This window comes from Anguilla rostrata, chromosome 3 (assembly GCF_018555375.3).
Source record: "Anguilla rostrata isolate EN2019 chromosome 3, ASM1855537v3, whole genome shotgun sequence".
In the NCBI taxonomy this organism is placed as follows: Eukaryota; Metazoa; Chordata; class Actinopteri; order Anguilliformes; family Anguillidae; genus Anguilla; species Anguilla rostrata.
The window spans coordinates 14,447,030-14,591,208 of NC_057935.1; the positions used below are offsets into that span (position 1 = coordinate 14,447,030).

The window sequence follows — 144,179 nt, forward strand, 5'->3', positions numbered from 1 at the left end:
CTCCTTGATGATGATACGTTTGTGTAGATTGCCTGCTTTGCTGGCTGTTAGCCTGCAATTGCAAGGAAGTACAAGTTGTTTTAGCTAGTTTGATTGCCTTGCTGTATATGTGCATTCTTACTGGTATTTGTAAATTGTTGCAACATGAATTGAACAGGTAATTATAATGTTTCAAAACTGCACCTGTTCGAAAGCCATGGCCATTAGCTAGACTGTTACCAAGCCATTAATCTAGCCCAAAATTGCTTGTTTAATGCTAAGAAGAAATGAAAAAAACAACATGCATCACATCTTTGATCACATTATTCACTATAGTTCAGGTGCACATAAATGAATGAATATGATTACTGTTATTTATTTCATTAGCATTTACATTCAAACCAATGAACCATGTTACCATGACAACAGAACATGTAGCTTGGGGCACTCTGAGAAGTAAAAACACTAGAAAAAAGCTTTCTGGTTTATGAGGGGAAATATCTGAGAGCCAGAGCTAGAGTTAGCCAGCCTCGGCATGGTTTGTAATTACCTTTGGTTTCTGAGAGCACGCACAGCAGTTGCCGACTGGAATTCAGAAAGCAAGTGCAAGTGCAAGCTTGGATTGTGTGCTGTACAGGTCGTTACTGTCCGCCACTTTGATTCTCAAAACTGAAATAACATGTTTGTGGCCACTGGCAGGCGGTCTGCTCTATGTATCGCCTCGATCGTCTGGCCATTGTGCTGTCTTTGGTTTTCCGCCATTTCTGGTCCGATTGCCTCGCACAAAGGCACCGAAGTATGCCGGCTGGAGTGACCGCAGGGTGCACTGTATCTCCAGTCTCCTTTTTCTGGAAAGTCTAAAAAGCGAGCGAACAGCCAGCAGCTCCAAAATACATCTATTGTGCGCCACGCCCTGAAAGAGCATTCTACGAGAACATATATTTTCCCTCCAGTTTCTCATCTTTTGGTGCACCCCACAATCTGACATCAACGGACACTGAACACACATCGTTCACAGACATGTTTAGAGTGCCAGGCCAGGCCTTCAATCTTTAAAGCGTTTCCCTCTGAAAAGTAACATTGCTGGCAGAGAGTCTTGGCTAACGAGTTCAGCTCGGCAGTCTGCTCTGCACATGGTTGCGATTTAGGCGACTCTCATGACTCAGGTATGCCTCTCTCACAGCGTTTCAGCCAGCAGCTTAACTGCCATCTTGATGGAGGGATGGAAAGAGTGAAGTCGTTTTCCTGAAATAGAAATGTAAAAAAAAAAAAACCCAATCAAAACAATGGCGGGGGAAAGGAAGCAAAGAGTGCGATCCCAACAGAGCACTTTTGCCAAGCGACGAGCGCCCATTAAACGATTAGGCATTGAGGGTGATTACAGGAATATGGGCCATTGATTCATTATAAAGAGAAGCGTGCCAGTGCGGCACTGCTGTTAGGCCCTGAGTTACTTAGGGCATGGCGTTCTGCATCGTTCACACCCTTTTCAATGTACCCGCGACATTCCTGACACTCAAATATTTTCCCGTTTAAAATTTTAGCTGTCCCAGAATGATGATATGTCACATCAATTTTCTTACCGCTTTTCTATTGAGGAATAAAGAGACTACTACTATAAATCTATGTGGCATTTTAAAATATTTATTGACGTATAACTCTTGCGACAAGAGAAAAATTAAACTTTGGCAGTTTGTGAAAAGCACATTTCATACTTCATATTTGGATGAATAGATGGTCTTGAAAAGCAATACTTGGGGACTGCAGACATACTCGGTCAATCTCCTTGGCCTCCAATAGAGCTCTAGAGATACACACTTAAAATGTCCCCTGAAAAATGTTGGCATGTAAAATTTCACCCCCCACTTATACAGAGACCTTCAATAGGAGGCTTTCTGTAGGAGAAATGGCAGGCCCTAATTGGTACCTGGACACAGGTATAAAATGGCTTGTGTCACTCAGCATCTGACATTTGAAAGATGGCCTTATTGAAGCACTTAACATCTGTCTGCTTTCGAAGATGATGCCTCTCTGCTGTGGCTTTACCAGTAGACTCCATTTATCACACTTTTAAAAAACCTAGAAGGTCTTTGCTCTAACTTGCTGTACAGCAGATCACAATTTGTTCTTGGGAATTTGTGATTTAAAAGGCCATGTTTTGTCAGATTTTCTCAGACTGTTGGGGACTGTGTACTGTGGTGTGTAGGTAGTGGAACTATTGTGAATGAATCGACACAGTTTGTGCACGTTGATTGACTGATCTCATGGGTATGTAATCCTCGTCTGTGTTTGTTTGCTTGACTCCCCTGCACTTTGCTTTTGGATTGAAAGGTCTGATCTGTTTATTTGACCTGTTAATCTTTATCACTCTGTCACTGTGTGTGCTGTTATACCACGGGGGGACGGGCTCAGTCTGTTTATTGTGTTTTCTATTATACTATCACAATGTGGGATTGAAGAGTTGGGCGCTTAATTTTTGCTAATATTTTGAAAAAACTAGTTAAATTGCATCCAATTGCAGAAATTTACGCTTAATATCTGAAATACCCCCTCACACTGTTTAGGGGAGAATGGTGAGCTTGGACTGATTAATGGACAGTGTAGTCTGGATTATATATTTGCAGCCTGCTATGACCAGCAGTTGCCCTGATCAGGCACATGGGATGTGAAATCAGAGCAGCTGCCTTTTTAAACATTTTGTATGTGTGTGTGTGTGTGTGTGTGTGTGTGTGTGTGTGGAACAGAAAGCAGTAGCCGTGCCAGTAACCACAGACAATGGTAGCCTTGGTGACCGTGACACAACTGTCACTACGGTGCCAGCCTGGAGGGACTAATGGTGCGTTGCTATGGCAATACACTTTATTGATATCTGTTTTGAAATTTGACTAACTTCACTCTCCATCTGATTTTTAGTATAGAAATCTATAGACTACCAAAGGGAGAGTGAGGTTTGGTGAAGTATATAAAGGGAGGAGCACAGATGAGCTGAAAATCATTCATCAAATAAGAGCTTTTTGCATCCTAAACCTGAACATTATGTTTGGTTGAAACCAGCGAGTCACTGTTAGCATAGCATAGCTATACCGTTTTTTGTTTTCATTAAGTTTGATTCTTACATTATTACAAGCTGCCTAACTGCATCACTGTAAGTTTTTGCTGAAGTAATTTAAGACCTTTGTGATGAAAACAGAACAGACACAGAACTAATGGAGAGAACTTGCTCAATTTACATGACTTATTTTAACTAATAGGGGACGTCAATTTTTCCTGCTTCAATCTGGGAAAGTGTGAAAATGAGATCACGCGATAAGATCAAATACATTACATCACTAAAATGCATTGCATCGTTCTAACATTTCTGTTGAGAAGTCATTGCAGTTCATCTGCATTTCTGCTGGCTTTCTCAGAAACATCTGTCTCTTTCCATCCATACCACCTCTCCTTCTCCATCGCTCTTGTTTCTCCGGCCAAGTAGAAACACTGAAAGTTCTTTGGCCTGAGATTTGAATGAATGTATGAACTTATAAACTAATGAATCAACAAACAAATGAGCGAATGAATAATATCATGAATAAATGAGTGAATGAATGAACAAACAGTTAGCACTCGGTTGCGTTTTTCTGTTTTCTCCACAGGCCTAATTTTTTCCAGACTTCACTCCGATGAGACTGAACAGCCCGTCAGGAAAAGTTATTAGAGAGGGACGTCATACAGCCGAAAGCAGCTCCTGCTCTCTACCGTTTTACTCCTCTTCTCCAATAAATACAATTAATAGCCAAAAGGGAGGCGCGGGCTTTGAGCATAGGCCTGTAAACCGCAAACCACAGCTCTGAGAATCATCACTGCCAGGCTCGGCTGTGTTTATGGACTCCAGGAAGTCCCCGCTCAGTCTGCGGGTCTGAGTCGTTTCACATTTCAATTCCACAATCACAAGTGACACTTTAAACAACCGCCATCGAATAACAGCAATAAAAACACTCTACTACTAAATTTCACTTCTACAAAGATGCAGAACAGCAATGCTCCAGTGAAGAGCTTATAACAACCATAAAAACTAAGTAGTAGGACAGTTATTTTATCATTAATATTTCTTTTTGATTGATTTTTTTATTTGATGGAGAGATACCAATTCAAAATGTAACATTTTAGATGATGGTCTAACTGTGCTGTAACAGTGCTGTAGTTATGGCCTAATTGTGCTCTAATTGAGTTGTAACGGTGTTGTAATTGTGTGTAAACTGTAATAAATGCCACGATTGTGATGTAACTGCTATAATTATGTTATAACTGCTATAATTGTGTAGTAACTGCTGTAACTATGTTATAAATGCTGTGATTGTGGAGTAATTGCAATAATTATGTTATAACTACTATGATTGCGTCATAACTGCAATAATTGTGTTGTAACAGCTGTGATTGTGTTGTAACTGATACAATCGCCTTGTAACTACAGTAACTGTGTTGTGATTCCTGATTGTGTTGTAGCTGCCGTAATTGTTTTGTAAGTGCTGTGATTTTTGGCGTGACCACCCAGATGGCTTGGTTCTCCCCTCTCCTCTTCCTCTCCTCCCTCTTTCCCTCCCCCCCAAATCCCTGCACATCTGCCAGCACACAGGAGCCCGTGAGCCGGATCCCCAGAACAGAGCCGGGCTTTGTGCTGGGTCTGTGGGCCCAATCAGCCGAGTCAAGCCTGACTAATGAGCGGCTCAGCACGGCACTGCACACGGGCCCAGCCAGAACCAGCAATCCACTGGGGCTGCCAGCTCCAGTGCAGCGAGAACCATCTACCCACAGAGAGAGAGTGGGAGAGAGGAACAGAGAGAGAGGGAGAGACAGAGAGAGAGAGAGAGAGAGGAAAACTTTAACCATGTGTCACTGGAGTGGCACCTCAAATTCTCACCTCATTAGTTTGTGTAAATGTCAGTTGTTTTGATGGTTTGCTGCGGCGCTAAAGTAATGAAGTCTTTAGGCTAGCGCAGTGAGGTGTGTTGGGATGTGACAGATGGGCGTCTTGATGGGAGCTGCTTTGAAGGTGTCCTGAACAGAAGCGGGCCCTGGGGGGCAGTGCATCAGATGCGACCCATTCAGCCTCACGCTATGCTGCTCCCGCATTCTTATTCCTACACAATTTTTAGTCCAAAAAGAGAAATATATTTAAATGTTTTTCTTATGATAACTCCAGGGTCAGGCTGGTTCGTTTCAGGAATGGCTTAAAAATGGAATAAAAGACAAACAAATGACTGTCTATGACAAAGGGGTCCCAAACTTTGGCCCTGGAAAGCTACAGGGTCTACTGTTACTCAGCACTTAATCAATCAAGGAAAGTATTTAATTACACTGTTAACTTGCCACACATAGTGTTTGCATCTCATTTGGTTGCTGATGTAGAAATGAAAACCAGGAGGGAGGCTCTGGGCCGCACTGGAGCATGACGTGCCCATTTCAGGCACCTGGCGTCCGGCGTCTGCCTCTTGCGCCCTCACACCCCCACGTTACGGGCACGGCACGCAGCAAATGTAAACGCAGGGAGCCGTTTGTGCCAAGCGCGTCTGCCAGGGAGACAGGGCGCCCCGTCATGCCCCCTCAGACGTGGGGATGAAAGGAATTCGTGCAGACGCTCAGAGCGTGCTTCTAATCTCGCGAATCGGTCCGTTTGGAGAGGGAGGCAGGGGAGCGATTTCACACACACACACACACACACACACACACACACACACAGACACACACATTGAGTCCTGGCCCAATTGTCTGCTGTTGAATAGAACAGAAACACACCTGGGTGTTATTTGTCAAACAAATGCTTTTGTGTTCTCTCGTGTGTCTCGCACAGACAAAACATGCAAGTCCTGGCTGCACACAAAGAGGGGCGTTAGGGCAGCCCTCTCCCCCCCCCCCTCCACACACACAGACACACACACAGACAGATACAAACACACACACACACACACACACACAGGAATGCACACCCATTCACACAAACACTCACACACGCACCACCACACACAGACAGATACAAACACACACACACAAGGAATGCACACCCATTCACACAAACACTCACACACGCACCACCACACACAGACAGATACAAACACACACACACAGGAATGCATACCCACTCACACAGACACTCTCTCTCACACACACACACGCACACACACACACACACATCAGGCTCACAGTAAAAGCCCCAGCCGGGGGGGGGGGGGAGATGAAAGACTTGGACAGAGGACAGAGAGGATCCACTTACCACATGGCTCGCTCAGTAGGTGGCTGGCAGGTAGACAAGGCTTTGAAGTCATCCTCCCGTCCCGTGGGACCCATTGTAAGCCCCAGGTTAACCGATCCCACGCTGCCCCCCCTGCTCAGGCCACAGGGGCGGTATCCCCTGTCTGAGTAATGGAGTTTGGGGTTCCTGCCACGGCAACCCAGAACATGGGGTCTGTTCAGCCGCAGACGGAGTCAGGGGAAACAAGTCTTCATCTGGACGGGGTCTCACCACGGCCGGGGCTGAGATGGGACTGCACGCTAGGGCTGGCTTCCAGTGACATGCTTTATAGCACGCTTTACGATGGCTCCTGTTATTCTTGGAGGCAGAGGGGCAGGAACCTTCACGAAGAATGATATCTTTATGTCGCCCCAATTAATCTCGTTGCTGATGAATAAGGGCATGTTGTGTTGTAGCATGTAAAGCTTGACATGACGCTCTTCGCTTGTTAACAGAGTTCCAGCTAATTTTTCTTTTATTGTTGCTCCATTTTTGTTTTAATCTCTTATTCCAAAGGGAATGAGAACTAACAAGAAAAGAATGTGGTCATCGGGCCAGATGGGCTTTTCTAAATAAAAACCTATTCCCACTGCAGTTCTTAATCAAGTGAGATTCATCTTGTAACTATCATAGGTTGTCAAGTATGTAAATAGCAGCTAAATTGATGTATGGAGCCCATATATATCGCCATACAGGGTAAATAAACAGAATGTTCTGGTGACAGAAGCAGCATGCATTTATTTTTGTGGGAACTAAAATCCTTGTATCCTCGTTGGAGCTGTGTGAAATATTGCTTTCAGAGCCATTCAGTTTGCTGGGATCCCTAACCCAAGCCCTGGAAAGCCACAGGACCAGGGTGCTCAACTCTGGTCCAAGACAGCTGCAGGGTCTGCTGGTTTTTGCCGTTGCTAAGCACTTAATTGATCAATCAATGCAGTTGCTTAGACACTCATCTACATTTCTTGCTGTGTTTATGGTAAAAACAAAAGCCAGCCATCCTGCAGCTCTCCTGGACCAACACCAGCTTCCGCTGATGTGGAAACATCACACGCCGCAGCCAAACCTGGAGTTCATGCTATTTAATCTCATTCCAGGCCTGGCTCGTGCTGTGCGATTCCAGCACGGGGTCTGGAGGAGTCCGCGTGCGATCGCGGCCGTCTTCCGGTGCCTCGGACGCGGTCCGCCGAGCCGCTTTCGGCACCTGAATGGAGCCACATGCTGGAAGTCGGCAGAGCGTGTCCTCCGAAAGGCAAGCCTCCTCCCCCACAGCCTCGCGGCTGGCGTGAAGCAGTCGATGTACAGGGAGGTCTGTGGGTGCAGCCGGGAGTTCTTGCCCGGACACGTCATCCCGTGCTGTGAACAGGATTGATCAAAGTACTCCGTTTAGGAGCCAGATGTTAGCGAAAGGTGGCATATTATTAAAAATATGCCACCTTCAGCCCATTTAAACTTTTCCTTTTTTTTTTTTGAATCCAGACGTTTCCCCCTTTTGGAAGCATGGGACTCATAATGTTACGCATAATTACTGCCATGGAGTTCCACAGGGATGTGTGTTATTAAAGGATAATAGCACCAATCTGTAAGTGCTGCTACAGTGTTTCAACCTGAACAAACTAGACATGAAATATACCACATCTGCAATGCAGATTTTCATCCATTCCAGGGTCAAATGTATAAATAACTTTTCAAAACATTCTTGCAGATTCCGCAGAGCTTTTGATGCACAAAACATAGACTCTCATAAAACATTCATTTTGTTCTGAATACTCATGAATACTCATGAAAGTAGATACACAAAGTGGATGCACAGGTTTACCAAACTCTGCAGAAACATTTATCCCAGTGATACCTCAATGGAAAACATAAGAAAATTAGCATTGTATCGTACTAAGCATATGTGAAGTACGCGACTGTTCTGAATGTAGCGAATGCAAATCTTACGTGTGATCATACAGTAAAAGAGAGAACAACATTGATTTAAGATGAAGGTTGATCTGGAAACGTGACCTGATTGATTTTTAGTAAGAACTGAGGTGAGCTCATTGCTGGTCATTCCAAGGCTTCACTTCTGTGGCAGCTGGTGGTAGAACTCTGTGAGACACAGCTTGGGCTCAGGGTATGACATAACCTACACCGACAGCAGAGCCAGATGTAAAAATGAGACAAATCCTTATCTGAGAGTGAGACACAGCCTAGGCCAACGGTTAGAAAACTGTACTGCTCTGACAGGTGACATGGGTGACGTGGGTAAAATGCAAACTGTGTTGGGCTGACTAAGTGTGTGAACTCAGAGAATCCAATGAGCAATTTATCACGGCACACCCTGTTGTTGAACTTGGAGTACATTAATAATAAATCAAAAGTAGAACTGCAGTCGGATAACAATAAGACATCCTGGCAATATGAGAGCATACCGTGGCCAGGAGAGGAAACTTGTGTCAGCTGATAGAGACAGCGCAAAGTGGGGCGTGCTTGTGAGCAGGATAGTGTGTGTGTGTGCGTGAGAGAGAGAGATAGTATGTGTGTGAGTGTTTTTGTGTTACATGTATGTGAAGATAAAGATGCTCCTCTGTAATGTTACTCCTTCTCCCTGTGGGGTTTGGTCCTTACAAAACACTGCCCCCCTCCCCCCAACACACGCACACTGCAGCTGCTCCAGGCGTTATGGTCAGTAGCATGCAGCTGCTCCACTGCTGATTTACCCCATGCCAGCCCTGCTGAAATAACACCCTCAGCCTGGGGTCATGTCCACATCTCTACCTTACGGGAGGGAGCTGAGAGTACAGTGTACCCCCAACTCAGCCGTCGTGTGCAGAGAATGCCCACGTACCCCAAAATCAGCCCAAGTGAACATTATAGAAGAGATGAGATCATAACTATTTGATTTAAGATTTTGCTTTCCTGTGAGAAGCCTCAGGAATCGGAACACAGCGGGCTCAGGAACTGAGCTGTGGGTGGAGAGAGATTGTGAGTCAGTGAGAAAATGAGGAAGTACCTGTTGTAGACTCTGTGTCCCTCTGGGTCCGTAAACTAGGGGAAACAGACAGATTTACTGAAGGGACGCTCAGTGCAAAGAACACCACTTCCCCTGACCCCCCACACCTGATAGGGATGCTGGGAGCAGTTTCTGCACGCATATTTGCAGTCACCCCCACACTAATAAAACTGTTATAGAGCCCTACAGTACCTCTCACCTGATTCAGCCTCGTCCAGAAATGCCAATTAACTTTTCTGATGGTTGTGAAAGTGATTGTGGTGGATTCATATGCACTGTTTCCTGTGTTAAAGAATGGTAAGTGATCTGGTCCTGTACCTCACAGATTGCGGGTTTGACTCTCAGCTGAAGAAGGTGCGTAGCCTGAACTGATTAAGAATTTCAGTTAACCTGAATTGCTTCAGTAAATATACAGCTGTATAAATAGGTTGCATGTCAGAAGGATAAGAATCTGCTAAATACCTGCATGTAACAGTAATATACAGCTTTAGTGACGTAAGCACCTCTTAAGGGTCTCCTGTTGCGCTGAAGCTTCAGTATTGCGCCTCTTTAAGAGCAGTGCATGATGGGCCATCAATCTTCGCTCTGAGTGACCAGAGCAAACAACTCGTTTCTCCCCTGAGTCCACTCCTGTTTCTCTGCCAGCAGTTCATCACATGCGTGTCAGGAATAGGGTCACTTTTTGAACCAGACTAGACCTATTACCATTTAACCCTTATCTGCTTCTGCTCTCTTTGCAGCCTTTTTCAGGGTTGTTACATTTTGGTTTCGGTTTGGGCTGTAACGTGTCACAGCTGTGTAAAATAAATAAGTACTTCAAAAACGTTATTTCTTTAGAACTCTGAAAAGTCATGCAGATTACTAACAGTTATGTTACAAGCATCCACTCCCACTGAATACTCACTTCAAACATTCATTCATATGATTGTGCATTTTGCTCAGTAACATTTAACATTCTATCAGCATCTAAAAAGTACTTGAAATAGGCCTTCTGACATGTGCAGCAAGTTGTCTTGTTGACTGATGGTACCATTTATCAGAAACTGGTGAAAAACACATTGATTTCCTGCTAATGTTGCTAGTTTATGTTACGTGTACAACGGAGGATTCAATTAAGCAGTAACAAGGGTGCTAATTGGATTTAGCTTTAAGTGTGAATTACAGAAAGTAGAGGTCTGTAATTTGACATGTTTAAGCGATATGCATTAAACAACACAATGGTGACTGAGATGGGTGCCTTTACCACAACAGATTAAAACACCACTTGGTAATGATGTTACTGGAATACTATTCTGAAATATTTATTTTTTCAGGTTGTCTCATAAATGTGAATGCTGGTTAGGGGAAGATGAAAGTTCTTCTTTCATTCTTTCTTTCTTGTGCGGTTGGGCCAGTTGGAGTTGGCTGTTGGCAGTTGGCTGTAATGGGACTCAGATGCAATCCTAATTGAAGGTACATGGTGGGGGCCAGTCACAAACACTGGAGGAAGCAGCCACCACAAAAAATGCAATGAAGCCAGATGGAAGCCTTCAGGACTAAAGCAACAAATTAGGCTGCCTTTACTGTAATCACAGTGACCCTTGTCCACGGGCTCAGCGTGTTGCTTCAGAGAGGAACGGACAGGGGTCTTTACCCAAAATAATTTCTGTCGTTTACAATCAGGGGAACGCAACGCCCCAGTAAACAGAGAGTGCCCTGAGCGCGTATGGATCAGGGACAGACCACGCCTATCTCTGAGCCTGGCTGAAGCAGAGCGGAAAACCTCAGACCTTGCCCAGTTTTGGGTTTTTTGTCTCGCATATTTCTGCAGACAAAACACTTCCCAGCTGCAGTCGAAGATTCTGAAACTGCCCACTCCCCCCCCCCCAAAAAAAAACAAAAACTAAACAAAACAAACCCTGCGTGGGGCACCCTGCACACAAAACAGCACACTTACTGTGACACATCTCTTCTGGCAAACTGTCCGTATGAACCCAAAACAGAATAAAGGGTATTTCGTTAGTAGAACTTTCAAATAGACTCGGGACATTGGAGAAACAGCAGGGCATAATTTAAGTAATGAGATATAATCATATATTGTAGCAGTAATTGTACATCCATTCCTGTAATATGGGTTGTGTGGGTGTGGTGGTTTATTACCCAATAGAGACAGGTGGTAATCTGTTGCCATTTAGTCATATAGGGTATTGATCTTAGTGGCAAAATGTTCATTATAGTTACCAAATATTATGGGTGTGCTGACTATTTATGGAACATACTGTTGTGACAATTTCACTAATATCAGCTGACTATTTTTGGAGATCTGTAGTCTGAAATAATAACAAACTAGCCAATCTTTTGTAATCTCATTTGAATTGGATAGTACTGCTGCCAACAGCAGGGTACATTCAGAAATGATTAGTATATGTTGAACACGTGCACAGAATTTTATAAGTGGTGAAAATATAAGCATTTTTCATAGCCATACCTTTCATAAGTTAATTTCCAAGTAGTGAAGCACATCTCACTAAATTGAATCATCATCCCTGTCCTTTCAGGATAGAACATTATCTCAGGTCGACGATTTGTGACCCAAAATGTTTCCTCGCTCATTCAAAATGAAAGTCAAAGCATCATGCAGCAGTAATGAGGAGGAGAGTGAATAAGTTGGCAATTGTAAATTAATGGCAGCTGTGGCTATCAACCTGTATCTGAACAGGAGTGAAGATGATTTTTCAATTGACTTAACTTAATTGGCATTCATCTCCTTGTCTCCCCATACTGTCCCATTAAGACCAATGCCTGTGTGCCTTCAGTTTCACATCTATATCAGCGCTGTCAAGCAATACATTGGTCCAGCTATAATCATCCCCTTTTAATGGCCACAGTCTGCCAGTTGGAAATGATTTCAGTTTTAAATCATGATAAGCCGTTGTTTGGCATTTAAGTGGGCCAGACCATAGCGATTCAAATGAATATACAAATTCATTAGGTTCACAATCGAGTTTGGAATGCTCCCAGAACAGGCCTGTTTATATTTCGCAATCCAGGACAGCTAAATCACTGGCTATTGTTGCCTCAGACACATTTGATACCCAGGGAAAGTTTGCAGAGTGGTCTATTCCAGAACAAGGAAAAGGTTATAAACTATGAAGTTTACACAAAAGACTAAATAAACAGTTTGACAGAAATGTTGAAAAAAGGGAACATTACAGGAATTGCAGGCTATTCATCTGATCGTCATTTCTTCTTTTGAATCTATTGGCAAAGCAGTATCCCTTCCTTGTGGTTATTCCTTGGAATGTGTGTGCGTTTGTGTGTTTCTGTATGACAAAGAGAGTGATAGTGCTAGGGAGAGAGCTAAATTGTCAGTGTGTGCATGTGTGTTTATGTGTGCATGCACACGTGTGTGAAAATATGCATCTGTGTCAGTGTGTGCACGTGTGTGTATGTGTGCATGCACACGTGTGTGCAAATATGCATCTGTGTGTGCATGTGCGTGCAGTATTTCCATTTTCTGTGACCAATGGCTTTCTATAATTGGTTTATATTTCTCCCTTATGAAGAATATGAGGATAAATAAATCAAACTAAAACTAAAACTTAGACCAAATTAATGATCAACTTTATTTCCAGGGCCGTAGAAGCCTGAGATGAATGACTACAATTAATTTACTTAATGAAAATGGGGTCAAAGTAACAGCAAAAAGCAAAACAAAAACGGGTAATGTGTGTGTGTGTGTGTGTGTGTGTGCATGCGCGCGTGTGTGTGTATGCGTGTGTGTGTGTGAATGCTCTACCTAGGAAATGTATAGACCGATGCCTTTAATCTGCAATCATGTTAAATCCATTTAATCTCACAGTGACAGAGATTGCAATGCTAAGCAAAGGCACTGAATACTTTTACAACTGAGAATAATCTCTTTTTTGACAATTGCACTTATTTACACAATATAAGTGCATATTCACTGCTACTAATCCTCCAAACTGACCTCAGATCAGTGAGATCCTTTCCAAAGCTCACCTGTGCTGCTGTGCTCCTGACCCTGAAACTGTTTGCAGAACAGTGCAATCCTTCCAACCCTCGCCCGTGCTATTGAAATTCCCAAAGCCGCTACCGTATCGGTGTGAAATGGCCAAGTTGAAAAGATAAATCCCTGCCCTGCTCACTGTTGTATGTATTTTTATATGTTACACACACTGGAATATAATAGATTTGTCCCTGCAGGAACCCGGAGGAGTGGAGCCAAGCACGTACAGTCACACGCAGCCAGGCTAAGCTCATGGAACAATGATATCATGCATATGATGTACGGAGCAGGAATGCGTTCTGTGGAAGGAGCCACTGTTTGCTCTTATCTCCCTCCAAGCCACAGGGCCGTGTTTCTCACACGCTCAGACACCGCGACCGCCTTCACACACACGCTAAAACCCACTGTACACAGACACCATGACTGACCGAGCGCAGACTCCACGACTTACATACGCGGACGTTACAGAAGACTGCACGCAGTCAAGGTATCGAAAGCGGATTTGTGGCTTTTCCCAAAAGACAGTATTGGGGGTTCGTGTTTTTAACTGGGTCTACAGAAACTCTGTAGTTCTCTTTTGTTGAAGAAAGCCTTGGATTTCAGTTGTGATTCATGTATTTTGAATGAAGTCCCAGTAGCTTGGTAGTTTATTGTGGCCATTTTGTGAGTTTTTTCTTTTCTTTTTAAGATATGGTGATGAAAGGAACGTTCAAGGAAACAATGTGAGGACAAGGAGACGAGTGGGCGGGGAGTTGGGGGCTGAGGGGGCTGGGGGGGTGGGGGGGGCGTGCATGTGGGCTTTGGCCGCCCCTTGTCGCCCCCCAATTTTCGAAGTCGTTTCCGCCGTGAAGGTCAGAGAGCCACAGCAGGAATGTTGCGGTCTCCTGCGACTAGCAGAGCTCCAGGAGGGAGGCCGGAGGCAGAGTAATTTAGAGACGGGGTGCGGGAGGAGAGGGATGGGGGCGCGGGGGGAGGGGAGACAGGGGGAGAGATGCGGAAGAAAGATAGGGGGCACGGAGTTATGAAGGTCACATGAATTTTCACCAATCAAAGGCCCACTCATCGTAACTCTTTTAAAACATTAGTACAGCTAACACATACATTTACATGACCTGTGTTTGGCCATTATTTATGCAGCGCAATCACTTACAGCATCCCTCCTCCCCTTTTTCAATCATGTAAAATTGTATTTATTTTCTTTTCCCACATAAACCATGAAACTTCATGTCTTTATGTACATTGTCGCTGTGCATCAATCTTATGTGCAACATCTTGAGCATTTCAGCTTTAACATGCCATAAGCATTTCTCTCCTCCCCTTATTTTAAGAATGTTATTGCTAGGGCCCCAGAGAAGCAGTCTGAATCAGAGGCATTCAAATCCTATTTCTCTCTCTTCTGAACCAAACATATTCTGAAGAAAGGTCATTCAGAGTGAGACGGACTGTAGCTCACAGTTGTCAGTACACGGTGAGCTACGTTTGAGATCCCCCGACAGATCCATCCAAGCTCCCTGAAAACACCCCAGGAAAGTTTACCTCTATACTTACACTTGCAACTTGTACCCACTGTCACAGACAATGAGCATTAATTCATTTGCATTGCATCTTATGCATTAAACAGACACTCGTATCCAGAGAGACTTACGCAGCTTACATAATTTTTTCATGCAAGCCATTTAGACGGCTGGATATTTACTGAAGCAATTAAGGTTAAGTACCTAGCTCAAGGGTACAGCAGCAGAGCCCCACACTAGGAGTCAAAGACACAAAGAAAAACAGCATGCACAGAGTGTGTTAACCCTCTTATTTTCACATTTTGGCCTTTTTCCGACAAATAAATTGGGTAGTTTGTGTGAGTATGTCACTTCCCATGAAGATAGGTCCGAAAACATTACTGCATAATAGGTTTCAGGAAAATTGCTGGCTTCTGCCATCACTGAACAAAAAACGACTCCAAAGGACATCCTTCTCAGTGTGCCTCCACCCATAAACTGAGTGTCATATTTTCATGTTGGTCACTACAGTTCAAAAGGAAATTGACACTGCGTTGCTCATTGGGATAAAAAAAAAAAAAACATATGGTTAAGCAATGCCACACATCTAGTTTCATATCCAAGTGATCCATGATTCATTTATTTTTAGATGGTGAATGTGGAAGCTCTTTAAATCACTATTTAAAATGCTGGTAAAGCATAAGGCAGCATTGGTTATATTTGAAGCTCGGCATGGTCGTAAGGTGGAGGTCACATGACAGCTCCGGGCCAGCCAGCCCAAACATGGCCTCAAATCCACACCACCTTTCCTGGGATTGTGTGCGCCACTTAAACATTTGAAAAAAAGAACAAAAAACAACAAGGCAGCCTTATGCACATGGAATGTTACAGCAGCAGTTCTTAACCATTACAACATTAAAACACCTGTTGCCAGGAAACATAAATCAGAATTGCTGAGAGCCAGTGTTGAAGCAGGGCTGATTTATAGCATCTTGGAATGGAATATGTTATGTCTCATTTATTACCGAAAAGGAATTTTAAAATGACACGAGCAGCTGAACTCGCCCCAACCTCCGCGGGTAATGACGGCCTACAGGACATGGTGAGCGATGAGTGTTTGACTGGGATGATTGACATTTTATGAGTGATACGTATTAGAAGAGCTGTGATCAGATTTATGTACGTGTTATCAGGAGCAAATGTGGTAACCCCCGACACCCTGATTCATCCTGCTGAGTGAATAGAAACATATGGACATTGCAGTGACCCCAAGTGCAGGCCCAAAGCAAAGATTTGTGGTGGCTGGGGGGATACAGACACCTTTGGGTGGGGGACTAACGTATAAGAAACCGATCATGCCCAGGTAGGATGCTGTCATTGTATCCTTGAGCAAGGTACTTAACCTGCATTGCTTCAGTATATATTCAGCTGTATAAATGGATACAATATAAATTCTATGTAAAAAACTGTGGGGGGCCTCCAGTGGCGTAGCCCATAGAGCGCTTTCCACATGCTCATTGCGAGCCGCGACTTCGGCGGTTCGAGTCCGACCGCTGACCTTTGTCACATGTCTCTCTCTCTCTCTCTCTCTCTCTCTCTCCTCCTAGCTCTTCCTGTCTCTCTACACTATCCTGTCTAATAAAGCTGAAAAAAGCCCCCCAAAAAAGCTGTGTAAGTCCCTCTCGATATGACCATTTGCTAAATGCCTGTAATGTCAGACTGGGGTCAGTCAGTCTTGTCTGACAGGAGAAACTGACCCCCATCTCCCATGTCTCTTTTAAATGTGCCAAAGCAACATAAATGATGGGTCAACTGAACCAGCATTATTGTTAGTTAAGCAACACAGGGCCTTTCTCTTACCCTTTCTCTTTCTCTTACACTCTTTCTGGGCTTTACGTTCTGTTAAGTAATGATCAAACACCAGTGACATGGTTTCCATCTAATGAAATGTGGATTTCATCGGTTCAATTAAAAAGAAATCTATTAGTTTGACAGTCAAGGTGTTCAAAACTACATTCATATTAAGATTATGTTTGACGGCACAGTGGAGCAGTGGGTAGCACTGCCGCCTCGCAGTGAGAAGGTTCAAATCCCGGCCTGGGCCATTCTGTGCGGAGTGTGCATGTCCTCCCCGGGTCTGTGTAGCTTTCTTCTGGAACTCAGAAGGAATGAATATGTGAGTGAATGGTATGTGTGGCTCTGTGTGTGCCCGGTGATGGATTGGCGACCTGTCCAGAGCGTATTCCTGCCTCTTGCCCAATGCATGCTGGGATAGACTCCAGCCCTCCAGGTGACCCTGACAGGAATCAGCAGGACAGATCACGGATGGATAGAGCATGATTGTTTGCATGAGTTATATTAGATTATATAGAGTAGAACAGATTACTTGAAATCCAGTGTATATTTATATTAATGGATACACAGTGAAAAGGAAATTAAAAGTAATTTAAAAAGTGATTAAAATGAGAAAATATTGGAAAGGTTATGTGGGTTTGAACCCTGATGATTTGAAGGTCTGGATTGCTCACATATATGAAGACTTATGTCCAAATCTTGATGCTTCAAAGAATGAGGGGTTTAGGAAGAACACACTTGTTTGATTTTGGTAAACGATACGTCAGCCAACAATGTCTGACAAACTACAGTTTTGTAACACATAGATACATGAGACCATCTTACTCCCCTGAGGCAGAGTAAAATTCTGACTGTGAGAAAAGAGGCTCACTGAGCCTAAAGTTGAAACTTATCATCCCACAAGTGTAATATGCATCATACTGCTATTTCAGTATCCAGCTTTTGAATATATTAAAACTAGCCAAAAATCCTGTTGTGCTAATTGTTCCCACACATAACGAGGAGAAGATGACAACAAGACTTATTATGACTAAAGTCTAGTCAGACAATACCCCTTTGTACATCTTTTCAGTATATTCCCTGGGGCGTGATAGTCAATATTTGGCTCAGAGTTATAGCAACGGAACAAGCACTGTGGACTGGATATGGGGGAGAGTAGCGGTTGAGCAGATGGGAGGGGGTGATATCATGGTTCTATGAGGGCAGGGGAAATCCAGATGTCCGGGTGAGAGCACGTCTGTGACCTGTGTGTGCTGCGTGGCTCTCACCTGAGTCACCCCCGCCCCCACCCCCACCGCCACCGCCGCCGCCCGGCAGACTGCACCTTCCCCGAACGGGAGGGTGGGGGGTTTTTATAGGAACACGCCTGGACACCTCTCTTTCAAAGCGGTTTTAGTCTTGCGCAAAGCCTGAAGTATACTCAAGAAAGCCAACTCATATGATGTATATGTATGTATTCTGATGGGAAATAGCAAGCTTGCACACACACGTACACACACACACACACGCACACATGTACTTACACACACACACAGACACTTGCACACACACGTGCACACTCACACACGCACACACAAGCACCTGTACACACAGATGTACACACACACACACACGCACACATATGTGCATGTACATGCACGCATGCATGTGCACATAAACACACACACACACACACACACACGCACACACACACATGCTACACCGTTGTAGTCATTCCTCAAGGGGAAATAGCAGGGTGGATTTTTGCACATAAGGAATGCTCTATGTCTGTGAAGCCTGCATAGCGAACAGCAGGTGTGTGCCTTTATCTCACCTCGAACGATCCAGACTGGGGCCAGACTCCCTGTCACCTCTGTTAGGACACTGCCAAAACAATGCTGTTAATGACGGAGGGGGAATGCCTTTTCAGCTAAGTGTATGTATCTACATCAGGATTAAACAGTTTAACTGCAGACTAAGCCAATGGCTGGCTTTAAACACCCTGGGCCACACAGAACAGCGGGAGAGAGTGAGCTCCAATCACAGAGAATGCACATCTTAGACCACATATTTATAACCTGGAAACAATCATTTTTTTCCCCATGTTGTCGACAGATGAAAAGCTGTGCTCTGCTCACCCCGCTATACTCTCCTCACCTCCCCTTTCCCCGGTCCAATCTAAATCCCCCCCCCCACCCAGAACAAAGGAAGTGGTTTCCCTGGCAGTTGGATGCCGTGACGCACACAGCCCAGACTAATCTCTCGCACTTGTTGACAGGGCTTCACCCAGAGCGGGTACCCACCTCTTCCTCAGCTCCATCCTGCATTGTCAGACGTTAATAAGGCCAGGATGACTGTTTGGCTTTGAAAAAAGTCTCCGTGGGACCAACGCCTGCCCCACCCCTCTCTCCCAGCCAGATCTCCTGGCTGTCCGTGGGACGAAGCCTTCCGCACGGGGAGAACCAGAAACAGAGGAAGGGCATGTCACTGCCATTCCCGGAATACGTGCGTGCGATTTTAAACTGGTTATGTGTCTGAGAAAAGTGCATGTGAACATGCAAAGGGGTAAAAGCAGTCATGGCGTGAAGCAGTATCTCCTAACAAACCCTGGCAGGTAATGATTAAAAGGATAATCATTATCTCACACAATAACCTAACTGACAGAGAAACAAGACAGATGGAAAGCCCTTACTCTTAAACCAAATTTTGCTAATTATTACGGGGGCACTTAGGTACACTGGTGCCCTTCTGTTATTGGTTAAGTCATTTTTCTTTCCTTTCCTCACTTGAAAAAATAAATTTTCCCAAGCTAAAAAAAAATAGCTTGAAAAGTCATGGCACTCATCAAAAGTTTTGAGACATCGCCTGGATTTTATAACCTTTGTGGTAGAAGCAGGGAACAATTTATATAAAACACATTATATATATGAACATGCCTACTGTAGATAATAATGTAATCATGTAATTTCATTGAAATTGTGGGCTCTTTAAAATGGCCTTCTTGGCAGCAGTCCGACGTACAAACAGAAGACAGCCTTTTCTCTGCATTGAGAGGAATCCTCAAGCACCAGCAAACCCAGAACACAAAGTGTTCTCTTTGTCTAGAGGATCTCACTGACACTGAAGACTTCCACCAGGGTCATGAGTGGGAATTTCCACCACATATGGGGTTACTGTATGTGTCAACTGTTCCTGACGTTTCGAAGGAAGTGTCAGGACTTTCATTTCTAATGTACAAATGAAAGTACTGACACACACACACACAAATATGTGCACACATACATATTTGTATGATAGAGAATAATGACCAATCGGTGATCATCTCTGAAGGTTTTCATTTGAGGAAATTCCTGCAATATCTCTGTAAGCACTTTCCCTTATAAGGACAATGAAACCAGTCCCGTTATCCACTGAAAAAAAAACATCCACTGAATAACTTCAATATTTGATCTTTAAATGGCTGATCGAGTGCAGACAGTCTCGTTTGTATCTCCGGGCAAATTTCACAATGATAGCGATAGTGTTCGAAGCGATAGTGCTCTATCACAGTAATTAGCAGAATGTTTCTGTCACTGCTAATAAATCTCTCAGCCAGAACGACTGGGCAGCTGCCACCTGCCAAAGAACAAAGAGGCTGGCAGGCTGCCAGGGATTAAACTGTGACATCACAATGTGCATTTGACCTTTGACATCATGCTATGACATCAGTGAGAGCATTTGACCTTTTGACCAGTTCCTGGACCTGGGTCAACAGATCAAAGGGAATGAAGGATAATGGTGTAGACTGAGATTTTAGATGAAACAGACATTTTTTATGACGTGTGATTTATGTCTGAAAATAACTGTATGACATACCATTGAGTAGAAAGGTTTCCCCAAAGTTATGTACATGCCGTTTGACTGGGGTGATCATATTTTTAGTGTAAATGTTAAAAATGTGGATTTATATTCTCCTAATCATTTACATTTTTCTGGTCTTCAAAGCTTCAACATGACAGTTCAAAGTACCACTTTGTATGATTTCCAACAGCAGGAGATTCTGGTTGTTAACCTCAGTCCCTGGTACAATGCTACTGTTCAGTATGTCCTCTGCTGCAGTATTTTACTTGGTCCCTTCACAAATTTTCAAAAGACACTTCAAACAGAATTATTCAGCTTAAAAGGCATGATGAATGTTACAGTAAGTACAGGGATCTGAGTATCTATTGCATCTGAAGAATCTTTACCTGCTCCTGATGGTAGACCACAAATGTTTTATTATAATTTTGTTGCCAAGGTTACCTTAGACATACATTTACCTTCACAGTAACTCAGGTACATAATACGTATGGTATATACCGCCCGCTTATATAAAGGCACCATATGTATACATGTTTATGTGGATGTACTTCAGCATTCTTGACCTCTTAAGAAATGTGGACAGAACAGCCATAAATGAAAATGTTATGACGGCTATAACTCCAACGAATTTAGAGCCGAGCGGACATTCACCACTGCAAATGTCTGCACGTTTTCACATTTTTTTACTTTGAAATGCCCTAAAAAAAAAAAAAATCACATTGATTTACCAAGCCCCTCCTGTGGGAGGTACAGAGCATTTGCCAGAGGAAAAAAAAAAGAAATACATTTGCTTCCAATTTTAAGAAAATAAGAAAGTCTCGGGCAGGGGAAAAGAGAGAGAGAGAGTGAGCAGGCCCGTCTTGATAATTCAAAGAGGGAGAGAGAGAAAAAAATCGGAGAACACAAAACCCAGACTGCGTGGGCATATAGCGGAATGGACGAGAAACTTAATTTCTTCCAGACGCGAATTAAACTGAAGAGGAAAAGAGCGCAGGAAAATGAATGCATTTAATGGTCTGGCTAACAGAGCGAGCCTTGTGCTCATGGTAGCAGAGAGATGATTATTACCCCGGGTGAAGCGCTGATAGGGCCCTGTGTACATCTTCGTCTTTGTACCGCGGTCTCAGACACTTGGATGAGGGGTTGGGGGTGGGGGTGGGGATGGGGGTGGGCGGTTCTTTGACCTTGCTGGAGCCTGGAACCCAACACATATTGGAGTCATTAAACCTTCTAGAATAATACCGCCGCCGCCGCTGTGGAGATATGCACGGCCTCTTGGCTTTTCCAAGAACCACAACGAGCCCGTACGCGCAACTTCTTTTTCATAGGTTTGGGTTTTGTTCAGAAATTAAAAAAAAGGTTCTGAAAGAAAAAATAAAAGCTTCTGCTCATTTTTAGAGTGCTGTTTAATATTGGCTTATTGCAGAAATGTTTTATTAGTCTGCATTTGAAATTCTGAGGAATAAACAGAGAGTTTACTGCAGGAGAACTTATCATTTCCTCTTTGTGATTTCATCAGGCAACCACTTACCATGAGAAAGGATGATATATCCTTTGTAATAATGTAAGTATAGTGAATGCTGATTCAATTCATGAACAAATCATGAATATATTTCTCATCATCTTGACGCCTATGTCTTGTTACCGTATGAGGTAGAAAATAGCTCAAGAAAATAGAACTCAAAAGCGATATGTAATAATAAATAATGGAGGCCCCACTGCACAAAATCAGACCGTTTTATGCAAACCTGAGCTTTACCAGTTTTCCGGGTAATTTGCGAGTGAATATTGAGAGGCTCATAGTTTGAGCATGTTCTAAAATGCAGCTTGTTCTGGCGGGGAATGCATTTTCTCTGAGAGCTGGCCTGTGTGACTCAGATAAAGTCCTTAATTTGTACGGAAGGCAGCTGGCTGCTGGTTTTTTTGTTTTGTTTTTCATTCTTTGTTTTTTTTTTGTTGCAACATTCTGGAGAGCACATGTCTGCAGCGGCCGAGAGAGGCTCTTGTTGGGGGGGCGAAGTCCCGGCAAAGCACAGCTTTGTCCCATCAGCGTTTCGCCTCCGGTGGAATGTACAGTGGGATTTAGGTGGGGATCCGAGCGGCGGTGTGGTCTCGACGGACCGGAGCAATCGGTCAGGAGCGTGTGTGTTTTCATACAACCCCCCACCCCCCCCTCCTGCCGCCCCCCCCACACCGGACAGGAGGAAAGCGTTCCGCCCGTTTCCCTCCATTCTCTCCCACGCAAACGGCGTTGCCTCGCTGCCAGAAGTGCCCGCCCGCCCGCCGCTGGAACTTTATAATCTGCACACGAGAGAAAATTCCTCCGCAGTTTTCCTCTCAAAGCTGACATAAGCCCTGTTTATTTCTGCCGCATGGGAGCGGAGATAACCGATGCCCAAACGGCTACAGTTGGAGGGATTAGCGCGACGTGAGCTTATGTAGGCCAGCTCGCCGGGTGGAGGAGGGAGTGCTTGAGATCACAGGGTGTGGATAAGCTCTCCTCCACTGGCGGTGATGTCAGCGAATTCGGTGGCAGACATCGTATTTCACATGGTGTGACAAAAGGCTGTAAGGACCGGCAACCATGACCGAAACTAAAGCAAAGTCAAATAAATTATAAAAATCGCTCCAGCTCCATCTATGGAAGTGTCTATACTACAATGATAGATATGATGAGTTCAAGCCATTGTTGGATTATGTTCCAAATTATGTGTGTTTCTTGGGGGTAGGGAGTTAGGGGATAATGCCCTGTCATGCCTGCTGTCCCAGCAATGCTACCGATTGCTGACGAGCGGAATGCAGTGTGGGGAGATGTTGGGTTTTCCCCCGTCTTCCCTCTCCGCTGAAAGACTGATAGACACAAATCAACATCCTTCCCTGCGCCTGTCACAGTGGAATGCTGGGTAATATCAGCTCAGCTGTTCCTCTGGCCTGCAGAGGTGATTACCACCCACATACAAACGCTAAAATTTATCAGGAGGAATGCAGACAGGGCCGAGGCCTCCGTCAGGCAGACATGACCCTCCACCTTCATTCTCATGCAGCACCCTAACACCACTCTAATGTTTCAGTGACACCTCTCTAACACACTAATGGCACTATACCATCAATGAAGTATCACTATTATGTAAAATACTACACCAATTACACTCTGATACCACTTTGTCATACTTACGCCACTCCAATGCAATTCTAGTGCCACTCCCAGAAGCTCAGCTAATATGCTTTGTCATAAATGATACTCTAATGCAGCTCACTAATTACAGGCTAATGTCGCTCTGTCACCACTCTGTCACCACTCTATTGCCACTCTAATGTCACTCAGTGGGAGGGCTTTTTCAGTCAGTGAGTCTCACACTTCAACTGCTTCATTAGAGTGCTGTAATCAGCACAACTACAAGGAGAATAACAAGACTGCCTGGTGCTACTTGCTTTCATTTTCCATTTTCAACAGCGTACACCTTCCCAGATTCACCCATATTTAGCAGATATGTCCTCACACCTTTCATAAAGAAATCTCGCATTAACTAATTGGCCCAGCTACATGAGTATGGCTTTTGATGACCTTTATTTTTGATAGCCTTTATGATAAAAATGCACTATATTGCTATTTTATCATTATTTATTTGTAATTGAACCTTATGGTTACAATATTTTCAGATAGCTTATGGAAATCACTGGTCCAGTTTAATAGTGGACTTGTCCCAATGGCCATTGTGGTGTTCACCTTTACATTTTTACTATTGAGAATATCAGGGTGGTTCTGAGTGCTAATTTCACTCACTTAAAAACCACTTGGAGAGCTGAAGCCAGCATTGTAGCTGACTCTGAAAATCGAGTTCCTAACATTGTGATTTATGTATTCACTATTTGTTGTTTCTTTATGCGAGTGATTGCAGACGTTTCCTGTGTGCCATGGCAGCGAGGGCTTTTGCCGTTCTCAGCCACAGACCTTGATGTATGGGGCTTAATTACAATGTCTCGGTTAGGTCATGTGTTTGCATTTGCTATCACGTCTGATACCTCATTATTTATCACTTCACAGGGGCTATGAATCATGCGACTGCAGGTCCTGCTTTAGAACAGGAGCCGGGGAGAGAGTGAAGGGTCCTTTGATTCTGGTAATTGATTTCACTTTTAATACCAGTTAGATTAAGGCCTTCTCCAGACTCACTGAGCTACTCTCCTGCTGTTTTGTGATTGGCTGTTTTTTATAAGTAGGGTGAGAGGGGAAGGGAGGAGGATGAAGGGATTGGCCAAGTTTATCATGCCGTTTTGTGATTGGATGTTTTTAGAGGGGGGCAGAGCCTGACTGAAATGTGATGACAGAGAAAGGGACTGATGAGGACTCTTCCCTCTGTCTAGATTAGTGTGTTTAACATTTGAGCGCACGGCTCCCTCTTGCCCCTCTGAAGTTTGAACTGCACCTCATCAAGAAGGGAAGGCTTTGATTACGGGAGACACATGCACATATAAATGATGTATGCCTGCACGGAGTGCTTTGGTTAAAGCAGACATAATGGAAAACAAAAGTCATCTATTTGTGGGTGGTGCAGTGGATAGGGCAAAGGGGAGGGGTTAAGAACTTGGTGGAATTGGTGGAACGCTCAGCTCAGCATTATTTCAACAGAAGGCCAATTTTCTTTTGGATGCAAGGGGTCAGTTGAACTGGGCACCCTTCATAAAGTGTTTGTTTTTTTCCTTCCCTCTGGATATAGGAATATGAGCAGAACCCCAGTTGGTGACTTCACAATTATAATACTCCATACGTATTGAATAACTGGTGTGATACCTGCAAGTAAGTTATCCCACCAATTTGACTGTATGTTTAGTTGCGTTTTCTTTATTACAGAAAATATGACTGCCACTTTCACTTTCAACAGATGCAAAGCATCAACATAAACTTGTGAGGGAAAAGTGGTGTAGATATGGCTTTAGCATAGTTTTGATCAGGCTTCATTACTATGGGAACCAGCATAAACATGATGCATATACGGAGCATAATAAGACTTTGGCTTGCATCGGAGTGGTTGCAGGTTCAGTTCCAAGGTGAGGCACTGCTGCTACTCCATTGGAGCAAAGTAAACAACCTGAATCGGCCTGATAGATATTAGCAGCAGTAACGACGTTAGTCACATCGGTTGAAAGCATGTTGCTGAATTCATATGAGAAAAGGTAAACAAAGAGCGGAAGTTGTGCTGATACAGCCATGCTGCTACGCATCATCGTAGCTGTTTTATCACTGCGTGCCCCTGATACAAAGCCAGGACACCTGTGTCTGCCAGCCCTTCCCTGCCTGCTGACACGCTGTGTGTAAGCCGTCCCTTTGAACTTTCACTTAAATATTTTCAGTTACCTTTCAAGGGGGGTGGGGGAGGAGGGGGGGCACTTTAAAAAGCCAGGCCTGTGCTGTGTGATGTCTGCGCCCTGGGGTTATTATTGTCTTTAATAACGCTTCTCGGTAAAAAGGGAGGAGCTGGATCGGGGCCGATGTTAACCAGATCACTTTCTTTTTTCTAAATTCCACCGAGAGCTCTGGGAAGAGAAGCCCGGATTGGATGGAATGTCCGCTAGAATTTCCCCTGGCCCAGTTCTCCCACACGGCCTCCCCACGGAGAGAGGCTCTGGGCTGGGCAGAGATGTGCCTGCAGATGGGCTCAGGGGAGAGATCTACTAAGGATACATATAATAATAATAATAATAATAATAATAATAATAATAATAATAATAATAATAATAATTTTTATTATTATTATTATTTTAATCATTATTATTTTATTATTAGTATTATTTTAAAATAGTACAAACAGCAAGTGAGTAAAAATATTAAATGAAGATTAAACAAGGGAAGCAAACATATTTCAATGAACTATAAAATAACTACAAAAATTCAATAAAATAAAGAAACATTAAATTAAATTTTTGAGCAAATAAATACAATAAAAATAAATTGTATTTATTGTACTCAAACTTAAGATTGAATTTAAAAGAAAACACATTTTTCTCAAATTGTTTTAAAATGCTATCTCAAAATTGGTGTTTTTACATGATAAATACTACAATTCAGGGGATGTCTCTGTACTCCATAATTTTGGGGTCTAACAGTTAAAACCAGTTTGTACCCCAGTGAGAGAGGACGGGTGTGAGGGTTGGTGGAAGGTTGAAATATAGCTGTTAAACAAACTCTCGTTGACATGGCAGTGCTGTGATGGACGGCCGTGTCATCGCTTAGAAGCGTATTCCTGATGCATGTGCTGCATCATCGTGCCTTGGGTTACCATGGAAATGTAGGGGCACTGCTATTTTCACATGTGGCTTTGATAACGTATGTACAAACAGCGGCATGTCACAGGGTCTGCAGGGTGCAGTTAGGGCTCTACGGTGAAAATGAACCTGATCACAGCACACACGCACACATGCACACACACACCCGCCCACACACACACACACACACACACACACACACCTACACTCACACACACCCACACATACACACACCCACCCACACACACACACACACACATGCACACACACAAGCACACACCTACACTCACACACACCCACACATGCACACACACATACCCATACACACACACACACACCTACACGCACACCCACCCACACACACCTACACACACCTAAACTCATACACACACATGCACACACACACCCGCCCACCCACACACACGCACACACACACACACACACCTACACTCACACACACCCACACATGCACACACACATACCCATACACACACACACACACCTACACGCACACCCACCCACACACACCTACACACACCTAAACTCATACACACACATGCACACACACAAGCACACACCTACACACACACACACACTTGATATAAACTTGACACAGCAGCCATTCACTGGTGCGTGGGTTCACACACCCTGTTCCCCTCACCACAGAGGATGAGGGTTCGACTGAACTGCCAAAATTCCCCAAGTTTAAATGCAGACAATCAGTCACATCACCTCTCTGCTTCTCAGTTTACAGTCAACTGTTTTCACAGAAGACCAGAGAAATCCCCCAGAAAACCAGCTATGTGTGTGTGTGTGTGTGTGTGTCTACACTGTAACAACAATAACAACAATGTCTGTATGTATGACTTACATTATTATATATTAGTAATAATGTAGAAGTAATTAGTAGCAAACTACCCCTGCAAAAATCATTTGTAATGTACATCACTTTATACAGAACTATGTTTCAAGCTCCCATTTCCCAACCTCCAGAGGCTGTACTCTCTGATCATATTTATAACTCATTACTCATAAATCATAACTCAAGAACAGTAAAAAAGCAGGCGTTCCCCAAGCATGGGCACTTCTGTAAACCTTTCCTTTATTTCCTTCTGGTTTAAAACAGCGAGCGCTCGTCTGTTTTTCATCCCAGATGGTGAGAAGATGGATGACCCTGGGACAGGGGGTGGGGAGCGGGTTGGGGTGGTGGGTGGAGGGGGGGCATCAAACAGCCGTGCCTTAAATATGAAAATCTATAAGGACATAATGCCTTCAGTGTGCCTGAGGAAACCAGACAAAGGGTCTCTGTGTTCCAAGTGCTGCTGATCCACACCCCCTTTTCCCCTGTCTGAAGAGAGAGAGAGAGAGAGAGAGACAGAGAGAGAGAGAGGGAGAGGGAGAGAGAGACGGAGAGAGAGGAAAAGAAAGGCATAGAGGTGCAGAGAGAGAGAGAGAGAGAATAACAGAAAACAGAGAAAGGAAGAGAGAGAGAGGAAGAGAGAGAGAGCGCGCGCGGGAGAGGGAGAGGTGCAGAGGCACGGTAGAAAAGAAGCAGTTCTGTCCCGCGCGGTTCCACTCGTCAGTGCGGACGGCAGCGCTCCGCAGGTAAGCCACACCTTTACCTTTGTTCCCGGGGACGGCTGCTCCTGGGAGCGCAGCTTGGAGACGCAGCGGGATGTTTGTCCCGGAGCTGGTCTGCGCACACGCGTGTGTGCAGTAACTGTCTGTAGAGCAGCGTCATACTGGAGTGCAGTAAGAGTGTGTTGTGTTGTAGGAACAGAGGATGCATACACCAGAAGCTGTAGGAGAAGTTACGTGTTGTGGGAGACTTGGGGAAGCTCCAGCTAACCAGATACAAATTTCTCTGCTCTTTTTTTGATGTGTGCAACTTGAACATTCTGGCCATTTTAAAGCGTGATTCATGGGGGCATTCAACACTTTTGTGCATGTAGCCCGGCAGAACAGTAGTTTCCCTCAATGGCTTTTGCCATGTGTTTCTGTGTGTGTGTGAGTGCGTATGGGTGTGTGTGTGCATGTGTGCGTGTGTGTGTGTGGGTGAGTGCACGAGCATGTGTGTGTGTGTGTCCCATGGGAGAGAGGTAAGGCTGATCTATCTCCCCCTGTCCCCATATCGTGTGGACTGGATCACGGCGCTCTCGCGTATAAGTGCAGCGGACACACTCTGGCAGCGTGTGATTGGCCCTAACTCGTTCCAGATTGGGGGCCAGGAGGCCTCTGTGCAAACAGGCTGCGCGGTTTCTGACAGCCGCCGTCTCGAGGAGCAAACACGGGAGCCCCCGCAAGGGCAGGAGTGACAAATGAATGGCCCTTCCCGCCAGACGCTGCACAAACACACGGATAAAGCGGGAGGAAGCGGGAGGCTGAGGGCCCTGCGTGCTGGCCGTAGCATGTGTGTGTGTGTGTGTGTGTGTGTGTGTGTGTGTGTGTGTGTGTGTGTGTGCTTGTCTGTTACAGGGTGGGTGTGTGTGTGTGTGTGTGTGTGTGTGTGCGGAGGGGCAGGGGTACAAAAGGTAGTGAAATAACCTCATTTTTACGATTTTATTTTTCTTTTTTGGAGAAAGTAAAAAATAAAAATATCCGTAGGAGCAAGACGAGAATTTCCTGTGCAAAACGGCAAAGTTTCGTTTCCTGAGTTTGGGGGCGGCGGTAAAAGTGTGGCTCGCATTCATGCTCGCACGCCTGACCACCGGATCAGTCAGTGACCGTCTGACCGTGACCGTCTGGGGTTCTTTATTGCTTTTGTAACAGAACACTGGGGTGAAACAGTAGAGGGGCATATCCGATGCAGGGGCCAGGTGGGTCAGTAATGGCTTATACATTAGTCATTACTCTTGCAAACAGGGCAGGAACATGCCCCTGGAGCCTGGTAGCAATTGCCGCAAAACACATGCTCATTTTTTAAAAATTGATGAGGTGTAACATTTTTAATATCTATCTGCAGCCGTATGTGAGTATGCATGTGAATGCAAACTGACATGCAACAGTACATACTCATTACACTGTCTTTCTGGTGACTTGTAGGTGTGTGTCTATGTGGTTGTCTTTTGAGCTGTCCATATGTACTGTAGCCAAAGATATGATGCTGTACCTATTGTATACAAATACAACCAACTTTGTTGTGTGGAATTAAAGAATTTGGAATCTTCAAATACATAGAATATGAAATAGGATAGTTTTAGAGTTTTAACTATGGCAGACTCAGCTGGCAGTTTGCTTATTTGAATTAATTCTGACAAAAAAATATGCACCCAGGGTTGACATAATTAATATTAGTTGAATAATGCCTTGTTCAGAAAATGCATATAATGCTTAGGGAACTGGTAAGGGATTTTAGGATTGTATTAACCCTAACACAAACTAGCTGGAGCACAACAGTTAATCTTGCAAGATGGAGCATTGGCTGGTACTCTGTTCAGCTAGAACATTTGCGGTTAGTCTCACACCTGGAGAGCCTCTACATAGAAGACAGTCACAGAGAGGAGCGGCAAACCTCACATTGCAGTCCACGTCCTTTTCTTTAACCATCGATAGCCTGTGATGTGCGCTTCCTGAATGGACAAGAAAATATCATTACTGAGGCTGATCCGAGCCTGTGATGGCCCGTCCGTCATCGCCCCGTGCAAGCCGGAGCACGCTCGCTATCCACGGCCTGCTAAGAATTAAGCGCCAGGAATGTCAGGTCTGAAGCGGGACCCTGTATCATTCTGACGCGGCCGCAGGTCCTGAATAAGGCTTTGTTCGAGCCGGAGCGGGCGCTGCATTTTGAAAACCGTTAGCGCGTTTTTTTCTCTTTTCCTTTCTGGACGGCTCGCGCATGCCAAGCGGTAATGGATAGCAGACCTGAAGGGAATCGTCTGAGAGACACGGCCCGGCCTCCCCGAGGACCCGCGAAACCGCATGCGTGTGTGTGCATGTGTGTGTGTGCGTGAGTGTGTGGCATAGATCAAATAAGCTGAATTTGCAGATAAGATGATCATAATTATATACCGAAAAAAGCAACATTGCAGTAACATTCATGCAGCGTCACAATGACATTTATACAACATCACAATAAAACAATTACAGCATCACAGCAGCATAACCATTATGAAATTTGTATGACACCACCGTAATATTGCCAGTAATGACAGTAATATTTTAAAACATCACAAAGATATATCTACAGTAATTCCGTAGTTGACTAATAGTGCATAGTGTTTAGAGTGATAATGTATCTCTGTTTCCTTTGTTCTGCCCTGGAGCATTGACTCTGTCTGCACCGGCCCTGCCCGGGGGTAGCGTGATGACACAGATGATTTTACAGATAACGAGTACCGCTGTGATCTGCGAATGTTTGATCTACGCTAAAACAAAAGTTTGGCTGCCAAAGATGGCGATGATTAGCGGGAAGTGTTGCCGAGCCCTGACTGTGACACCAGCATTTCCTTGCGGGCAGAACAGGGTCAAAACCAGAACAGTGCACAGGCTTAAATAAAGCAGTCAGCCAGCTGTGTGATGCCTCTCCAACCCTGAGCACCTGGGAGGTCTTACCTGAAGCCCTCCGGGACATTTTCAGCTGGCTCCACCCCCTCACCCCAACACTCCCCCCTTGTTGACTTTCGCATTCTCACAGCACATCTTCAATCTTCAGAGCTATGTAACCACGGAGACACATTTTGTTATCCCCAAAAGCCAAGGAGGCTGAAACCCTGTTCCATTTGTAGAACTGGGAACTAGAACCGGCTTACACACTTAAGGAGAGGGCCTAAGGGGTTTGGGGGTGCAATTGGCTGGATTTCTCCCAAAGAACTTGTTGGCTGCCGCATGAATAACACCTACTCTGTCCCATGTGTTAGTGTAAGATCTCTCCTTCTCCTCGGGTCTGGGGTTGGTGAGGGTGGGTGGAATTTGTTTTGGGAGGGTGGGCGGAGGAATGCTGAGATTAATTGATAGAAATCACACTTTTAGAGAGGGGGGGAGAGACAGAGAAAGGGAGAGAGTAAGAGAGAGAGAGAGAGAGAAAGAGAGAGGTCTTTCACCTGACCGCATGTCCACACAATGCGGCTGTTTTTCTCGCTGAATGGGGCTTGTTTCTGCCCTGGTTTTCTCCCCCGCATGTGAAGTCTTCCGTGGAGGAGCTTGTCTGTGGCGCCAGAGCGCGAGTGAGTCACCTGGAGCTCGCTGCTGTGGAAATCTCTCAAGACCCTTTCAGGACTGAAGGAACATTGTCGGACGGTTGCAGGAAAAAGCTTCTAGTGGGTTGTTGGAAAGATGTAGAAGGATTGTCGGGGTGTTCACTGTTTTGTGGAAATCAAGGCATTTTGTAGGAGGATTGTAGGATTGTTGTTGATGCATGCAAAAATGTATGAGAGTTTTTTCAATGTTGTAGAAACATTGTAATAACGTTACTGGAATGTTGCAGTAGCATTGACATTTGGCAGAGCACTATTTTTGGGCTATTCATGTACATTGCTTTGATCCTGAGGTATCCATCAGGTTGAGGCATGTCTGCCCCCTCCTAGGTTTGCCCCGCTCCCTCTCGCATAATGAGCAGGTACAGGCTGTAGGTGAGCTACTGTTGGTACACACAACAGGGCATCATAACACAGGGAGCAGCCGTACAAACAGCATGTACAGGTTACAGGTATGAGACAGGTGCAGACTATGGTTAAGATGAACAGAACCCAACAGGAGGAGGGAATTTTCAACGGCAGACATCTGTGGAGAGCTGTGTGTTTGAGAAACAATCCGGTAATATAATTCACTGCACAAATGGCACGCACCGCATCAATTACGGCTTACACAGTTTTGTTTGGACGCGTATTAATGTCATTTGTAATCATGATGTTAACGTGTTTGGCTACATTTTTAGTTGGGGGTGGGGGTGGAGGTGGGGAAGGGGCCCATGGTGAATGCATTCCCTTTAGTTACATGTAGCCAGGGCTGGGAAGCACTGCATTGCTCTGTGTGGCGCTTTAATATAATTATGAGGCGGTCATGGGAAATTTGTCCGCAGTTTCTTTATGTGGAGGCCGTCATGTTTCATTTGCAGGAGAGCAGAAACGCTCAATCACTCCCTCCCCCAGATAAGTAAATTAAGGCTTTATCCTCCTTTTCAAAAAATCAAGGCCAGCCCGTTCAATTTGATGAACTTCCTGTAATAGAAATCGATGCCAAGAAAAGAAAAATAAATCAGAAAAGAATTTCCTGTGAAGAAACCATTTGTCATGTAGAAGGCACATTATGACCTCAAGATACATATATAACTGGCCAACCAAGTGCCTTATTGAGAGGTGAAGTTTCATATTGTCTGTTCAAATTGACACATTGCCAGTCTTCAGCATATAGATTTCAGGAAGCGCAAAGTCTGCTCAAAATCTCCCACAGCAAAACCGCCCAAGTCGGGCAGCTGATTTGTCAGGCCTGTGCTCTAGTCTCAGTGCAAATGAACACAGCCATTTGCTTCTGGGAGGTTTACTGCATTAGCCAAGAGACAGAAGTCCATATATAAAATTCTGAAAGGGCCACTTGGGTTAATCCACCAATTTTCACCTACACACCACCATGACTTAATACATTTTAAAATGCCCATAATGTTCAACAAGGACTTTTCAAATATTGAATAGAATGTAAATTAATTTCCTGACTTGACTGAACTGAAATGTAATTTGACCCCAGCTCTCGTCTTTTGCTCTGAGAGGATTCACTTCTCATTCAGTATTTGGTGTTATCCAGAGCAGCTTAGCATCTCATTGCAGCAAATCCACTTTGCTAACCACTTTCCACATTACCAAGACCAGACTGAAAGGGAAACTGCCAAATACAGGAAGAATGATGTGTGTGTGTGTGAGAGAGAGAGATAGAGAGACTGACTAAGAAAAGTGACTAAGAAAAGCATAGTTTTTTAGAATAAATGTGTATTGCTCAATATAGATACCCAAAAGTGCCTAACTATTTTGCATTTGCACTATTTTGCTATGCTCTACCCATAAATTGTTTACAGAATGAGCAGGAAATGAATCTATTTCAGTCATCTGCACAGGATGTGAATATTATCTTTAATATTAACTTTATTTCACAAAACTGTTACCAGGGATGATGGAGGGAGAGAATTTTATATAGAAATACGACATTGTTATCTGCCTCGATGCATTTATGGTACAGCTGAAATTGTTCTTTGTCATTGAAGTTGGCTGTTTAACCCCATTTTTACCATTTAAAGCCTATTGACCTCACTGACCTCCCTGTTAAAGCTCCCTCCCCAAGTCTTTATGGAGTTAGCTGAGTTTATCCAGCTGAATCTGTCACTAAACCACACACCCCCTCCCCTTTAAAGAGGTGGCCAAGTTTATCCAACTGACTCTATTGCTAAGCCTTGACTCCTTCTCTCCCCTTTAATGAGTTTATCAAGGTAGTTCTGGTGCATAGCCACACCTCTCCTGTGTGGAGCAGCAGAAACCTATGATGTTGTTCAAACTGGGGCATCAGTGTCAGGTATTCCTGACCTGGCCATGTGTTTAGCAGGAGTGATGGGTTTTTGCACTGAAAAGAAAAGGCTCATTAAAGAGAGTATAAGTTGAACAGTGACCACAACACAAAGCATTGTGTTGGTGAATCTTGACGTGGGGTTCATTCAATGCAAGCAATGCACAGCACAGCATAGCACAGCACAGTAGATAACAGTATGGAATAGAAAAGCACAGTCAGGAAAAAAGGTCACTCTGGAATCATACTACTTTATTTGATGCCCCCATGAAAGTCATATTAAATGCAGTCAGTCTCAGTGATCTTGGTGGACTCTAAATCCCAAGCAGGGCAAGTCTGGGTCAGAATTTTCCAACCGCCCTGGTCACACGTTCATTAAATCACAATGTGACAGTTAGATTTCAGGACTACAGGTTCCTGAGAAACATTGTGTTCATCCACAGAAGGAACACCATCACTAACCTCTCTGTGTCTTTCTGTCTGTCAGGTGTCTGTGGTGTAGGTGAAGGAACCTTGTGCAGGGCATTCTACACCGGACTTACCTGCACCACCGCCACTTTTATACCCATCCAAGTTAAATGCCAAAATAAAGCTCCACGAACATCCAGGAGATTGAGCCTCCGAACACTGCTCCGACATCCATGTCAGACCATCCCTTTAAGGCAGGGAGACAAAAATAGACATTTAAGAAAATACTAGAAAACTTTTAAAGCGTCAGGGTATTGAAAAAAGGAATTTGGTTCAGCAACACTGCCTAATGTCAAACGCTTAAAAATCAACTCCAAGAGGTGTTATTCATCATTATCTTCATCTGAGGCACTACTGTGAGTGTGCTTTCCGCACACTTGATCACAAACAAAGCCAGCAAGCACATGTAAAGGCAATGTTCTTCATTTTGAATTTGGCGCAAAATGGCCGCTGAATCGCACTCTTAAGCTCCAACCTCCTGGAAAAAGAAATAAACAATGTGACATTCTTTGGAGTGACCTCCTAAAAGCACACAGAGCACAGAGCACACTCTCACATCGAGAGGAACACTGTCCCGCTCCAAAAAAAGAAAAAGCACTGGGAAATGTTAGGACACTTCTGAAGGATCTAAGGCCGAACTGCACTTAGTGGAGGAAGATAATCCAGCCCTCCAGACACTCGGAGAAGCAAGAATACTCAGAGGAGCCGGAGTTCTCTCCTGAGGAGAGGAAGAGAAATTTGTTCGTTTGAGTGGGCCAGGGGCGCTTTAACACAAATACGATCGCTCGCGAGCGGATGGGAGTCCAGTATTACTGAAGCTACAAGGGGGAGCATCGCCGTTGAGCAATACTCCTGGCAGCCTGCCGTGGGAATCTGTCCAGTGAGCTTTGTTGGGGAAAATCTTCTGGGAGGTCCTGTCGGATTCTGAAAAAAAAAAAAAAAAAAAAAATCACAGAAGAAATTGAAAGTGTGCTCCAGATGCATCAGTCTGGTTGCTGTACAGGGTCTAGTGATTAAATACACTGAAAGCCGAAGCCTGAGAGCAGACCCAAGATACGCACTGAGCAGATCTGCGCTGGGCTCCTGCAGAGGGAAAGTGCCATGCAGAGCTGAAGACTGACCTGCTACTCTCTGCTGATCTACTCTCTGAGACTGAGCTACTCTCTCTGTCTGCTCTCTTTCACATCCGGATACAGTTCAGCCACGGCAGATTGCTCCTCAAGCACACAGCTCTCCACAGACACAGACGCAGGAACGTGGGCAGACACAGACGCAGACGCAAACAGGGCTGCGGCTGACCCCGTTCCCTGAGCGAGCACAGCACTGCTTTTTAGCTTTGGTCCTGGTTTTGGGTCCGAGATGGAGGAAGGACACCAGCTGGTCAGGTGTGGAATTGCCGGGGCTGGACCCACCACCCTTGGTCGTTCCCTGAGCTTGCAAGGACGGCAGGGCCCCCCAGCACTGCGCTCCGACCCCCTGTGGAAGGACAGGGCAAGGGGGGAAGGGCAAGACAGCAGGGTTGCCATGGTGAAGCCAGCAGTGATCACTGGTACAACCCAGACCAATCGAAAAACCGGTGAGTACGTTTTCACTTACCTTTCAGCTTGCTGGCTAATGTCCCTTTCTGACAAACTGGAGATAAACGCATATTCTTCGGCATCAATATGCGCCAATGTTAACAATGGAATTCCGAAACAGGCAATTAATACGTTTGCACCTTTAACAGATTCGCAAGGGTCAAGTGAATATTCCTGTGCAGTTTCATCATGTCTCAGGAATTATAACTGCGTTAGAAAAGACCGCAGAGGCAGGCAGATGGAGCAAGCAGACCGTTCTCGGGCCGACACACCCTCGTCACAGAACTGCCCGGAGACTTTAAGCACAAAAACAGACCGTTTCCCCATGCTCAAAAAAAAAAAACACAGAGAGAATCTGAGATGGCAATTCAATCGCATAGCCTGGTGTTCAGGGTCTCCCCAACTGCCTTCCCCTGTGTCCCTAAAGAACCATGTTCCTGGAGACCTGTATCTGTGTCTGCATTTTATACCAGCGTCCGCTCTTAACCCTTTAATTAGCCATAATCAGTCATTTATGTGATCTGACATTTTGCGCACAATTATTGATGAGCTCATAAATGACAGCTGAAGACTGTACCAATGTGCCAATATACTTAAAAAAAAAAAAAACATTCTACTGTGGTCCAATCTAGAGTAGGAGTGAACCAGTCTTGGTTTATACAGTTACTTGGCCAGTTGAACTTGTTTAAATAGTGGAAATAACAAGGAACAGATACAAGCCTCTATCCTTATTTTTCAGTAAAGAAAATAAGAGTTCATCTGGATAGTTCATTTAGAATTTTCACACAATCAAGCGAATCCATGCTAATACGTTCGCGCAAGGAGTGAGAGAGAGGAAAATGTTGTCAGTAATGCATTTCTTGCACGTGATCTTGCACTCTACTGGTCACTTTTGACCTGCTGGGGGTTATCTGGAAGAGCTCTCTGGTGTTTTTCTTCCTTCATGTCCATTTAATGAGAGGACTTCTCCTCCCCTGAGAAGAGGGGGAGATTCCCTGGGTTACTCTCTAAACGAATGAAGGCTGGCGGCGCGATTTGTCGCTTGTAATATAATCTCTAGTTACACTTCTTGTTGAATTCACACTGTAAAACAAAAAGTAAACCAGGAATCTGTGCCTATTTAGGAAGTGGCAAATCTTCATCACATATGGGGAGCATCCCTGCGATGAGAAACATGACTCATCAGTCAAATATGACTTATTTTTCTTTGACGGGCCTCCAGGGCCTCCAAGCTCCATCACAGGCACTCATCTTTATCCAGACGAATGTTTCAGACGTGGGCGGGTATGTGGGGGCAGACTTTAAAATGTATTTCATAGCCAAAGACTGAAATGCCTCTCTAATTCCATTCAAAATAATCATCACATTTTGTAGATTTTAGGCCCTTTGTGGTTTTCCCCAAAACTGACTATACAGGGGAGGCTGATTCAGTGGCTTATCCACTGTTCTGTAATATATTGGGGGGAAAAGACTTTTATGACTGTTGCCTTATTCAAAATAGTTTTGTAAACACAAACTACAGCCTCGCGGAAATGCTGGAGTAAATATTTGATCTTGCAATTGCGGTTGCCACACTTTGCTTTTACACTGTGTATGTGTATGCCTCTGTGAGATATAAAGAGATGCTAAGTGTCAGCAAAGATTTCAGCAGCAGATTCCAGCCCCCCCTCCAGTCGACAGACGATAACTGCCAAGGGCAGGCTTGGCTTTGATGGACAGCTCCAAGGCTGAATGCGCAGGCTGCCTCAGAGGCTGTGAACGGGGCCGGTGTTGCATCATGGTCTCAGGGTGAGTGGGAGGGGAGTCAGGTTTTGCCCTGGGGAAGGAAGGAAATTCTTGTCCACTCCCCAGGCTGGTGTTTTGGATCCTGAAAGGGCAGCCAGACACCCCCCCCCCCCCCCCACATCCGGTGGAACACATGACGTCAGGTGTCTGAGTTGCCTTCCCTATACACCCCCCCCCCCCCCCCCGACCCTGTCCATACATTCCCTAAATATGTTTTCAATAAAAATAGTGCTTTCTATACTATGTATCTGCTTCATTTTCTGCAATCTACCCCAATCTATATTTAAATTTAATCCTATGTACGTTCAAACATAGACTTAAAGATGCTTTTTAAATGTTTAAGGGCAAAGAAGTCAAGGCTCTTTAGGAAAAAGGCTCCATCACCTGCATGCTGGTGTCCAGTGTGGCAGCAGATTGGTAGTTATGAGACAGTGGGTAGTTTTTAATGCTTTTTTTCGGGCGGGCAGAGAGAGAGAGCGCGCTGTGGAGTACTGCTGGGTCTCTAAATTTTTCTTCCCTAGCTGTGGAATTTCCTGATTGGAAATATAGTTTATTTCCCTTCTCCTTCAGAAAAGGGGCTGGCAGGACACTCTGGAGCAGCAGCAATTACACCCAGGACACACTGGCCACAAGGAAAATGACAAGTCCGCGTCCCCGTCCCATCTTGGCTGCGCTCCGAAATGACAAGCCTCCGTTCCATCATGTCTCATTTCCTGTTCGACACTGTTATTGTGATAACCTCGATTACTAATGCTGGGTTGTTCTCAGCGTTCCGCAGTATGAGTTTATTACCGGCAAACTGCTTCAATTTAGTATCTTGAAGCAATCGTTAACGCCTTCCTTTGATCAGACCTATCGGTTTAATACTACGATAAAGACTGTCATCTTGGTCTGACGGTGGCTTCTGGAATTTAATCAAGTTTCCTTTCAAGATTTGGACTAAGAAGGGGACGGAATGTCTTTTTTGAGAAAGAGAGAGAGAGAGAGAGAGAGAGAGAGAGAGAGAGAGAGAGAGAGTTTAACTTCTTAATTCTGAAAGTGATACACAGTTTTCAGATCCACATATTTTATCTGTTGATGTCTTTCCCTTGCATTATATATGATCCCCTCCTGTCTAGCGGTCGCCTGAAGAGAACAGCTTTCCTTGTGCGTATAGCTCAGCTTGAAAGCGCATGATGAAGGGTGCAGTGACATCACCCTGTCCCGCAGCTTGGATTCACTTAACATCTGTTTTATAACTGCACGCGCTCACAGTGCACCGTGTGGGCTGTGGCGAGTGAAACGGGTATGTTTGTCCTGCTAACTATAACTTACCTAAAGTTTACATTATATACACATCACTTTATAAACGGTTTTTCCAAAAGGAACACGCAGATATAAGTTAACCAAGCTTGAAGAATATAATCTTGGAAAGCTTTAAATATGTTTTGTGGTATTCTTGTAGACATTAAGGCATGAAGTCAAGCAGAGATAATATGCAACAAGAAAATGTATTTCGGTAAATGTTAACTGTGCTTGTTACCTGCTTGCTGTAGGGACACCGCGTAGGCTAAGTGGACCAGTGGATTATCCCATAGGTTATATCAGCCCAGAGGTGATAGAGTCCTCTGTGTAGTTCCATTGGCAGCTTCCCCTGCCATTACTTAGTAATATCAGCGTATCTGAACACAGAGACGAGACGTTTTGACGGACGCTACAATTCGCTAGGAAAAAGAAATACGATCCCAACTCGCACTGAAAAGGGGGAGTGGAGGAAGCCGAAACAGTTATATTGAAAAAGCTTGAGGAGCGGCAACACAGAGAGTGGAGCTCTGAATTTATAAAGGTAAGGAAGGGGGAAATTATTGAATTACTACTTCCGACAAGTTTCGCTGTAGCCTAATTTTACATCAATCACCCACATTTTAGATCGTTTCAGTGATTCGAACAGATTGAAAGTTTCAAGAAGTTCGCCTGAATTAAAAGAATCTCTCTTATTGCCGTAGATTAAACTACTGCTGTGTCGCGGCTTGCTGTGATTTAATGGAATCAATGTATGTTTGTGCTGGTGGATTGCGTTTATTTCCGGTTGTCATGGGGTATATGTCTAGGCATTTTGCTTCTGTCATTTAAACTATACGGGTAATTCATTATCTGCATTGTGACTGTTACACGTTATTACAAAGTTCAATACGCCTGCAGCTACAGCGAATTGTTTATTTTAGTCCTGGGTTGAGACAAATGGATAATTATTCACGATGTAGCCTAAACAAAAAAAAAAAAAACTTTTTTGGCCAATCATTAAAATCATGTCACTTTTAGAATTTAATAAGAAGGTTTAGCCCACTGGATTCTGAAAATGAGAATTTCTGCTCTACTTAAATTCTTTTCTATTTTATTTTCTTGTAGGCTATACCACGGCTTTATTTCGGACACAGGCAACATGTTTTTTCAAAGTATTTTTACACCGACAATTAAAACAAAATTGGTTTTGTTTCACTTTATATCAACACTATTAGGTTAATTATATGCTTCAGCACCGTGTCGTATTTGTCATTGCAATTATTTCTTCCCCACCAAGTGCGCAGAAGATGCGAGCCCTCTCCAGGTCCAGTTTAAACCAAACCTGTCAGAGCTATGAACCCAAACATGCCAAGATTATGCAATGCCGCTATGCGCCTCACATCCTGTGGAGACGATGACTGATATCAGTGGGGTTTTTGCAGTGAAACGGTTGTCAGAGCAATATCCCGATAATCATGAATGGCACGACGATCACCAACAGGTGGCATGCATACACAAGCGTCTGCCAAATGAGTAGCCTACATTAATATGGGCCTTGCATGCGTGCGCAACGGCGACGTAATAAATAAATAAGTATACGCGTGTGTGTTTTTGACACACCTATGCAGGCCACGAACAAATAATAAAAATGGAAACACAACAGTTAGCTTAAGTATCTGGGCTTTTTTTTCGCAGGGGTGGGTTGCACTTTGAGCAGTTTGGTAAGCCAAACAAACAAACAAAAAAAGATCCAGCGGCACAACAGAAAAGCCGTGGGCGACGCAAACATGCGCACAGTCTGACCAACCTCATGGAAGCATGGGGCCCTGGTCTGCCAATTGATAAATGTAATACATAATATTATAAATCTGTCCAAATTGGCTGTAAAGTTCAGTTTTCACCGCTGACTCATAGGTGCAGATGCGGTTTAATCAAATCAGGGGGATGCTAGTGCCCGTTAAACTGAAACAGACGCGTTACTCGCGCGCTGGCCACGCTATCTGTTGCTCGCTGGCAGTGATACTGAGCACGGGGGTTTAACAAGAGTTTTACTTGATTGCTGTGCATAACAAGCGAACAGTGTCTGAACAGGAATATATATATATTTAAAAAATATATTTAATAACGACAACAAGCAGATCTGTTATTTTCCTTTCCTGTCTTTTATGTGGATGTCGTGGAATTTTCTTTTTTAAGTTGGCACGATAATTTTCAAAGCATTCCATTTGTTAATGCGTGGCATGCTCAATGTCTCTTTCGTTACATTTTTTGTGGAAAGACACCCACATTTTCCTATTTGAGAGAAAACGAAATGGACAGTGAAAGAGTTTTCCCGTTGTTTACAATTTGATCCAGATATTTGCAGATTTTGCCCCTGAGCTATCATCCAGGAACAGCCTAGTTCACTCCAACCCCAACCACAGTCATTTAGACAGAATTACATGAACAGTAAGGGTAGAATCGGGGAAGGGGGGGGGGGGGCTCAACACAGAGTTGGTTATCGCTTGGTAGTATGGGACACCACTGTGTCGTTGTGCTCCACCTGTACTGTTGGAAAATTTGCATTGGGTTTTGGGAAGACCACCCAAGAAGCAATACTGCAGTTCCTCTCAGTACACTTACAGTATTTCTCTATATTGAGATCATATTGCACATGACGATGATGCTGGTTGCTGTACCACGTTTTCAGATGAAAGCATCTTTCTTTCTTTAGCTGTAGAGAGCGTATGCCCCAAAGTGCTGATCGCAGGTCAGTTCAAATTTTTTTTTAAATTATGTGTGTGAGTTAAGATCATGGTTGCAAAATATTCTGGATTAGCCTGGGGATACTTAAGCCGCGTTTCCACCAAAATTACCCGGAACTTTCAGTCCCAGGAACTACTTTACCAGGAACGAAAAGGTTCCTTCAGCCAATGGTTGTCTGCGTTTCCACCGGGGTCTAAAGTACCGCGAAGATTAGGCAAATTAGCCCACTGACGTTGTCGTCGGTCCATCTGTCATATGATTTCTTCTGTAACCCCATACCACCACCGAAGTAGCCTACATTATTTTCTAATAACCGGGACAGCCCGGAGGGGTTTATTCCACTTATACAACGGGTTACCAACAATGACTATATATGGTTACTTTTGTATTTATTGATTTTCATATATCCTCTCAAACACATTCATTAACAGCAGAAAACATGCACACGTTGTAAACAATTTGCTGTTTTATTACTTTCTCGTCGTCAATTCCATATAGGCTAATCGCAAAATGACAAGAATAGAACGAAAACTCGGACTTGCGTGAAAATGTAAATTAGTAGTGGTACAGCCACCGTTTGCTTTCCTTCGAAGTTACTGCTAGCCGAGCAGCGAAGTGTGCCCTCCAGATGCGAACCATGCACCATAAATGAGTCCATAGTCTTCCTGGTCTTTTCGTGGAATTGAAAAATGGCAGTAAAATTGAGTAAAATTACGGCAGTCTGAAAAAGCTAAAGGGAAGATTACTAGAATTAACCTGTTATTTTACCCGGATAAAAAGTGCGGAAGGTGATTTCCAGTTTGCTTGTACTGTATCACCAATGTTAATTATGCAGAACTACCGCATACCTCACATAACTGTATCAAACGTTTTGAGTCAATTACGACGGGCTAACAAAGAAAATCCGGAATAAAATATTCAGCAACCGAATTAATCCGTTTGAATGTTTTGGTAGCCTACGTAATATGCTGTCCCAGCACGAATGCTTAGCATTTTATAAAACGAATACTAAAGCAAGAAAAGAACAGAAGAGCACACATTATAATTCCAAGACGTTGATAGGCTATAACCAAAAGTAGGCTACTGCGCCGCATAACATACAAGTTTGATTTGAAGTTATTATGAAAATAAATTGGTTTGCCGCTGCATATTTTCAAACATGGCGGGTAATGGCGGAAAATAAATACAACACAAACGCTACGAGTACTCGACCAATCAGAAATGTTCAGCGCTGCAAGCTCCACCCAAAAGGTTCCTGTACTTTCGGAAAGTACTACCCCCCGAGCAGGAACGTTTTGGGGGGTAAAACAAAGCCCCCAGAACTAAATTTAGACCCTAGTTCCTGCGGTGGAAACGCACTGAGTTCCTCAAAAGGTTCCTAGTTCCGGGGTATAGTTCCTGCGGTGGAAACGCGGCTTTAGACACTGAATGGTACCCTAAGAATCCACTTGATGTGTGCCACCTTGGCCATCTTTCATAGTTCACCTAACAATGAGGGATGATGTCATTCTGGTCCCCTTTTGATGTCCTTGTCATTTTATGATGATTATCTGTTATTATTCATTGACCCTTTGCTCAGATAAGAGAGTGAGAGGAGGAGAAAGGGAGATAGTATACCAGGGGTGGGAAATTCCGGTCCTGGAGGGCCAGTGTGTATGCAGGTTTTTGTTTCCACCAGTTACCCTGGCTAAATGAGCTACTTGGCTGTACACAACAACACAAGTTCACTCGTAGATTAGATCACAGTAAAATGTTTCATATAGTGACACAGGAACGCTCTTCGTCCATCATTCATGCGCTTCTCCGGAAATGTCGCTAAAATGTCAGATGGCGTAAATGTTAGGGCTGATTAAGCAATTAAGGCCAGAAGTTGGCATGGAAACCAGAAAGAGATACAGCCCTCATTGGCCACCGCTGCTGCATACCATTCATGGCTGCAACTGATCAGGGCCAATTATGCATTCAGAATATTTTATCTGCTTAGGCGCAGGTAAAATCTGAAAACTCTAAAATATACAATCACAAGAAGGAAAATATTTGTTCTGAATATCAATGAAAAATAAATGTTTCTATTAAAGCTGTCAGTGATCTTGGAGTTTTATTTTAAAGGGTTAAAATATTGCGAAACAAATATTTGAGCCCGGTCTGTTGCCAATGCACTGAGTCAGTTGCTTAGTTCTCAGCACTGGTTCCACAGGAAAAACGTTGGCCCCGCAGTGCAGAAAAGGTTCTTTTTTTATTGTTGCTGGGCTGTGAAATGCTTCCAGGTTTGATGAGACATCTCCGGTGCCAGGATGTGATGCAGAACTCCTATATTTTCTCATGTTAATCATTCTGTTGGGTCAGGTGAATTGGGCTGTTTGTGGCTTAAGAAATACGAGTTTTCCAAAACGCACAATCCATCTGATTGGATACACAAATAACGTACAAAGCCATACATCCCTGTATACGTGCACAACTTCCCTTCAAGTTTTTTCCTTGTGATTCATCTGGCAGAGCAAATATTATGGGTGTAGTTTTCAATTTCTGACCACATACCAATTCAAATTTAAGTCCTTGCCAGTGTAGTTGAGTCGTTAAATCTTTTATTTCTGATCATTAGATAAATATTCAGTCCGTGGTCAACAAGCCCTGGGCTGGAACTGCTTTTTATGTACTGGAGAGTCTGAGAGGGAGGCCGATAGTTATGATCATTGTCCTGGCGTAGCGACAGGGGCGGATGTGGGAGCGCGGTTGAGAGTGCACGCCAGGACTACACGCCCCAGAGACCTTAGCTCTTTCCTCTAAAGCGCTGCCAGCACCCCGGCGTGTGCCCCCTGCCCCGGACTGAGTCCCTGTGCCCCCTCCCCAGCCCAGAGTAATGGCCTGTTCAGTTGCGCCCACCAGCCTGAGTAAGAGTCTTTGCTTATGTGAGTGTGGGTGGACCGGGTTCTTTAAAATAAGCTTGGAAGTGTTTTTATGGTGTGGGGGCCCGGGGAAAATATACAACAAAAGCAAAGCAAAACAAAACAAAAAACCCCAGAAAACTGGGTTAAAGCAGCAACGTTCACAGAAGGGCTGGACTGAGTTATTGCGGGTAGAGGATCTGGATCTAATTTAAGCAATAGTTTCATGTCCGATTCCTGTGTGCGTCTGTATTGATGTTCTCTTGAGCAAGTCAATGACAAAAAATGCTAATAGGAAAAGAGAAAATGTAAATATGAAAGTAAATATGTGAGCACTTATAACCCGGACAGCAGTGTGACATAGTGGTTAGGGACACGGATTGGTCTGCACCAGGAGGCTGTAGACTCCATGACAGTGAACAATGCTATTAAAATTATTACATTATAATGGAAGGACGTTTAATCATATCCACATGCTGTTTTATGGTAAGCAAGAGATTTAAGCTGCATTCTCTGAGCTCATATCCAGCTGTGCAAATTGACTGTATGAAATATTTAATCTCTGTATTACACTTTGGGGTCACCCATGACGCAAATGAATAATTCAACATTTGATCACCGAATATTTTAATGTGGAAATATTCTTACAGCGATTTGTGTTTTTTCTGCATGCATGGAGCAATATTTATGTGAAGTGTAAGTGTTCCAGCACAGAAACTGCACATACTACATCTCACTTTGGAGTAATCCAAAGCTGTGACCAGCTGGGACAAATGAGAAAAATACAGTGTCTGCTTTAATTAAAATAAACAACAAAAGGCCATGAAGAAAAATCCCCTATAGGACTGGAAATTTTTGTTTAGTATTGAAGGATGCGAAGAAAAGTGCAAGATGAAGAGGAGAGTCTTGAACTTTTCGTTGGAGTTAGCGTAGCTGCTCAGTGACTTGCGGGACACCCCATCACGTATGAGCGGTGGCGGTCTGAGTATGTGTGGGAGGCGGTGTTTGCCTGATGAAGGGGGTTTTGCAGTGAAAGGCATGCTGGGATTGTCTCGGCAGCTGCGGAATGCTTGGGGAGGTTCTCCCGCTGAGTCTCGGAGAAATAGCCGCACTGACAGACGAGGTCTTTCGCCAACAAATAAAAGCCTTGCTGTTTTTTTTTATTTTAATTTTTTTAAAGGTTTTGCGAAAGAATATGTGCTCCGTTTAAAAAATATATTTTTCATCTCCTGTTCTCCTTCTTATGATTTGTGGCAAACTTGAAATGGAATTTTAATTTATTAACGTAGCAAAACCTGAACCGAAGGCAACAGTGACAGTGCTAAGCAGATGTGTGGAAACAATGTCCAGTTGTGTTCAGATATGCTAGCACCTTTTTTCTGTTCCTATTTTTATATTTAAAAAGTCATTAAAGACGGCAATGCTAGTCCACACTGCCGTGCGGACGCTTGGGTGGTCGGGGCTTGCTTTCCCAGATGATCAGGCAGCCCGTGCCTAATTTGTACGGACAGATTGCATTCACAGCTTTGCTGCGTGATGTGTTCTGGTTTTGGCAGACGAGGTGTTTACCGTGGAGCCCTTGTTGCAGGACCGAGTCAGCAGAACGTCTCCGTTTCAGGACCTGTGTCTGGTTTCAAGCTCCGGGTCCTGTTCCTGCAATGCTTTTAGGCCTGTCGAGTCAGGCTAAAGGCAAAAATCACGGCCAGCTGTCCGGGCCTACGGAAAATAACCAGCAGCCGTGAAGGAGTTTACCTGTAGTTTTTCATTGGTGGCCAATATTCAGCCAATTATTTTGCACGACAGCCAACCTGGCGAAATATAAGAGTGATATAAGGTTGTGAACTGGTGAATCTCTGCAGAGATTTCAGTAGATGCATGAGACACAGTGGGGTTGCATGAGAGAAGTCTGTTGACAACCTGGACCATTCCTGAGAGATGTTGTATCGTTTGTAGGCATTTGGCAGCCGAGGTGTAAATTAAGGAGACCGCCTGAACTTTCAGACTTGGACTTTCTCCATTCGTGCTTAAGGATTCAGTGCACATGTTCTTCTTCACAAACACATTTTGAAGAATCCGGCAAACAATAATAATGAAAAATAAATGAGAAATAATGAACAAACCCATTAATTTGCGAGTCTGTGTTGCAAAGGGTGACTATTGATCGAAGTTAGGCCGACTTGTCCAAGCACGCGTAGGATGCGTTTACACACTGGAACAGAATTGCTATCGAACCGAAGGACGCTGCATTCTTATGAATTTAGCATGCTACGAACAGTGCGCAAAGTCCCAGGAGCCCTGGTAGATGTGGCTTTATTTAAACTATCTACTGTACAGTTACTTTGCATCAGCAGGACTCTGTTCTGTTTGTGTTATGTCTCTCATGTTCTCTCACAATGTGAAAGCCACGAAATGCGGGTAATGAAAAAAGTCGGCTATTGTTAGCTTAGGATGTACAGGATAATAAACTCAGCCTAATATAATAATAACAGGAAAGATTGAAAGATTGAATTTAATAAGCCTCAGTTGGACCAGCCCACTCTGAAATGTCAAATCTTTATGCCATACTTGACTCTATATTTGTACATATTTGTGCATTTTGAAAATACCAGCTCTTTAGATGGTTTGTGGATTGCTTGCCAGGTTTACCCAAAGCAGGCTGCTCCCTATAATATTTTAAATTCTTTTTTCTCTCTCTCTCTCTCTCTCTCTCTCTCTCAATCCCTCCCTCTCTCCCTGTCTAATTGTAGGCCTGACCCGGAGTGTGAGTTTGTCAGATAAGGAGCTGAGGGAGGCTCGGGACAGGAGTCAGATCATTGCCGCCCAGCTGACCTTCCAGTCCAACGCCAACTCCAGGGGAGTGCAGCTCTTCAACCGGCGCAAGCAGAGGGTGAACGCCTTCACCCGGACAAGCTACGGCCAGAGCGTGGGCCAGGAAGGAGACGGACAACTGCGCCAGCCTGTGAAATGGGAGGAAAAGCACACTGAGAGAGGGGACAGCCAATCAGACTGCAGGAACAGTGAGCCTGACCCTGCCAACCTTCCTGGTGTGGTAAAAGAGGGAGGGGAGAGGATGGAGGAGGAGAGGGGAGAACCGGTTCCCCTGGAGGGCCCCCCAGCTGCCTGCGTGGAGGAAGAGGGAGAACAAGACCTCTCAGGGCAGTGTGAGGTCAATGAGATGCCCAAAGAGGACACACCTCATGAGGACTCAACCCATGAGGACACACTCCATGAGGACACACCCATTGAGGTTGCGTCCATGGAAGAAACTCCCACTGAGTCCACGCACTGTGAGGTCAAGCTGTGCGAGGACATAGTTTGCACAGCCACACCTCCTGAGGTGACACCTCCAGAGGCCACGCCCCCTGATGACATCAGGACAGCAGCAGTCCAGGCTGATGTGGGTGAGAAGGAGGAAGTCGTAGCTCCAGGTAAAATCACTAATGGATGTCACGTCACTCCAAACACGGCTCGTGTGACGCTGTCCTTGGCCAAGCAGGCCCCAGCCATTGTCAACAGGACGGCTCGGCCTTTTGGGGCAACCGCAGGTGCCCGCTCACCAGAGGACCTTCCCCCACCCCCTTCTTGTGTGACTCCGCCCCTGCCACGAATTTACAGCCCGCCTCCACCTGCCTTTTCCCCTCCCCCACCAATGACTTACTCAACCCCATCACCTTCAACCTACCCGGACCCTAATCCACCGGCCTACTCCAACGTTATTCCACAAGCGTACTCCAATCCTTCTCCACTGGCCTACTCCAGCCCTAGTGCACAAGCATACTCAAATCCTGCTCCACTAGCCTACTCCAGCTCTCCTGCACGAGCATACTCCAACCCTTCTCCACCGGCCTATTCCAGTCGTACTCCTCAAGTATACGCTAACCCACCTCCACCGGCCTACTCCAGCCCTCCCCCCTTGTCCCGTGTGATCTCGCCCTCCCCGTGCTTGCCCCAGTACGGACCCCCCTCGGCCCCCAGGCCCACCTACATCCCCGAGCTGCTGGGTAACCGGCAGCGGACCATGTCACCCATCAAGAGTGGCATCCTGGAGGAGGGCAAGGCCCGGCGAGCCACCCGCAAGTCTATGTTCACCTTCCAGGAGAAGCCCAAGGTGGCCCCAAACCCGGAGCTGCTGTCGCTGGTGCAGGGGGTGGACCAGAGGAAGAAAGGCTCCTCCCTTCCAGAGCCCACCCAGGAGGAGGAGCTGCTGGCCCTTGGGGCCGAGGCTTCCAACTTTCTGCCCAAAGGCGGTGACGTTGGCGGTGCAGCGTTGGAGGAAACTGCCGCGCCAGAGTGGTCGTCATGCCTGAAGAGTTCTGGGGCACGCGTTAGGCAGGAACCCAAGGCAGAGCAGGCCAAGGCCGAGCAGGGCCTGACCAATGCCTCAGGCAAGGGGGCGGAGCTCTTTGCTCGCAGGCAGTCCAGGATGGATCGGTTTGTAACGGAATCAGGGGGCGGGGCACACGGCAGGGCTCCATCCCCAACCGCATCGCTGCCCCCCTCCTGGACCTTCCCTTCAAACATGCCTGGGCGGGTCAAAGCCATAGCGGAGATCTCCAATGCCAACGTCATATCCAGCACCAAAGCACCACCCGCTCGATCCGCCAAGCCCAGACCCAAGGCTCCGGTTCCGCCCCGCCCGGAAAGCCCGGTTCTGGAGAACGGCTGCACCAAGCTGGAGATGGAAATCTCCCGGCACCAGCCCTACCAGCTCAACTCATCCCTCTTCATCCTGACCCCCACCAGGGACCCCATGAGCTCCCTGCCCAAAGCCGCTCCGCCGCCCAAACCCGTCCTGGACCGGGCTCACGGCCGGCAGACCTCCCTCCCAGCAAGCAACCCCCCTCCCCTCTCCCCTCACTTCACCTCCCCTGCCCCCTTCCGCCCCTTCTCCCCGCAGGTGCCCCTCAGTCCGGTGAACGGAGGGGGGTTCTCGGATCTCAGATCAAACTGCCCGGCGCCCCCGTCGTGGCCGGGCGTGTCCCACGTCGCCCCGCCGGTCTCCGCCCGGTCGCCCGAGCGAGCGACCGCGCCCCGATCCGTCGTCCAGGCGCCCCGGCCCACCTTCTCTGCCAAGAAAGCGGGCCTTGAGCCACAGGTGTGGAGGCCTTTCTTCTTTTAACTGACCTGTAGCTGAGAAAGCGGCGCTGCGTGAGCACCACTGTTCAAATATGCACCTATCAGTATGGAGACGGCCTTAGGCTTCAGGTCACACCTGGGTCATGTTCACATTTGAACTACTCTTTTAGATGCTGTTCATATATGAAAACTCCTGATGATATCACATAGTTTTCAGTGAAACATGTTACTAACCAAAATATATGCAAAATAATTTTGCCTTGAATAGAAATGAACACTCATTTTGCTGGTGTCTAAAATTAAATTTCTAATAATTACGTGCCCCGGATTTTCAACCCCCCCTATACCCAAACTCTGTATGAGCACAGTCCTGAGCTCTATGATCACACACCCCGTCCTGCACACAGTATTATAGCTGTATTCTACATGTGTAGTTAATGTAATCTAATGATCCTACGACTGGCTGCTGCAAAGCTGTGGATACGACTTTTATAACTTTACAAGAGTGCCAATAATCACGAAGTAAAACATTTTAATATTGCTCCAAAGAAAATAAATAGTTTTTATAAGGTTTTTTTTGGGAACTCCTAGCTGCTGATTTCATCGTAAAATTGCGCTGGGCTCCTTCCCCCTCCTTGTTCTGTGGTGGGAGAGAGGCAGAGAACCACATGAAGCACTTTAGCTTGGGAAACGCAGAATTCAGTAGACTCTAGGGCCTAACGGACAGGCCTAGATTATAGATTAAATATGTGTTAACGGTTAACCTGACATTAATTCTCAGACTGGGCTGTCAAACCGAGTGCAGCATGCGATCAAGAATTAGAGGGATTCAGTGTTTTTGTAAGGTTACACAACATTTCAACCCTTTTATCTGAAGGCTTGCCAGCAGAAATACTTTTGAGCTTGGTTGCAGAACAACGCAGGCAAGGGCTGGAATTGATGGCCTGGTCTCTGGTTTCTGGGTTTAAAATGGAGTTTGGGCAGAGGAACGGCACCTCCCTTCTCTGCTCTCTAATCCCGGACTGGAGCCGTGAATGCGGTCCTGATCCTTTAAAACAACTGCCAGCCAACGTCGCATTTCAGTGCCACAAGCTTATTGTGTGCTACAATACGTGAAGACCGAATGATGCTGTTTGTTCACTGAATTTTTTTGGATTAGCTGTAAACTCGTTGCACATGCAGTGTTTGCTCATTCCGACCAAATGAAAGCTGATAAATCTCAGATGGTTGGGCTTATACTGGAAGTTTGAATGTTACACCCCCAAGTGCCTGTATTTATTATTATCGTTTCACAGGAAGAGCAATGGCCGTCAGATGAGTCTGCCTGGAATAAAGGGGAATATTCTGGTACTTTAGCCTGTTGTGGGAGTGAATCTGGCAGACTTCAGCCTTAAAGAGTGTAACGGAAAGTGTTAGAGCTTTAATACACCAACTATTTTTCTGGTGTTTTGCAATCACCCTACTCCTGTTTCAGTGCTTTTCTATGTGACTTATTTTCTGTTTCACATTTTAACACTGTTAAACTGCTATTCTTTCCCTATTAAAGCTTCTCTCTAACCACTTTTCTTGACTTGACTGTCTTTCTTTGGCACCCTTTGCCGAAGCCTGTCTCTGCGTCAGAGTGATATGTCCTTCCTGTTAAGAATTAAAAACAGCCACTGGCTGGCTCGTCTTGCTGGGATGCTAGGTTCCAGCAGGTATGTGCCCCACAGTCTGGTATCAAATCTTGACTATGCCAGCGCTGACTGTGTCTGTCAGCACATAGCTCCTCAGGGAGGGAGGGTTTACATTACATTTAGGCATTTAGCAGACCCTCCTAGCCGCAGGTTACACACAACCCATTTATAGCTGGACATTTTACTGAAGCAGTTCCGTACCTTGCTGGAGGGTACAATAGCAGCACTCTGGTTGGAAATGAAACCCGCAGCCTTTGAGTTACAAGCCATGTTCCCTAACCATTATACAACACTGCATATGCTGTTATCCTGAGTGGCTTAAATGAGCAAGTATGGACTGATCCTACATGTTTGAAAATCAATATAAAACTCTACTGTTATGCATGCATATACCACTCAGCCAGGGGGCACTGGGCAGATGTATCACATTAGCTAAAAAAGCAAAAGTTCTTATCGCCGGAAAAGGAAACGGTTAAAGGCTGATCCAAGACTTTGACTTAGAAGTATGCTTTGGCAGAGTATTGTTTTTAACTGCAGCAATATGCCATAAATCCTCCTGGGTCATAAATCACAGCATATTAATGTGTCTCACATGTTCCCGTGACCCACTCCTCCACTCTCTTATTAAATCATTAAAGGTCTCCCCTTGAACCCACAGACTCAAAGACCCACGATGAGTCAAAGTTTAAAACTGCACCTGCAGGTTGGGAAGACAATATGTAATCCCCCCCCCCCAGGTATTTAACAGCTAGGGGTGGGGGTGGGTCTGGCGAGGATAGTGGTGGTAGGGCTCCACTCCAAAGTGAAGGGTACAGCTTGAGCGCACTGAGTTCAGCTGACCTACCCTGGAAACATTAATGATCCAAACTCAAACCAGATAGCATCTGAACAGTGGGAACTTGAAAGTCATTGGTTAACATAACAATGTGGAGCTCAAAGGATTCCTGGTTTCTTATTCTGTTCTGTGCTGGTATGTTGTTTATTTCACTGCTTTTAGAAAAGTGTGGTCTTATATGCAGAAAATAAGGGTTAAGGCACTCAAGCACTCTCCCCCATGTATCAAGTATAGGAACTGAACTGGCCAATCAGAACTAAGTGCCTCATGTACCCTTTTGGGACATGTAGGGATTCAGTCAAGACAGCACAGTGGAATGCATTTATTGAAATTATTGGCACACTTGCCAGACGCTGTTATCCAGAGCAATTCACCAAGTGGACTGTTACTGTGTTACCCCATTACTGTAATAGAAAATGGGGGGTTTTCAAGACTAGGCATGGCATGGTGCTAGATGCTATCTAGTTTGTAGGTAAACCAAGCATTAGGTACACTTTTGTGATAGGAAAATTGCAAGCAATGTTGGGCTGAATGGCCTGTTGTTATGTTATGTTGTAAAAATATGCAATAGGACTGCAGAGAATGTGCTGTAGGTATGCTTAGAACCAGGTATCTGATCAAGCCAACAGTTGGCACTGTCAAAATAGAAAAATGTTGTAAAAGATATACTCATTTAACTACTGTCATCATAATGACTCCAAATTAAAAAATGACGGCAAGAAGTATTTGAGGACCACAGCTAGAAAAGGGTCTGAGTTGTGGAGCCGAGGTGCAGTCTGAAGGAGTAGATTTATAGGCTGACTGGTGCAAAGCCTATGCTGGTGGTTGGTCGGCCAAGCAAGTGTGGATCTTTATCAAAAATGAGTGATCACTGTGAATTCCAGACCTGGGCTTGCGTATGAAGGGCCATCATTTTTATGGGCTTTGGGGTCCCCCATTACATTACATTACATTCATTTGGCAGACGCTTTTATCCAAAGCGACGTACAAGAAGTGCATTTTCATGATCGTAGACAACTGCTGAACACGGGTTCAGTAAGGTACAATTACTTATTTTGTACAGCTATTTCTAGCTGAGAACAATGAACACTATCCTGGTCTAACATCTGCAAAGCCAAACTAGGCAGAAGATTAAGCTAGAGTATTAGGACAAATACAATTTACCAAGAAGTGCTGGGATGGGGCAACATGTAACAAGTGACAAGGAAAAAAGGGTTTTTTTTTTTTTTTTTTTTTTTTTTTTATATATATACACAGCATGGTGGTGGTTATTCTAGGTATAGTCTGAAGAGATGAGTCTTCAGGCCACGGCGGAAGATGGATAGTGAGGGGGAGGTTCGGAGAGGGACGGGGAGTTCGTTCCACCACTGGGGAGCTAGGGTGGAGAAGCTCTGTGATCCCTTTGGGCGGGTGGGAGGGGTTACAAGACGCCCTGCTGCTGCAGAGCGGAGTGGTCGAGCAGGCACATAGAATTGAGTCATGTCCTGCAAGTAGATGGGGGCTGTCCTGTTGGCGGCAGTGTAGGCAAGGGTCAGGGCTTTGAATCGGATCCTGGCAGCGACCGGTAGCCAGTGAAGCGATCGCAGCAGAGGAGTGACGTGGGAGAATTTGGGGAGGTTGTAGATGAGCCGGGCAGCGGCATTCTGAATCATCTGTAGTGGATCACCCACCACCCTGCTACACCTACGCCAGATTTTGGATTAAATCAACATGTTACATAATTTTGATTCATGATTCAATACTGCTCGTTGTTTAGATTCAAATGTTTATTTTTATTTTTTTTCTTCTTTCTTCAGTCAATCCTCAGCAAAATAAACTTGCCGAGTTGGTTTATAAAAAAAGGCAGACTTTAGTATTTAGTCATGATTCAAAGTTGAAAAATGTTGATTGTATACGGACCTACATCTGTGAGAGAAAATAAAAAAGCTATGAGCTTAATAGAGGGAGAATTTCATGTAAATTCTGTATTTTCAAGGACTCCTCAAATAACCATTATGTAAAAAGCCACATTATAGACTACAGTCTCCAAGTCCAAAAAAAAAACAGAAAAAAAAAAAAAGATTTGGTCAGCCTGCGCAAATTAAGAGAAATAAAATGTGGCTTATGTGGTTGTTTCATTATAGAGGTTTTTTCTTCTTTTAGAAAGTAAAATAACCTGTAATTATTTCATTACTCTTCTCAGGCCTTGACAGTGCAAAAAGGAGTCTTATCATTCAAAAAAATTCCAAGAAACTATTTTCAGTTTTTCCCTTTTTTCCTCAAAGACAGAGTAATTGCGGAATGTTCTCTGTCCAGTCGACTGCATACTGGGAAAGGCTCTCTGAATGATGAGCGCTGGCTTTCTGCTCAAATGTGACCACTTTCTGGAACTTTCTGTGGACTGAATGTGCTGTGATGGGAGTGAAAAAACATTCATTCCATTTTACACTTATATACTGCGTTGTGGGCTCAATCCCTTAACTGGCTGACAAATAGATGCAAGTGAAATGGTGCTTTCTTCACAAGCACAGTTCTGCAAGTAAATATTTGTTTTCCCTGAACTTTTTGAAGAAGTGGTTACAGCTGTGGTTTGTGTATGCTAGTTTATGGGATTTGCAGTTCAGGATGAGAACTAATTGAATCTAGGGCACTGTTAAATTAAATAGAAAATTATTAATGCAGACATTTTATCTTTTGTCTCATGCAGACCAGAAGGGAGTCTCTCCCCACCCCCACTACGCCCACGCGCACCACGCCCGTTCCCACGGCAACGCCCACCTTGTCGCAGCAGCTGCGGAGGTTCAGCAGCCCCGAGGCCCTGGCGGGGGGGCTCAAGTTCCGCCCCGCATCTCCCGTCCCGCCGCCTTCCTCTTCCTCCTCCCGCTCCCTCCATCCCTCTTCCTTTTCTTCCCCCCTCTCCCCTTCCCAGGAGGCGCGGTGCCAGTCCCCGCTCGCCGGCCCAGACGCCAAGGCCAATCGCCGCCTCCTGGCGCAGAACATCATCAACGCTGCCAAGCGCAAGAACAGCCCCTCCCCCGGTGGCCAGAACGGGAGGGCCGCCTGCCTCAGCCCCTTCCAGCCCCGCCCCCTGGGCAGCCATTCGCCCACCTTTACGAGCCCGCCGCCCACCCCGACGCGTTCGATGCGGTCTCCCGTGCGCCTCTACGCGACGCGTTCGCTCACCGACTCCGACGCCTCCCTGGAGTCGGAGGATTCGGGCCTACGGTCGCCAGGGTTACGCAGCTACAACACCTGCCCCCGAGGATGGGGAGGAAGCCTGAGGATCAAGAGGGGCAGCATCTCTGCCGACCTGTAGGGGCTCTCACGAGCAGCATAACCTCCCACTGCCCCCCTCCCCTCCCCTCCCCTCCCCTCCCCTCCATAAGCGACTCCAAGACTACAAATTCAAATTCAAGACTCCAGATCTCAGGAGGTCCAAATTTCCAGTGCAATGCACTTTGGCCACATTTGAAGAAGTGTTACTTTTTTATTTTTTTTTATTTTACCATATCAGTCCAGCAAGTGGCTGGAGTATACACAAACACACACACACACACACACACACACACACATCTGACATCTGAGACATCTGTGAAGACCTTGATCATTATTCCAAGTTAAAGGAAAAACACATTGCAATTAGACTCCATTCCAGCTCTCTTAAACATGTGTTTAAAAAGGAGCAAAAAAATAAAAAAATACAGTGGACCAACTGAGTCATACCAAAGTGGATTCCAGGAACCAAAGAAGTGACTGTGATGTGGACAGGGGGGAGAAAAGCATTTAGTCTGTGATTTTCATTATACTGTAAGTCTCTTGATTCACAAAAGCTGTTGCCAGTGCTGTTTCAACAGCTGTTGTCCTAATCTTTATGTTATATGGCTATGTGTAAATATGACAGGTTATGGATTTTAGTGTACCTGTTCCTCAGCGTAATTTTTTCAAGTCTCGATGCTGGTGAATATTACCCAGCAAATGACCAAGGGCAAAGGTTCCGGTCCTTTTCCAGGAAAGCACTTTTATCCCCAAGTTTAATTGGCGTAGTAATTCCTTGGTCATCCACAATGATGTGTGGCGAGCATTTTGGTGCAAAATGGCAAAATGACCACGCATTGGTGATGGTTCCCTGCTTCACTGTAAAAGCTCTTTACGGTTGTGAAAGGGGCTGTGTAGATATAGTAAATCACCATTGTTACTTTTAGAGTGGGCGTCAGTGAAGCCTGGGCTATTCCTCTCATTGGACAATAATTTAGGAGGCGGTCACTGTGACCGAGAATAGCCCAGTGGTGTCCACTTGATCGATTTCCTTGAAAGTCTATGTTACAGCTGTCAAAAAAGGCCATAGATAAGTGCTGTAAAACAACACCCCACAATCTTCAAGAAGTGATGTCCTCTGTGCCCCACCAAAAACTGACTCAGGACTCACGAGTGGATTGTGACCCATGTCATGGACACCATTCAAATACCATCATGAGCATTCTTTTACCATTCCATTCATTTTTATAAATCAGCATCCTAATTTATATCTTCAGTTGCACAGTTAGTCACTTCTCATGTTGAAAACATGAAAACAATTACTGCAGCTCTGCTATCTAAGAAAAGGGCTAGTAATGAATTCTACTTAACAGTGCAATAACCTGTATTCACACCCCTGTATATATTTTGTATCGCATTGATTTGAAGTGTATTTTTTCTTCTGAATGTCCGGTTTGACTGGGACATAAGTATTGAGAATGTTGAGTGGAGGAAATGGGAGAGATAGAGACAAGGTTTGATGGTAAGTGCATGTGTAATCTGTGTGTTCTCTGATGGATGGTACACTAGTGAGAAAATAAAGCATGTAAACAGAAAGTTTAATTGTAGTCATGGGAGATGAACTGTGTTTTACTCAGACTTAGGGGAAATCTTCACTAATAAGCAGAGCATGGCAGAACAGAGCACCATTCTGTTGTAAGTGGATAAACAACCATTGTTATATAAATAAGATGTTACGATTAAGTTCCTGATTTATAAACACAATACAGGAAGAGAAATCATAACAGTAAGGACAGCTGTTGGTTTAAATTCCTGTTTTCGTGTTGTAGCATGATTATGGCTAAAGGGACAAAGCTCACAAGGGTATGATCCAGTGCTGTGGGACAAAATACTAAAGGGACAATACTCACACGGGGAGATTGTAGACAATGAGAGATAGAGTGTGCTTAAGAGAAGTCACAGGTTAACTGGTTAAAAGGTCCAGTGCATTTTAAAAGTTTGCAATGACATAGTGAAGCTCTTTCTATATTCAATAAAGCCTTATACTAATGGTCACTTTAGATACTCATTTTACTAATTAAAAGTGTTTCACTTTACATTTTGTCTGTTAGCATTACTGCTTGGAATACACCTGGGTGTTGCGAAAGCCGGTGTAATTCTGCCCACCCACAAACACACCGAATACCTGAACACCTGGGCATTTTTAGATCCCATGAGGCGAATATGTGACCTTGTTTAAACCACAAAGCTCTTGTCGAAGCTTGCGGCACGGAGACGTCGAACTCGATCTGTGCACTCTAACCTTCAGCCAGTGTTCTATTTCATGGGACGTGTCACAGAGATACCGTGGTGGGCACCATCTGCGTCTCTGCGAGGTGCTGGACCTCCTGGCGCACGGACCAGTGATTCTTCTCGTGTGCCCTGACACGGCAGGCATGCTCATCAGCAGATTCTGTGGTATTTACAGACACTCTGATTGATATGCATGCCAGCTGCATATATAATTGGCACCTTCCTTGAGAGTACCACCCCCCCCCACACCTTCAATGTAAAAAAAAAAAAAAATGTTGAATTGTTACCCAGGATGTAGGTCAATTCCATATCCCTTCAGGAAATTAAGTGAGCAAATGTCCGAAGTGTTCTATGGTGAGTTTTAAATTCCTGCATTGAATTTCAGTTCATTTCCTACATTGACTGTATTGAAATTAAATTGACTGTCAATGTGCACTGCTTGTGTCTGTCAGCATATCTATGCATCGAACAAAAGCCAAAGTCACAGTGCATTGTATATTTTTACTGCTGTCCTATTTTAAAAGAAATAAAGTACATCAATCAAATATGAAAAAAGCTTATTGTTTTGTTGTTGTTGATTTGCCTCTAAAAAAAATAAATAAATGCAATTCTCAGGTTTCTTCTTCAGGACAAAAAGCTGACAAAATATAAAGACAAAGTGTAAAACGTGTTTACAGACAACATTTTAAAAAGTCAACAAGATGACTTCATAACCACTTCAGACCACAACAGAGAACAGTTTCATTGATAAATACTCCATGCATTTAGACATTTTCCAACTCTGCTCATTATAGGTGAAAAGAGTAAAGGTCACCAAAAGGTGCTGGATACTGTTTATACAAGTGGTTCACAAACGCTGTGCCCACTCAATTAGCAAATGTATCATTCTGCAATATACACCCAATTAAATTGTGTTGAATAAACCACTAAAATATGGAATTAAATTGTTTTTACATATAGCAAAACAACAACATGCAGAGTAGTAGCTACTGGAATGTACAGTATGTGCCTGGTGCAGTATTTAATTCTGTCAGTGTGTGTGACTATGGATTGAAGGCAATATACAGAAAATTATATTTTTATATTTATTTTGTGATCAACCTCAGTGTCTCTCATGACCCACAGTTTGGAAAGCACCAGTCTAGACAGTTGATGAAATGACAAACCAAAGTGGGCTGACTTGTCTTGTCATAAAAAATATGCATTCATATATTTAAAAAAAATAATAATAAATAGTTGTTGTGTGTGCTTGCGTGCGTGCGTGTGTGTGTGTGTGTGTGTGTCTGTACATTTAAATATGTATCAGGCACACAGGAACTGTAAATAACTGGGGGTGTGCTGACAACGAGTGTGGGGGTGCACAATTTCCTTTGGTTTCCAAAAAATATTTATAGAACAGCTTTGAAATAAGCAATTTCTATTTTTATTAACTTGTCATAAATAAAAGCTTGAAAGCAATGGAATGTGAAAATTGAGCAAAGATTCGGATCCTATTGCAGGGCACTGCATATATACATTTATTTACATAATTCAATATTCATTTCCATGTATCCTTCTCATCACTTGAAAGCTTGAGTAAAGCTCTGTATCATTACCCATTTCAAAATGTGTAACCTTTGAGCTGCATTTTTGGACAGAATTATACTCACCTGCAACTGTATGCCACTGCAGACTGAAACAGTAGAATTCACGGGCCACTTAATGAGCAAATACCTTTTCTGTGACCCACTCCTTATGAAAAAGCACCCCACATATTTTAAAATATGGAATTGTCAAACCATTTCTCAAATGTAAAAAAAAAAAACTGCTTAAGGCTTAAAGAAAACTGAGTTTATGAACTGTTACTAGAAAGGAGCAGGTTTAAATACTTACTATGCACATTGCTGTTATACTCATGAGAACATAACAACACAAGAAAACTGGATTAAAAGAACAGGCTCTTTAGCCCATTACAGTGTGTACCTTTGCCTTCAGGAAAATATCGAGCTGTAAAAAATGGATAGTATTTGGACATACTAAAAGGATAATATTTGAAAAATGTGAACTTTATAAGTTGCCTTGCATAAAGCCATCTGCTCAGCCACTAAGTAATGTAATATTGAACAGACGGGTGATCTGATACGGCAATGAGATGCTGACACGGTGTTATTCAACGGCACGCAGTGACTGCCACCTACAGGTCCACAGAGGTAAGACATAGAATAACCCAGATGAGGTTAATCATTGCATTTGTCTGCACTTAAAGTCTCAAGGTTTTGTGGTAAAAAAACATAAATATTAATATGGATACTTTGAAAAAAATAAACAACAAGATTCAGTCAGGATTTGATGTGTTTTCAATTCGGGTAGGATGACTATGATATGGCCAAAGGATATGAGTCTTGTGAGTACATGAGCTAAAACTCTATCTTAACAAACCAGATTAAATTATCTTTGTTTTTTTTATTATTTTTTTTATTTTATTTTTTTTACATTTTAATTCCTTTGTTAAAGGATACATTTTTAATCAATATTTGTATTACTTGGTGGTTTAGGGGATGTTTATATTTTAACTTGAAAATAATTTCAAAATGATGTCCTATGAATGAGAAATACTGTGCAAGGCATATTAATGTAATTCAAATCACTGGGTGGGTGGGTAGTCTAGAAGAAGGTCAGTAAGGTAGGCTGGAGCTAAATCATAGAGTGTATTGTAGGTTAGGAGGAGGGTTTTGAATTGTATGCAGTATGTTATTGTCAGCCACTTTAGTTTGCACAGAATTGCAGGGATGTGATCGTATGATTTCGTGTGTGTCAGAATTCTCGCAGCTGTATTTTGGATTAATTGAATTTTGCTGATCTGTTTGGAATGCCAGTGAGATTGGAGTTACAGTAATCCATGATGTAACAAGGGCATGGATTTGAGTTTCTGTGGTGGAGTAAGACAGGGTGGGCTTGAGATTTGATATGTAATAAAGATTTAAGAAGGGTATCTGGTGACATGTTTTATGTGAGGCTCAAATGAGAGAGTGGAGTCTGAGACCAAGGCTCTTTACTTAAGAGACAGGTGGGATAGGAAAACCGTCAATAAGGATGGCAAAATTTGGGGTTAATAATAATAATAATAATAATAATAATAATCGTGTTTTATGAACAAGAACCAGGACATAATAATAAAATCTCGTCATAAACTTTCAGATATTCGTCTGCTCCGTAAACTGTAACGTTGCTTCTAGGTTCATTTCACGCTTGTCCGCTAGGCTGAGGTCTTTCCCTAACAATCCCAAAAACCTCCATCGGCTAGTTCCTGCAATATCGGTAGGTTCCATTGGAGGTCCCTGTGGAAAATAAGTGTTAGATTCGTATGGTTTACACTGGCGTCCCTTCTCTTCAGAACAGCTCTGCAAACGAGCATTGTTTTCTTCAACATTTGCAAGGTTGAAGTCATCAAAACAATCAGATGACACGCTGCGTATATCTGGATTGTATGCAGCTAACAACTAACTAACTAGGCTACAATGCTGATTTAAAGATCAAGTCAAACGTCGCCTTCGTAGCTAACGAGCTATCTAGCGAATCAAAGATGGATAGCTTCGATGGCTAGCTGCTCAGCCAAAACGCTAGAAAGCTAGCTAGCCTATTGTTTTGATGTTACATTTTCTTTCGTTGGTATGTATGTTTACATTTCGCTTAGCTGGTAGATAGCAAGTTGCTGGACACATTTCTGCTCTGATTTTGTATCATATTGCTAGCCCGCTCAACACCAGCAGCTAGCCTTCTGGCTAGCTAGCTGCTAGTTAGAGAAGAATGAGCAGAAAACATCATCATTTTAAAGGAGCAGAAGTTAGCTGCTGCGTGAAATATTTTTTGTTTGGTTTCAACATTATATTTTGGGTAAGTGTTTTCATTAATTTTCACTGTTGCTTATAACTCGTTTATGCTACTTGTCCAACAAGGTGTGTGGGTTGATGGGGATTCACTGTCTTCATGCAGTCTTAACGAAATGTGTAGTGAGTTGGCTACAGTTGGCTAACAGCTTATTTTCAGGAGATCAAAGCCTCTGTTATGAGGAAAATGACAGGAAATCAGAGAGAGAGAGCAACAACAGAGCATTCTAGCTTGTATACCATTATTATAGCTAGCTTACGTTAGCCGATCCTGTCTTTGTGATAACTACAGTCTAGGTAAGCAATAAGCAGGTCGCCCAGCTTCTTGGCAAGCTTAACGTTTTGCCAGCGTAGAGCTACGTTCGTTATCCCAAACTGGGAATTTAATTTAAGGTAAAATAGTTTCATTCACAGACATTACGGATTATCCTTTGGCTACTCATGTCAAACAACTAGTTATCTGGTTAACGGTTATTAACGTTATTATGTTGTACTTTTACGGCAACATTACCACAATGGCTTTGCTACGAGATGCATTAAAGCTGTCAAGTTCTGACTATAAAATAGCTATTGTCGTGCTAACTTCGCTGTGTGTTATAATGGTAATCTAGTGCACTAAAGTGATCCCTGCATCACTCGATAGCTGACCTAGCTGTAACGTTACCTAACCTCCGAACAAGTAAATGTATCTAGATAAAGTAGTCAAGTGAGTAACATTGACTGCAATATCAACAGCACGTAGTTTTCACCGCAAAATGTTTCTCAAAATAGCCCATGGATCGTAACATCTACCAGTGGATTCCAATACAAAGTTCCGATACCCCCCTCCATGTTTAAAAAAAAAACCTTACAATTTCTGTGTCCAGGGAATTTGCTAGCCTCTTACAACCTGACATATATTTAAATGAACAAAGAATACAATCATGTATGGTCTGCTATGTCTATTTCAGTCTAATGGCAGAATAGTAGCCTATGTGGAATTCAGTATGGTATGAAATATGACTGCTGTATCCATTTCATAAGGACATTATAGAGCTTGATTGGAATGACTGCATAGTTCTAGTTAAGGTGTAATTATATGAGATCTGGCCCAGCCTAAGGGGTGCAAGTATATGAAGTGAATTTAAATTCCCTCATTAGATTCATTGCATGTGCTTGGATCAAATTCAGAGCCCAAAGGGAGAGGTTCACTGATTCAACACTAGTGTTTTTCTCCCTCTTTAACAGTTTGCTTTGAAGTGAAGCCTCAGTTGCCCTCTGCTGGGTTTGAGGTCAGATGGCAGCGTAATCTCTGGTGCCGCTACCTGCTCTTTCTGAACAAAATGTGTTTATGGCTTAAATCACAGGGTCTAAACTGGGGTGTCTGGACTGGTGTGCCTGAGGGGGTGACATAAAGGGTACGTCCCTATAGAGCAGGCATGTCAAACATACGGCCCGCGGGCCGGACCCGGCCCGTTGGATGATTTAATCCGGCCCGGCATAAATTTCTGAGTATGTCAAAAAAAGAAGCGAGTCTCTAGCTTATTTCTATCAAAAGTTATGATTTTTTAAAATAAATACAAACCAAATGCTCCCTCCGGCCGCGGGAGGGCAGTAAATGTGTAAAAGAGCTCACGTCCAGCATGCGGCATTGACACGAGTTAGTACTAAAAATAAACCGGCAATCTTGCTTCACAATTCACCACTACTAAACAAGTTATCGGTCAACACACCCTTCCCAAAATGGCACTGTCAAAAAAAAGAAAAGTGGACACGGAGTGCTTCTTTGAGCTACGAGGGGAAATTAGACAGTTCATGGAGAAGAAGGGACGCCCAGTAAAGGAACTTAAATGCAAGGAATGGGTGCAGGATCTTGCGTTTATGGTTGATATTACACAACACTTGAATACACTTAACACTACATTGCAGGGCCGTAACAGAGTTGTCACTCAATATTACGACAGCATAAGTGCGTTCAAGATGAAACTGTCACTGTGGGAGACGCAGCTATCCAACGGTGACACCGCGCATTTCTCTTGTCTCACAGCTGTGCGTCCGGAGGCACCAGACCGTCCCGATAATGATTTGGAAAAATATAAAGACAACATAACAGATTTGCTGCGAGAGTTTGAGCAGAGGTTTCAGGTATTCAGTGAACTTGAGAACAAATTTGGCTTTTTTCGCTCGCCATTTACAGTGAAGCCTTCTGATATGCCAGCTGACATTCAACTCGAGCTTATTGACTTGCAGTGCGATTCCGCTATGAAGGATAAATTTGGGTCCGTGGGATTGGATACGTTTTATCAATATCTCGTGCCAGGTTACCCCAAAATAACAGCCATGGCTGCAAAGGTTCTATCCATGTTTGGGACTACTTATCTTTGTGAACAGGTGTTCTCCGTAATGAACAATAATAAAACAAAGCAGCGCTCAAGGTTAACAAATAAACACTTGAATGACATTGTTAAATGTGCTGCTACTCAGGATTTGACACCTAATATCGATACACTTGTGAAGGCAAAAAGATCCCAAGTTTCAGGAGCCAGCAGCAGCAAGTAGACTGCAGGAGTGCAGTAAGAGAGAAAAAAAGTGTGATGACACGAAATTTGTTTGCACTCATGAATACAGATCATTAAAAATAAGATTAATCTGGTTTCATATTAAAGACAATTAATATTGTGCAGTATATTCTCAGCTTCAGTAGGCCCAGCCTAGTAGTTTGATCTGATGTAGTCTAATCTTATTGCCCATGCACGGCTATAACTTTTATTTTGTATTTCTTTTTTTATTTATTTCAAAGCAGTATGACAATTAAGGCGAAAATATTTTTTTCATAGCTCCCACTTGAGTTTGTTTAGTGTGGTGAGTTGGTTCAGGTGTAAAACTGCATTCACTTAACTGTTAAAATAAACCAGTTGTTAACACATTCACCGCCTAACATGAAATCATTTTTTTTTTCCATTGTTGGTGAATAAATGTGTTGTGCTTAGAAAAGATCCCTTGTCATCCGTGATTATAATATGTAGGGTAGGCTACAAATGTAGGCTGAATGATAAAGCATAGTACTGAAAAACAAAGCTAAATATTTGGAGTTGACATTCTTTTACTGATCCGGCCCACCCGAGAACAGAAAGTCTGGATCCGGCCCCAGAGCCAAACTGAGTTTGACATGCCTGCTATAGAGCATTGGTGAAACGGAGCTGAAGGAGAATGAATGAATATCATATCCATCTCACTTGGCTTTTTTGTGTTCTCCTTTTCCTGATCCACGGTGTTCTGATGTCAACTGGGCCTCTTACTTGGTAGCTGTGGTACTACTGGAAGGATGGTCGAAGTTCTGTGTCTGCAAATTGTAGTTGTATTGGTTACATGCATTTACAGTAGTAGTCATTCAAAACTACGATGTTGCTTTTTGTAATGGTGCTTAGTTGAGGTCTAATAATTATAGGGTTTGATCTGATATTTTTGTAAAAAGAAAAGTTAACATGGGAATTCTCTTTATTTACTTTATTTCTATACAACAATTTACATGCATAAAATAACATTTTGAACAGGTGTAAATGAACGTGCATGTAATAAAATGCTGTGAATGTATAATATCTCAATCCAGTCTCTGTGTCTTGTATTGGGCTGTATTGAAGAGCTGTCAGTGCTGGTGCAGTCCTTTGGGCCTCGCTGTGAAATAAAGCGCTCTGAGCCTGGCAGCCTCGACCTTGCTGTGCGTGTCACCGTGGGCTCCTCGCCGGGCGAAGACGAAACGCTTAAAACTGTTAAACAATTAAAGCGCGCCAATCCCGTTAGCCGCGACGCGACGCCTCAGCGAAACATTAGGCCTGGTGTCTTTCAATTTGCCGCTTGATTTGTGAGAACTTCATTTACATTCTGGCTCGGAAGGGGGGGAGGGGAGGGGATATCCAGCAGCGTCTTAAAATAGAGCTGTGTGTTTTCTTAAAGCCCACCCCCCCACCCCCACTCCCCGCACTTTGAGCAGTAATACTGATTATCCTCAGGTTTAGCCAATTAAAGCTGTTTTGTTGTTTTTTTCGCACCGTCAGCAAACATGTTGCCGAGCGACAGTGTTTTCCGTAACCCCGCCCCGGCGTTCCCGGCTGACGCGTTTGGAGATAGAGGCCCTGCTTACGCGCGCTGGTTCCGCACTGTAGCCGAGACAATAGGGCATTGTGCCGCGGCCTGAGAAAGCCGCGTCTTTGTGCCGTCGCACAAGGCGTCCGTCCTGCGCGCTGTGACAGAATGCGCGGCCTGGAGAGCGAGAAGGGCCTGTGGCGGCGTCGCACGGCCGCAATCTTTCTTCTCCTTCTGCGATTGGAGACCGTCCGTGCGTCCGTCAGGCCCTTTTCCCCGCCCGCCCTCCACCGTAATCTTGGTAATGAAATGCCCTTGACAGCAGAGGTGGCTCAGTTTAAATTGGCGGGAAAGGTCGTCGGGATTTTGGTATTCATGCTACGAGCTACGGTGTTCCATCAGTTTAGAGTCCTGGGGTATTTTTTTTTTTTTCCTTTCACTGGTTGGCTAGCCTTATGCCGGAAGAAAATCTATTCTAATTCACTGTGGCGTAGACAGGAGAGATGGTGGGCCGCTGTTGATGGAGATCAGTGCTGGTGTAATATCCTTTTCATTATGGTTTTCTTATCAGTTCTGTTTTCATATCTTCGGTCCTGTGTACCTAGAATTCATCCGGTGGAATAATGCAGAAACAAAGCTTTGTGAGTCCAGCCTACCTCTCACCCCATCTGAGGTATTCTTATGCAAGTGTTTGTATTGAACTCAAAGAGGATCTGGGATTTGCCTCATGGGGTTTCATTCTGGATAATTCTCCATTAAAGCCCCACGCCCTCTAATAACCCCGAGACAGACTGCTCTCTGTCCTCAACACTGTTCAGGACCCTGAGAGAAACTGCTCTCTGTCCTCAACACTGTTCCAAACCCTGAGAGAAACTGCTCTCTGTCCTCAGTACTGTTCAGAACCCTGAGCGAGACTGCTCTCTGTCCTCAACACTGTTCAGAACCCTGAGAGAGACTGCTCTCTGTCCTCAACACTGTTCAGAACCCTGAGAGAGACTGCTCTCTGTCCTCAACACTGTTCAGAACCCTGAGAGAGACTGCTCTCTATACTCAACACTGTTCAGAACCCTGAGAAAGACTGCTCTCTGTCCTCAACACTGTTCAGAACCCTGAGAGAGACTGCTCTCTGTCCTCAACACTGTTCAGAACCCTGAGAGAGACTGCTCTCTGTCCTCAACACTGTTCCAAACCCTGAGAGAGACTGTTCTCTGTCCTCGACACTGTTCAGAACCCTGAGAGAGACTGCTCTCTGTCCTCAACACTTCCAAACCCTGAGGGAGACTGCTCTCTGTCCTCGACACTGTTCAGAACCCTGAGAGAGACTGCTCTCTGTTCTCAACACTGTTCAGAACCCCGAGGGAGACTGCTCTCTGTCCTCAACACTGTTCCAAACCCTGAGAGAGACTGCTCTCTGTCCCCAACACTGTTCAGAACCTTGAGAGAGACTGCTCTCTTATCTTCAGCACGGTTCAGATATAATTCTTACTTTCTGTGCCTCTTCTTCGACGTCTGCTGTTACATGGAATAAAACAAACGGACTGGGTTTGTTTTTCTCGCTGATGTACTGAAGAGCTGCAGATTGGGTGCGTGTTGGCGATTTCTCCTGATGTGGAGACGACATCTGCAAAGCGCTCTGCAGAGTCGGAGTGACGTTGGGGGAAAAGAACGCAGATACGGACTCGACAGTTGCACGTTCCAGAAAGATAACTGCCTTTTGGCCTTGCTTTTAACACGGGCTCTCCTGCTGGGGTGAGCATGTGGCTGTCATTAAGAACGCTCAGGGACTCCAGAACTACGCCCCTTCCCTAATTATTGATCCCAGAAACCCAGATAAAAGGAGGAAGCTCTGCAATGATAGCTGTGTTTTCAGTTTAAACGAGGCCGGAACATTCCTCACTCTCGACTTCCTTATCGCTCTGGCTCTTCCCTCTCTTTGTTTTTCTTTTTCTCCGTGTTTTTTCTCTCGTGGGGGCGATGGTGTCAGCGCGGGTGTATCTTTCTTGCATGTGTGTAAACCTCGGTCGACTCTGTGGCTGTTTGTCTGCTAGGCCCCTCCCCCTCTCACTGTTACCGAGCAACACGGTGAGAATAGGCAGGGGAGCTTTCTCACCTGCCTGAAGTCCAGGAAAAGTCACCCAAGTGACACAGGTTTGTGCTGGGCACGGATTGCTGCCTTTGTCTGAAGCCGGGGTTTGATTAGGTGAACCCTTCTGTAGTCAGAGAATAATAAAGTTGAGCAAGTACAGCTTTCTTGATGACTCAGTTTTTACTATTGACAGTTATATTCTTTTCCTGGAAGCATAAGGCTTCCAGTTATGATCTCATACTGACTGTACAGGGATGCCTGGTGCCCTTGTCTGCTCTCCTTAGGTACTGATCTTGGATCAGTTTACCTGACCGCACTGGATCGGTTCTGGGTCGGCTGGGTGCTTAGCGGAGGTGCCAATGAAGTGGGTCTCCGGTGTCAGCTGCCTTTGGGTACTGACCCTGGATCAGCTTGCCTGGTAACGATTGCAGTGCCCCGCCATCGTGTGTGGAGAAACGGACTGCTCTAGGATCGTTGTTGTTGTGGCTGCACGCGTGGATGTGTGAATGGATCTGGTCTCTCGTGTCGCGTCCCATCAGAGCGAGCCAGAGCTGGCCGCGTGTTGTAGCTTAGCTCATGCTGTCGCTCACGTTCTCTCCCCTGTGAGTGCTTATCTCCCACTTTGCACCCCCCTCTCTGTGCTCCTGTGTGTGCACATCACCCCTCCCCACCCCACCTCGCCTGGCCTGCGGATGTGTGGATGCACATATGTCCCCAGTGCATGCTGGGACCTGCCAGACTGTCAGCCTGTTAGCATTCTACAGTCGCGCCAGTCAGACCTCACAAATCTCATCCTGTAGTATAGTGTTGTTCTCATAGCAAGATATTGACTTCGATACCAATACCAGTTTTGGTACCTTGATATTGATACAAAATCCATACCACAATAAATCACTGATAACCAAGAATTTCTCCTGAAATTAAATTTAAACTTGACATATCTTTTCAAAGATACTTATTAACAAATTGTCTGACACACAGAATCTGAAATAAACTTGTGAGCACTTTGTGAACAGCAGCACTGCACTTAAACGAGGGGTGCGTTGGGGTGGATGTGTTACCTCCCATGGCGAAACTTTTGAGCTTTTATCATTGGCTTTGGAGGCAAAGAACTGCCTTGGGGGTCGACATAAGTGGTATGCAATTATGCATGACTGCAAAAAGATTAACATGCGCTGCAATTTTATGCTATAACAAAAAAAAAGCGAACCTAAAAATAGTTACATTAAAAATTGTTGTACATTTGAATCTTTTATTCCATGAATGCCTACTTATGTACCACTTTTGTTGACCCCTCTCACTTCGACCGCCCTGCTTTCCAACCGGTTGGAGACGGTCAGTGTGAACTGCTTGAGATCTAGATTATCTTCCTCTGTGAGGATACAGGGCTGCACAGCTTTCCACCAGCTTTCTCTCACTCACAGCTCCACACACTCACAGGCCACTAGCCACGCCCACTACGTCAGTATTCCTTTCCTTTCCTATTCCTTTCTTAAAGGCACAATATTTATTTTCCAGTGGATAGCAATCGTTTTGCTGCAATAGAAAGTAGTGTTAGACGCATGGAATTTAGTAAAATGCTGGTATGGTACCGTTTTTAGATATTGGTGCTTTATTTTTTTTGTGCTGATATACGGCACAACCGCACTGCAGTGTGAACAGCACACACACACTCGCTCTCCCCTCAGCTTCACATGCTGTCCTGACACTCACTGTTTGTGCAGGTACATCCATTAAAGTGAGTGTGTGCATGCGCTCGTACGTCCATTAAAGTGTGCGCGCGTGCGCACGTACATTCTTGCGTAAATGGGCACTTGCATGTATAAACAAGTGGTGTGTTTTGGCTTGTTTGTGTAAAGTGCAAAAAGACCGTATATCCAGTTTGTGGATTTGGATTAAAGATAAAGCATGCGTGGTGGAATGGAATGGGGTAATTTGGTTAACCCTTGTGTGTGCAGGAGAGCAGCGTGTTGAGCTGGATAAAGGGTAAATGCTAAAAGGAATTTGGGTGAGGGGTAATAAAATAAATTTGGACGAGGAGTATGGTGTCTGAAAGAGCTGCCAAAAGGATCTGCTCAGGCTCCCCTCAGGTTTAGTTATGATCTGCACCTTCCAGTCTCAGGTTGCTATGCTTTCCAGAACCTACTGGATTGAATTCCCTTTTCCCTCTGCGTTTGTGCCGTTATGTGACTGGTACAGCTTCAGTCTGCTGCTGCATTATACTGTTCTGGAATCAGTGGCATAAGGATACGTTTTGAAAGATCAGTAGTACAGTAGTGGTGTTGACTGGCACTGAATCTCAGTAATGTTTATAATCCCTGCAAGTCTAGACCCCCTTTTGACTTGGATATTAAAATATGTTCATGCAAATATTGAGCATTATGGTGGTTGGTGGTCATGTCTGTAAGATCACTGCCCAGATATTCTGCGAATGCCAAAAAGAGATTTGTAAACAGACATGTCTATTACACGACTATAATATCTTTTCAAATGCCATAGTTTTAGACTACGGTAGACCTTTTTAGCCATATTTTTTTACTGCTAGATTTACATGTGGATTTCATGTTTTCATGCTGGTTGAAGTGGACCATAGCTTTGTGCTCAGTATCAGAACTGCAGTCAGTGTAATGTCTGAAGTATCCAGTGTGTAATATCAGCAAGGCAGTCATGGTCATCACTTATGCAGCCTTTATTTACCGACACATAGGTATTATCTGTTCAGCAGTCAGCTTAAAATACATGTTGTGCTTCGACTGCGGTGTAGCCTAATTGGCGAGGGGGTATCATGCAAGTCAATAACAAGTCCGGTCCTAATAAGAACCCCTGGGGGACTTCACAGATACAACAACCAATGGAGGAGAAAAATACCAATTATTTTTGGAAACTGTTTACCAGACGGATAAAAAAATAAAGATGTCTGTATTTGTAATCTCAAACTTAATGCCAAGTTTTTCATTCAGGTTGCTCAAAGCGCTTTTCCAGACAGTGGAAGGATACGATAAAGCAAAAAGGTACGCACATTTTTAAAGAGAGTACAGGAAGCAATAGACCATTTAAATAATGTGGGATAATAATGGAATTGTGGATAGTTATTAGTGCATTTGAAAAATATGTGTTTTCCTAATTGAAACTAGAAGCTTTCTACCCCGCCTTGATGCTTTTTGACATGCTGTATTGGCCCACTTAGAGCAAACAAGTTCTCCCTTTTCTTTTAAGACAAATCATTGGGATGCTGAGAAGTCTTATTTGCTGACCTCAGAGTTTTTTTTTGGTAGATGGAGATCAGTAGCAATAAGATGCTTTTAGGGGGTAGATCATGGAATGCCTTAAAGGTAATTGATTTTTCTCAGTTAAAAGCCTAGTCGTAGCATTTTATGCTAGCTGCTGGCAGGAAAATGTGGACATTTAAACTTGAATGGAGAGCATTACAGTAGTCAAGACAATAAAATAAATGCACAGAAGAGCTTCTACATATTTAAATTGCAGGACAGAATCTATGGTGGATGTGGGCTCTTTGTTAATTGAAATGAGCGGTGGATTGTCATTAAAAGAAGGCGGGTTGTGAGGTGATCAGTTAAGGGCGTACGACGGTGGAATGATACGTCGGCGCTCCGCGGCGGACTCGGGCTCTGACCCCCCACCCGTTCCGCTTTTTCAAATTCAAATGAGGGCGGCGGCCAAAGGAGCAGCGGGCTGGTCTTTGTGCGGGGGACCGTCTTCCCACGGCATCTGCGCGGACGAGGCCCCCGCGGGGGAGGAATGGCGCCCCCCCCCCTTTCCTCCGGGGGGCCCCTTTTCACCGCGGCGGGGCCTTTGTGCCGAGTGCCGCTCGGCGGTATTGTCGCCCGACGCCATTGTGCGCCGTCGCGGGCGAGAACAAAGGCGCGCCCCTCCCACGCGGCCCCGGGACAGATCGGTTCTCCGGGGGGGCGGGCTCTTCCCGCACGCCGTTACCGTGCACCCCCCCGTCCCCCCGTCCCTACCCACAGGGGTGGCCAAAAATACACTTAATGTTTTAAAATAACCGACCTCCCAATTAAGCGTATAAACTGCCATTGACATGGTGGAGCTGATGGCTGCTTCACAGGTGATACGCAGGCACAGCCTAAACCATATAAAAGAGGCAAGCAACCCGCATCACATATGAAATAAATATGCATTTGAAATACTGCCCAGCTGTGGCCTCTCAGTGTGTGATATCCTTCTTACATACCACATCCCTGCATGGACACAATCATATCTGACTTTATTTAGGCTATACAGTGCTTCTTATACAGAGCCTTTTCCTAGATAATATAAAATGGTGGAAAGAAAACACTAGACTCATGCTGTTTTTAGACCGTGTTTGATCGTGTTTGATGGGAACTGTGAAAGAATATGAAAGAGATGAAGCTGTTTCATGAAGTTTTTTTGCACGGACTTGGCGGGTTCAGCAAAGGGCTCGCCGGTAAAGCGTTGTGGCGGCTCTGCCTGTTTTTAATTGGTTTCAGAAGAATCGGCGGTGTTGAAACGCTCAGTGTTAGAGGTGGAGCGCTCAGAGACTCCATTTCGGCTCTCCTCTCCCGTACTGCAGCTTTTAACGGAGGCTGTGGCCTGCTAACCTGCGTATTTCCTGTGGTAATTGCAGCCTAATGCACACCAGCCTGGGCTATTAGGCCCATAACCATTCTGTCTCCTGATAAAATATGGCACTTGCAGGGGACAGGAATCCGTTCCATTGATTAAACCATTTCTCCAAACTTTTACCGGGCTCGCACTGTGAAATGTTCCATTGTGACGGGTTTGTTACTGTAAATAAAAAAAGTTATTCTGTTATAACCGTGACAGTTTTGTTTCTGGAAGTTGTACCACTGCAAGAGCAGTGACAGATTTGTTCTTGTAAAAAGTTTCATTGTTCCCTCAATAAAAATGGAAAAACAAACAGGTTGAGGAGCGACTAGCCTGTACATTGTAAAAACAGCAACTGTTTTGCTACTGTAGAGTGAGTGCGGCAAAGGCTGGTGGTTATTGTTGCTTGGTGTCTCTGCAGTCTTTGCCTTTACAGAGCTTAGGCCTACTTGAAATGGCTGTGTTGCTTTTCTCACATGAATTTGAGTGCAACAGAGGAAAGTCGACAGGTTTGTAATGTAAAAGAGAGCCAAATCTTCTCTTGCTGGCTTAATTAATAGGATGGCTTTGTCAGCTCAGTCTGATGAGTCTAACAAGCAAAGAAGAGCGAGCCTGGCAGAGTAAACTTCGCTTTCCCCATTCTGCTCTGTCTGTGTAACCTTATTGGATTAGTCTGGAGTAAAATAAAAAGGATTGGTGGCTTTCCCACTGTCGCCCTGTCACCCCCCCCCCCCCCCACTGATTATCCCGGTGTGTGAAGGGACTGAGGGGACTTGTGTGCCCTGATTGGTCTGGTAGCAGAAAGCCTTTAGGTTTGTCCGAGAGAATCCCCATACGGTCTTAGTGTTGGTATTCTGGGAGAACCTCCCCCCCCCTCCCCCCACACGTTTACAGCATCGGCATTCTGGGAAGAATTGGTGCGACCGGGAGGCAGTGAAGACGTAAAGCGTGAACTGCTGACCTGTGGCTGAATGGCGTGCTCAGCCTGACTGGGGGCGAAGGCCTTTCAGCCGCAGTGTAGATTACAGGCTGCAGGAAGGGGCTGAGGGGGCGGCTGCTTGGGTCCCCATGGTAACGACCAGTGGAGGCGGGACCCGTTCCTACTTTTACGACTTGGGAGAGGCACTGGGGATGGTTGGTAATGGGTGGGTGTCTTAATGGGAATGGTGGGCCGTCTCCCTGGCAACCACTTCTTCTCCCAGTGGGGGGGAAGAGAGGGGAGGATGGCGAAGGAGACAAAGGCAGAGAACAGGGACAGCTCTGAGTCGAGCGTGTCTGTTGTGACGCTGTCCTGCATTATCTGCAAACATGGCTTGTGTCCCAGCGTCCAATCAGAATGCAGCTCCAAGGCCTTGCTGCCGATTGGCCGTCTTATGGTCACCCAATAGGTAACCGTGGTCACGTTTTTTCCGGAAGCGTTCCGCACGGCCTCACAAGTGTTGTTGTTTACTACCACATCTGGTATAATTAAAGAGAAAAAGATGAAATGAAAGGCAGTACAGCACGGTGGCTGCAACCGTTATTGCATTCAGTAATTATTCTTGTGATACATCGCCCATCACTACTGCTGACCTTTCGGCACATTCAGAACATGTACAATTCCGCTAACCTTTCAGCACATTCTGAACGTGTACAGTACTGCTAACCTTTCAGCACATTCTGAATGTTTACAATACTGCTAACCTTTCGCCGCAACCAGAACATGTACTATTCTGCTAACCTTTCAACACTTTCAGGATGTGTGCTATATGGCTAACCTTTCGACATGTTCAGAATGTGTGCAGTACCGCTAACCTTTTGGACCAGTCAGAATGCGGACAGTACCGCTAACCTTTCAGCACAATCGGAGCATGTAACATACCGCAGACCGTTCAGCACAAGCAGAATGCGTACAATACCGCTGACCTTGCAGCACAAGCAGAATGCGTATAATACCGCTAACCTTGCAGCTCATTCAGACAGCATACAATACCGCTGAACCTGCTGCTGTAGCGAAGCTTGCGCTATGCAGCGGTGTTGAGAATATTAATATTTCAAACGAACAGCGTGACCAGACGTGCAACAGATGGGTGCCGGAATCCTGGTACAGGCCGAACAGGAAGTGGCGGTTTCTCCGTGAATGAATCGAGCCGCACTGTGCTTCAGTGGGCCCTTGGCGCCATTAAAGCGCTGTGCTTGGGTGCTCGGCCGCCGTTACCCTCCGGCTCTGCGTTCCCCGACAGCCCGTGGTTAGGAGCGCTTCCTTAGAAGCGGGTCTTTAATTCCACCAGGAAGTGATGTCGGAGGCTCGCTGGCACCGGCGGGGCCTGCGCGAGGGGGCTGTGGAGCTGTGGTTGAGCGGAGATTATAGAGTCTGTGTGCAGAGTACGCACACGCTAACGCTTCTCCCCTCTGCTCTGCTTTGCTCTGCTCTGCTCTCTGGGTCTGTAGCTCGCTACCGGACCTCACGGTTTGCTATGCCGCCCTGGCCCTCGAGCTTCATCCCGCGCTGAGATTTAGCATGAGCGTAGCCGACTGGCTGATTGAATGAGCCTTTGAGTACTGTTACGCAGCGATGCTGCTGCTCTGAGGTAATGATGCGCTCACTTTCTGATGTAGCGGTGCAGTGGTGTACTGATGCACTCGTATGCTGATACACTGACGCATACTGGATACACCGCGTTCCCTCTGGCCCCCCCGGGAGGCCTGCAGTCTACCGCAGTCTGTGTATGTGCTGATATATGCACCCTCCCCTCAGTAGCCCCAGGGGCTGTAGTGTGGTGAAGCTGCTTCATTATTCCAGCTGAGCAGGAACTCCTGGTTGCATCGCAGATGGGCAGGTGTCCCCGCAGTGGAGTTCTGTCAGGTGTGTGTGTGTGTGTGTGTGTGAAATGAGTCCTCATTACACAGGATGCCCCTCTGCACCTTTTACCACACCCTCAGCGCTGAAGCTAATGCTGGCCAACCCTGGATGGGGGTTTTGCTAGCACAAGATGACAAAGAGCCAGCAATCCCACAGTGCATTTCTCCCCAGCCGTTTAAAAAAGCGAATGATCAAAATGTGAGAGGATTTGAAACGGGAACCAAATGATACCTGTTCTTCCCCTTTGCCATTGTCTCCGTGTTCTATTTTCCTCCCATCGGAGGTTTCCTTTAAGCGCTAAACCTGATCCTTTTTAACAGCGCAATTTTTTATGAGTTTTTTTTTTTTCAAAGAACAGATTGGATATCCAGAATTGTGCTGGACTGGTTCTTCCACGCTCAGCACGTTTCACTGCGCTTCGTCAATGCAAATTTTGTGGCAGCTGTGCTTCTGAACTTCAAAAGTGCGTGTAAACACCTGTCCTGTCACCTCTTTCGTTGCCTCTTTCTAATACCTTACATAGAAAAATGCTAAGGGGGGAGGGGTAGACTGTGTGTCCGTGGGAACTGCAACCTTTGTCTCCTTTGGCAGGTAGTGGGCGAATGTGAATGTGTTCTTGGAATAAAGTACGTATCATTAGCTAGCTGTGTCAGCTGAGGTCACAAACAGAGCAGCTAGCTGGCTGGCGTGCTAAAAGGCTTGCCTGCAGCTTGTGGAGCTCTATGTAACGTTAGCTGGGGAGACGTTAGCTCCAGGAGGGATTGGCTGTTTTACAGCCGCAGTGAGGATTGTTGATGGGAACAGAGCGTGTTGTTTCTCGATGCCGGGCATTGTGGGATACTGCTGCGGGGCGGAGCTGCCGTTACTCGCCCCTTCGCGGCCGCTGAAACCGCGGAGGGCAGATTAGGGGAAGCCGGAGCCCGTTTCCTGCCGAGCTGGAGAGCGTGGCGCTGGCTCCTGGCTCTGCCCTGAGTGTATCGATACCGCGCCTTTCCTATCGGCCTTCACCGTCACCACAGCAACTATGTGCGGTAATCAAAGATGTGTGGTGAGAGAGGGAGGGAAGGGGGGGGAGAGAGAGAGCGTGAGAGAGAGAGAGAGGCAGGAGAGAGAGAGAGAGAGAGCGTGAGAGAGAGAGAGAGAGAGCGTGAGAGAGAGAGAGAGAGAGAGCGTGAGAGAGAGAGGCAGGAGAGAGAGAGGGAAAAGGGAGTGAGTGAGAGAGGAAAGTGAGTGAGGGAAAGCGAGAGGAAAAGGGGAGAGAGAGTATTTCAGCGTATTGATTGATCCCAGAGTTCCTGGGTTTAGAGTTACATCATGCAGACCACTCCCCTCCTGTCTTTCCTCTGAGCTTTTCCTGTGAGATCGCGCCTGTCCTGGCTGCAGTGTTGAGGCCTCAGGACCACCACACAAAGCTGAACAGGAACCAGAAGTTTCACTAGAAAATATCACTTAACTCACTTAAAATACATATTATATAGCCTATACATTCTCAGAAATGCATTTATATCACAAGAAGGATGAACAAAAATTTGATATGGGCAAAAAAGATGAGTCCAGTACAATAGAGATGTGGCCTTGCACAGGCAAGTGAAAGCTGACTGAAATGTATTTATGTATATACACCAGCAGTTGGGACAGATGAGGCATTAGGAGGTTGGCAGAGAGGAGGAGGAGACGTCACAACGTCGACCATCACCCAGAAAAAATATGGTTGACGTGGTGATGGTTGACGTGGTGACGTCCCTGCTTTGATTGAAGTGGGAAGCCAGGGTCCTTCCCCGTGTCCACCAAGCAGGCGCTAGGCGTCTTTACCCCCATCGTAAACCGTATTACAGGCTGGAAATGGCCAGGCCAGATTAAACGCACAGATTATCATATACTGTATAATTTGGGGTATTTACTGAAGCTCTGCTGTAGGGAACAACCACGGCTGTAAGTGCTGCCTTTTAACTCAAGTTTTCCCAGATTTGCCACAGGCTGCTAAAGTGACTAAATTATACCATTAATGCCACATCACTATCCACTCAGATGTACCATTAGCTAGTTAGCTTTATATAGGCAAATGAAGATGAGTCACATCCTCTACAAAGAAGGTTAAATTTGAGTTTGTGTACTTAAATTTGAGTATACAGCGCAGAGCTCTTATGCTAGTGTTCTAGAGAGGAGATAAACAGGACACATTTCCCCAAGCTGGGCGATAGCCAGTAAAAGCCTACAGATTAAGTTATTTTAACAAAACGCTACTGCATTTTTTTTTAGCTAGCAAAATTGGCGGTTTGTGCAGAACACGTGAAAGTAAATGCCTGTTCCCGGCCGTTTTGGTGGCAGTTTGGGACTGCGTTTACGACAGTAAGTGGAGGCCATGAACCTCAAAATGGTTCATTATAACTGGTCTATTAAATTTCAATCGGTCAGAAGGTTGTCCTTTCCGAAGCGGAACACAACGACGGTTCCTAATCATGAAGTCCTAAGTGGCATTACGGCGGCTTGGCCTGTTTGAGTCTCTGTGAGTCTCTGTGCTCCTGTCACAGGTTGACCGCAGGGCCTGACCGTGAGCTGCCGCGGTCCGGCGCGGTCCACGTGCGTTTCGCCGGCTGTGAACGAGCAGCCCTGACCGGAGCGGCGCGCCGCTCTCCGACGCTCTGCGCTGTACTTCATTTCTGCAGTTGCGTCGGGGATTTGATCTGCCGCCCGGGCGGCGTGCCGTACCTTGCCCTGAAGAGCTCTCTCCTCAGGGCGGGAGCCAATGAAACTGGAGTGTGATTTTGTTTGCGTTTGTGGTTACCACGGCAACCGCCCCGCACCCGTCGAGAGTGAAACATTTTCCGCGGCTCGCGGAACCCGCCGCACCGCGTTGGGCCGGGCCACGGCGGTGTGTGGGAACACCCCGCTCCCCGTAAATGTGCCCCGTGTTCTGGGAACTGCGTTAAGGCTGCGTTAAGTCTCGCTGATTTATTGATCTGTGATTTTTTTTGTGTGTGTGGGTGTTTTTCTCTTTCCAGTTGCTGGGAGCGGCTTTCCTTGGAATTGGATTATGGGCATGGGCGGAGAAGGTGAGTGTACCAGCCCCCCCCCCCACCCAAAGAAAAAAAATAAAATAAATATGAAGTAAAATTTTTAAAAAGTCAGGCACAGATGGCTTAGACTCACCAGATAATGAGCCCTTAAATTCCTTCCATTATCACTGCTGAGAGTTTTGGATGATTATCTCTCAGTATGAGAACATCCATTGTGACAGTTTTGTCCTTGGTCTTGCCCCCGTAATTACATGTGTAAAAGATGCATTGAATTGAAGTGTTTTGGCTTCAGCTGTGGGGAGCCAGAACTCTGAATGTTAAAGCAGGGTATGCGGTGTGTCTTTAGAACCTGTGACAGCGTAGATCACCGCTCTTTAGCCCCCCCCCCCCACTTAACCCAGGCCTCTTCCCGCTAAGGAAGGGAACTGGCTAATTAAGATGGGCGATAGCGTTGGGATAGGAAGACGGAGCGTGTCCCATGGTCACGGGCGTGTTATCTAACGGTGCTTCCCGTTAAGAACGCGTTTATCTAACGATGCGCTTCCGCTCGGATGCGCCGAGCATGTTTGCCTGTGCGGAGACACGGCTCAGCTGGGGATCCAATCTCTCTCTTTACGGTACCACCCTGAGCCTTCCCTAATTAGCCTCCCATTCCCATTAGCACCCTATAGCACTCCCATTATAATGCGAGTCTGAGTCACTTTGCCACCAAATATACTGAAAGACCCTCTGCTTGCATGGTTTCCCTCAGTAGATGAACTGTATACTTGTAATTGTTGTTTCGAGTAGGTCAGAAACACAGTGGTTTTTCCAGACACATCGCGCAGTGTTGCTTTTTACGCGACTGTGCTGTCACCCTCTGCCAGGTGGCCCAGTATAACCGCTCTGGCTTTTTATTGAACTGGAGCTGTCCTGTCCATTTGGTGGATTGCTTGTAGAACACGGGAGTTTTAAAAAGTTTAGAGCGATCGGACACCCTCACAGAAGGCTAAAATATTCCGTCCGTCTGTCCGTTACAGGGAGTTCTGTCCAACATCTCGTCCATCACGGACCTGGGCGGGTTCGACCCGGTCTGGCTGTTCATCGTGGTGGGCGGGGTCATGTTCATCCTGGGTTTCGCCGGCTGCATCGGGGCGCTCCGGGAGAACACCGCCTTGCTTAAATTCGTAAGTGCGCAAGCTTTTCTTCTCTTTTCTTCTCTTTTCTTCACCCTCTCCAGGAAACCTCCAAGCCTGGGGGGCACATTTATCGATTAGTTCAACTCAGTGTGCCAGAGATTTTTAAGTTGTTATTTTGGGCCATATTTCATGAGTCCACACCCCTTGAATGGCAGTCGGTAAAGGCACAGACTGGACCTAAGGTGAAAAATTCTAGAATATTACAAATAAATGAACGTACTGCTAGCCGTGCTACGCTTTGGGATGTCCCTGAAGCTGAATGTGTTATACGACAAAGCACAAATAATGCTTTTTATATGAATCTTTGTTCCTTTCAAATTTCTTTTTCATTATCGTTCATATTCGGAAGCGTATTCACATAGCTACGATCATGAAGATAAAACTGCTATAGTCAACAGAAAATAACTTGCTCGACTTGCTTTATATTTATGTTGTTTTGAGTATTTATTTATTTTCCAGTTATACTGTTCTGTTCTGTTAAAGTGAGCTCCGGGCGCACACACTTACAGCCCTTACCGTGAACGAGTAGATGAACAGCAACTGGCAGCTCACATTTTTCACAGTTGCCGCAGCATTTCTGTATTTTTTTGTCTTTTCCAGCAAATTGACATTTGGAACCCAAATAATACATACTTTTTTCTTAATCGGTTGTGGTGAAAGGCTTTTTGAGTTGCTAAATGATTGATGACCGGTGCATTAGCTGCAGGACGCGCTTACGGTAAATTGCATTAGAAAGCTAGCGCGTGGGACAGATGCTGCGCCTCTGCTCCGACCTGTTCTGCAGCTCTCCTTCCTCTTACCTCGCACCTTCAGAGGCTGCGGCAGAATGCGAATTCGCACAAACACACTGAACGCGCCGAATATGGGAGATTTATGCACGTCTGCCTGAGGTGTGAATATTCCCACTCTGTTTTTCAATATGTGTGCTAAATATGGATTTTCTTTGCTCATTACTGCTCTGTGCAGTATCACACGGAAACACTCATACACTCTCTCTCTCACACACACACACACACACACATAAGTCTGGTCTCTCCAGTTCTAAATTGCATATTGCCTCACGCACACTGACATATATTCCAGTTCTAAATTGTGCAGTAATGCACATCTAGTCTTTGCAGTTCTGAAACCAACTGTAGAAATATACTGTAGAAACAAATTCTGAATCGTTCAGTAATACACACGCCTGGTTTCTCCAGTTCTGAACTGTACAGTAATACGCGTGCCTGGTCTCTCCAGTTCTGAGTTGTTCAGTAATACATGCCTGGTTTCTCCAGTTCTGAACTGTACAGTAATACAAATGCCTGGTCTCTCCAATTCTGAACTATACAGTAATACACATTCCTGGTTTCTCCAGTTCTGAACTGTTCAGTAATACAAATGTCTGGTCTCTCCAGTTCAGAATCGTACAGTAATACACATGCCTGGTTTCTCCAGTTCTGAATTGTGCAGTAATACACATGCCTGGTTTCTCCAGTTCTGAATTGTACAGTAATACACATGCCTGGTTTCTCCTGTTCTGAACTGTTCAGTATACAATGTCGTCTCTCAGTCAAATCTCAGTAATACAGCTGGTTTCTCCAGTTCTGAACTGTTCAGTAATACAAATGTCTGGTCTCTCCAGTTCTGAATCGTACAGTAATACACATGCCTGGTTTCTCCTGTTCTGGATCGCACAGTAATGCAGATGTCTGGTCTCTCCAGTTCTCTGTTTTTTTAGGGCTCATTTTTTTCCTGGAGCTAACAGCCGGCATCCTGGCGTTTGCCTTCAAAGACTGGATCAAAGACCAGCTCAACTTCTTCATCAATAACAATGTCAAGGCCTATCGAGACGACATCGATCTGCAGAACCTCATCGACTTCGCCCAGGACTACGTAAGTCCGCACTGCTTCACCCGGACCCGATATTTGCTTGATGTCTTTGTGAAAAATAATATTCATAAAAGAATGCATTCTTCCATGTGCTCCTGTGATTAATTTGAAAGTATTTCAAGCTGTGCGATCATAATAATCACTGTTGTTGACACACATAACCTTTATTAAATTGAATAAATAAATATTAGTCTTGTGTAAATATAAAAAAGTGTATTAGTGAAAATGGAATTTGCCAGTGTGGAAGTCTTTTCAGGTTAGGGAATGGTTTTCTCGTGTGTGTGCGCGCGTGCGTGCGAGTGTGCGTGTGTGTGTATGTGTAAAGCACGGGACAGGGCCAGATGGAAATGGCAGCTTGGCTGCTTGTGGGGGAAAACAGGGCTGGAACGTTCCCTGAAAGCTCCCTCGATGACGATCGCATTGCACTCTCCTTTTCCCGCCAAAACTGCTGCTTTTCCACTCAAAATGTCGTTTCAGTTGGGCTTGGTTTTCCAGTGTTGCTCATACCCAGTCTAGTCTGGTCATCTCTCCCTCAAGGGAGAGGTTTTTCTGAATCCTGGAGGTCTTCCTATAATTGACTGTCTGATGCCTGGGTGACTCCTGCTTGCTTGCTCCTGCTTGTGTTTTTTTGTCTGCATGGCTCATGGGAATTGGAGTTTTTCCCAGTTCTTGTGGTGTGAAACTCTTTGTTGTGGGAGACACACCCGCAGTCCAGCCCTGTCATTTAGAGGGCTAGTAATTATTTCAAATACATTAACCCTTTGACACCAGCAAAAGCCCTGCAGTTTGCTGAAAACTTTTAAAGAAACATCTGTTTTCACCAACATTAAGAACAAAATAACCTTTCCATAAGATACATAAGGTACATTTTGACTGGTAGTATGGCTCATTGAAAGTTCCCAGCGATCTGCAGGAGTTCTTTCAGATTTTACCAGCATGTAAAGAGTTAGTTTTTCCGCGTATTTACACGGTCAAGCCTACGTCCGGCCTGACGAGGGTGACCGTGGAAACCACAGCAGTTCCTGCGCATCTGTTTCTTTTGAAAGCCATAGTGGTGAACCTCGTTCCTATTTCTGGATTTCGTGCCAAATTCGGCTCCTAATCATTAATTAATTAGCACAATATTTTATGTGTTCCGACATTATGGCTATATTAATGAATTAGCTCACAAATGACTGCCAGAGTTGATTCTTCTGTCCTATATGGAATGTTTTACTGTTATTTAATCTACTAATGAACTGCCTTTGGTGCATAATTAAATAAGCAGAAGTTGAGCAGGAGTTGGCATGAAATCCAGAAACGGACTTAGCCCTCAAGGAACGGGATTACCCGGCCTGTCCTACAGTGTGGAAAGCTGGCTTACCAGAACTCCATTACACTGCATTATTTATTGTCCAGCGGCTGTTTTGTTTTTGACGCGCGTCATTTTGCGGGACAAAAAAGCATGGCTCTGCCGGAAACAGCGTGGCGGTATTACCGAGGACTCCCCAGATGTCCCAGATGTTTACGCTCGGCGATTTTTTGAAAAAAGGGCGCGCCGATTTCCTGCCGTGCTGGATGACGGCTGCCCCCGCGCGCGCGTCCGCCCCCGAAGGTCGCGGGCAGGAAACGAGCCGCCGCGCTCTCTGAAGCCTCGCGCTTCCCGTCCCCCGTCCGGAGCGCGGGCTCGTCCCTGCCGAGGACGGCGTCCCCGCGCCCAGCGCCGCTCGGGGGCGGGCCTTAAAAGCGCCCCCTGACTGCAGCGAGCCCGCGGGACACTGACTGACGCGCTTTCACCCTCTCCCTGGGAGTCTCTGCCGTCAGAGAACCAATCAAAATGTGTGCTGACGTGCTGTGGCGTCCAATTAGGGCATCTGCTCATAAACCAGCCAACGTATCATTTCCTGAAACACTATCAGAACCTGGCATTTAATTTTGTATGATGTGGTCACAGTGGAGCATTTCATTTCCCCTGATTCAATCAGAGTGTAGCCTCTTGTTTCCTGTAGTATTGTCAGTGTAACATCCCATCTCCTGTCATTTCTACCACAGTGTAATACCTCATTTCCTGTTATACTGTCTCATTTCCGGAAGCGCTATCACAGTGTTAGATTGTGTGACTGTCATTTTCTTTAATACTGACATAGGGTAACAGCTAATTTCCTGCAATACTGTTGAAGTGTAGCATCGTGCTATCATTATCTAATGTCTTTCTCTGTGACAGTTTAAGAATTATATGTTAAAATGTGGTAGGTTAAGAAGTTTGATTTGTCTGTCTGTTTGTAGTGGTCATGTTGTGGTGCTCATGGGCCTAATGACTGGAACCTGAACATCTACTTCAACTGCACTGAGCTGAACCCCAGCAGGGAGCGCTGTGGAGTTCCTTTCTCCTGCTGCGTCAAGGATCCAGCGGTAAGAGAGCTCGTCATTCAGCCTCCCACACATTAGGGGGCGCTGTCTGGTTTGGTCTGCACTCTCCCGTGTCCGGTCCGTACAGCGTTCTTTTCCACCCCAGTGAGTTTGTGCCTCCTTCTTTGTTTGGAATTGCAGGAAGACGTGCTGAACACGCAGTGCGGTTACGACGTGCGCCTTCAAGTGGTGAGTGTTTCCTCACATTGAGTTCCCAAATTAGCCTCGGATCTGAAGGCAGACGTACAGGGTACAGGCCAGTGTGTGTGATGTGGTTTATGGTTTATAGTTTATTTATGAGCATGTTCCTTCCTGTGTGTGCGTGTGCGTGTGTGTGTGTGTGCGTGTGTGTGTGTGCGCGCGTGTGCATTTGTGTGTGTGAGGGTCTATGTTCATGTTGTGTGGGTCTAAATTGGAAAACAGGATGTCATGTGATTAAATTATGCCTGTGCTGTCTGCCTAATACACACAGTATAGACACTACGCACTAGATAATTATGCAGTCTGTAATTTAACATTAGGGATGTTGTAATGTAACTAATAATATAGATAGCAATTGACTGAAAGTAATCTTCATTTAAAGTGTGAAATCCTGGTATTTCACGCTATTTTCCTGTAGTTCTAAAATGTCTGAGGCCAGGTTCTCAATGTCATTTCTTTTATGTCCGTTTCTTCATAACTAAATTTAATAATGAAAGGTTTTGGAAATTTGTAGCTTCCTCCTTATCTTTCTCATTCAAATATAATTATGAAGCAGTGGAATTCTTGAATGGAAGATGCTTTTTCGTGAAAGCCGTTTTCATTACCGAACAGAAGGCAAACCATTTTATTTGTGAACGAGATCACTGCTCACACAAGAAACGTTTGTTCCCCGTGTAAGTGGAACATCACAGGCATTTTCCTGTGAAGATGTACGCTTTTTTTTTCTTCCAGAGCTGTGTGAATCAGGCCTGTGGTATTTGTGGTTGATGTGTTTGAGGAAATGATTCTTTGTTCACGGGCATGTTTAGAGAGGAAAGAGGTGTGGAAAAAAAGAAAGGGATGAAAAGAGAGTGAATGAGGCTACAGGATGGGAAGGGAGAGTTGCTGTTTGCCCACCTTTCCCAGCAGCCTTTGGGAACACCCCCTCCCCTTGCCCCCCCCCCCTCGTCATCCCCGCCACCCCTGGGAATACCCCCCACCCCCACCCGCCTTCCCCTGGCTGGGATTTTAGTCTCCGGGTTGGGTTTTGTTGTTGCTTTTCCAAGGAAACAAAAGACTCCTTCAGTCTGTCTCCACAAAGACTCTCAAAAGGAGGGGTGTGTGGGAGGGTGTGTTTGTGTCTGTGTGTATCCGCGTGTAAAAGAGTGTGTGTGTGTGTGTGCGTGTGTGTGTATCGTGTGTGTGCGTGTGTCTGTGTGTATCTGCATGTAAAAGAGTGTGTGTGTGTGTGTGCGTGTGTTTGTGTGTATCTGCGTGTAAAAGACTGTGTGCATTGTGTTTGTGTGTGAATATCGTGTGTGTGTGTGTGTGTGTGCCTGTGTATCTGCGTGTGAGAGAGTGTGTGTGTGTGTCTCTTTGTGTATTTTGTGTGTGTATGTGCGTGTGTGTGTGTGTGAGTCCGAGAGTGAACTGCTCCTGTGTTTAGTATCTCTGTTCAGTCTCCTCTGTGTTAAGGCCCTGTGTTGAGTTTCTGTATAAAGAGCCTGTGTTTAGTTTCTGCGGCAAAGCCCTGTGTTTAGTTTCTGCATTAAGGCTCTGTAATCCCCCCTGCAGGAGCTGGACCAGCAGAAGTACATCTACACTAAAGGCTGCGTGGGACAGTTTGAGAAGTGGCTGCAGGATAATTTGATAGTCGTTGCCGGGATATTTGTGGGCATTGCACTATTACAGGTGAGGCAGTGTTGTTTTTCTCACCTTTCTAAGCAGGCGGTAGGCGTGTTTCAGCTTTGACGCAGTCTGCTTTTTCTGAGGCTTGCAGCGTGCAGAGAGAGCACGCTACCGGGTCACACTGCCATCTGCTGGTGAGGATGAGAAATGGCTTTCCTGGAAATAAGTGATGATCCAGGTTATCAGGCATTCATATTTATAGAAAAAAATTTTTTTTTCTTCCATCAAAAGTGATTATCTTTACAGTGATTATATGCTGTAAAAATCACTGATGACCAGCCCTGTTCCTGGAGATCTACAATCCTGTAGGTTTTCATTTCAAACCTAATTTGGCACAACTTACTCTGCTAATTAGCTGCTCAATACAGATCTTTAGCTGTTCAATGAGGTGTGCTGTGTCAGGGTTGGAGTGAAAACCTACAGGACGGTAGATCTCCTGGAACAGGGCTGGTTGCCACTGGTATATATAATCTGTGAGAGACAGATTATGTGTACATGGGACAGGGTGTGAGTATGTGTATTGATATTGAGTGACAGCTGTAAATCGCTGTAAGTGTTGTAATGTGTAACCTGGCTCCGCCTTCTCTCCCTGTGCAGATATTTGGGATCTGTTTGGCTCAGAATCTGGTCAGCGACATCAAAGCGGTCAAGGCCAACTGGTGACTTCATGCATGTGGAGGGGTTGGGGGGAGGAGCAGGGGGGCACGTGAGGTCACACCCCAGGCCCCCACCCCCCGCCTCCCCGAAACCCCAACCTACTGCCCCCCGAGCCCCCTGTCGCCTCACAACCCCCCTGCCCCGCCCTCTGGCGAAGGGACTCCGAGCCGTATTCGGGGAAGGGTGGGAAGGATGTGAGGTAACGTACCCCCTCTTGGGGTGTGAGCGGGCGGGGGGGAGGCGGGGCCCAAGGGGGCGGAGAGGCGGGGCCGTTCCCGGTGAGACCCCTTCCTCTCTCGCGGCCTCGCGCACCGCCACTGATTGCCGTAGCGCAGCCATCGAACTCGCCTTCGTCCCCATGGAAACCATTCCCTCCCGTTGATTGCCGGGCGGTTGCCGGGTTATTGACTGAGGTCCAGGCCGCAGCTGGACCGCTTCGTTCTTTACACGCGCAACGTGACCGCCCGTACAATCGGGAGGCCCCCCCCCCCCCCCAAAACCTCGCCCCTTCCCGCACGGGCCCTGGGACCTGAGTAGGGCCGAGGTTTTTTTATTTTAAAAAGTGTGTATTTTATTTTGTTCGTCTTTCTTCTCGTCTTTTATTTACCACTAACGTTTTGAAAGAGAATAGTTATCGGGAAGAGGAAAAAAAAAAAAAGGTCGTCAGGATGCTGCAGTCGCCGGAGCGGAACTAAAACAGCCCGGTGGCTTTTTTTATTTTGTTCGATCCGTCCGTTTTGCAGTTTGATTGGACGACACCTCGGCGGCGAAGCGAGGTTCACCTCGGCTGCTTTTCAATGCGCGTCCTTGGAGACTTACGAGCTCAGAACCTTCACACGTTGCCAGGAGACGGCGGCAGAGCTGAGACCGGCGTGATGGGGAGCGGGGGGGGGGGGAGGACTCCTGGGGGGCGGGGAGTGGGGGGGCAGAGGATTGTATTCCTGTTGAAGAGTGAAGATGCTCGACCCCTTAAACACAAAGACTGTCTCTGGGTCCGGGGGCGGGTTTGGGCGGGTGTTGAAGTCAGTGACGGGAGAACGGGTCCTCGTGAAACCAAAAATGGGCGGAGCCGCTGCAAGCAGCACCGATTTCAGCCAATAACCATGCTTTTCTGTGAAGAGCAGTCTTCTCGTTGGTTCAGACAAGTCAGTGAGCTGCTCACTTGTGCAGAGGCTCCTCCCATTAAGAGGTTCGTGAGACTCTGCTCTCCCGTGACCACTTGAAGTGACGTAGCCATAAAAGTGGAAGTTGCATGTTTGGGATGATGAGTATCCCAGGAGCGAGGAAGCATTTTGCAGGGGACGTGGCATACGTGCTCTTCCTCCCTCTCTCTCTCTCTCTCTCTCTCTCTCTCTCTCTCTCTCTCTCTCCTCTCCCCCCTCTCCCCCGCCCCCCCCTCTCTGTTGTGTTCAGGGGTGTGTGTGTGTCCTTATGCATGCTGTATGACCAACGCGCATGGCAGTGAAACATGGCCGCTGTACCCATCCCTTTCCCCCGGCTGCCTGACCTCTTGTGAAAGCTTTCTCTGTATATACAGTCAGCACTCACCTTCTCTCACTCCTGCTGGCTCCAGGCCTGGCTTTGGCCTTCTCTCTTCTCCAGCGAGCCAGCGGTGCATAACTCCATTCCAGGAGGCCAGTGTCCGTTCACTGGTTTTAGTGCCAACCGGTTATCCTGGCTTAATTTTCTGAGCAGCTGTATACGCCAATGCTGGTTCATTCCCATATCGTACTGCAGTAAACATCGTCACTATGGCTACCGGTGCAGCCTGCAGCTGTGTCTGATGAGTTAATCGAAAAGATGTCAGGTAAATAAAATGATGGGGCTAATCAAGCAATTAAGAGCAGAAGCTGTCTGGAAATCCCGAAGCGGATCGGCCTCACGGTGTACCCCTGGGATTCTTGCCCGTTGTTTGCCGGTGGGATTGCCCATAGGGAAGGAATCTCGAACTTCAGTCCCAGGGGGCCTTGGGTGTGGTTTTTAGCGCGTTTTAGCCTATAGTTCCTCATTTGGCTGCAGACACGACACACCATGGTCTGAATTTGCCGCTCGATTTAAAAGGAGAGCGTGAAAACCCGGCAGGGACCGCGGACTGGAGTTTGGCACCCCTGACACAGAGCGCATTAAAAGCTTGGTTTGCAGTGACCCGGCCGGGTGGGTTTAATGTTATTTAATGTCAGGCTCTCATAGACTGCGCCAACCCCCGTGGGCTGGAGGATGTGACTCCTGTAAGACCGAGCTGCGCCGGCCTTGCCGGCACCGAAATACGTCACCATGGCAACAGCGACAGCGACAGGCTCCCCTCGGTCCTGTCTCCTCCGCGCTGTTCCTCCGCGCTGTTCCTCCCCCCTTAGCCTCACGCAACCCCAGAGTCGTACAGAACGTCCCTCATCCGGAGGAGGGAAAGATAATGTAGTACAAACAAAAACACATTCCAATGTTTCCTCTTCACCCCGTCTCCCTGATTGGGTGACGCTAAACCTTGTCCTTAGCGTTAGAGTCGAGAGCGGAAGTTTATTTCTCCTTGGTGTTCTCATACCATGTTCTGCGGCAATTGATGAGAAACGTTGTGTCATGGAAGTGTATTTTTTAACTTTAAAATGCATTGATGGTGTGGGCAGGACGCACTGCGGTTAGACTGTATTCCGTGTGCCTCTGTAAGGGCATTGATTCTCTCTCCGTCTCTCCGCCTGTGGATTGCCCCCGCGTGGTATGCGAGCGTTCCGGAGAAAAGCGCGGCCCCTTGCGCGTTGAATGTAGATTTCTGATGATGCAGCTAACGCAGCGCTGCCAGTAACTTTGAAAACGCTTTGCCTTTCGAATCGTTTCCGTAGCTGCTTTTATTTTAAGCTGTTTTACGCCAGTTTTCAAGTCCACCTTCCTCTGCTTTCGACGTGAGCGTCTGAATTGTGTAACTGGCTTACGCCAGTAATGGTCAGAGTGATTGGTGATGGCCGTGTCTTAAAGTAGGCGTCCCATCGACAGCCATGCGACGATCAGGACAACGTCTCCTTGCAGGTTGCAGCACAGACTCTATAGGCTTACCAGATAATCATCTCCTGTTTTCCTTCTATCCTCTCCTTCGTAACCACAGGAGGGTCGCTGGTTACTGCAGTTTCTGGTGCTGGCGTACAGTACTGAACATCCATTGTTGCTGTATTGTTCTTGGCCACGCCCCCAAAAGAAGCTCCATTTTGGAATGTCTCCACTTCAGTGGTTGGGACTCGGAACCGTTGAGAATGTGCTGCTGAGTATCTGGTGGGCCAATAGAATCTGTGTTTGCAGGTTTGAATCCGGCTTGTGTTCTCCTTCTGTACCAGCCCCGAATCCTCACTCATAACAAGAATTTAACGATGTAAAAAAACTACCTCATTCTAGGGAGTGTCATGAAACGGCTCTGAATAGACATTTACCGTCTATTTCTTCTGCCCCCCCTTATGTCTTTCCCCTATCCCGCCCGCCTACGTTGGGGTTGGGTTGGATTTAGCCCAAGTGTTGGCTTTACACAAATGCATCGCTGTAAGATTACACTGCTTCTCGAGCCTGGTTTAACAAAAGGATCACACCTGCTCCAGGCTGCCTGTCCTTCACCTTTATCTTCTGTGCTGTGAAGTCAGAAGCCAACCAAATCCACAACTTGTTGAAACTGAATGTGTGTTGGGGAGCGATTTAAGCGTCTGAACGATTGAGACATCCGAGCAGGGAAAACGATCGGCTCCACTCCCTGTGTCTCCGCCTCTGTGTGACAATAGCAGAAGCGGTTCTCTAATTACAGTCATTGCAGTGAAATGGATTGATCCGCCGGAGGCCAAAAACGGAGCCTCCTGTTTCCTATGTGGAGCTGCGATACGCCCTTCTTTCCATGAACCATTGAGCCAGAATGGCTGCCTCGGGCTTGAAGATATTAATGATAACCATACAGTTCAGTTAATTGCATTCCACAGTAAGTCTCTTTCTCCTGGTAAGACCACTGCAGTATGGCTGCAGAAAGACCCCCCTGGCCCTTTGCTGTCTTACAGGTTTCTAAATTTACTTTGAAGTCACCTTGTTTGTGTACGGCACGGAATTCATTTCCCCTTTGATTTCCGCTTGTAACCTGAGGGCCGGTGTTTCAGCGGTTTTGACCTTTGACCTCTCTGTGTACCCACTGACGTGCCCGTCAGCACCACAGCGCTGGCTCGGCTCCTGGTGTGTGGAGCATCGGACATTGACTCCACGTCACAAGGAGAATCGCCTTCATATGGGTACAATGTTACTCTCCATCGTAATCGCCTGCATGGAAACGCTCAGACATTTAGCTGACTAATTTTACTAATGTATGTGCAGAGTTATATAATGTATTTTTAAATCTTTTTATTTTTTATTGAGTATCTGCAATTTTTTTTATCCTGCCCCCTCCCCCTTTCCAACTACCAAACAATGTGGGGGAAGGGGTAGGTGTAGGGGTAGGGGTGGGGGGTTGGGTGGTATTCATCTGGTCAGAGTATTGTGATCAGGACAGGAAGTAAACTGGTTTTGGGAAATAAACCACTCACAAGGTCATTGGTTCCATTTCAATAGAAAGTGGAGTTTGTAAAGCTTGTTGTCCTGAGTAACTGCTTTGTGTGGATAAAAGAGAGGAATATGACTTTGATTGTTAGTCAGGGTCTGTTACACTGTATATTGTCTTATAAATATTCTTCTTTTTCATATTGATTAAAATGATTTATGACAAATGTGCGTTGTCTCTCTCTTCTGTCCTTCCTCATTACGCAGTTCCCATACCTTTCAGCCTTCTCCGTCACAAGAGGGCGTTATTTCCTAGTAAATTTTTCCACAGGCTGTAGTATTCAGACTAGACCTCATGGGGGCGACAAATACACACATTTAACTTAAACCGTAGTTATGGCTGCCCTAGTGACTGCAGTTTGACATGACATATTCTTGGTAGTTTCACTCTTATCTATGCACCTATCTGCATTTGAAGCGTGTGTGCGTGTACGTCTGTATGCATGTGTATTTCACATTCATACAAGCTGTAATTTATCGAAATGTAATACATTTTCAGCAGTATTGTCTCATGTTATTTAAAGTTGAAAAAAAAAATGGTGGAAAATAAATTATTAATTTGTGCTTTGCTTGAGTGTATATATATATATATATATATATATATATATATATATAACTACTTTTTATTATACGTATTATTCAACGCAAACCTGCATGTATTAATCTCTTATTGTAGTAATGATCTTACTGTGGGAAGTATTATCTTACATTGCTGATTATTGTTTGTCTGTGGAAAGGCCAGTGTGTGTGTGTGTGTGTGTGTGTGTGTGCTCCTAAGTGTGTGTGTGTGTGCAGTGTCCCGGACAGGAACATGCACATTAGAAGTTGAGTTTGCTAAACATCAGACTATGCCCGGTAGCATTGCATTTATATTTGGTCAGTCAGCATGTTGCCAGAGCGACCAACAAAGTGTTTACAATAAGGAACATGGTCATCATCACTTGAGCGTGAAGTACCCTGCTGCTGTGCTTTGGGACACTGCGTTACAGCTGTGTTTGGGTTTGCGGTGTAACAGGTTGTGAATTTATCTGCTGTGGTTCTCAGGTGGTGGCACAGCTGAAACGCTGGATGTCCTGGCAGTGGTCCTGCCCTTTCTGGTCCCCGCTGTGGCCGCTGGTGCTGCTGGGTGAAACGCGGTTTGCTTTTGGGTTGCGTGGGCCGGTTTCTCCATCGCACAAGCAGCAGAGTTGCGGAGTGGCCCTAACATCAAAAAGAACGTATTCAGGAACTGAACTTACTGGAAGCCTCGTGCCTGATGAATCCTTCCAAAAAGCATGTGGTTAGGAACCATGTCTCCGCCTGTGTGCATGCTTTTATTGTGACTCTCTTACTGCAAATATCTGATCAGCTGTGTAACAACCACACTCATCTGAACTTTGACCTTTAACTTGTTCACGGTAAATAAGTACATTTGTGGATTTTGGCTCTTTGTGAACAATGTCATCCGCAGACTGCTAAATGATATTGCGGTACCATGGTGATGGAACAGACGATAACGTGACAATAAGTGCTCCAGGAAAGGAATTTTAGACAAGAAGCTGAACACACCCGTGTATCGTCAGTGTATGTCCGTAGCACAGATTGTCGGTAGAGTCTAGATGGTTAGCTCGCTGGTCACGCCCTTTCATCGTTTATTAATTAAGAAAGCATGTAGAATTGGGCAATTACAGCTTCAATCGTTGTTTTCTAGGAAAGGATCTATCGTGTATTTTTATCATCAGTATTTTATCTAAAACGACATTGTGTTTGTATAACAAAACTAGAGTAAAACTTACTAAACGTAACAGTTGTGTGTGCTCCTTTTTAGTTCAGTGTCTAAGGGTTCATTAGTTTAGCTTGCAAATTTTCAAATTTCATTTGTAAATTTACTTTGCAACTTCATGTTTTGTTGAGTTGGTATAGTGTTCAGTTTAGCATGACCCAGTTACAATCTAGCCAGTCCACAGCCCACATACCAGCAGAATGCTGGCATGATGGTGAGCCACAGTGAACTCTTCTTCTTTAGGTAATCATCTCCATGTTTATAAAACACCTGGATCATCCTGATCCTGTTTGTCATTGTATAGCACTATTACAAACCAGATTGATGAAACTGGGGTCAAATGTTGATTGCTGATATCTTTGCATGTTTGTGATTGATTTACTTTTTGTGTACTGCACATAACATTATTTCAAATACAATGAAGAAACAACTGAATGCTCACCTCTTTTATTAGAAGACCAAGTACTGTAAAAATCTAAGGGGGAAAATTGGGGAAAATAAAAAATCTTGAGACGTTGGTTTTGATTTAATTCAGATGCACATTACAAACCAAGCTTATCAAACATCTGACAGATGCGATCTTCCACACGTGCGGAAAAATAGTTCTTCCACTGAATGGGCTCTGTGTCCTTTGACCCTGTGGATTATCTCTATGGATCATGGTAAGATTTTGACATTTCTTTGAAGTTCAGGGGGAATTTATTTTGGCTTCCAAACCTAGCTGACAGAAAAATAACTGTGAAGAAATTGGATGAGTCACTCACCTTGATGCGTTTGGATAGAAACAGAACTAAATAAATAGACCTGTAAGATACGGTTCTCTTACTCTCGAAAGCTGTGTACATTCCTATACTGTGTAACCTTGACCTAAATGCTGAACACTGGGATAGGGCAGTGTGTCTGTATTTTGTTGGGGTTTCAGAGCATACCTCAGTTTTCCCTGTGTCTAGCTATGCAGTGTCCCTAAATACTCGAATGCAGTGCCAGTAAAACGGTGCAAGCTGTTAACTGGGCATATTGAGGTCCAACCCTGGGTGATTTGGTATTGTATGCTTTGGTTTCTATTGGTGAGTGGCTTTATATCAGTTTCATAAAGCTAGGTAACATAGAGCTTGCTTTTATTGAATGATATCCCCTAATGTTGTGTGCATTTTATTTGACTGTTGTGTTTGGTCTTGGTGTTTGTACTTTGCTTGTTCTTCGGTTCTGTTGCACTTGAACCTGTCTTGGTTAGGAATCACTTGCAAAAGTGGTCTTTAATGTCAATGTGCTACCCTAGTAAAATGAAAGATTCATACATTGAGTGGGTACAGGTATGGTAAGGTCCAATCCCTTATGGTGAGTGGGTACAGTGATGTCAAATCTCTATTGGTGAGCTTGTATGATAAAGTCTAATCCTTACTGTCTGCCAAGATAATAGAAATTCTCCTAATAAATGATGTTATAAAATTTGTATTTACGGTACAGGAAATTTGTTCTGGAAATGTATAGGCATGCAGCACATTGGATCTTAAAGCAAACTAGGAGAGTCCTATTCCATTTACTGGCTATCACACCTCGCAACCAAATCAATGTCTCTGTGATCGATGTCTGGCCACCTAATCATCCTCCCTCTGATCTACAGCTGGCCATCTGAGCGACCTCACTCCGATTGCTTATTTGATATCATTTACTTCCCTGTTACCATGGTAAAGAAAACGGCTCTCAGCTGATCTTCCTCCTTTAATCAGGGTTCCTCAATAAAATAAATGAATTGCTTTCTTTGGGAAAAGGCGGTGGGGTGGGGGTGGGGGGGTGTTGGTGGGTGTGAGTGCCCGGGGATGTGTTTCAGGCTGGGTATTGTGGTTGGAAGTTGGAATGGAACAACTGACCAGAACCTGAAGGACAAAAAGGACAGAAGATCTATGGAAGAACACATTGGCTTGATTCAGCTGCTCTTGTGAGGCTCCAGAAAAACAGCGGTTTTTTTTCTGTACTTTCGTGCGTGTTCCCCACACATGCTCTGAAAGACCCCCTTTGTCATCCAACCTACAGAGGCTTGCCATCTTGTGACATGGCTTACCACTACACCCAAGCCCCAGCCCCAACCCCCCAAACCCCTTCTTTATGTGGGTGATAAAAGTATCAGGTCAACAAGAGGCAGGTCGCATGGGGAGCCTGGGGGTGGGATGCAAGTTTGTCGTACTGAAAGCATCATTTTTTTTTGTTTCTGGCTCAGAGTCCTGTTGAGTCTCAGTGCAGAGGTTTGGCCAAAGGCTGTTTCCCAGGGATGGTGGTGGGGTCTAGAACATGTGATCTGCTTCAGTCAATGCTGCCGTGGTGGAATCCAAACCTGAATGTCATTGCGATGTCGTGGCTACAGATGGGCCTGCGGGGTTCTTCTGGAACATGAAGACCAGCCCTTTGGCGCAGAGTAATTGGGGCCAAAGTAGGTTGATGCTACAGTACCTTCTGGAACTTTCTAGCAGGATCCTGGTCCTGTGGATCACAGACATCCCTGTTCATTCAAGTATTGATGCGAAGATTCCTTCAGGGAAGATCATTTCTTTTTCTTTTTTTGTCAAATCACCAGTAGCCTACTTTAATTCCAGCCTGCCATTCTATGTGACCCCCACCCTGCTGCCCCCCCACCACCACCCCCCCCCCCCTCCCACAGTGCCATGAAAGACCCATAGTTCATGGCATTTTGTGGATCTTAATTGATTGATTAGATGATCACTTAATTGAATTTGACCTGTAGGCCCATGCCAGGAAATGATAATGAATTGAATCAGGGTACTATTCAATTAATGGACAGATGAGTTAATACGATGGACACGCCTCCAGCTGCCTCCATTCTCTTTGCTATGTTGCTATTTTTTCAACATAAAAGCCTTTTTTTTAAAAAAAATTTCCATTCAAGAAATAAAGGACTGAAGACTAATCATCTTGATTTTAATTTGACATTTTAATGTTTTTTTATTTCTATTTTTTATAGGAAATTGACAAGGCATGAATGGAATCCAATCTAGATAACAAATACAAAAAAAAAAACATTAATGAGGCTCTAAAACAGAACTTTTTTTTTTTTTTTTTAATATATTTTTTTTAACAATAACAACTGTCAAACATGAATGTAAAGCCAATGTTCCACATGGTTCAAGAACTGGCATTAAGTATACATGCTTGAGTCGAGCCAGGACAGAAACACAATGTGATAAGGGAGTCCTTTTGAGGCTTTGAAAGAGGTTGTCAAAACATGTTCTCCAAATGTTCCCATGCAGTTTCAATGCATTGGTTTAATCCTGCCAGTCTGTAATTACGTGGACCAACAGAGCTTCTTATCACTAGTATTTCTCACCAGTTCAAACTGCTCTGAAGCATCAGCAATGTCAGCCGTGTGAAATGCTCGCAGGAGAGTTAGGAGAAAATTAATGTTTTCCCCAAAATGTCTCATACAAAATGGTGCCCTGGCTTCCCAAGAAGGCTGTTATTCGGGGTAATGGAATTACAGTCTTGCGCGATGCCTTGCTGTTTTTCTGAACCCATTCATTAATATAAAATTTGCTTTATCAGTTGGAAAAATATTATGGTCGACCAAATAATGAACACACATGCCAACCGTCGCAGTGCTATTTCCTTGGTGACCGCTAGGCTGTAAGAAGCCATTGTGCAGCTTGGCTTTGCTCAGCGACGGGGGCGGCTTCTGGAACGAGGGGCCCTCTGATGAAAGCGGCAGACTCCGCTTTCATCAAAGAGCCGCAAATGATCCCTCTTCAAACGAGATCTTCAGATGAACTCTGGAATTACCCGCTGCACGTGACTCCTCCTGGGCGGATAGGCATTATGTCTTCGCGGGAAGTCGTACGCGAGTTCCGCTTTTGAAATCAGTCGGATTCTGATGCCGAGCTATTTATGCCACGATGTGTTTCGCTGCTTTCGCAGTGTTGACTTTTACCTTAAAATCGATGATGACTCTCAAAGAATTTGGCTTCATTTTTCTTCACTAACACGTCCCATGCATTTGTATAATCCACGCACATTGGCAGGTAATTGCTTTTCCTTTTTTTGGATCTTGAAACGTTACTTTTTTTTTTGTTTCCCTCCTAGATGTAATACACGGTTATTTAGTAAAATCACCTGAAGTGTTGCAAAAAATATAGCTTTAAACTGAAGCATAAACAGCACTTTGCACCTGCAAAACAACCAATTAAGGCCCAGGAGCTCGAACAGATAATTTAATTAAAGGCTGAAACAAACCGTACAAAGTGATAAACAATTTCTATCTTGACAGAGCTTCCTAAGTATCCTCTCTAAATGGATTCAGTGTTCCAAATTTTGCTGGGTGTCTTGAGAAAGAGTTGAGCATATGAAAACTGTGCTCTGTTACTTCTGTCCTGGTGGAACTGATTGAAGTTCTGTGTCGGAGCCTTACCAGCTGGTATATGAAAGGGAGTCACACTTAAGGTGGGGGGAAAACTCCCCTGACTAACCCAAATCTCTCCTGTGAAATATCGTATCTCATACGCCCATAATCAGTCTTCTCCTCCACACTGATCATCCAACTGTCTCAACACCGTACAATTTCATAAGTCCACTGATGAGAGAGAGAACACCAGCCATCGTCAAACAATCAGATGATCAAAGATGGATGACATGCAGGATTAGGTATGGCACTAAAGAGGGGTTCCAGAAGCAGCTGAGTTCAGGTGCAGGGTGCAGTTCAGTTCAGGAGCTTAAAGTGCTGAACCCTGCTCTTTGAAAAAGGTCAATGTGAGGGCCTTCGCCTATCACTGAGCAAACTTTGGTTTCTGCCTTCTGCCTACTGTACATGCTAAAAAGCCAAGACCAAGACCAGTTTAGCTTCTCCGTGAGATAACACAATCCTTAAAAAAACTAAATGAGTCCTGAACAGGAAAATGCAACGATGCCTACAGCACAAGTGGAAATGTTGCAGAAATTGTTTGAAGGACTATCTGAACACCATCTAAATGTTGCCAGTGTGAAGAATTCATATTGGTCAGAAATAAGAAAATGAGAACCCTTGAACTCATTTTAACACCAATGTTACACATTCACAAGACCCTGTGGTTGTTGCAGCTCTGCTGTCTGATTGGTCATTCAAGGATGTATTCTTCCCCATGGTTTTCCTTTGGGTGGGGTGAGTGGGGGCACAGACAGCAAAGACTCTTAGCGATGTGCGACCTGCAAAAATTCTACGTGATGAACCTCTTTTTGCACATTTTTACACAAAAGGACAAACTGGGTATGCTCTAACATGGCACACATATCTCTGAATCTACAGACTATAAGCATATTTTTTAATCATGCTTGCATGAAAAAATGCAAAAGAAAATCAAAACATGAAACTTATGTTGAGTTCACATGGAGGACAGAATGTTCAGATGTTCTGGATTAAAATGTTAAATGCCTGTAGTTTTCTCTTCCTTTAAAATAAAAGATCTCCAAGATTGACATGCATATGAGTCAGGTTTCCACTTTTGAATCTTAGCCATGACCATTCTCATGCATAGTCTCATGCTGTGTGTGTGTGTGTGCATACACACAATCACACACTGGCTTATATGCATAAAGGCATACACGCTCATATACACAAACATCCTCATATCCAGCATTATATTTGCATACAGATAGCTCAGGCTTAGCAAGAAAATGTTTAAATTATTTCAAAATAGTATTGAATTATTTCCATAGCAGGTAGCCATGGTATGCATTAAATAAACATTACAGGACTGTACAGCCGTTTGAAAATAAATCACTTCCAGGGGGTCAGTAATCCGCTCTGCCTGGGGCCAGCATCACATCACCCTATGTCATGATTTGAGCTCAAAGCTGAACATTATTTATTCCTTACATTTAGACACACATGCACGCATGGGCGCGCGTGCACACACACACACACACACACACACACAAACATACACACACACACGCACACACGCGCACGCATAGATACAGCCCGAACAGACGCAATCATAGGAATCAATAATCAGAAGCACCAGGTGGAGTCAAATAATAGAAAGGATAAAGAGAGAGCAGCGGAAAGATGACAAACGCACGAAGAGGACGGGGAAGATGAAACAAGGCATCGAATTTTAAGCTCTGCCAGAAGACGAGAGGCATGAGGAACCAATAACAGGATTGTGCAAACTCGCTGACGGAAAATGTCAACGGCACAGAAAGTGAACAAGGTCACCTCGGGGCGCGAGCGGGATCGCGCGCTGGAATCAGGGAACCCAGGGCGAAGCCGCAGGTCCAGAAAATCCTGATGATGCAATAACACCGGATTAAACCCCCTAAAGAACAACAGGGTTTGAGAGAGTTGGTTGGGTGAGCAGAGACGTAGAAAAGAACGACCTCCCTTCTGACCGAACTTTGCGGGAGCCCGACCAGACCACTGCCATATTCAGTCTAAACCAGATTATTTGATTGCGATCGTTTGGCTGACGGCTTTTATCTTCCGTGGCCGACGATGTTGGAGAAACGTAAATGCATTCACCTGATTAATATGAACAATAGTGTGGGACCAGGCCAGGTCACAGACCTGGTACTTGATGACGCGTTTGTTCTTTCTGGAACACTGGAACAGTATATTTGACAGAGACCAGATCACCGCCAGATGTGGTCTAGACTGCGTCACGGCCATGTTTGGCTCGGACTGGACTGCTGTCAGGTGTCGTACAGACAAGATCAGCTCAAACAACTAGAGGCGTCATTGTGGCTGTCCACTCATATTGATCAAACATATCAGTTCCTATACGATATGTCAATAGGAGTCTCTCAAACACCAGAAAGGAACAGCGTGGCATAGAGCTGTTGGAGGAGATTTTTCCATATAGACTCTGGTCCACACGCCCAACATTTAAAATGTATTTTTCCCACAAGGTCGCTGTGGGGTTCCTGATCCGGAATGTGGCCTTCTAGAGAAATGCCTTAAACTTGAGTCTCCATGTTCAGTTCATGACACAGCTTTGTCGGGGTTTGTTTTTAAATTTACCACCAACACTAGTGTACAGTAAACCAAAGGATGCATCCAGCTGCTGGAGGTTGTATTTTTAATGCAGCATTGCCCCAAGCGGACGTTCTCCAGCACATGAGGAACCTGAGCACATGTGATGTATCTCCAGCGTTTGGACCTTGTGAGGGGAAGAACTGAACAGAATAAATACACAGATACACTACATGCATTATTGCCAAAATTAGACAGCTTGCTACAGAGTACATAAGATTTGTTTCCCTCAATATTAGTTAATTGACTTTTGTGAAATTAAATGATTGGAATTATTTTCATATTTCTAATAAACAATAATTAAATGGAAATTCTTTGATAACAGAGGATTGTTACTGTATAATAGAATGTTTACTCTGGTTACGGTCTGGAACCTCCAGTAAGGATGAATGGAGCACGGTTGGCCTACCTGGTGAGTCTAAAATAATCTGTGATGCATGAGTTTGCCTCTACCAGACCCTAGACCACAGCACCTACTCGTGATTCACTGCCCCTTCAATATTCCACCCACACATTGTTTAGCCGGAGCTACTTTAGCTAATAGCTGTACAATGTGTGCTCTGTTGTCTGGTGCACTTCCCCAGAGAAAGAGTATATTAGGTTCGACCGAAAACCATTATGTCATTTTCGGAGGAAAGCTCTGAAAGGGGCCAGGCGGATGCAAAAGTGGCTCGTTTATGCTCCTTGCCATTGTTTAAACCAAACACAGCACAGCGCGATTCGAACGACAGTCAGTTTTAATTTTTCCACTTTGTCATTGTTTGCGGTTCGCGAGGCTAACATTAATGTGACACCGCGAACATCACGCACCCGGGACCCCCCGCAGAGGTTAATTCCTCCCACGGTTGAACACGGGTAGCATACCTTGCAGCTGCGACACATTCGAGAAAATGTAATTACGCTTATTGGGTGAATAGATTCATAGCTGCGAAGAACATGTTCCATAGATGATACATGTCGTTCCTGAGGCTGACGTTCATCATAATTCAGGCTATGAATAATTTTCTATTTAATCATGGTTTTCTATTTTATTCCTTTCTAAGATGCAGTATAGTACAAATGTATTAGGCCACCTGTTGTTTTAAAAATTTTTTATTAAACCTACAATAACACAAAAAAAATTTGTTTTACATGAAAATAATCTTAAAAATGACTTTCCTCAAAATAGTCTACTTTGACTTTCATTACAATTGAATTAACTATTGGAAGTCCATCCGATCATTTTGCAAAGTTCAAGGAGAAGGGATGGGAAAGAGGTGAAGAGGTAATTAAATTCAGTGAAATTTTATCAACCTTAAGTTTTTTTTAACCCCAGGTAGCCTAATACCTTTAGCCTGTAGTGCAAGTAAAATAGTCACTAAAGTCACAAAAAATATAGCAAAGAAGAAGGAGTTAGGTTTAGACCCTAATTTGACACACCTGACTCTACTAATTAGCAGTTCAATGCAAATCTTTAGCTGTTGAATGAGGTGTGCTTTGTTAGGGTTGGAGTGAAAATCTACAGGATGATAGATCTCCAGGAACAGGGTTGGTTACCACTGGTATAATCCAACCTCACCCTCAGACATCTCATGTTGCTTTAAGAATGACTGAACAGCTATAGCTATATATATATTTATTATTTAATTAATAAGTATACATAGTCATATTCTCTGATTAATAAAACAAATGCTGCAAATGGACTTCTTTCCTTCAAGTACAGAACATTTGTCCTCAAAATTTCCACTGTACTGACCCTTGTCCATGGTTATCTTGATGCGCTATATGTGAGGGTTTTTTATTGCAAGTTTTGAGTTGTCCAGTTCCTTCAGCGATATGATGCACTAAAACAATAGTATACAGAAGAAGGGAAGGAAGCCATTTTAGGCCCTTGTGTTTCTTAGGCTGAATTTCTCAGATTGAGTGGCTTGACCCTGCCACTTAATGTCACATGGACACTAACTGGATTACACTTAAATACTTTCTCCACTTTTTTGATCTTTTGTTTTCAGGCGTGGTTGATTTACAGGGCTTTTAAGGACAGTGCGGTGAGGGAGATTAGCCGCTAATTTGCCTGCCTATTTTACTTCAAAAGGTGCCTGGAGGTGCTGCCAATTTTCTGCCTCCGAAGAAACGTGGCTTCATCCACCGCTGGCCTTTCACACCAAGAGACTGTTGCTATTGGCAACCGAACCAAGGTGATGCTGCACAGTATTATTCACGCCACACCGGTCAAAGACTCCTGCCTTCTCCTGTGTGCTGCATGTGTCCACAAACCTTCAGATGTTTTAATTGTGCTCAGTCTCAGCTACCTGCCAAACTCTGCATATTAGGCAGCAGTGTAGCATGAAGTTTCGAGGGTAACACTCACAACAAGGTTTCATGAATTGGCATTAACTAATTCAGTTGTTAACTACTAACAACTGAAAAATCACACTTTTGTTAATGTATTTGTACATCATTAATTTGTGTTAAGAACTACATTAGTAAATGCCAATTCATATTGGGATTTTTTTTAAAACAGTTAATGTATTTGTTAATGGTTAACTAATTATAAGTTTATCCTTTGTTTTGATGATGTAAAAATAATCATGTAACTGTAAACATTAACTAATGTAACTTATACATTAGTTAATGTTTTTGTTAACTACAAACTAGATTTCATGCTTAATTGATGCATTTATACATCATTAATTCATGTTAACATCTACATTAGTTAATGCCAATTCATGTGAGCTTATTGTAAATGATTACCGGTTCAAGAACTGGGCTTGTGACTCTATGATTATAGGATTGATACCTAGGTGGGATATTGTTGCTGTGCCCTTAAGCCGCAGGAGCTTCCATTGAATTGCCTCAATAGAAAATCCAGCTGTGTAAATGGGTTGAATATAAGCTATGTAGGTTTCTCTGCATAACAGAATCCGTTAAACGGCTAAAATACAACGTAATTCTTATGTGGACTTCTAACCATGAGGCAGTGGACTTTTCACCACGAGACAGTCCTGGATAGAACAGATATGGAATCGTTTCAGCAAGGATCTGTAATAAACTCTGGGTAAAGTCATCTGATAAAAAATGATAATAATAAATAAATAAATTACCATCACTTTGATGTTTGAAGACCCACTCAAAAGTCTGATGAGCAATGTTCTGTAGATGGACGTGATAGAGACGAGATAGGGGAATGAATCATTCTGAAGCGTTGCTGGTCCTCCACAGTCCGCGTGTTGTCAAATTAGTGACAAATTAATTCTGTCATAAAGTCCCTTTGTACAGTACTCAGAATCTATGTCCTATGTCCAGAGGGCTCTCCAGGCTTCAGAATAAAATTACTGTGCTCCACTCATGCAGAACCGATTTGTTTCAGAAAACCAAGAATATGGCATGTTATGAATAATCATCATCACACTCTGCAGGAGGAAAAAAACTTCTTGTTTTCCTTCTTACGTCCTCCCAAAAACACCAGAGATTGAATCAAGGAGGGAGGAATGCACAAACTGTTCTGCATCTGATATATTGAATGTATCAAACTTTTTGCTACTTATCACACGCGATGACAATGATGAAGTATAAAATACGTGTCAAAGGTAGTAAATGTATCAAATGCAATATGTGTATCAGATGTACTAAATGTTTCAACAGCACTAAATATATAAAGCATGCTAAATATACAAAATTTTCTGCATGTATCAATCCATTAGACATAGATGTAGGCAACATTTGTGTGCAAGCAGAGCATTTGATACGTTGTGTGTTTATGCAGTATGGGCACGAGGGCCAGGGACACAGATGCTTCATTGTTTGCAATGGAGCCGCTTTTATGATGAAGCCCTCAGTGGGGGTTTTTTATTTTCTTTTCTCCAAACGTAACATGGGTCTAGTCTCCTTTTATCTGTTTTCGCCTCCCTCTCTCCCTTTTCTCTCTCCACCGGCCAAATCGCACTGGTGTTTCTCATTTGTATTGTTTACTGCCGATTTCAAGCCGCCGAATAATTGCTACTGTTTAGGATGGGAAACTGCCGCCACGCTGGGCCGCGGTATTGTTCTTGGATTGCTTCATGCTTCCTGCCGGCTTTATGTCGGCTTTTAGGGGACGGCTGTTACCAGCGGCCGCAGTCGTGGAGGTGTAATGACAGCTAAGTGCAGTGGAAGGTGGGCTTTCTTTTTTTTTCGGGGAACGTACCGTCTCCTCAGGTCACAGTCAAATGACAATTTGAAATGCTTTAAACCAGTTGGCAGGACATCCGTATCTCTCCACGCATCGGCAGCTGTTTAACCACGTCCTGCTTTCACAGGCCGCATGCGAAGTGTACTTCTGACTCAGTGTCCGCGGGAGCTTAACTGGTGGACTGTGGCACGAAGGGTAGCATGGACTCGATATCGCATGCCACTTAGAAGAAACAGCGCTGGAACGCATTGCAAACTGTAGGATAATGAGTAAGGAGCTGGCCTGTTTGAGTCCCAGGTTGGAAACTATCATTGTACCCTTGAGAAAGGTACCTAAACTGAATTGCTTCAGTATATATCCAGCCGTGTAAATGAATGTAAAAAGTTGCGTAAGTCTTCCTGGATAAGAGTGTCTGCTAAATGGCAGTAAAAAAAGAGTGAAGAGTAAAAGTTCATGAGCCAACAATTGGCAGAGCTACTGTCTGCTGTCAATTACTGATATGTTTGAACCAATCAGACTTTGCTTTCCTCAGAAAAAAAAAACAAAAAAACTATATATAATGCCTTTTCTTTTTTGGAAGAAATTTAATTTTAAAATTGCTAAAAGAATGGTAAAACTGTAATGCTATCACGGTAGTCTTAATATATATTTAAAAAATAAATGCTCAATGATTTTATTGTTTAGATTATTTGCTAGATGTTATTTCTGCACATTTTATTAAGATGGCTACTGTTGGAACCAGCCATTCCAGGCGCCTCCCAGGAGAGAGGCAGGTTGCATTAAGCGGGGCCGAGCTGGGATTGGTTTCCGTGGTGCTTATCATTTAAACTTGATTTATTCTTCTGTCAAGTTTCGAATCCATTTCAAGCCATAATCAGACACATTGCAGGAGAAATATGAGGCGACATCGATCAGCCTAAGGGGCTCATGGGAGTCTGGAACAGAGGCGTCAGACTGTAGTCGATCTCTATTTTTTTCCATACAGTATATAAGGTGAGAAAAGGTGAAAGCCATGCTTCCTTCGAGTTTAACGGCACACTTCAGCCTCTTTATGTCATAAATCGTTGAACAGCAAGCTTTTTTTTGTGATGGGTTGTTTTGAGTGGGCCCTCTGTTCCGGCATCTGTGAAGTTTTGTTGTCCTCAGGCCAAAACAGAAGGGATCATTCATACCGGTACCAATTAGCAAAAGGATGCACTCATTTAACAAAACATGCATTTATGTTAAGCCAGCAGGAAGATTAACACGACGTTGCAAGTCTCTAGAGTTTTGTTTTTAAGTGTTGCAATGCTACAGTATATTAGCATCTTATCTTTAAGATGCATGGTATAGCTTGAGCTTGCAGAGGAGAGCACAAACTAACTTTCTTTCCCTCAATTTCATTTAATCTGCTCCAAACACTTGGTGTGTGTTTGTGTCAAAAGGCACTGTGCACAAAGGATGAGGCACAAAAGCAATCCTCAGCAGTACTAAAAGGCCAGGCTACTTAAGTCATTATGAGCTAAATCTAGGGGAACACGTTCGCTTCCATTCAAACACCTTTCAGCTGGAGAGAGGTTGAGGCTATGAATGAGGTTGTCAAGCATTGTGTTTAATGACTCACGGTTATGTTCCCCTTCATTTAAGCCTACGCTGTCAGTGCCGTTGGTATTGTGCGTGTCATTTTAAAACCTCATGAAAAGAAAATAACAGTCAGGAGTCCACTGATCCATTAAACAGCTGAAAGGCAAGGCATCAAGTTCCTTCCCTCTCTCCCTCCCTCCCTCCTTCCTCACACAGGCACACACGCATACACGCGCGCACGCACGCATGCACACACACACGCACACACAGGCACACACAGTCTTAATTTTAATCAGCACTTATACTCATACAAGCCCACCTAAACAACAGATTGAATATTAAGAGCTTTATGGCTTGTTATGCAAACAGAACCAGTGATATTTACACAGATGGGGTCCAGGGGCAAACAAAATGTTATTTTGACTTTTTCATGGTTCCAAGTAAGCTTGTATAGTCATGATTTGTATTTAGGTTAACAACGCTGTTCTATATTTGTAATTTCTTATAATCCCAAAACCACAGCTTTGCAACTACATCATAAACATTTTTTATGAAGGAAATAGCTTTAAAGCTTTGTAGCCAGACACAACAGAAAGGATACAATGTTGTCATCGACTATATTTATTATCAACATTATTTTGCTGGCTTGTAGTGTGTGTGTGTGTGGCAGGAGGTGGGTGGATTATTTATTGTCTGGTCTAAAGGATATTTACACTTTAAACCTACAGTTTCATTGCAGTGTGCATTCCCATTTTCATCCATGCTTTATCAAAAAAATAAGTGAATATAAAAAAATGTAATTGATGTCACATGTCTGTGGAACCCTCAGGGTTAAAGGTCCGAAGTAAAGACAAATCTGTTCCGCTGGAAACAACTCTGAGGGCCCCAGGTTATTTTAGGCCAGTATGAAAATGTGTCACAGGTTGAGAATCGGGATATGTTATCAGATCTTGATTGTTGTTGATAATTATCAGGTGGTCTCTACATGTCTGTAGTGTACAAAGCCAGAGTAAGGAAAACCAAATAAATTTTCCGATTGAACAATATGGGCTTTTCATACGAAGTAAGACAGTGGACACGTGAAGGAACCATTCAATCAACTGTTCGTTTGAACAAATCTTTTATACATATGGTAGCATTTACACATTCTTTGCACAGATATTTTAAGCGCAGACTACCTGTTTCGCACAGACACAAAACAACTGGAAAATCAATGGAACGGAAATCAATTCAATATAACTTAAAACACTAAACCCTTTCCCGATCTTGGCTGTGCTACATCAAGACACTGAATCATTTGCTGTAGGTAATCAGAGCACTAATTTAGTCAGGAAAATGGCCAGCATTGTTGGGCTGAATGGCCTGTTCTCATCATCATGCTATGTTAGGTTATGTTATTTTATGTTATGTTATGTTATTTTATCAACATCAGCAACAAACATTCCCTGACCACATTACATAAAACCGCCAACATAACTTTCATTTTCTCTCAGCTTTCATTCACCCTAAGACCCCAGGTAATTTTAAATCCGAGTTTGAGCATCAGAAGATGACTCTAGCAATCAAGCCACTCTCGTTTAAAAAAAACAAAAAACATTTAACATAGATATATATTTTTCCCCTTCAATTTTCTCATTCAATTTTCTTCAATGAGTACAACAAACACATGCCCACATTTTCCTTTGATTTTTTTTTTTTGTGATCCATTACTGCAGATAATTTCACATAATGTAATAATGGGTTTGCATGGCATTCATTCACAGAATGATCACCACAAAATAAACGAAACAGTGACAAAATATCTATGGTGCAGAGTTTGAAGTGACAGAATTTCCACATTTTAAAAAAAGTTTTATAAAAGGTTTTACTCCATTGCAACAACACAAGTAACATAAAAAGACGGGGTAGTTCATTGCTTGAATGTGATGTTTGCGTAATGCTGCAGTGAACCTTTTCACAAGTTTGAACAGTAGACGTACAGGTTTTATTAGTGACACATATTTATCTCGTTATACCATAGAAAGCTTGCCTGAATGATGGACTACACTCAAAAGTACGCTTCCAGAGGGCAAATAAAAGTTAACAATAATATTAACAACACATTAACAAACAACGAGAACAGCAATGTGAAATACAAAACATAGGCCATGGTGTGTTTATGTACAGTGTATGAATAAGTATTTGCCCTGTCCCGATTTCCACTAATATTGCCTAATGTCATACTGAATGGCTTCAGATCTTTAGACAAAATGTAATATTAGACAGGATGGAAACCTGAGTAAACACAAAACACATTTAAAAAAAATGTATTTAATGAAAAAAGTTATGAAAACCCATGAAAATGTAATTGCATAACTTAATAACTGGTTGCACCACCTTTAGCAGCCATAACTGCAACCAAACACTTCATATAATTTTGTATCACATCGCTGTGGAGGAATTTTAGCCCACTCTTCTTTGCGGAACTGTTCTTCTAAATACTTCCTTGTAGACAAATTGGTACATTTTCAAGCATGAACTGCTCATTTCAAATCCTGCCACAGCATCTCTAATGGGTTCAAGTTTGGACATTGCCTAGGCCACTGCAAAAATTTAATTTTGTTTCTTTTCATCCATTGCGATGTGAACTTGCTTTTGTGTTTTGGATATTAGTCTTTCTGCATAACCCAATTATGCTTCAGCTGCAGCTCATGGACAAATGACCAAACATTCTCTTAAAGAAATTTCCGGTACAGAGCAGAATTCATGGTTCCTTCAATAATGGCAAGTCATCCAGGTCCCAAGGGAGCAAAGCCTCCCCACATCATCACACTACCATCACCATGTTTGTCTGTTGGTATGGTGTTCTTACTGTGAAATGCTGTACTTGCTTTATGCCAGACATAACAGGACTGGTTTAATCCAAAAGGTTACACTTTTGTCACATCTGTCCATAGAACATTATGGGTATCATCCAGGTGCTTTTTTTTGCAAATGTGAGATGAGCATTGATGTTCCTCTTAGTTAGCAGTGGTTTCCAACTTGCTACTGTCCCACGTTTACACGCTTTCATATTGTGGAGCCATGAACACTGTCCTAAGCTGAGACCAGAAAGTCCTTTGGATCTTCTTCTGAGATCTTTGTAAATTGTCGCTGTGGCCTTTACGCAAGCAACTCCTGGGAAGATTCACCACTGTTCCAAGTGCTCTCCATCTGGCAATAATGACTGTCACTTTGGTTCGTTGGAGTCCCAGAGCCTTAAAAATGGCTTTGCAACCCTTTCTAGACTGATATATTTCAACAAATTATTTTATCATCTCAATTAAATTTAGTTAATTGATGGATTGAGTACCTAAGGGGGCAATTACTTTTTCACATGGGTGATATGGGTGTTTGATAACTTACACAGATGGGGTCCAGGGGGAAACAAAATGTTATTTTGACTTTCTCATGGTTCCAAGTAAGCTTGTATAGTCGTGATTTGTAAATAAATGAAATATAAATTTGAAAATGTGTTTTGTGTTTACTCAGTTTCCCTGTGTGTAATATTACATTTTGTCTAAAGATGAAACCATTCAGTGTGACAAATGTGCAATAACAGCTAATAATAGGAAATCAGGGAGGGGGCGAATCCTAATTCATGGCACTATATATATGTGTGTGAGTGTGTGTGCGTGCCTGTAGGTGTGTGTGTGTGTGTGTGTATGTAATTGTATCAAATGTATACAGTACAGTCAGACTGATGTTGAGAAGTTCTGCCTTTGAGAGATGTATTAGGAAACCCAAGTCACATGGTACAATATTTGGCTCTACCACCCCCTTGAGGCATTGGAGAAGAGGCAGTGATTGTTTTACCTGTTGTGAATGTGAGCTCTGTGGCTTCAACATCCATGTGAATCCCTAACCAAGAAATCTTTCTAAAAACCCACATTAAACAGTAGGGTTGGGGTTTGCTTCCCCTGCACACTAGCAAGAGCAGATTCTGGAGGGAGGGGAGGGAGGGGGGCAGGCAGGGGGGTCTAGCAGACTGTAGATCAGTGGTTCTCAACTCGGACCAGAAAGGACCGGTATGGGTGCAGGCTTTTGTTCCAACCAGGCAGTTACACACCTGATTCTACTAATCAACCTTTGGAGTCTTTACTAAGGACCTTGATTAGTAGAATCAGGTGTGTAACTGCTTGGTTGGAACAAAAGCCTGCACCCACACCGGCCCTTTCTGGCCCGAGTTGAGAACCACTGCTGTAGATGTATCATATCATATCAGAGAGGACATCCTTTAAGCTGCCATAATGATGGTAAGGAAACACTTCAGGTGGGAATTAAGGGATCAATGTTACTGCTTTGTTTAGACAGAAGCAATATTTTCAGTTGAGGGAAAGGTTACAGATTCCACTTACGGTAGCGGTAAGAGAACTCCTTTGGCTGGCAAAAAGGAGGTAAGGACATACATGGCTTTTAGGATAATGTATAATGGAGATATATAGCTAACAACAAAACACCACCACAATGGATCACATCCTACTCTGCTGTTTTGGCTGGGTGTGCACTCAATGCTTCAGCTAGTGGTAAGGGTCCTGTTTTGGGTGGTGTTGATGGGGTAAGGGGACTGTTTTGGGTGGTGTTGATGGGGTAAGGGGACTGTTTCAGCTGATGAGAAGGGTACTTTTTGGCTGGCTGTGAGGGTGACCGGGTCCTGTTTTAGTTGATTGTGAGATTGTAAGAGTCCTGTTTTTCCTGACTGTGAGTGAGGATCCTGTTTTGGTTGTAATGGAGTAATAATCCTGTTATGGCTGACTACGATGGAGTAAGGGTCCTGTTTTGGCAGACTGCGAGAGAGTAAGGGTTATGACTGGCCGGCGGCACAGCGGCGGATGGCTAGACCAGCGTACAGCGGTAGTTGGTCTCCGCGGTGACCGCCGAGCTCTGGTCGGCCTTCACCGTGGTGCCCTTGGATGAGCTCTGCTTGCCTCCCCGCATGTCCCTCCCCCGGCAGATGCGCTCGCGGTAATTCTGCGCGAAGATGAGCAGCATGAGCGGATTGATGCAGCTGTGCGAGTAGCTCAGGCAGATGCTGACGTTGTAGGCGTAGATGAAGGAGCTGGTGGGAGACTGGATGCTCAGGTTGATCACCTGGATCACGTGGTAAGGCGACCAGCACACCAGGAAGATGGCGATGACCATCACCACCGTCTTGGTGGCGCGCTTGGCCCAGACGGACTGCCTGCGCTTGACCCTCCGCATGGAGCGGAAGATGTGGTAGAGGGTGAGGGAGTAGAACGTGCTGATGATGACCAGGGGGATGATGAAGCCAATGGTGGACTGGTAGAGCGTGTACCAGTACATGTCTTTGGGCCCGTGAGGCAGGTCCACGATGCACATCTCCACCTGCTTCTTCCGCACCGTGTGCGTGTACAGCATCACCGGCACCGTCAGCAGGAAGCTGGTCACCCACACCATGCCGTTGATCACCATGGTCCACCGGATGGTCCTCCTTTCTGAGGTCGGGTGGACGATGGCGACGTACCTGTGGTGGCGGGAACAGAGGAAAGCTTGTGAGTAAGCTGACTTCAGATCAGTTAGCAGGTTGGACAGAAGAGAGTGTGAGCAATTCCACTTTCATGAAGACTGACGTCAGGTCAGTCGACAGTAGGACAGACAGACATAAGCATGTGAGCAGAAACTGCCCTCGGATTAGTAAGGACAAATAGTGGCAATGTTTCCAGACAACTCAGACACTGCCCTAAAACATAATGCTAGCTAAAACCTGGTAGAACAAATCAAATTGCAGAAGACTAACTTCAAAGACGATAACCTTTGTTTCAAGACACTCTAGAAATAGGGTCTGAAAATGAAGTCACAGAGAGATGTCTAGACTAGACAGACAGAAGAAAGTGTCTAGTAGCTGACGTCATGTCAACATACAGAGAGGATTTATTTTCTCCCTTTACTGGTTACTCAGGGTAAATCCAATAATATAAATACTGGTCTCAAAGGTCAATCTGAACATAAGGTCATCTAACAGAGCCCTGGAGAGGGACAGATTTAATGGTTTCAGGATAAGAAACCTATGCTCTGGGGTAAAAAGTTTCTTCCAATTTCCTTGAATTAAACAGTACATAAATTACATCTTGCTTTATTAATTTATTGTCATTCTCAAGTGGCTCAGAACATGGAAGGTTATTTACTGAAATCTGAAACTGTGACAAGTGAAAATTTCATGTACTTTCAAAACCCTTTAGGCATAAATGAAAATATTTCATTATTTCATCACCACAATGAAACAAAGTGTAATGTATACCGTCCGTCAGCATACTGTTTTGCAAGACTAAATATTAGGCTTGGAGGTGAGCTCTGTACATATCAATGCACAATTAACTTCCAGATGCATTTTCTAATTTGTTATGGGGGACATAAAGCTGATTTAGGAGTGAGAAAGGGTACTTCAGTTTGTGTACTGTCTTAAATGACCATTGGACTGCTTGAATTCTGTTTGGAGAACATTCAGGCACCACATTAAGAACAAAGTTGATTTTCAAACCTGAATTGAAAATACACTCTGCAAGCTCTAATTTGCTTACTTGGCAGGGCAGCAATGGGCTCTTTGAAACGGCAAATTCATGTTCTGCTAGAAAACAGGACAGATTCAATTAAGGCTGTCGCTACTTAAAGCATGTTCCCACTTAACAAACATCCGCAATGCAAGATTCTCCTGCCAACTGGTGAGCAGGAGAGCAATGAATGTCTGAGTTCCCCTCTAAGCCAGCATCCAAATATCTGTGTACCCCTGTAAACCAGCATCCAAATATCTGTGTACCCCTGTAAACCAGCATCCAAATATCTGTGTACCCCTGTAAACCAGCATCCAAATGTCTGTACACCCCTGTAAACCAGCATCCAAATTCCACAGACGACCTGATGCAAAAAGGTCAAAGCCATTAAACTAAAACACAAACCCACAATAAACACTAACATATCCACAATTAGCCATTATCGGATTAGCCTGTAATTGATGACCTCCTCTTCAATCTGTAATAATAGTGAGTTATTATGACTGAATAAATTGATCACATACTGCTGTTAAGGTTATTTGGGACAAGTAAAAATAAGTCTCTTCTAGATGCTTTTTAAAAATTATTATTATTTTTTAAATCTGAGCATGTCTGGCTGCACAAGCAGACATGACAGATCCACTCCACCGACTGGATTTTTTCTTCTTGTGCTTATTTAATAATCCATTTCTATTGCATAGCAGTGCTTGTGCATAAACATGTTGAAACAGTGTTTGTTATTGCACTTAGGAGCACCGTAGGCTTCTCTGAAACCTTTAGAGATAGAGAGTCCATATAAAATGCAGGTGTAAACAAAACAACTGAAAGATAGCAGCAATCAAAGAGAAGAGGTTTTTTGTCAAAGTTGCCAAGACAACAAGGAAAATTGACCACATTAAATGCAGGTGCAATCAAAGCAACATTCTTTTGTCAAGAAAAAAAAAGAATCCTACTTATCTCAAAGTTCCAATTATTGTAATTACAGAGGTAACAAGGAAACCTCTGAGGCTGAGATTGGTTAGCATAGAAAGATACATGTTTTTCTCTTCAAAGACTCTCTTCCTGGAATTTCAGTAGAAAGACTGATTCAGCACGAGTCATACCGTGCTCTCCTGAATCAAATTCTTCAAAATCATAGAAGAAAACCTCAACTTAGCTGGGGGAAATGACTACAACTGTGGCACATACCACTTTGCTGTAATTAAGAGGTTCACGCTGAATGTATTCTAGGTGATACAGAATTTTCGCACATAGCCCTTAGTAATGATAATATTTTGCTCCTTTAATAAACCAAAACTGAGCTTCTGTTACTGCAATTGCAGTGCCAGTTCTAAAAGTTATAAATGACAACAATGCAATGTTGACATATAAAAGGGTAGTAATACATATGCACTTCACTGTATATTCTTCCCTGGTGAATATACAATGCAGTACATATGTATTTGGACAGTGACACAATTTTAGTTGTTTTGGCTCTGTACTCCAAATAAAATAAAACAATGAAAATGAGGTTGAAGTGCAGACACCAGGGGAAGAAAGTACAGTCCTTCATTATAGCCAGAGAGCCAAGGGCAGGTAAATGTGGTCTGCCCCATATTGCTGAGGTTCTCCTTCTATTTTTTACCTCTTTTGCACACCTATTTCACACACCCACAGACGCACGCATGCACACACACACACATACACATGCATGCACACATGCACACACATCCACCCACCCACACACACACACACACACATACACACGTGCACACTCACACACAAACGCATGCACACACACACAAATGCACGCACACACACACATACACACAAACACAGACACACACACACACATCCACACACACACACACACACACCACACACACACACACACACACACACTTGATACAGCAGTCATTCACTGGTGCATCGGTTCAATCACCGTGTTCCTGTCACCACAGAATTATGAGGGTTCAGAGCTAGTTCAAGGCAAACGATTTCCACAAACCAATTTTTATAAACTGAACTTCTGGCAGTTTCAAAGCAACTTTGCCCTTCATAGTTCCACTGCATCTGCGCTGTACTTGTACTGACATGGACACAACAATTACCAGCCTTTATTGTTCCGTCCTTGCACTTGCGCTTAGCAACTGCATTCATGTCCTTAAACTGTGGCCATTTTTGTGAGCAGGAGCAGCTGCTGATAAAGCTAAACTGTGCTACACGGTACTGGCTGTTCTTTATACGCTCTTTAACAGTTTGTTAAGTGCAATTTGCAGAAACGTTAGCGCAGGAGCTCGGTCAAACCGCTACAGACTCAGCGCAGTGCAGTTATTGATGTGGGTGTCGTGACTTCTCTTAACATAATGATGCGTACTCCTGCGCTCTGCCCCCAGGGAATGCAATGGTAAACATAATGCCGTAATACGTAATGACCAAAATAATACTGTTGCCATTTGTTGGCTGAGAAGACAAACTGGTTTCTATTAAGAAGTGCTGTTCTCTGACCCTAAGGAAAACCAAGTGAGAAATCTGGACCCAAAAAAGGAGCAGCTAACGATTCAGCCACTGCCGTGTTCAGTCAGTAAGATTCATGCTTTCTATGTGTCCCACAGGTATTTCAGGAAACAAAGTGATATTTCATTGCTGAAAAAAATATTACTGTGTGATGATCTAAGTGGTATAATTTGTGTAATGCTTTACACATGGATCCCATGGGAGTGAAGGCAAAACTTCCATTTTGGGCAGAAAAGTTATATTTAATACATGTAGTGGTGTTGGCGATATATTATGGCTCTGTCCTTCTGAGTTATCTACCACAAAGGCTGAGCAAGAATTTCCAATAATGAGGCACCAGCCAATGAATTAACATGAACAATTATGCTAATAATAAACAATTATTTATCAATATAATAATCATTCATAATAATAGATCTAATTAATAATAGCATTATTAATAGCATATTGAAAACATGCTATTAATAAAACAATATTCATGGAAGTACTGAAATGGCAGATTCATTGAACACTGCTAACTTTTCCAAATAAACTGAACAGAAATTACCCTGTAAAACTGAAATAATGTTTTAACTGAATAGCTGAATATTTTAACTGAGTTCTAAGGCTGTTGCTGCTATGTTCCTGGTGAATTCCAAACAATGCAAAAAGGACATCAATAAAATCCAGAAAAGCACATGTTGCGAATGATCTGGACACTTCTGTAGGAAACAAAAACTGTTTGCCGGCCAGTGTCCAAAGTCTGCCCATCCCCCAGGCTAGGTTACAGAGAAAAAAGTTAGCATTTATCATTTCTAAAATGCAGGGTATTCATCAGATCAAAATAAAAACTTTCTGGGAAGATAACCCACATAGTAAAAATCTTTCAGCAGAAACTGCCCTTAAGGACAATGTCCCAGATTCTGCCAGAATAAGAGCTCTTTTAATAATGGTCGGTTTTTGGATTACAATCCTTATCTATGCCCCAGCAATGAAGTATCTGTTATACATGCACAGAAGAGAGCCTCTGCTTTTTTCTGACTCTTTTTTCTATTGTTATCTACACAACCATCTCTTGAACCAGATGACTTATATTCATTTTTGTTTCATGAAAAAGTCACATTTTCTTCAACTTTTTTATCCCTTGGAAATATTAGAGGTTTTAACTCTTTAATGTGCAAAACATTATTATTATTATTATTATTACTTTACATTTCTTTTTAGTAGTCAGTGTTAATCCTATTGCATCAAGGGTTTGCAGATTATATATACCTGTGCATTAAAATATACAGGTACACCCAGTACAGAGTTTAGAATACATTCAAAGGGTATTGCGATCATTTAAACACTGGGTATTCAATAAAAATACATTCCTGGCAGTGGATTATTTTTGTCTTTCATATTACATCGGGCTAGTAAGAGTCAGACGAGGAAGCGAGGAGTTCTAAAAAAACCCAGAACATATTAGATATGAGGACCACAATTTATGCGGTGATAAAACCAGTACACGTAAGAATGAGACAGATACAATCACTACATTTAGTTCAGCGGTGCAACGTTTAAAATTTAAATGGCTTGTGCATTTGTTTGCTGGGTTTTTGGCATTCTGCAATCTCCCCTACAGGAGCTTTGACATCTCCAATGGTCCCTTCCCTCTACTCAGGTGCAGTTCAAATATTGCATTTGCTGTGATCTTTGCGATTGAATCTGGATATTAAAGTTATCCAAAGCTGCCAAAAATATGGGCCGCCTCAACTGCGCGTTCAGTTAGTTCACGGATATCATTTTTATTTCTCTCTTTTTTCCTCCCCAGATGATGGTAGAAGAAATGTAAGTGAGGTCAGATTCCCCCCAACAAATTTACGAGAGCGCTTGAACCTGTGCTCTTTTCTTCCCTTCTTCATAGGACTCCGGGTGTCTGTATGTTTGCTCAAAACCAGACATGTCAATTTACTCAAGATTTGAATTAATAGACTGTGTCTGGTGTCTGGGTTTACTGAAGTACTGCTTCTTCCAGCTTCAGAAACATTACAGGCATATTAAATGAAAATGACTGACACGGCAATATTGCATCCGTCTAAAATTACAGATGTGGTCTGGTATCTTAATTGCTGTATTACCAGTAGTCCTTTTTGATGCTGGTCTGGTGAAAATAGGATTTACGCATCCATGTTTACACATGTGTAAGCATAAGCATCCCCAGGGATGTGCCTTGGATAAAACAAGTTTGACGGTGGCTTCAGAAAATGCTGACATGTGACTCCGGAATGATAAAGATATTTTCAAACAGTAGCACCGAACACAGTCACACAAAAGTTTTAAGTGATATAACCGAGGACTTTTGCACCTGCAAATACACCAATACACACACACACAGGCACGCACACACACCCTAGTACTGAGTAATGACATAGTTTTATCACCACCTAATTTTATTTTTTAATCACATTTCGTCCTGAATAATACTTGTGAATATGATCACATTATGTTTATTATGTTTAAACATATGGTAAATGGTACTGGTAAGTGGACTGCATTTATATAGCGCTTTTATCCAAAGCGCTTTACAATTGATGCCTCTCATTCACACACCAATGGTGAAAGACTGCCATGCAAGGTACCATGGTTGGGAGCAATTAGGGGTTGGGTGTCTTGCTCAGGGACACTTCAACACACCCAGGGCGGGGGATCAAACCGGCAACCCTCTGACTGCCAGACAACCGCTCTTACCTCCTGAGCTATGCTCACTTTATATTTATGCTGGCGTCATTACTCAGAAAAAGGTCTTCTTTCTACACTTTCCCAGAGAGAAGTACACTTACAGTTTACATTCCTTTTTACATACACCCCATTTATATGGTTGTGTATTTACAGAAGTAATTAATGTGTGGTACCAAGGTATAAAGCATAATGGCAGTGCCCCTGCTGGGAATCCAACCAAAACCATAGAGTTACAAGCCCGGTTTCCTCATCGTAATTCTGTTCTGCCAGCCATCTGGTAAATAAGCTTCTAAAATAATATGAATATTGCAGAACATCTCAAAGGATGTTAACGTATATTAATACATTTTCAGATTACATTCAGCAAGTCTTTCCTGACTCAATGAGTCAAATCGTGAGATGATCTTATTTTAATAACTTTTAGTCTCAGAAAAAGTCATGGGTGATATGAGGATATATTGAGCAACATTTTCTTTTATTCATTAAACATTAATTGATTTCCCAGCGAATGCTAAAAATTGAAATTTCCTGTTGCTTTGATTTAAAATGATGAGATTTATGAAGGGAGGTAGCAATATTAAAAATATCTAAAAAATAAAATAAAATAAAAAAAGTTAAGCAAAAAAGCAGTAGTATTTAATATACAATGTATTGAGTAAAAAAGTTTCTAATATCTAATTATTTCAGCATCAACTTCAAATAAATGTCAAACAAGAAATTCATTTAAAAAATGCAAGCAGGATGCTTACTAATTACTATTTTTGACTGTATTGCATGTCCAGCAGGTAAATGAATGCATTCAAAAATAAACTTCCACATGTAAAATACATTCTCAGTGCTACCTGAGGTTGATAGCCCCAGAGACCCGGTTATAATAGGCTGTATAATTGGCTAGGGAGGGAGGGTTCTGATATCAGGGCATTCCCTGCTTCGGCCTGTAAGAGTGACTGCTTTGATGCAGTCCTAGCACTGCTCAGCTCAGCCAACGGCCTTCGGAGAGAAAAGAAACAACGGCTGGCCAGGTGCATCTTGGGAGAGTGTGCTAATCTGCCTCCTCAGACTGATGAAGTTTCGAGTGATGCTCGATTCGAGGTTAGGGCTAGACTACGAAACCTTGTCCTCATTCAGCCATGTGTATATTATGCAGCGCACACTGCCTCCGCTGTGACTTAACACCGACATGTCCATGTGCTCTAATGAAATGACTCCTTTAAAAGTGACATTTCAGCAAGTTGCTCTCAGAGCACTCTCACAATATGATACACAGGCTGTAGAAACCACCATAAATTAGCTTTACAAATATGGTAATTGGATCAGTCATTCATGAATTTACACATTTGCCTCAACCCTAGTGAGAAATGCACCATACATTTTACTGAATGAAAAATGTCGACTTGGGTTACTCTTGGGTAAAAAAAATATATAAATAAAACAGCCAGATAACTTGACAACATAACATTGACAACATAAATTGCCTCAAAATGAAATTATCTGTTTCAAAACAAAAATAGGGACAGAGGTCCAGTTAAATGTTAAATATTACATTTAAGAGGGTAAGAAGGAAGCCTTTATGTCCATAGTGGGTCATCATGTCTATCAGAGAAACCACAGCTGGTGAAGAGGTAGCTTCACAGTGCAACGTTCAGTCTTATATCAATGCTCACAGAGCACATTTCACTTTACTAGTGTACGCAAGCCCTGCAGGGCTCATATAAACTGTATATAAAAGGTCCATTGCACTGTGTAGGTAAGTAGGGCAAGTCTTTATAAGGATACATCATAATTTATAAGGATACATTAGTACAAAATTTTACATTATTTTATAACTTAAATAACATAATTTTTCAAGTCCCCCCCCCCCCAATTGTCATAATATACAATATGATTTTATCACTCAGGAGGTGTTCCACGTGCATCATTTCATAAATGATATAAAATCAGCAGTCATATGCACTATGTTAATAACATTAGTAACCAGTGCCACAATCATAACAATACATGCTAATTAAGGGTTGTCTGACCAGCCCCTGGGTCAAACAGGGTAGTTCCATAGGTGCAAGTGAGACTGAACACATTCCGTTGATAGCCTGTGTCTTACTGCTCTCTCAGAAGGTTTTCCCTCGTGTTTTAATGAGCTTGTTTTAATGAAGAAAGCCCCCCACTTTTCCAGCTGATTCATTATCACTTCATTAGGGATAAAAATCATTGTCGGGAACAGAACCTTGGTTACAGCAAAGTGATTACTGGCCTTGTCTAGTTTTCTTGTGTTTGTTTGAGCTAAAATTACAACGGAGGACTCATTAATTGTACAAATGTAGTCTTGTGTTGGGGTTTGTTTACCCTGACAAAGAGCATTCATTAAATCAGAATCCCACCTGCTGATTATGACTACAGATTTTAGGGTTGGCTGTTCCACCAGGCAGCATCAGATAATTTAATATATCAAACTCATAAATGAAACAGCACAACGAGTATCTAAATTATGTTGACGCAGGCCTGTGTTGCCCTCCATGCAATTTTATAATTACACCAAATGCCACCACCATTTACGTCAGATTTCTGTGAGTAGGACGTAGGCCTACTGTCACAATATTAGTCTGAGTACTTAGCCTAGTTGTCATTAGTTTTTAATTGGATGATTTAGGAATTTCACCACAAAACCATTCACAATCACTGATAATAATCCTGTATATCTGAATTGTGAACAGGTGAGGGGGTGATTGGCTCAGGGTTTCCACACACGGGCGCGCACACCCGCACACAAACACACTGTCAACTATACTTGATAAGGACAATAAAATACGTATGGATGTGTACACTGTTGGCTACATTAAAAAAACATTTTGCTGTGTACAGCGTGAGCTAAACTTATTGTTAATCTGCAGGCCCTTTAAGGACGTTAAGAAATTGGAATAGCGTCAGAAGAATCAAACACAAACTCAGGTCAAACACCGAAACGGGGATAGCGTCGGGAGAATGAAACATAAACTAAGGGCAAACAACGCACACATGCTGGAACTTACTTCACGGGCTCAGCCACGGCTATATTGGATTAAAACAAATCGTGCTCTATTCCTTCTCGATATTCTGTCGAGACTTCGAAAACAAATTAGGCTATACATCAGGGTAAGTTTCGGAGTAAGAGATCAGTTGAAAACGAGTGTTTTAGGGTTAGGCAAAACCTCAAGCATTTGGCAACAAAAGTCTGTCATCACACTTCCAACATTACATGACATGCCCAAGTTACTGTGTGTGTGTGTGTGTGTGTCTGAGAGAGAGAGAGAGAGAGAGTCCTTACCTGTCTATACATAAAACAGTTACAATTCCCACGGTTGTGAACTGATTGCTGACATCTACAACCATCACCGCCTTGCACATTAAGTTCCCAAACACCCACTGTTGGTCCCTGACCAGTTGGTGGATTGTAAAAGGCATCACCAACAAGAAGAGCATATCGGCGATTGCCAAATTCAGCACGTAGATGTCCGACACCATTTTTTTCTTACAAGTCGCCACAGCGTAAATCACTAAACCGTTGGCAATTACACCTATGGTGCATAGAATACCGTACACGGACGGGAAAACGTGCATAAACGACGCCACATCGATAACACTGTAAGGCGATTCACTTATGTTCGTACACGAGGTTCTGTTCGAGTCGCCAAGTTCTTCGTACTTGCAGACGAAGTCCGCTGTGCCGTTCATCTTCACTTCTTCAAGCAAAAGTTCCAAATGATTGTTTAACAAATTATGTATAGCCTATATTATGTTAAATTCGGCGGGCAGCTGCCAGAATAAACACGGATCATATCCTTGGCGATTATGTAAATAATCTGAGCACACAACTCTTTGAAAGCCCCGGACAGATTCGGCCACTGAGGTACAAAGCCGAAGACGTTCAGGGATTGCGGCTCCTTGCAGTGTAGGGTCAGATGCCGTGAATGCCTCCTGAGGAGTTAACTTTGATCCGCGCGCACCAAAAAGCAATAAAGCCGCATATGCCTTGCGAATTTGCCGCGTGACTCAAGAACCGCCTCAGATGCTGGCTGAGTAGACCCTAAGCAGAGAGTCTCCTCCCTTCCAGGATGACTGCAGACGTGCTCTCTTGGAGCACAGGGTTACTCGTGATTACTGAGGTAAACAAATATTGGACCGACAGAAAATTCAATTGCTTTAATATCTCTGATAGACTGAGAGGTTATGTATCAACTGTAAGTAGTAGAGGTATGGTCAACAGACTCCTCAAAATAGCTGTCTATTGGCCTACCCTGTTTTATGATCTATAGACTTACCTTATATACAGGTCACATTACTACACCAATATTTCATTTAAAATTTGAAGTCTTTTGACAAAGGCGAGGCAAGAAATTGTGCATGGACAGGAAAAACTATGAGCTAGGTTTACTGAATCTACAGCACACACCAAATTAATACATTTTTATTTTAAAATTTATACATCGGAGGTGGTCCCCTTGATTGTTACTAAATCAAATAATTCAAATAATAACAGATCAGGGTTATTTAGTGGTTCCTAGATCATTTTAATAATCATGCCATAGCCTGAAAATAAATCACAATTGTATCAATTCTGGTTTTACAAATCAGAATTACAAGTATGTTATTTATAAATTCTTTAAGTTATAAGTGTCTCCAACTCGACACATGAGTAACAAGGTCATTTAGATAATGTTTAGTGTAAATAAATTGCGATCATTCTAATATTAGGGGAGCACTGTGTGCTTACTGTTCAGAGAACAGTGACGTAGCGTATAAAAGCGCAAAAATGTGCATGACAAAACACAAAATTGAAAAGTAGTTAAAGAAATGCGAAGTGCGATATTTTTAATAAGTAATTTCTTCGGTCATTCAGCACATTTCACCCTCTCTTCTCCTGGGAGTGTGCTTTTATACAGCCTATGCACCGTCACTCTCCTCTTATCAGTTCCACAAAGGAAGCACAGCTTTGCTGGGACTGCACGCGCACAAATCGGTTATATTTCATGCAGTTGTCCTGTAGCTATTCTATTCAATTTATTTCAAAGTCTCAGTTTCAGTCAAAACCGGAAAATATGTCAGTGGCGTTATCTCCGTGGAGTTCTAAGCCTGTAATTTCTGTAACTACGGCATCCACAATTGTTCATCCTCACCATAAAGGCTTTATCAACTTCATCACAATTGTAGTGAATGGATTTGTGTGATTATGTCTAAAATTAGGGCTTTATTGGGAAATTAGTATCAAAGCACCGGTCATTCAATGGTTGAACAACGTGCCGGCGTAGACCACGACATGAGGGTTTTGTGAAGAAAATGGGATCGATTGCCTCTATTTCTTTACTGAGTCGATTTTTTTTTTCTAATTTTAAAAATGCAGTTATTTTAAGACCAAATATTTAAGAAAGTCGTGGAAGGAGAATGATATAGCATTTATAGTGTTGGAGTAATTTTAATTCTAAAGTCTCCAAAGCCTCAAAGTGTCGCTCTGCCCTGTCTAATGTTAAGGGAAAGTGTCACTCGCTGTCTCTCTGCAGGTGTGTGTCTAATTGAGAAACTTGGCGCTGACTTCTGTGCGAATGGCATTAAAGAGGCAGGAAGAAAATATCAGAATCTGAATAAATATCGGCCAAATTCTGGAGAAGAAAACATTCAAAGAGAACTCATTATTCGAGTGTTGCCAAATATCATATTTGTATTCAGCACCATCCCTAATTTCTTGGAGATCATATAATCTATTTTAACAGGTCATCCACTTAATAATATAATGACCCCCTTGCCAAAAAGAGAATGAAAACATTGCCAATAAATGGAATGGAAACTGGTGGGATGCCAGTTAGCTCAATGAGCACAAACATCCTTCAGAAGAAAAGGGTGACAGAGTGGCTCGGGTCTTGTGATGGCCAGCTCTTTGCATCACTTCCACAAATAAAGATTAATGGTCTATTCAGGGATCTGATGGGATTTCTGAACGCAGGACAAAGTCCTTGAAGCTCTTGAAGCTAAAAGGCATCTGGAAGCGCATCTCTCAGAGCAGGCACAGAACTCACCCCTCCAAAATGCGGGGCAGTGGTACAGGACAGTCCAGCGGCACAGGTGGAACTAAAAAAGCGCTGGATCAGAATTCACTAAATGAATTCTGCTTTTGCTAATCTGTGAGCTTACTGAGCGTGTATTGTCTTGAAATGTTAAATGTGAGAAGGTGAACCAGGTGCCCCCGTGGCTGATGCTGACTCATTATGCACAGCACCCTGGGGAATCAGGTCCTGTATAACCAGAGACTCATTTTTTGAAAACCTCACATCACAAAATAAAAAAAAATAATGTTTTTGAGGAGCGTCGTGTGGCAAGGAAAATCTCCCTTGGTGAGACACTGGCAGGGTCTCTCTCTCTCTCTCTCTCTCTCTCTCTCTCTCTCTCTCTCTTTCTCTCCCTCTCTCTCTCCCTCTCTCTCTCTCTCTATATATATATATATATGGGACATATTGCATTAATGTGTTTGATTGATGCTTTTGGTTGAGCCCAGCTCAGTATTTGTAGATCTACAATGCAGGGATGAAGCTTTATCTACTCTGCAATATTGCTGTGCCTTCCTGATCAGCCCATTTGTGAACGCCAAAGCCTCTGTTTTAATATCAAACAGCTTATAGAGAACTGAGGGCTGGGAGATGTCTTGGTGACACACAGAAGATTGAGGAGCTTGCGATCCAATTTCCTTCTGTCTCTCTCTGTTTTGGTTTTAAAATGCCTACGTGGTCCTTTTGAATGGGGTTTTAATGCCCCTGTTTAAATTGACAAGAGGATGACTGCACATATTTAGATCAAAATAGATAGATCTCTATTGTCTGTTGTGCACAGAAATGTGTTGTGCATCACAGTTTGCATTTCCTTAATAGTCACAATTTTACAAGTAATAAAATATAACAGTCAGGGAGGTACATGGTCATAATTTCATTGTATTTCATATAACCCTGTCCTTATCAAGTATCATCAAGGCTATGTGTGAAAAGTCTGTGTGATCACAATTTTACAGTTAAAAGTGCATAACAGTCAATGAAACAAATGCATTAACATAGCTAATGACAGTAGCAAGGATGGATATATAGAAGGCATTTCAGTTAATCGATCCTGCAAATGAGGTTGGTTAATTTGGTTGTTTCACATTTTTGGGATCTTTTTTCTGTCTTGGAAAAAAAAAGAAACCACTCCAATAAATTGAAAAGAGAGAACAAAAGAGGGCCTTGTGTGGTAGCCTGAAGGCTGGGTTGGCATAGACACGCGAACAGCCTCCGACTGTGAGCTGCTTGTTTGTCTGTATATTGGTTTGGTTTTTTTCTGTTATACTCCACAAATGCATATACCTGTTAGATAGATCTGCTTTTGTATCCAGTGCATTATGGGACACATATTTGGATCCAAAGGGAGAGTTAAAACTGGGGAAAATAATTCTGGTAAAGAATGCCATATACAATCTGACATATTACATTCTACATGCTTGCATATTGCTATATATTACAGTCACAGTAAAGAAGCTAATTGGAAGAAACAATTCAAATAATAGGTGAAATGTTTAAGTCTCACTGCTCTAGGTCTGGTCTATGAACCTTTTGCTTTCATGGCCAAAATCATTTTAAAAAGCAGATGTTATAAAGGCATTTTGTTCTAAAATATAGATTTTTGAAAATGATAACGGAGTCAAGAAGAATAGTTTTTGTCATTAACACAGCTAGGCTGACACCTCGTAGCTCTGACGTCTGGCACTGCCATGGATAAAGATGCAGTGATAAAAGAAATGTCTTCTCATTTTAATTTATTCCTGTCATTGTGGAAAATCCATCTTAGGGGGTCTAGGCGCGTGTGCCGAACAGTGGCTAAAATAAGGGAAACACTGAGTCCAGTCTCTGTCTCCTGTCACATGCTTTTGTTCACAATAACATGATCTGTTTTTCAAATCCTTGCAGTGCTGGACACTACACAATCAGATAAGTGTCTACATTCTGCATGTGGGGAAAGTTTGTTCTGTGTGTGTGGAAATGGTGTGCGCGTGTGTTTGTGTGTAGAGAGAAAGTCTCACTGTCCACACTGTGTAGACCAATGGATAACACATGTTGTATTTGGATAGTGGTAAAATGTGAAATAATGTCAAATTAAACTTAGATACTTACCGATTAAATTTAATGTATTTCGATGTAATTGTATTGGTCAAAGTGCTTATTTGAATATTATAAAATAGACATTGCATTATCTTTGATGGACAGTGTATACTCTGGATCTGTTTTCACAGTTCTTTCACATGATTGTACCTCATTGTTTGTTCACAGTTCTTTTATGCTGTACTTTTCTTAGTATATCTCCTCACTTTCCCAGCCTCAGATAACAAATAACATCAGTTTCTTTTATTTCTGTAATTCTTGCATCCCACTGTGCCCCCCTATCCCCACCCCTGCCCCCACCCTCCCAGTTCAGACCTCAGTAGTCTATCATCCAGCCAGGCAGCTGATCTAATAAGGTGGTGTGCATATGTGCTTGTTTTGCGCACATGTCTCACGTCATTAGACCCTGGTAATTTGTGAATGCTAAGAGAATGCTATTATGTTTTGATGTACTAAACAAGCATGCTTCCCTTACTCCCGCCCCCCGCCCATTTTCCAAGTTCTGAACTTAATAGAAAGATGTGTGTTTCAATCCCACTCTTGCTTGTTATATTGTTTTTGAAAAATAGACATGGAATGTATTTACTTCTCCAGGGTACAGTGTAATAATGGCCTGATGTAAGGAAGCATTAGTAATTGAGGCTATTTGTTGTATACATGGGGCTGCAATAATGCACTTTCACAGTCCACAGCCCAAAAAGTGAAAACTTTTCACGTCCTGTACAAGTATTGTTGTATGAGTAAAATCAGTCAGTAAATAAAAGCAAAGCTGTATTCATTTCTGTTCCTTAACCACGGTTTTCAGTCTATTTCATCTGTTGCAAAGAAATGAGCTAATTATCAGGGAGTAGAGATGCTACAGGAAACTGATCTTTAATCAGTAATTTGCATGTTTCTGTCCCGATAGTTATGTTTGCGGTATATCTTTTTTACATGAGTAATTCACATTAAAGCAGTTGAATGCATTTCTGCTTCACCTCACCTAGCTTTCTGGATAAAACTTGGTTGCAGATTTTGTAGTGAAAACATAAACCAACAGAACCTGTGGTCCACCAGGATTGACCACTCTGGTAATAATATATCATGTATAGATCTGAAAATATATACACAGTTGTGAATATATATATCTGCCAAATTTTTGACATCCCAAATTTAAAGCCAAACACATTGACCCATTTGTTTCATGCACACTAAACAGGTGTTACACCGTAGCAATGCTACTTCATGTTTCCTGCACTCATTCCTGGCGATGTATTTTATCATCTAGCCATCTGGAGAGAATGTGTCTGTGTGGCCGCTATTGTTACTGTAGATTGCTGGCTTGCCAATAATCTTTCCTTCATGATTCAAAGGGGAAAGACAGCTACGGTGAAGATTTACCGAGTCTGCATCCAAAAAGCACTGATCTATCTGTTTGTGTCCTCCTCATCTTCAGAGCTCCCCTTAGTGTTTAAGAAAAAGCAAAAGGCTTTCCAGGTATGGACCTTGCGCTCACTGATAATGCATGTATTTCAAATAGGCTTATTTCCCCCTGTGGTTAGTTCGTTTTCATCACTAATCACTAGCTGTTGCACATGGAGCAGTTACTCTTCCTTGGGTCCACACAAAACATAAAAAAACACGACCACGTACAGCAATAGACAAACACAGGACAGCAACAGACAAGAAAACACAAATATAAAATGGTATCAGTGATCAATGATATTAGAAGCACTTGGATTTCCAGTGTAAAACTGTTTTCACATTGAGGCCAGTTAACATTACATTACATTACATTTATTTGGCAGATGCTTTTATCCAAGGTGACGTACAATATGTACATGCCGAAGGTCATTGGAACAACTACAAAACGCACGTCCGATAAGGTACAATGCTCATTATGTATTAGCTATCCATAGCCATGAACACATTAAGTCCAGTTCACACTGTAAGCATTGGTTAGGATAGTTAACCTTAACCTTATCCAGACCACATATAATCTATAGATCTGGCTTCTGCATCTCCTTGTCTGGATGACATGGTAAACTGATTGGAACTCCTCATTCAGAGGGTGTGGCCATACTTTTCTGTACGCAGCCCCATAGGGCTTGATATGTTTTAGCATGTTCGCTGATAGCTGCGGACATGCATGTGAAATCATAAGAAATTTGAATATCACGTGACTCTGGATTAAATAAAAAAGTGCATGTGTGCACTTACAGATTTTTCTGTTGAAATAAGAAGTGCATTTGCAAGCAATACAATTCACAATGTCAATTAACTGTCATTTTACACAGGGGTCTTGTGCTCTCTTTCAGGAAAATTAATGCGAGATGATAAGATATTTTTTTTGCATTTGTCGAGTATTCAGCGAAATTTATGTTTTCAGCATGAATGTTCCATCAATTAAAATAAATTGCTTGCAGCTCAGAGTAATTCAGTCACTTCATGGTCAAATATTGGAAAATTACAAATAGGCTTTTAGTCCCATGCTTTTTACACTGTCAGTCTCAGAAAAACTGAAGCAATGCTCAATGCTCAGGACAGAAACCAAATTTCCAGTTTTTTGTTTCCAGAATATCTCCGGTCTTTATATGCTTCCTTTGAATGCTATTCAGTCACAAGGAACATTGTAGGAATCGCCTTAGAACTTTACTCAGAAAGTTAGAAAACAGCTCGGATCGCGTATAGGCATTACTGACAAGTCTATGGGTATATTTGGTTAACAATATTCAGTTAATCTGCCATTTCAATGTGTACATATAGAAGATTCAAAAACCTCTTTGAAGTATAAACTTGCATTTTTCTTCAATGAAAGGAATCATTACGAGGGAGTGTACGAGCAATTTGTGGAATGTTTACTTGTGACCTAGATAGAGGTTGTTAGGATGAATACATTCCACAACTATATTGATCTAAATACATCCCATAACAGAATTAGACTCTAAATCATATGTTCCACAAAGTTCTTGGAACTCTCCTTGTTCACGGAAGGGATTGTTTAAATTCACAGTTATAACCTGCACAATAATGCTCAGTGTTTATCAGATGAGTACATCATATCCCCTATACAGTATTTTATATGCACTAAATATTCATAGTTAGAATTGAATTATACAGTTCTAGAATTTTACAATGAACAAACATTTTACATTGTAGAATTATAAGACTGAAACAAGGAGAATGTTTCAATTTCACTCATGTCATGTTAGTCCATCTTTAATGCCAGCAGCATTTTGTTTCTTTCACAGACTGTTTCTTTTTTCAATCTTACAGCATTTTATCTGTGCGAGCTTGGGCATGGAGGTCATGCCTGTGGCAGATAGACATCTCTTCAGGGATTGGGGTTAAATATTCCTTTTCTGTTGTTATCTCTGCATGTCTTACCAGTCAGAGACCGCTAGACCACAACGTGTTGCATTAAAACTAGGAGGTAAACTATATTAAATAAGATCGTAAATGCTAGGTCACGTAGCAGAATCAGGGACCTATGGGCTGTTTAGATCCCGGCTTAAATGCGCTGGATAGGGTCCAGACTCCTGTGAAAGGATGAGCCAAAATGGGCTGAATAGCCTGTGGTTGTCAGTATGTATTCATATGTTGTTCTTATGTGCTAAATATCTGTGCCAAATTGTTGTGTTTTCCAGAGGGAGGTACAGTGCAGTGGATAGCATTGTTGGCTCACAACAAGAAGGGCCTTGGTTTGAATTTCAACCAGGACCTTGGCAGTGCTGTAGAAGAGCATGTCTGCTCAGTCTCAACATACCCTGTATACGTACAAAGCAATAACAAGAGGCTGGAATGGTCATCACTGTGTCAGTATGCTGGGTGGACTCATTTTTGTCTTTGTAAAGTCTATCCTTATGATGATAACGTGTTTACAAAGTGGATTTGGAGGGAAATGAAAGAGTATTTCTGAAGTACCTGACCAGAGGACCACTGCAGTACTGTAGGCTATGACACAGCATAGTGAATTGTGCATGCTAGACATATATGGGGTGGCAAGGTATTTATTCTGAATTGCTTCAGTAAAAATATGCAGCTCCAAAAATTAATTGCATGTAAAAAACATAATTTGTGTAAATTGCTCTGGTAAATCCCAAAGTTGACATGGCTGGCTGCCTACAGGGCCAAGTTCGAGTTCTGGGACCTAAGACCACTGCAGTGAAGCCCTGCAATCCAACCTGTCTCACTACGGCAGTATTTTTCTGAAGTGAAACCTTTTTAAGAAACCATTCTTAAATATGACTTTAATGCTTTGTTGAGTTCTTGTACATGGGCTTATTATATAGGTTTTTATCACAAGAGGCTTTGGTCTTGGCTCCCAGATGTATGATACAAGGTGTGTGTCCTCATGAAGGGAGGTGCCTCAGAGCAGTACTACAGTGTGAGTACTTTCAGACCTAAACTGTCAAATCAGCTGTCATCCCTGTAGTTTAATGATTACTTTCAAACTGTCAGTAACATGAAAACAATTTGTTGAGGTCTAATGGGTAAAAGTATTTAAAATAATTACTTGTCATCATCTCCTCTGATTGAGGCTATTTACTCCAGAATAATTGATCTTTTAAATGACTTGGCTTTTGTGTTTTGTGGTTGGCTGAGTGCAGTAATAAAACTTTCAAGGGAGAGAAAACTCCGGAACACCCCAGGTTTTTGTAGAGATAAGACCTAAAACGTCACTTTTTATTGCCCCTTTGATTTTGATGAAGGGGAGAGCAAGGATAGAGAGAGAGAGCATTCCTATGTTCAAGCGGAGCATGCGACTTAATCACAAATGACACTAAGAGGCCCGTGAGCAAGTCTGCCGGACCAAATTATATTGTCTGTCTCTCAAAGACAATTATCTAAAAATGTTCTCAGATTGCATTTGGCCCCAGCCTATGGTAGAACATACAATGTTACGCAAACTTTGTACCAACTCAACAACCTCCACTGCCTTTCCAAGAACAAAGACCACACCTACCTGGGAGAAATGGTTGGGGAACTGGCCTTGTAACTCAAAGGTTGTAGGTTCAGATCCCAGGTGGGATGCAGCTCTTCTGCCAGTGAACAATGTACTTAACCTGAAGTGTTGACTTTGGGAATCATATCCAGTTTAATAAACTTGAATGTATGAATAAAATGCAATATGTGTAAGTTTTGTTAGGTAAGAGTATCAGCTGAATAAAATAATGCAAATGTAACTTATCTTCTGCCTCAGAGCATAAGAAGCATCTGACCATCATTTGTATTTGTCATGTTGTCGTGCATGCAGAACAGCTTCTCTAAATGTAAATCTGAAGTTCATTTAAATGTAAATTTAGCTGACAAAGAAAACTATTAGAATTGCAATTTAGACGGCAGTTATTAGTGAAAGTTATTTTGCATATATTTTTCCAGACAGGTGCAGGTGCTGCCGTTCCTCTTCCTCGTATTAAAAAATCTAAATGAATTTCCAGGGGGCTGCAGGCATGACACAAATTAATATTCATGTCGGTAGGAGTTCTTTATAATGGAGCTTAAAAATGAAAAAGACTACATCCATGATATGGGATTTTATATTGCATGTGGTGATGATGGTGATGATGATGACAATTTTTTTTAAAAAATTATTATTATTATTATTATTATTATTATTATTATTGTTGTTGTTGTTGTTGTTGGTGGTGGTGGTGGTGGTGGCGGTGGTGGCGGTGTTCACGTTGTTGTTGTTCTTTTTTAACCTTAAAAACATGCCCATCTATGCCCATTACTCCCTTTCTCTGCTGCCTAAACCCTTATTCACAAATGTATCACCTGAAGACTCAACTCCTAAACAAACTGCAATGTGTCCAGAACCCTGCCGCTGGTTTGCTCACCTACACCCTCTCTAGAGACCACATCACTCCCATTCTTCAAAATGTCCGCTGGCTCCCCAGTCAGCAAAGAATTCACTTCAGATTACTCCTCAACACCTATAAAGCCCTCATTAAACTGGCCCCTTCATACCTCACCAAGCTCCTCCACCACTATACACAATAACAATAATATTCAACTTATAATTCACCTGCAACTTTTGTTACCTACGTTTCTAGTTATCTGGCACTATTGTCCTTATGCTGTCCTCATTTTTTGTACTTTATATTTCTCCATCTATGTGTATTATTATTATTATTATTATTATTATTATTATTATTATTATTATTATTCAAAGTTTCTATGAAAACATTAGTATACATCAATCTGTCCAGTAGGCATGGAAGCCATTGAGTTGCCATATCTTACTCTGTAAATCCTTTATAGATATCTAATATGTAATATAGGTAGCATTAGTAACCCATATTAAAGAGTAATTACACACTAGATACATGTTTTAAATATGTCTAAATGTCAACTGTAAATGTGTTTGTATGCCTACTTTATAATGAAAGATTTAAAACTATGCTGTTATTTCAACATTTCTGAAATGAGAAAAAAAAAACATCTTGGTATCTTGGTACTTCCCACCCCCAACATTTTTAAAACTGGAGCACCATGGTTCATAAATGGTTCATCAAATTTTTCATACAGTTTCTCATATTCCACCTTGATCGTCCACTAAAATATGTCCCTGAAAACATTTGAGGTGAGAAATGGACCACGCAATTGCTGAATCTTGATTTGATCAACAACACCTAGTTTGACAGCTACTCCAAGTTTCACGAGCTAGGCACAGCTGCACTGTATGAATTCATCTGCACAGAGAACACTTTATGTGAATGAGATAGACACACCTACTCCACCCACTCCAGGAAGCATTTTTCAAAATCGTGTGTTCAGAGGAGTCAGGCTGAAACAGTGAGTGCAATTACTCTTTAGGATAAGCGAAGTGGCAGCTGGACAGGGGTGGGGATCTTGTGGAACAGGAAGGGGATGAGTTTTATATGAGAGAGAAGGGTTCTTTTGGAGGGGGAAGGGCTATTGCTGCTCCCTATTCTGTTGGCTTCTGCTCCTCCCCCAGGGTAGGATTTGGCACTGAAACCTGGTACCACTATGGCACCGGTTCCCATATGACTGGTACCTATGGAACCAAATTGCAACATAGATTTTGATGCCCCATTTTGGTGCCATTTTATAATATAATGCTTGAGCTGCCAATTGAAATACCCAGTGTTTTCCACCTTCTGTTGATCCGAAATGGAAGTTACAGGCAACAGATGCCCACCCATGCCCACACCTCTCTAGCTAAAATTACACTTGCTCTGTCGACCCCGCTCAGTGATAGTAGGTACTGTTAGCAAGCTAGCTTACATTAAACTCGGTCAAAAAGCCAAAAGCAAAACGACATAAATGATAAGTATGAAGCACAATTTAAACAATTAAAACACAGTTTTCAATTTATTTGCCTTTGCAATAAAAAGACACTCTTTACTGTTGTTGTTTGCTTTTTATTTTAAAGAAGGTATCGGTTCAGGCACCATTTAGACACAGGTGCCATTTTAAAGTATTGTTTAGCACCAATATTAGCAAAATATCTCTAGCATCCCTACCCAGCTGCAGGTTATTCTCTGAAGGTCTGCTCCAGAAGTAATCTATCGCATTTCCATAGACATAAACCCGCTGGCTGCCTCAGTGCCACAGTGAGTCTCAGATGTGAACAGGAAAAACTGTGACTATTACCTGCTCCACGCACAGCGCATGTTTTGCAGACGAGTCGGGAAGTCTTTTATAATAAGGCTCCTCTTTGGTCTTGTTAAGTCTGTCCCCGAGGTGGGGGCTGGATTGGCAGAAACCAGTTCGGCAGTTGCCATTCGGTAGAAACACCAACCCAACCACAAGTCATGTCACTGCAAGTCTTCATGGAAAGAAGTGTGATTACATAACACGGTAAGCATTTGACCTGATATGTAATGGTTGAGTGACTGGCAGTCATGGGAAATGGGGGTTGCATCCCCCATGGGAAAAAAAAATGCCCTGTCACTTCCTCCTGTCAGAACCCTTTCTTTTCACCACAGACCTGGGTTTAGGAATGTCAGGGAGTAAGCATTGCTATCTTGCCCCTGCATTTAACTACGCTGGCAAACTGTGTCTCTGCTTACCTATGGTGGCATTTGCCTGTGTATTTGTTAACCCCAAATTTATTTGCTCTGCTTAATCCCCTCCCCCCCACCTCTCTCTCTCTCTCTCTCTCAGATGATATTATAATCCTCTCCTTGACGGCATGATGGCACAGGAAATGAAAGATCATTTCTTCCCTCTTGTGGTGATGTTGTGTACTGCACAGCCTTCTTCCAAGCTATTAATTATCAGTAAACCTTTCAGATGTCCAGTTAAGATTGAACTTGCCTTTAGAAATTCTAAATATCGTGTGACTGGTTTGGGGGGTGGTTTTTGTGTTCCAGGATTACTCCATCTTTTTCAATACACCATGCTGTGGTCAGGAGCACACTGGCTGCATATATGGTTGCTTCCTCTTCTATGCTCCTTCAATCTCATATGTTTGCCTCTCCACGGAGACCGTCTAAAAATATCACCTCCTTTGTGCAGTGAGAGTCAAAATTAAAACGCCAAGGACTTTGTGAAAAGAAATTCATCCTGATTCATTGTACAATCAAAGTTTATCAAAGCACAGCACAAGCTACCAGGGAATGTTATATATATATGTATGTGTATATATATATATATATATATATATATATAGATATACACCTTAATAAAACCAGGCCAATGTCGGGCAACAAGGCAGGAGTATCGATTGTAAATTTTGTGTGTGTGTGTGTGTGTGTGTGTGCATTGGGGGGGAAACAAAAGGGTCTAGTATGCAGAGAGAGAGAAACAGAGAGAAAGAGAAAAATGGGGTGATCGAGACTGTGGGTCGATGGATATCGACAGAAGGAGAAAGGGGGATGATACAAAGGGAAATAGACAGAAAGAGATGACGTCCGGTGTTTAGACGAGTGCCTATTCCAGGCTCAGTTTATTATTGGAGAGTGTTGTCCTCCTCTGAATGGCTTGTACATACTGGACTTTGCTTTGTGTGTTTCTGTTGGTAATGTAATGCAAAACAATATATCACCTCACAGTGGGAGACAGGAACATGTTCCTTCTTCCTCTGTTTATGGAGGACATTTTCACTGAGAGAACTCATTGCTCTGGGGAGTGTTTATCATGAAGCATTCCCTGTTCTTTTTTTTCTCATCAAGTTATCGACTGTGCTATCAGTCTTTCAGAAATACTCATTTAATCATTCATATTTACTTCTTAACAGAGTACAGATCATGAGAAATGTATAATGGCGTTATATTGGCTAACCTATTTAGAAAATAATTATGCAACCACTTATGGGAATAGTTGAAAAAAAAAAAAAAATCATGTCTCTGTAAATTGGAGTTCATGTCACACTGGGAATAATTTGCGCACCACTTAAAAGTGTTTGTTAATGTGCAAATTTTGATGATCGAATACCATCAAGAAAGTCCTTATGAGGCTGCAAGGAAACACAACCTGCTTTGGAGCAAAACAGTGTTTAGCAATTTAGTGCCACCAGATCTCTCGCAGTCTTTAATCACTCTCCTGTAAATTCTCATTTGTGCTGTGAATTAATTCATGCCTAAATGGTCGAGAAAATATCATAAGTTCCACACAAATCATATTTTAACAGACTCTAATGAAATCATTTTCACTCTGTATGTATCTCTAAGGTAAATAAATCATACAACAGCCTCTGCAGCTGCTTTCTGTGTCAAGCCCAGGTCCCCAAGTCTGGGACAGAGAGGGGGGAATTGGGTTAGTAGCTATTTCAGTGGGATGGGCTGATTGCTCCAGTCACTGGTTTGGGTAAAAGAGAACGAAAGGGAGTCTTCACACTGTCATTCATATACCCTCATAGAATATTCTACAAAGGAGCATGTTTCATCTGTGATTGGCGTAGGTACCTGACAGAACCTGTGGTCACCAATCAGAGGTGATCCAGAAAGACTTACTGGGCCATTGCAGCAGGCTAATGAACATATCATAAGAGCTGCACAGAAAGGAAGCAGTAAAAAAGCAGTAATGTTGTAAAAGGCAACAGTAACAGTAAAGCTTTATGCCGCACACTGGAAACAGATCTTCACATATGCACCTCGCACAAACATTTACGTCTTCATCGCATTTTTATTAAGAGCGACTATTTCCATCCAGCTAGCATTCATGTTTTTTTTTTTTTTTTTTTTTTTCATTTTTTAAGTGTTGTGTCAATGTTTGGAGGTAGACACATATTGTGAAATTGCCGAAATGGAGTTTCATGGCAGCAGGGTGGAACATATCCGTTAATTCCATTCAGTTCATTCCACTACCCCCTTTGAAATGTGAGCACTCTCACAGTATACAAACATCTGGTCGCTTAAATTTCGTACTTTAACGTGTTCCGCTTGAGCGGATGTACTTCACACACTGCGTGAGACGTTTACCGTCTTTCGTGGAGGGGGTGGGGGTGGGGGGGTAAATACAGCAAATAGATAAATCTGGAGGAACAGAAATATCAAGGGCTGTGTTCAGGATGAGAAAAACATTGCAGACTGTTTCATGTACTCAGAGTGGTGCGTTGAAGGTGAAGAGTGCTGTTACTATGGCCACAGATAGACTGCTGTACAGCTCTGACTCATCCACCAAAATGAGATAAAAACATATCTCAAGACTTCTGCAAAACATTGGGGAGCCAATAACAACTTTGTATTGCCGAGGACATCTGATATGTCACAGGGCATGACAGGGACTGACTCACACAGCATAATGGCAAGTTTGAATAAATACCATGTATTGCACAAAGTGGGTGAACCAAGATGAGCAAATACCATGACAGAGGAGACATAGTGAAAGCAGTGAGACACATTCACATACTGCTGGTTTGTGAAGGAGGACATGAGAAAATACACATGGGAAGTTAGCGTATGATAATGTTACAAAATCTTCAAGGGAACAATTACGTCTGTCTGGTGTAAAAATCCAACTGCACGTACGTACATGTTGATTTATGCATGAATGTATTTATCTATGTATTTATTGTATCTATGTGTGTGTATTTATTTATCTATGGCAATATAGAAGTTCCAGCCTGGATATTATCACACACTGGGACAATAAAACTGAAATAATATTTTAATAAAACACTGGAGAGTGAGCTATCCCCTTAAAAACTCAAATATAAATGAACACAGATGTAGACTAATCTGTGTAAGGCGTGGGTCAGGATGCTGGAGTCATTCTGTCTCTATTTATGTAAAATACTAATTAAGTTTTAGAGCGTTTCTTTACTGCAATGGAGGCAATAATGTATCTTAATTAAATTCATCTTTGATCTTTGTATATGGTGTTAGACGGCCTTTTCCCCCAGAAGAGCAGATGTGTGGATATTTATTCCTTGGCAACGGGCATAAAAGACTGATTAGTTCTTGTAACCTCCTATTATTGCATATGCATTTTTTTATGGGTTAAACTAAATTCAATTTCGGCATATGAGAATTGACAGGTCGGAGTCTATTTTTTTTCAACACGGTTTACAATGTGGATTTTTAATATTTGTAAGTGCTTTAAACGTGATTAAATGTTCTGGCAAATCCAATAAATTTTAATGAAAGCATGTCATTTAAATTACACCTCAGTACTGCGCAGACTGCATTCCCCGCCTAAAAGTTGTTATCATTCTGGGTTGAGCAGAATTAATTGGCTTTTCGGTCAGACAGCCAGGTCATGTGGTTAAGCACCATTCCTGTAGCTGAGGACAGAATGTGAAGAACCACCACCTCACGGGTTTATATACTCCACTCTCCACTTTCATTGAGTCGTTTGGTTCAACTGATACATTTTCTTTAAAGGTGACCTCTAGTCAAAATTCTAAATTTGAAATGATTTACAGTGTGAGATTGGGTACTGGGTGCTAGGCTGGTAGGACATGATACTTAATCCTTAGTTTAAGGGTGCCTGACATTCACAAAGCATACTCAATTTTAATTTTAAACTGCTTTCCACGTTTAATGTTGAGAAAAGCCTCATATTCCTGTGGATCCAAATTGTTTGTAAGGATGCAGTACTCTGAATTCAGCACTGGATGGCAGACTTAAACTCACAGAGATCAGAATCTTTCCTTGCCACAAACTGGTCACCAGACAAATGTGCCACTTCAAATCGTCAGTTACAATTGGTCAGTACAATTTCAAGATGATTTAAAGAAAATTTTATGATTATGATTATTATTGTTATGACAGTGATGATGATGATAGGATGATGATGATAATAATAATAATTATCATCATTATTTTCATCATTTATCATCATCATCGTCATCATCATCATAGCAACATATGGGCAAGTTGGCGGATAAATTTTAAGTGTATTTCAGCAAATAAGAGCAACCACGGTAATTTCAGTCACGGAAGGACTTGAATTAATGAATAAATATCATTTCTCAGTGTTCAAAATCATATTTAGCTGTATATTTATGCGCGCATTAGTCAATTAATCCTCCCTCTGCCAGCCTGTCCCATCCCTGGCTGAACACATTAACCTGCATCACAGCGAGCGTGAGCGGGGTGAGCGGGGCGGGGTGGCTGAGGTTGGAACATGGCGATGTGAAGCACGCTCTGTAGGGTGTTCATGTGCGCGTGGGTCAGCGTGGCGCAGGAGAAGCCGGTCTCAGTCAGGACTGAAGGCGCTCGCTGTGCTGCCCTCCACTCCATATCACAGGGCTTAGGGTTGCTTAGCACCTCCATGGGCGCCCTAAGAAAAATGGGTTTCTCTGGATGAGCTGCTGGCGGGTCAGTAGGGGGCACTGTTCCTGCCGGAGTGTGTAAACGTCCGATGCCCCAGCACAGTGATGAAGGCATCAGTGCCACAGAAGGTTCCTTCTTCAGGTGAGATGTTAAACTGAGACCCTGATTTCACCAAGTGTGTTATCCTTGTCGTTAAGGATGAATGCTTGTACAAACAATGCTTTTGTGGATGGCACTGAGAATAACTGATTAACAAAGGAACAGATGAGGTTGTAAGCACAACACGTGCTAGCTATTCATGGTGGAGCCAACATACAGTCAATAAAACATTAAAAGGAACATAAACACATTATACAAACTCGTCCACCCACAGAAATCAAAAACGAGACCACCCACCCAGAACAAAACCCTACAAAAACAATGCTGCAGCGGTGTGTGGGTAATTAGAGGGTAGCATGCCCAAGGATGCCACAGTATGATTTAGCAATTTGGCCTAACTGAAAATTTACACAAAAAGGAACAACAGTTAGCAGCGTCCCCTGTGCTTCAAAATGTATTTAAAAATGACATTCAGCGCAGTTTTCTGCACTACAATTTGCGATTTACAATTTAGTCATGCACTACTGTGCACCCACGAGGCCATGCAGTCAGTAGTGCGTGTAGGTCTTCTGGAACGTTACAAATATTCAGTGAAATCCCCTCTGAACATTCTTTCACTGAGAATATAGAATCCAAGTGAGTTAGGTCAGTTCATAAGTCATTTCTAAAACCTGGAACTAGCCTTGTTCCCCTTCTGTGAAATTTTTATACAGGTTAAACAATGTTAAACAATGCAATGTTATGGCAAAAGAAGTGAGAAGTATGTTGCCCTTCTCAGCCCACGAGCTCATTGTTTAATATTACTGCATGTTATGAATACATTTACATTTTCATGTATATTTGACATTTTATAAGACGGATACATTATTGTACACGTAGTGCAGTATATATAGATTTACAGAAGTTGTCAAAGATGCAGAATTTGTTCCAGTATTCATGACACGGACCAGCTCCCATATGTGTGCCATCCGGTGTCTGATCTTTCCGTAGTCGGGCGAAATGTGCCTGGGCTCTGACTTGTAGCACGCTGTGAGGGCAGGGGAAGCTGTTAGATTCACCTCTGAATGTCCCAGCAAGCACTGCAGCAGCACATCAGTTTTTTTCTAAATCTCCAGGCTCATATTACTACCTGGAATGCAGTTATGAAGCAGCAGGCCGGTCAGCTTTCCAATGTGCTGTACGGGAAGGAAGTGCAGAGAGCACTCTTTGATTTGGCTTCCCCTTCCTCCCTGACTTCCTGAAACCTTGCCCATTGTAGAGGCAGGGAAACTAACAAACAACTGAACAAACAAAAATTTGCTGGTGTCAAGCATAAGCTTGTCTCGCCTCAACACAGGCCTCGAGAAGGGGTGGCAATGTAGTATACTGGTAAGAGAACTGGGTTTGTACCCAAAGAGTTGCATGTTCGATTTCCAGGTAGGAAACTGCCATTGTACCCTTGAGCAAAGTACTTAACCTGAATTGCTTCAGCAAATATCCACCTGTATAAATGGATACAATGTAAAAAGTATTTCATTCTGGATAAGCGCAGCTACTACATACCTGCAATGTAATGTAATGTGAAATATGATTGATTGACATAAGGGGGGCGCTATGCCAGCACAAAACTGCAGCTGCCATTGCTGGTGAGGGCCAGAGCATCTCCAGCTTTGGATGCAGGCTTCCCCCCTCCCGTTGAGTGGGAAAGTCCTGGAATTCCCCTCACCTGCCGTCTGTGAGCTCAGAAGGGTCCGGAATGCCTCTCTCTCTCTGCGCCAGGAAAGGCAGTGAGGGCAGCTGGCCGGCCGTCACAGTTCAGGGGGCCTGCTGACACTTCGCCCGGAAGAAAATCACGTTCACTGGGACGAGGGGGGAGCGGGAAAGCGCGTCATGTCTACAGCAAACAAGCAAAAAACTATTTTGGCGGCTTTAGCCCGCCCACCCGTGCCAGCATCCAGACGAAAGTGTTCACAGGCCCAAAGCAGAGCTGTTAAATGGTCCCATGTTAAATTTAACAGGCCCCGTGCCGCCCAGTGAACTTTCAGGACTGGCCGTGAACTACGGCGCCCGAGTACACCGTGCCAGAGGTGCCACAGTTTGGCTGCGCAGCGCCGACGACGCCGACGCTCGGGTGCGGCTCGGGAAACGAGAGCGGCAGGAAAGCAGATGCCTTTCAATTAACGAGGTGTAATTAATCAGGGTGTCCTTGCTCAGAGAGGGAAGAGGGGGAAGAGAAGACAGACGCACTCCCCTTCACAAACAACGCGGCGTGGGTGGAGCCAAACTCTGTCCCGCGAGGGGAAAGGTCTCACGCATCCCTGGAACGCGTAACAGTAACACGAACAGACTGCAGATCGGGAGCTTCAGTGGGGGGGAAGCGAGCGGCAGATAGCGGCTAGCCGGGAGGACGGCGCGATAAGAGAGGCCCCCGCGGTGACTCAGATGTGCGCCGATCTGCGAGGAGCCGCTATGATTTTGATATCGGGTTGATATCGCCCGCGCCCGCACCGTCGCCGCCTGCGGAGCCTGAGCGGCGGCAGGGCTTCGGGGCAGCGGCGCCGGAGCTGCGCGGCTGCCCCGGAAAAAGACTCCAGGCTCCGCGGCGGTCAGCTGCCATTTTGTGCACTGCGCTCGACCGTAATCACTCCGGCTGACACGAACTGTCTGAAATAAACCGGTGAAAGATTTTCTGGAAGGAAAATAAATAATGATAGTTGGACTGTGGTAGTGATCAATACATGCAAATTAGGACTCTTAGCTCTTAACTCTTAGCTCTGCTCAAATAAAGTCAAGTAAATTTTCAATTACTTCTCATTTATATATCTTATTTTTTATTTGTTTATTCATGATTTGCAAAATACCTTGCGAATGTATAGGTACACCATATAAAACTGATTGATTTATGATTTAGCGGATGCTGTTTTTGTCCTCACCAAACGGCACAACTGTGATTTAGCCTTCAGGTGGCGCTCAACAAACTCTGGGAAAGGTGACTAGAAGCACGGCTATCCCAGTTATTCCTCACAGGTAAGAGGTATTCATCCAAGTGGATTATGGAATAAAACCTCATATATTTGCAGAGATTTGGCAGAGGAGCCGACTGCATCCAGTCCAAGAACAGCAAATAGTCACAGGTCTCCTTCTGTGGCTAGCAGGAAACAGGGAGCCGAGGCGTTATTGCAATCCACAATAATGGAATAAATGGGCCCTTTTTATTTGTTGGTCAGGTGATACTTCACATGGATTGAACCCGTGTATTTGACGCAGCCGTGAATGCTGTACTTCCACAAACAATCCCCCGTGAGCCCTGTTCACACTCAGAATCACCCTACACTGCTGCGGTGAGGCTAACTACTGTGTCGAGATGATAGCACATTATCCGCGATGACATCACCAGTCTCTGCAGCACGACGGGACTAAGTGTGGTGTGCTGGAGAAATGAACACCTGGGTGTGGTGGAGAAATGCACACACATGCACACACACACACGCACACACACATGTACACACACACACGCACACACACACACACACACACACACACACTGCATAATCAAACACACATGCAGAAATGCAAGTTCACACATTCACAAAAAAAAAAACAACTCATTAGACCAGTTTCTGTGATGTAATCTCCACAGTATCACTGTGGAATTACAACAGAGCCCCTTTAATGGCCAGAGTATCACAACAGCTCCGCATTAGACTTCAATTGCATTAGTATTCAGAGGACTGTTTATACATTCAAGGTTTGTAAACATGTTAGACTCCTCATTATGCGAGGAAATTATTCATAGCACACCGCCTCCCCGTGGAATGTCCGGCGGACGAAATTAAACGGTAAATCAAGGGCGTCTGAGGTCGAAGCGAAAACAAAATAAAATAAAATGCAAGAGAAAAAGAAAAAAAAAGGGGGGGATCGTGAAACGTGCTAAGCAGCCATCGCTCAGACCTGTGAAAGCGATGCGTTCGGACGGGAGCGCGTGAAAGATGGATGAACGCGCCCGCGCTCGGAACACTTCCCCCCGGAACTCCGCCGCGCCGTCACACATCTCAATAAACCTTCATTGGTCCGCTGGGGAAGTTCATTATCCTTGGGCCCCGATGTTTTATCTCCGCAATCTCTTTCTTTCATCTCGCGCACACCGCAGTATATTATATCCAATATACAGCCTCAGACATGTGTCATAATGATATTTCTGAGAGGTATTGTGCAAACGGGGCAGGAGAGAATATCGTTCCCTGTAGCAGCGTGACTCATCGAGGGGGTTGTGGGGGGGGAGGGGGTGGCTGTAAGACCCATGGTGGGCTAACGGAGGAGGAAGGGGGGGGGGGGGGGTTTAAGAGGGAGAGGTAATTGGGCCTGGAGGTGCAGGCAGGTGGAGTGGATCCGGTGCTAGTGGCTCTCACGCACGCACAACCTCCCTCTGCATCCGGAATGGGATGGGTTCATTACTCGCACAAACAGCAAGCAGCTGTGTCATCTTGCTCCGAAATCACTCCGCGGTCAGGAGGGAGGGAAAGGTACGATCGGGACACTGATTGTCGAGTGCATAAGCGCCCGTACCTGCCTTCGCAGGTGCAGCAGCTGTTGTGCCTGCGCCGCGGAGGAGCGCGCTCTGTTTCCGGTCTCCGGGGAAACGATGATGAGTCCGGGTCTAGCGACATGCGTGTCTGCACAGCGGGCGCACGCCCAGGAACTCAGTCCTCCGCAGGAGTTCAGCTGAGAGGCGGAGAAAACGCAACAGGGTACCGTGCGCGCTCGAGCGTGCACGTGGGTGCAAATGCGACTACGCGAACGCGCGTGCTTGCGCGTTTATGCGCTTGCGAGTGGCGTGCGAGTTCGCGCGCGTCTGTGTGTGGGCGTGCGCACGTTTTTGTGAGAGAGTGCGCGTACGTGTGTGTGTAGTAGAGAGGGTATTCCATTCTCATTGAAGCTTGAAGTCGTATGTTTTCTCTGAAGAGAGATTCTTAATTAGTCCACAAAAAAGAGATACAACAGTCAGCTAATTGCTGAGTGTTTTTTATTTTATTTTTTTTACAACCACCCACAGTAAGGGGAGCCATTGTTGTTAATGGACTCTACAGCATGCTGTGCTGAGCTCATACAGTATGATTGTGTCAGTCCTTTTGGTCAAGAAATTACATGTAATTGGTATTATGACCTGGCTGTCCCTGCCTTTCAGGAACGTATATATTTACTCTCCTGCTGATGAAGAAGCCAATGGCCCACAAACCTAAAGAAAAGAGACATTCTGAAGTGTTAAATTATTCCTCTCCTTTGCCTTTGTTAGGCATCTCATTAAGCGAAAATGAGAATGGGTCATATTGTGCAGTAAAAAAAGAAGGAAGTCGAGTGGGGAAACAGCAGCATATTGTGAGGGAGAGAGTATGTCTTTCCGTACATTCCTGTGAGGTCATTAAGTCTGTGTGTGTGTGTGTGTGTGTGATGTGTGTGTGTATGCGTGTGTGTGTGTGCTTATTTTGAATACATATGGCCCTTCCCATAACCCCTACTTATTGCCTCTCCACTCCATTAAGCTCAAACACAAACACTTGGCCCCTGAAGAACTGTTCATTTAATTTCTCATTGGTATTCAATTATCCAATGACAGTGCGTTTGCAGATACAGGCCTGCTTTTTCAAAATTTCCCCTGCCTGTCCCACAACGTGCAGCTGGAAACTCGAACTCTGGGAGGCAGTAAGGAGTCTTCGCCAATGCAACATCCTCTGGAGTCCAACCATCAAATTAAAAATAAAAAAAGAAACCCCTCGTCCTCAAAAAACAGGCTTGCGATGCTCAAGATGCAGCCTGACAGCCTGTCCCATATGCTGTTTACATTTGAATGGGGGTGGCGGAGGAATGGGGCGGGGGGGGGGGGGTTATTTGGAGCTATTAAACATGCCCAGCTGCACATTTTGGAAGGGTTTCCTCCCAGTTACAAGACCGTGACAACCGGTGTCTGTGAGTGTTCTCCAGAATTAATTATCCTGGAGGTGAGAGACGCAGAGACTCTTCAGGAGGGGCAGCAGGTGTCTTCCACGCCTGTCTCTCCTCTCTTAGAAACGCATTTGTACTCCGGCTGAG

General features: G+C 43.7%; 3 protein-coding genes across 3 annotated transcripts; 2 read left to right on the forward strand and 1 right to left on the reverse strand.

Moving 5' to 3' along the window:
- The first annotated feature begins 27,982 nt into the window (after window positions 1–27,982).
- Window positions 27,983–58,557, forward strand: LOC135250281 (synaptopodin-2). Its single transcript, XM_064326423.1, has 4 exons — window positions 27,983–28,286; window positions 34,654–36,210; window positions 47,637–49,984; window positions 55,163–58,557. The coding sequence occupies exons 2-4, from the start codon at window positions 35,994–35,996 to the stop codon at window positions 55,769–55,771; spliced, it is 3,174 nt and encodes a 1,057-aa protein (XP_064182493.1). The 5' UTR covers window positions 27,983–28,286; window positions 34,654–35,993; the 3' UTR covers window positions 55,772–58,557.
- A 2,767-nt stretch (window positions 58,558–61,324) lies between these two features.
- Window positions 61,325–86,996, forward strand: tspan17 (tetraspanin 17). The gene is made up of 8 exons (XM_064326424.1): window positions 61,325–61,875; window positions 78,469–78,519; window positions 79,503–79,649; window positions 81,366–81,536; window positions 83,799–83,924; window positions 84,063–84,110; window positions 85,677–85,793; window positions 86,388–86,996. The coding sequence occupies exons 1-8, from the start codon at window positions 61,789–61,791 to the stop codon at window positions 86,451–86,453; spliced, it is 813 nt and encodes a 270-aa protein (XP_064182494.1). The 5' UTR covers window positions 61,325–61,788; the 3' UTR covers window positions 86,454–86,996.
- A 19,586-nt stretch (window positions 86,997–106,582) lies between these two features.
- On the reverse strand, window positions 106,583–121,248 carry mchr2b (melanin concentrating hormone receptor 2b). The gene is made up of 2 exons (XM_064326425.1): window positions 120,501–121,248; window positions 106,583–110,982 (listed from the first exon to the last, which is right to left on the reverse strand). Exons 1-2 carry the CDS (start codon window positions 120,905–120,907, stop codon window positions 110,334–110,336), a joined length of 1,056 nt encoding a protein of 351 aa, XP_064182495.1. The 5' UTR covers window positions 120,908–121,248; the 3' UTR covers window positions 106,583–110,333.
- Window positions 121,249–144,179: the final 22,931 nt, after the last annotated feature.

What these genes read in the sequence shown, in the direction of transcription:
- LOC135250281 (XM_064326423.1), top strand. Translation starts at nt 35,994, where the DNA reads ATGGAGGAAGGACACCAGCTGGTCAGGTGTGGAATTGCCGGGGCTGGA. An exon ending in CCAGACCAATCGAAAAACCG is followed by an intron (nt 36,211 to 47,636) that starts GTGAGTACGTTT and finishes GTCTAATTGTAG; the next exon opens with GCCTGACCCGGAGTGTGAGT. An exon ending in AAGCGGGCCTTGAGCCACAG is followed by an intron (nt 49,985 to 55,162) that starts GTGTGGAGGCCT and finishes TGTCTCATGCAG; the next exon opens with ACCAGAAGGGAGTCTCTCCC.
- tspan17 (XM_064326424.1), top strand. Translation starts at nt 61,789, where the DNA reads ATGAGCAGAAAACATCATCATTTTAAAGGAGCAGAAGTTAGCTGCTGC. An exon ending in GTTTCAACATTATATTTTGG is followed by an intron (nt 61,876 to 78,468) that starts GTAAGTGTTTTC and finishes TTCTCTTTCCAG; the next exon opens with TTGCTGGGAGCGGCTTTCCT. An exon ending in TATGGGCATGGGCGGAGAAG is followed by an intron (nt 78,520 to 79,502) that starts GTGAGTGTACCA and finishes TGTCCGTTACAG; the next exon opens with GGAGTTCTGTCCAACATCTC.
- mchr2b (XM_064326425.1), bottom strand. Translation starts at nt 120,907, where the DNA reads ATGAACGGCACAGCGGACTTCGTCTGCAAGTACGAAGAACTTGGCGAC. An exon ending in ACTGTTTTATGTATAGACAG is followed by an intron (nt 110,983 to 120,500) that starts GTAAGGACTCTC and finishes CCGCCACCACAG; the next exon opens with GTACGTCGCCATCGTCCACC.